Raw genomic sequence first — 122,379 nt, forward strand, 5'->3', positions numbered from 1 at the left:
TAACTTTTACGCTGCGGCTAAATGCCTTGCAGCTGGGAACGATCTTAAGTGGCCGCATACCCCGAAGTGAGAGTTTCTTTCAAACTTTTAAGGGTACAACAACATTTATCAAAATAAAAAGGATTCCATGTTGTTGTGGGTAAGTACAGAAATAGATCAAGAGTAATTCAAATTTTTGCAAGGACATCAGTGACGCACTCGGCTGCGTCTTCGTGTGCCACTTTTTGTTCTTACCACATTTTTTTGTCATGTGTGAGCTATTACTGAACAGACGCAGAGCAACATTAAATCCGTTTGTTCACGAAAACTCGGAGAATATTTTTTTAGGACGAACGCTCGAGAGATAAAAGCAGATTTATATAATGAGGTGTGTTATAGACGGTGGCCGAGGTGGGGTCCCATAATTCTATCATTCTTCTCAATGTAGTGTAACATGTTATGTGGGATTTGTCAAATAAGAACAGCAATTTATTCTGCGTTATTGGGGCATTTACATTTTCATCAACATTTTAATTATTTTTGTTCGTCATTTACATTTCATTGCAGATTAAAGCTGTTGTAGTTCATTCCGGCAAACTAAAAAGTGGGCTCTGGTCCTCCCTCCAAACACACAGTCTCCCCCCCCCCTCCCCCCCCTTCACACTTTTCGTCACAAAAAAATCAACGGTATATTTTGTCATAACATTTACGTCAATGAAAATCTGCTTCATGCTGATTTCTTGGCGGCTTTTAACATAAAATACGAATAGTGGTCATTGCGGTTTTACTCATGACGCTTTATCATACATCTTTCGCATCGCTTGATCAACCGATCTCCAAGTCACAGAATAAAATAACCTTAAATTTATGAAGCAAAATAAAAGACATATCTGAAGAAGGAGTGGATAAAACCAAATAATCTTGAATAGATCTAGCTTCTTTCAAATTAAAAGTATAAGAGTTCAAATGACTACTTGAAGTAAACAAGAAGTCGGGGAGAACGTGAAGCTATGAGCGGGTACCGTCACACACTTGAAAAAATTGTTCTTTCCTAAGGGCAAATTGCGGCATTTGAATATCGCGACACGCAAGGCTTTGACCTTTTACAGAGGATATACACCAAACCTCAAAAGATAAGTACATAAATTTCACCTACTATAAATATGATTTACTTTGTATAAATACCTGGCTATACATACTACGAGGTTCGACATGTTGATTAATCCACGAAAGCTGCTATCCTTTTTTGAAATCAAAGCGTGAACAGTTTATTGAATATGGAAAAGCAACTCAGTCATGTAAACAAAGCCCTTAAATTTAAATTCCATTTTGATGAAACCTATTGTATCCTTTCATTTACGTCAGTGCTGTTAATTGATAGGCAGTCACTGGAGAGTGAGTGAGAGGCAGTGACTGGCCAAACTCATTTTTAAATTGTCCCATTAATCATTGTGAATGAGCCATCGTCTCTTGCAAAACTACCAGGAGGTGGGGGGAGGGGAGTGGTACTTTAGCCCTCCCTCCACAAGCACATTCTCTTTCACTACCCTTTGCGTTTTGTCGCGAAAATTGGCGCAAAGCACCAAAAATGAAATTTTTTGTATCAAATAGAGACTGTTTAATAACAATTCATATAACACATAGGTTATTTATTGGATTACAAAAGGCATACACTATTTATAAGAGTTAAGGTTTCGGGGGAGGTTTGGACTGAGGCTGTGCCTCTTCTCGGGTGACTTCATCTGCCCAAAATTACTCTATTTAGTTCTTTTCTACGGGCAACAGCACTCCTTAACAGGGTCCAGTGGGTCAGTAATCACTTTTTGACAATATAGTAGTAAAACATAGCTGTCCAAGAGAAAAAACACGGCATAATTTCTCCAAGCATGATTCTGATGAAGCAATTTGTGTAAAGATTAGGAAACTTAATATTTCGCCAAATATCTTATATGTTGCAACTGCGATGACTTCTGCGACGTAACGTAGGAGGGGGGTGCTGTGAAATTGGAGGAAAGGTCAGAGTCCCCTGATGAAAGTTGCCAATCATTCATTATTTCTCCAGTGACCTCCAATTAAATGCATGAATCTTGTCCACCCTTTGTAATTGTACAGGGAAAAGAATCTCTCCTAAAATAATTTGCATTCGTCCATTGTGGTCACGAAGCAAAGCAAGGTCCCGAAAGGTGAAGTGTATATTTTTTTATATATCTCATAGGTAAACCTCTCCATGCTCTTTTCGCTTAAATCAACTTATTCTTGAACAATTCCTTGATACAAAGTCAGCACTGATGTTAACTATATTATTTCAGACGCCTTCAAATAACTCAGTTAGGAAGGCAACGTTGCATGCTGAAGGCGTTTTACCACTAAAGTACTGACCAACTAACCTTTAAGAAAATATCTATAACTTCAATATAAAGAAAGCCAAATTATTTTGTCCAACGTAAGCCAAAAGTGACGGAGAATGTTTCGTTATAATTCTGGAAAATTAACCTTTAGTAAACAAGTTATCTTTCGACATAATTAGGCAGAAAATAGAAAATTAATTTCTGAACTTTCTTTGGATGAATGAGTTGCTTTTAGATCTTCAATATTCAATTATATTGACTCGTTCACGCATTGATGTCAACTCTCGGATAATCTTCAAATACGACTTCTCTGTTGGTAGATCCCTCATTCGTACATTTTAAGTCCAGTTTTCTATTCACTAGAGATCACTTCATTATTTTTCTTTAGTTTTTTTCTGAAGTTATAAGTTTGGTAAATGCACTCAAATTTAAATGTATTCCGTGCTGTGACATTCCAAAATTCGCCTTTTAACCGAAAGGAAGCCCATTGTTGGGACCGCGGTTTGTGGAGTACACGCTAATAATTTCAGAACGTATATGCCGTCGTCACTTTGACATTCCGTTTCTTTCTAAAATTGTTTTACTTGTGCCAATATTTTAAACTTCAAAGTGGCTTTCTTTACCTATATGAGAAAGCAAATCAAACTTTTCCACTCTGATAACTCACGTGTCCAAGGAAGTGTGAGAGAAATATGCTAAGTGCAAAGAATGCATGGTGCCTGTTGGATCTAAGAATAAGAAGTGCAAACATTATTGTTCAGCGTCGATTTTCAGATCGCCTGAAAGCTTAGATTTCAGTACAAAAGAAAAGATTTGGATTGTTTGTGAAGGCCTTTATTCGTGGTGAGCAGTGAATTGAAACAATTAGCAGCTTCTGTAAACAGTAATGTGGACACTATGCATCATGAAGTTTTCCTAGATCACGATGATGAAACCAAATGCTTAACACAAAATGGACTCCCGACAGATTGTCCCTTGTTTAATTGTTTTGTCGTTTTTGTTTTGTTTGTTTTTTTTTCATTTTATTAGGAGATAGGTTGATCAAACGGGGAGTTAAATCAGTATCCAATCAAGCGTCACGAGTTAAACCGCGGTGACCATTATTCGAATTTGATGTTAAAAGCCGCCAAGAAATCTCCTGAAAGAAAATGTTCGGCATGTGTGGTTAGTTAGACAAAAAGTTTGCGACTGTGTATATGTTTACAGCAGATTTACGTGAAGATCTGCGTTAAGACCCCTTCGAAACAAATCTTAGAATTTCGTAAGGTTGGTTTTGCAAGGATCTTTGTGTCATCGTGATGGGCGTAAACGCGTAGGGAAATTTCAAGGTTTTGTTCTTGTTTCCGGAAAAAGCTCAAAGTAAATTTCTATATGTTATATCGCTCAATAGAACCGCAATGTATCAGCAGGTCATTGATCACAGGGGAATACGATGCAGCCAAGAGAGTCTTAGCAAAAAGGTTTCGCAAATCAAATGTAATTTGCTTGATGTGTAATTATGTGGATTAATCGAAAATTACGCAAAATTCTGAGACAGCCCTGGCTTTATAAGAGACCAAATGAAACTCATCTGATATATTGCTCACTTCATGATATTATTTTACCAGAAATTTGTTTAAGCGGCACTTGTCAGTTATTCACCTTTTCACGTATAACGTCACGTGATTTTTGATGTAAACAAACCGCGAAAGTTCGGACATTGAGTCAACCACCCACTACTCGCGTACGAACTTCGGCTTCGACATTTTGTTGTTAATAATTTCCAAGGTCGTGAAGCGTTTCTTTGCTCAAAATTGAATTATCTTTTGTATTATATGTTTGATTATTTATCAAGCGAGTTGATATTTCGCTACCGCTAAAGTGGATGCCAAGAATGTAGCAGGAAGCGTTTCCTCCCAACTTCACGCTGCATAAAAATGAATATAAAACATTGATGGTTAAACCGAATGCTAAAAGTAAAGCTTAGCTCTCTCGCCTATTGACTTTCACAGTTTGACTCAGTTGTAACTTTACGGCTTTAATTAATATTTTGTGAATTAGAAATACCTTGGACAAGAATGAACATTTCTTTTTGGTTAATTTAAACGTATCATTTAAAAAGAGTTTAAGATGCCTCGTAGAAAATTCTGTTGAATTGTGAGAAATGCTTAATATTATTTTGTTCGCCGGTATGGTACTGCCAAACGAATTCAGCTCGTGGGCTGATAGCATGACTTACAGTTTTATATCTTGCACAAAGTCAATTGTTATAAAGAAGAAATGATTCCACAATTTCACATTATTGTTACTATTATTAAAATTATTATTATCGTTGTTTTCGTAACTGTCATTAGCTCTATTATCAGTATTATAATTGTTAATATAACTATTGTTATCACCATTTTAGTAGAAACAAATTTTGGTGAACAAGTCCACAAATTGCGCCCTTGACATGCCACCAGGGAAAATACTATTGATGGTGAGTTATGATCATTTTAACGAAGATTGTCCCCTTTTTTAAGACACCTGTGGTAAAAACATATACAGCAAAGCATTTTAGTGGGTAGTTTACGATCAGGCTCTAAATTAACAGTAATTCCCGTTCTTCTTTCTCGCCGCTTTACCCCTACTTCCACTAAGCTTATGGTAACCCTCTCGCAAGCTACCAGCAGGGTGGTCTTCTACAAGGTCATCCTGTATGACTCCCTGCATTGCTGTGCAAGGGTGTCTAATTGCCAAGTAATCTGGCCAACTGTTACAGGCCACCCAGGCCCTTCATCTGCAGTTCAATTTGCTGGCTGTTCAAGGAAATGGTTGGCTTATATGATATAATTCCCCTTTCAGTAACTATACCTGCATATCCTTCTGGCCTACCCCTCATCGTCCACCCCACAGTCTAACAATTCCGGCTCCAAATAAGATGAATTCTCCTATGTTTTCACTCAGTCGAGGGGTGATTTTCTTTTAAAAAAAACGAATAAACATTTCGCATCGTGCTTTTCAATACAATTTTTTTCCATGATATTGTACCTAACTGACTCTGCCTTGCTCGCTTGCTTCTTTCTGCGCTCCTTCAGCAGCGAACTAAGTCTGCCCTTCCTCTAATATTACAGCTGGCGTTCTTCGTCGCAGTTAATTTGATAACTGCCAGACCAGGTTCTGCTCGGAATCCAATGTACGACCATGATATTGTGTATGGAAGCAGCCTCCAAGATCAACCTCTCTCAGAGCTGGACAATTTAGAAAAGTGGGGCGGCCAAGACGAATCCGGTCCTGAAATCAATAAGATGAACGCAGAAATGAGTGGAATTGACGATATGGACGAGCAGGGAAGCAAAGACGAACCCAGTCTTGAAATCAATCAGATGGATCTAAAAGTGGGTGAAATTGACAATATGGAAGAGCGAGGCAGCAAAGACGAACCCAGGCCTGAAATCAATCAGATGGACGCAGAAATGAGTGGAATTAACAATGTGGACGAGCAGGGCAGCAAAGACGAACCCAGGCCTGAAATCAATCAGATGGACGCAGAAATGAGTGGAATTAACAATGTGGACGAGCAGGGCAGCAAAGACGAACCCAGGCCTGAAATCAATCAGATGGACGCAGAAATGAGTGGAATTAACAATGTGGACGAGCAGGGAAGCAAAGACGAACCCGGTCCTGAAATAAATCAGATGGATTCAGAAGTGGGTGAAATTGACAATATGGACGAGCGGGGCAGCATAGACGACCTCGGTCCTGAAATCAATCAGATGGATCCAGAAGCGAGCGGAGTTGACAACATTCAAGATGAAAATGGTAATCCTAAACATAAAGGAAGAGAAGCATATATCCTCCAAAGGTTACCCATTACCTATACTCTCTTGCTGCTCTGTATTGACAAGTGTAAGCAAACATCAAAGCAATTTTTTTCTGCCTTTGCCGTCAGGGAGTATCAAGTACTATAAGAGAGGAGTAAGTACCGTAACAAAACAGATATCAAAATTTAGCCCACAATCTCTGTCGACTCGACTATTATAAGAATGAACAACAAGTGGCACACAAGCACCTCTTTGCGATTTCAATACCTTGCGTCCACATAGAAAACACAGGATTCAAACTTTAACTTTTTTGTCATCAGCCTTATCAAAAATTATACACTTCTAAAACACCGCGAGTCACTGGCTTGCGTAGCTATGTATGACTCGTATAGCACAACTGGGTTCTGACCGCCCCAAAGCAAACCCCCTAGCTATTACAATGCTCAGGGGCTGTACTCTGAGATATGGGGTAACATTTATCGGTAAAGTCGATTTGCTTTTTTTCTCTTTCATTTTTTTCCGCAGATCCCGCGACTGAGGAACCAACAACGGAGGAACCTATCATTATCATAACATGCGGACCACCTAAAAAGCCTGAGACTAACGCCCCACCGACTGAGAAACCTGTTACAGTCGCCCCACCCACGGAGAAGCCCGTACCTAAACCTAAACCTAAACCTAAACCACCTGTTAAGAAACCTAAAAGTTAGTGAATTTTGCAACCATAACGCGGGGCCTTCTTTTCAAGTGGGTGGCGAGTTTCTGTGAAAAACAAATCACTGTGTTTCATTCTATAATCGTGACCTCCCTCAAATTAAAACCGGTTGGAATTACTGCAAGTCAATGTGGAAACAAACTTGTGGCGCGGGGTTAAAGAATTCGGAAAAATATTCCCATTGCCTTGTAATTTCTGGCAACACCTTTTGTGCAAAAACCGTAGTATTTCACAGCTAAACCTGACTTTTTTTATCTTTTTTTAATCAGAGACCAAGGGTGCTGTCACACTTACTCATTCTTGTATTGATATATTTATTTTCTTCACATCAACAGAGAAAGGAAAAAAAGGAAAAGGAAAGAAGGGAAAGAAAGGAAAGAAAGGAAAGAAAGGTAAAGAAAATAACAAAATAAAGGTAACAATTGTTTATCAAAACCGAAAAAATTTAACCAGTACAGCGTGTTCCAAGAGAGACAGTTACAGACGATAGGCGTATTGTTAATCAAAAATAACTCAACTTGATGAAGGGGGGGGGGGGCACTAATTGACACGTATAATTAAGTTAAATTTGATCATTCCAAGCCCTCAAAATAACTGCAAACTTATTAAAGGACCTGCCTCACGGCTTGCTTCATATTCTTCATACCTAACGATCCTTCTTTCATTTTAATTTACCCTTACCCTTTGGATTTCGTCCACCCTGTTATTGTTTTTTTGTTTGTTTGTTTGTTTGTTTTTTGTTTTTTTTTCTAAGGTTTAGCTTTAATTGTAAAACTGTAACAATAAGTCAAGTTATCACATGACCCGTATGGCCCTGAGTGTTCATTGTTGAAAAACATTATCACAAAACAAACTTAAGGAGGAGGCCAATGGAAGTGAATGCACTAACAGGGCTCTAAAGTGCTGCAAGGCTCAGCGTTGGTTCCTTCTAGCAGAGAGAAGAAAAAAGTAACGAGAAAAAGCGGACGTCATAAAGTTAAATGCCTATTGATTGGGTAGAGTCGGGTAGAAAAAAGAAAAAGGAAGTTCTGTACTCGAACCAAGTAACCCATGCAATCGGAGCTTATCCTGATTTCCAAACCATGAAGCGACTGGGAGTATTACCACTCCCCCCCTAGATAGGATGTCACTCCTTCGCTATCCATCACCCAGTGTTTTTCCAATACGTTACACGGCCTGCAAGTGTCCAATAAAGACCTCTATTCGTGGAGTTCCGCGCATTTTCCATAAGGCCACCGTGTTTCAGACACCCGGCCGGACGGAAAAACATTTTGCCCCCAGTCATGCCGTACGTACCTAGCATAGCGGGCCACACATTTTCCCATCCGATCTTCCACCCAGTCAATGGGTACACATTATTGAAACTCTCTCCTGTCTGATTCACTTCTTCACAAATATAAATTTATAGGGTAAATGGGTGGACAAGGAACTTAAACTTTCTTTTCCATTCCCAATGGAACTTGGTTTTTTTTTTCTCTTTTTTTAAACAGGATAAAGACGAAGAGGTCGAGGACGAGGTCGACGAAATATGAAACAAAACTTTGGCAATAAACTTTTGTGTCGACTGGCATACTTCTTATTTAGTTTTCTCCCACCCGCGTGATACTGGGTCAGATGTGAAATTTCAGATGTTTGTTGTTATTCAGCCTTTCACCCCTAAGAGTGACCAGCGTCCAAAATGTAACTTCTCCTTACCATATCACCCCTGAATCACCTGTTAACCCTGAGGGTCACAAGAATAAAGGAAATGATCATCAACTAAAGAAGCTCTTGATTGTTGAACAAATTCTCCTTGTCAGATCCTTCAGACATGTATAGAGAACAGTAGGGAGAGGATTCGTACTGATTTTAGGGTGTAATGGGTTAAACGGCGGCGCGGGTAAGGTAATTATGTGAAGTGATCCAGCTCAACAGGCGGCCTTCGCATAGTTTGGTAAGAGCACCAGGTGGGGTTGAGTCTTTTGTCGATTTTCTTCGTTGCTATGCTGTTTTATTTCGGTTTTTGCGCCGTTGACAATAGTCGATACGTTTACTTCTAATTTGACCTGGAGGGTAGAGGAAGAGCCACTTCTAGTCCGTACTAAGCGTTCAGGTAGTAAACGGAGCGCGATGATAGAGCAGACTGAAATTGTAGGGAGATGAGGATTTAGTTCGCCTTTAAAAAGCTGGTAACCTGTTCCAGTAGTTCAGCAAGAGAAATAACGCGAAATCCACGCGATATAGTAAGTGGCGATTGAAGCGGCAGAGGGAAAAACGGGGGAGGTTTGGGTCGAGTCGCGTAAAGAATGGCGTCATAACGCGACTCGACTCAAGCTTCTCTCGTTTCTTTTACTCGTCCGCTACTGTATAGCGCCGTTTACTATTGCGCTTCGTCTCACAAACTAATAGTCTGGAACAGGCTAAATAGCTGGCTGGGAGCTCTACAATAGAGCTTTTGATAACTAAGAATGAATTTGCGAGTCAGGCGTCACATTTGGTCAACACAGGCTACACCCCGCCGTGACTCCAACTCTTATCGCAAATGACACGATAACTTTTTCATTCATGATTTTGCTGCTAAAAAACTTGATGGCGAAGGATGTATTGAAGTGGTCATGTTTTTCATGCCACATCACTCACTCGCTACAGAGTTGTTCGTTAAATTGGAGCAATTTCTTTCTCTCAACATATTATTATCTCAAATGGTGACGTTTGCATAATTATTAGCAACTCTGGTGATGCAGGCTCTAACATTCTTCTCAACCAACCTAGTTATAGGCTAACTCATCGGAGGGGGCGAAGCAAGTAGGTAGCTTATCGGACAAAATAATGCGCTCATAAATCTTCAAGCTTACCTCAGGTTGCTTCAGTCTCCAAAACTCATCACATGTGGCTGAATTTACTAATCTTTTGACTTATTTAAATTTTATCAAACAATTTCCGCATTTCAAATTAGCTTTAAAAGTTCATTGTAGCGCACAGCCCATTACGAATGACAAGGAATAAATTACTCGTTATTGGTCGTGCCTAGCTCACGAGTGATGCTGTTATAGAAGAATTGTGGCAAGATGGCAAGTCTTAAGTAGGTCCAGAGACTTCTAAGCGAAGCTCATCATATTATCTTTAGCACATTCAAAAGCACTCCATGGCAAGCTGGCTTACGCTTCGTGTGGTGAGTAACTCAGTAAAATGTTCGGCAAAAATGGCTGATCACATATATTATCTCTTGATCTCAATTCCAGTGTTATTAAAGCCGAAGCAAAAATTTGGTCTCGAATCTCACCAAGAAAGTTTTTTATCACAACATTCTTTAAAACACTAATAACCTCTTTAACAAAAAATTTATACTTGGGTGAGCGGAGGAGAGTATTTTAATTCAGCGAAAAAATCCAGTCTCCTCAACAAATAAACGATCAGTTTTTAAGCTCATTTGATGTAGAAGTTGCTTCCTGGCATCTTGTTTTAATGAGTTTAGAAGCAAACCTTGTGGTAAACTGTGCGTTTCGATAATGCCAGAATGTTGGATATATTACACTGACAGCCAGGAGGGAATAAAGTTCCATGTTATGGTTTTCCTTTTTCCCTTTCGGCACCCAGACCACTAACTCTGTAATAATATACATTCTTCATCAATTGGATTACTAAGATGACAATTTTGTTTAGATCTTTCGAGGTAAATTTGCTAATGGAGTACTTAATTGTCAGAGCCAGACTTACTGATGTTCTATTTTATGTAGAAAATACTTTGAAAGCCCCCGCACGTGCCGCACACATAGAGGTGTATGAATCAAAGGCATGCCTAACACTCATTCGAGCTCCAAGTGTCTGTTTCGATATTTCCGAAAGTATCAATTGAATAGTAACTTTCCTTTTAAGATAAAATGAACACTCTTTAGGTAGAGTAAAGAAAAATGCGTCGTAAACCTTTCCAGAAAAGTTTTTTTAAAATAGAAAAAGCAACTTAGAAAACGGAAAATTAGACGGAGCGGAACGAAAAGTATTCAATTCCTTAGAGATACTTAAGTCACAAAGAAAGTACCCTACGGCTAAGATTAACAGGGAAAAAGTGAAAATAAGAATACTGTCAAGAAAAATTTTTGTGGAGACATATTGAAGAGAAAAACAGGCATTAATCTTTGGTTACATACTTATTAACTATATAGCCCACAACATGAATTGGATTGTTATCAGGTGCAGACGACTAGGAAAACCAATTGGTCCGAAACGTATGTTATTAAACTGCTCTGTTAAAATTGTATGCTTTGATTTTAATCACTGCACCAGCTTCGGTCAATCTCTTGCGACAAACTGTCGCGTAAGGAATTAATCAAATTAAAGCGAGGAGTATTTTGGCCAAGAAAGATTACTGCTCTTGGATTTTGTTACAGGTTACCTAAGTTATTAGTAGGCTGTTTATTATTTTTTCCCTCTACGAAAGCGGAAAAAATGAAAACAATCTAATATAGTTATTAAAACATGACCTTTAAACAAAAAAAGGTGAAATAAAGGAGTGAACTTGGCACCCGTGGTTAAAATGCTTACAAATAAAACCTAAGAGGAAATTAAGAGAATATTAAATAGCTATTTCATGAAGGAATGTTTTCATAGTAGCGAGAAAATCCACAAAACAAATTTACTGCCGGAGAGCATTTTGAATGTTACTTCACCGATTTTTGGCCGCATCGACCAATGACTATAAATTGCCACGATTTTTTGCCAATAGCATCCCTCCCACACTTATGACATCGCCGTCGACATGCTTACGTACATTGAAAGAGGAATAAATTTAATTTTTATGAACCGTGCATAATAAAGAGCTTTTTCTTGTAATTCCGGACCACAATAATTTCATAGGAAGTATGCTCGATCGATGTTGAGACTTCAGAGACTTCAGAGGTTGTTGTCAGTTTAAAATGTGTCGGCGAGCTTGTGCATGTGACTCCAACAATTGGTTAACCTTGTCTTATATCTACGTAGCGTATCTCTCCTAAGTATTCTTCTGTCTTTGCGTCTTGTTGTTTATCCTGTCTTGACGAACAATGTCATGTCATGCGTGACTAACGGATAATGATTGGAGGGAGACTGGGTTTGAAAAGGATCAATAATTTCAAAGGTTTTCTGTCACTTAAGCCTACCATAAACACACAATATATTTGGTTGAGGCCACAACAGAAACAGATCTTGGTTAACAAGTATAGATCGATATATATTTATCTACTTCTAATGAATTATCACTGCCCACAGATTTACTGAATATTTTATGAGTAATTCAAGTCTACGCTATTTGAAGCAGTATAGTAAATTCCTTCTTTTATCTTCCTTTCTTCCAGTTAGTTTTGTTTGCAGCAGTTACTTCGTCAAATGCACAGTTTCCCTTACGTCAAGAAAATGTCTTCGATACAGGTGAAAATAAAAGTACAAAATTAAAGAAAAGTGAAGTTTGAAGTCTAACATTTAACGTTCCAAAATTTAATAATTAATGATAATTTAGGTATCATAAAGAAAGCTACGGCTTCAACGAATCGATGCTACCCATCTTTCAAAACATGATAAATTATAGTCACTCGTATCTCGTTGTGACATTAAAGGAATTATAGAAGACTTTTCTCACCATTTCTTTAAAAAATAAGCCGGTCCTGTTTTGGTATTCAACCACTTGTTCTATTTTAGATGAACTCATAAAGAAACGATTGGAAAAGCTACACCAGGATTCGCTAAGGACAGATCCGTGTGACGCCCTCAATGGCAATTGCAACGAGGCCAATAATGATTGGTATAGACCAATGGATGAAGATATTGACCGACTGATTTATCAGATAAGAGGTACCTCGTATAAATTTATGCGTTAATGACCAAAATAGTTGAATCCCTTCTCAACCTCTTCACTCCCACAGGCGACCAATAAGTAATTTATTCTTATAAAAATCAACACAATGATACGTAGACTGATGAAAAGAACGTGGAATAATGTCATCTTGAGTGTATTGTTCATTTATTGAGCAGTTATCAGCGAATACCAAGACTGAGTTATTTCACACAACGACCATAGAGTTGCAATACGAGTAATGGACGATTATTACCTGAATGAATTTGTATCTTCTCAGTAGAACTTGAGTGAAAGTAAGGGAGTAAATAAACGAAATAAATCATGCATCGAGCTTGTAAAGTTATTATCACGTTCATTTCCTGATAGAATGAAGTCCACTTTGACTTCGTCTTGCCCACTCTTTGACAAATTTCAGTGAAGTCTTACATTTACCACTGATTCCAAAACCGTTCACAAAAGGGCCATATTGCTTATTCGTTGAAAGAGAATCAAGTGTAAAATGATCGTAGAACGGTCAGCGATGCATTAGGATCCTACGGCCAATCTCTTGGAAAAAAGAAAAAGACTCAAATTTCAAATCTGTTCGTACAACTCCTTTCAAAACTAAAAGAAAATGACAGAAAATATAACTATTTTTCACAGAAAAACGCACCGAACCGCTCCTCCAACAACGTGTTAAGGAGGGGGTGGCCAGAGATGAAGGTAGCATAGAGACAAAGCACGCTGAAGAAAGCGTAACTGAGGAAGCAGTGAGTGGAGAGGGTGCCACGGAGGCAGGAGCCACTGATGAAGGTGTTACAGAGCAAGTGGCTAGTGGAGAAGGCGCCACAGAGGCAGGAGCCACTGAGAAAGAGGCTGCAGAAAATAGGCAAGGTACTGTGGAGATGCCAGAAAGTGGAGATGGCGCTACGGAGCCAGGGGCTACCGAAGAAGGGGTTACGGAAGCGGTGATTGGAGAGGGTGTGACAGAAGCGGCTGCTAGTGGAGAAGGCGTTACGGAGGTACGGACCACTGATGAAGGTGTTACAGAGCATGTGGCTAGTGGAGAAGGCGCTACAGAGGCAGAAGCCACTGAGAAAGAGGCTGCAGAAAATAGGCAAGCTACGGAAGCGGCCAGTGGAGAAGGCGTTAAGGAGGCAGGAGCCACTGATGAAGGTGTTACAGAGCAAGTGGCTAGTGGACAAGGCGCTACAAAGGCAGGTGCCACTGAGAAAAAGGCTGCAGAAAATACGCAAGGTACTGTGGAGGTGCCAGAAAGTGGAGATGGCGCTGCGGAGCCAGGGGCTACTGAAGAAGGGGCTACGGAAGCGGCGAGTGGAGAAAACGTGACGGAGAGGGCTGCGAGTGGAGAAGGCGTTACGGAGGCAGGAGCCACTGATGAAGGTGTTACAGAGAAAGTGGCTAGTGGGGAAGGCGCTACAGAGGCAGGAGCTACTAAGAAAGAGGCTGCAGAAAATAGGCAAGGTACTGTGGAGGTGCCAGAAAGTGGAGATGGCGCTACAGAGCCAGGGGCTTCCGAAGAAGGGGCTACGGAAGCGGTGATTGGAGAGGGCGTAACGGAAGTGGTTGCTAGTGGAGAAGGCGTTACGGAGGTAGGGACCACTGATCATGGTGTTACAGAGCAAGTGGCTAGTGGACAAGGCCCTACAAAGGCAGGAGCCACTGAGAAAGAGGCTGCAGAAAATACGCAAGGCCCTACAAAGGCAGGAGCCACTGAGAAAGAGGCTGCAGAAAATACGCAAGGTACTATGGAGGTGCTAGAAAGTGGAGATGGCGCTACAAAGCCAGGGGCTACCGAAGAAGGGGCTACGGAAGCGGCGAGTGGAGAGGGCGTGACGGAGAGGGCTGCGAGTGGAGAAGGCGTTACGGAGGCAGGAGCCACTGATGAAGGTGTTACAGAGCAAGTGGCTAGTGGGGAAGGCGCTACAGAGGCAGGAGCTACTAAGAAAGAGGCTGCAGAAAATAGGCAAGGTACTGTGGAGGTGCCAGAAAGTGGAGATGGCACCTCGGAGCCAGGGGCTACCGAAGAAGGGGCTACGGAAGCGGTGATTGGAGAGGGCGTAACGGAAGCGGTTGCTAGTGGAGAAGGCGTTACGGAGGTAGGGACCACTGATGAAGGTGTTACAGAGCAAGTGGCTAGTGAACAAGGCCCTACAAAGGCAGGAGCCACTGAGAAAGAGGCTGCAGAAAATACGCAAGGTACTGTGGAGGTGCCAGAAAGTGGAGATGGCGCTACAAAGCCAGGGGCTACCGAAGAAGGGGCTACGGAAGCGGCGAGTGGAGAGGACGTGACGGAGAGGGCTGCGAGTGGAGAAGGCGTTACGGAGGCAGGAGCCACTGATGAAGGTGTTACAGAGCAAGTGGCTAGTGGGGAAGGCGCTACAGAGGCAGGAGCCACTAAGAAAGAGGCTGCAGAGAGTGGGCAAGGTACATTGGAGGTTCCAGAAAGTGGAGAGGGCGTTACTGAGACAGGGGCTACTGAAGAAGAGACTACGGGAGCGGTAAGAAGGAAAGGCATGACGGAGGAGGCTACTAGCGGAGAAGGCGCCACAGATGCGACGACAACCGAGGAAATCGTTACGGAGGTGGAAGTTAGTGGAGAAGGAGCCACGGAGTTAGAGGCCCTTAAAGAAAGTGTTACAAAGCAAGAAGCCATGGGAGAAGGTGCCACAGACGCAAAGACTACCGAGGAAACCGTTACGGAGGTGGTAGCTAGTGGAGAAGGCGCCACGGAAGCAGGGACTGCTAAAGAAGTACTTATAGAAGCAGCAAGTGGGGATGGTGCTACAGAGGCAGAGGCCACAGAAGAAGGTGGAACGGACGCAGGGGCCATCGAAGGAGGTGTGACAGAGCCGGCTACCAATGGAGAGGGCGGTACAGAGGCAGGTACCACTGAAGAAGGTACCACGGAGTTGGTGGCTGGTGGAGAAGGCGCTACAGAGGTGAAGACAACCGAGGAAATCGTTACGGAGGTGGAGGTTAGCGGAGAAGGCGCCACGGAGGCAGAGACCACAAAAGAAGGTGTTACAGAGAAAGCAGCTGGTGCAGAAGGCGCTACAGAGGCGAAAACTACCGAGGAAATCGTTTCGGAGGTGGTAACTAGTAGAGAAGGCGCCACGGAGGCAGGGACTGCTAAAGAAGTAGTTACGGAGGCAGCAAGTGGGGATAGCGCTACTGAGGCAGAGGTCACAGAAGAAGGTGGAACGGAGGCAGGGGCAACTGAAGGAGGTATTACAGATCCGGCTGCCAGTAGAGAGGGAGTTACAGAGGAAGGGGCTACTGAAGGAGGTGTGAAAGACTATTTCATTGAGCTTTTATTGTATTTTAACCCCTCTTTTTTCGTGGGTCGTATGGTTCCCCTTTTCACTGACCTCTTCTCCTACAAGGTTAGCAGTACACATAGCGATAATTTATTCCTGGTTGGTTCATCAACTATCATTTATGTTATGGTTATCAGTTCAGTCGTTACGAACGATTAACGATTAACCTGTTCAGTGTGTTTTACTGAACGAGATGTATCATGATGTAACGAGTAGATTATCCAAGTTATTTTCGTAACGGGGTAAACTCAAAAGATATATTAATCGAAAGATAGGATCGCAAGTTCAGTCTATCACTCCGTCAGTAAAGTATGTATAGCCAAATTAATCGTGTTGGTGAGACGGAGAGACCTTTGAGAACTAGATCATAGTACGCCTTAGATAACTAAAGGTTTCTAAATGAAACCACAAAAATAAATATTAAAAAATTCGCTCTATTTCATGAGAATGAAGGACAAGATGAACTTTTAATCCTGGAATGATCACGTTTCGAACAAATGGTTTCGATTAGGGTTCTTTATATGTATAAGTAAAGTCATCTTAAATTTTGTTCTCGTTTTTCTTGAGGTTGTGGTGGCGTCCTTTCTGGAGACCAAGGAGGTTTCTCTTCACCTGTATTCGATGGGGAATACTATCCAAACAATGCAAACTGTGTATGGAGGATATATGTCAGGAAGGGCTTTAAACTGCGTATCACTTATGAGTATTTTGATACAGAAGAGCAGTGAGTACATAGAGAATATTACATAAAAAGTTCGCGCGAACGAATGTTATTCACGAGTTGCGATACATCAAAAATTCGAACGTGTGAGCGTAGCGAACGAGTGAGTTTTAAGATGCACTGCAACGAGTAAATTAAAATCGTTCAAGCACTTTCAATAGTATGATGTTTATATTTCATACATATTGAGATTTTTTCGAGATTGATTAGAAGAGAACGACTTTTAAAATACATCGTTCGTCCTAATGAGACACGAACGATAGTACTTTATATTGTGAATCTCAGTATGTATGAAACAAATGACGATTTGCAGGTCTTTGAGGATGGACTTGGTTTGTCTATCGCAAGAATACACATTTATTACTACTGAGAGGGATTGAACGGGGTTTGTTTGTGTGCACCTATCTAACTTTTGAGTGAGAGCACTCCTTGACGAATGATGAAATAATGCGGCAAGGATCAGACGAACCATGGAATCAAAGAAACGTGAATCGACACTCTCCCTTCGTGAAATAATAAAAAGCGACACTCATCTTTTGTAAAATAAGAAAAAACTGATAGACTGACGAAGCTTACCCCTTCGTTTTTTTCGGCGGGAAATTCCACAGGTGAAAAAGTACGTCCACACAAGAAAATTCATTGTTTAATCAGCAGATATTGAAAATTTCAAGTGTCTACAGGGTTCCTTACCGTAGAGGTGAATCTGAAAATTCTCCAAATATTTTGATGTTTCTACGGGCGTACAAGAACGAATTCTTTGCAAGATTTCTACATGAAAGCGGTATCTATTTGGGATAACGAATAAATTTTCTATGAAATGCGACATTAAGGGGTATCAATTTTGTTCCACCATTTCGGAGAGGTGTTCTATAAGAATCTCTTTGATACTCTCTTTCTTTGTTTCAGCTTTGACTATTTGGAAATTTTACAGGGGAACAAAGAACTGTACACAATCCGTGGACACAAAGATGCCAACTATCAAACTACAGTTTATGGCAATAACGAAATCGTTGCCATTCTTTTTCGCTCTGATGCCCTCATAGCCCACAAAGGATTTAAGGCCACTTTTAAGATCACCGCCGGTAGGTGAAATGATGTCAATGCCTTGTCCTCATACTCTACTTGGCTGAGTGATGTTTGAAGCGTTGTAATATGAAGAAGTATAGCTTTTACTGTAGGAAGATGGTGGAACACGGCTTTTATTCGGTTAGTTCTGCTTTGGGCCCAAACAGCCGTTGAAATTGAAGAAAGAAAAACATGCATAGTCATCTTATATTCTTAACAAAGGTTTCGTTTACTTTTTCTGATATCTCCTTTATTTGTTAGGGTCGCGTTGTGGAGGCCAGCTGAAGGACAGAAAGGGACACTTTGAGTCGCCGAACTTTCCAGGAAACTACCCTGACAACACTGATTGTTTCTGGACTGTAACGATTAAATCTGGCGAAAGACTTAGAATCCAGTTTGACAGATTTCAAACAGAACATGCGTGAGTTGACGTTCATTTCCTTCTCGTTGGTCGAGTGAGAATTATTTACTAAATTTTAGTTCAGGGATGTTCCTTCTCAAAGCCCGGAGTGACTCGGGGATATTCTTGGTGGTATGTGGAATATATTTCCCAAAATTTGAACCCCGTTCATAAATTGCATTTTGACTAGAGCATTCATATGGGAGATTTAACCCACAATCTCGATCAGCAAAGAGAGGGGGTGGACTGGGGCTAAAAAGTAACATAGGTAAACAAACCATTACAGTTTCGCAATTTGATGTAAAAGCACTATACAGTTCAATCTGTCAACTTTACCTACAGATTCGACACCTTGAAAATTGATGTAGGAGAACGGACGGTTAAACTTCTCAGCGGATATCTACGTAAGCTAGATGTGGTAATTCCTTATAAGGAAGAGGACGGTGATGAAATCAACATTTACTTCCATACTGACGTGACCATTTCAGGAAAAGGATTCCACGCCACTTACGAAATCGAACCCACCAACGTAAGTAATATAATCTGTCAGAGTAGGAATGTTGACTGTGCTATCTAACCGTCTTGATTGGTTGCCAATCAATAAATGGGATTTTCGTGTTGAAAATCATTGTCTTAAAAAGAATGATAATCCCTAGAGGGGAATAAGGGCGCGTAGAAGGCCGAAAAGGCGTATGGCCCCTCAAGATGAAGGTTGGAAAAAGGTGCAAGAACTAAGAAAGCGAGAAAGAAGAACGGGGATCCTAAGATGGAATGCTTATTGAACGAGTTAGGTCTGACTGAACCTCAGAGTATCCCAGGAATAATCATCTTTAAAATGAACGAGGGAAAAGTCTAGCTTGGACTGGCCCTTATTATCAGCGCTTTAGCACTAGCGTTTGAAAGGACTGGTGAAAGGACTGCAAGGTCTGGAAATGATAAGCGTCAGACCCCTGGAAAAGCTCTCCCCACCTCGTGTCAAATCTTCCCGCAGGCGGAGAAGCGTGCATCCTACTGCGGTACTAGTAATGACGGCCTGCTCACAAGCCAGAAACAGTAAAGAATTGATGAATATGAAATCTTGCTACAATGAGTGGGACTTTTCCCGCCTCCTAGAGAGGGTAGTTTTCCTCCTTTTTTATGATTAGCTCTTTTTTTCTTTATTTAAATAGAGAAAGCACTGACTATTTAACGCTTCTTCTCCTTTTTTCTTTCAACAGGACTTGGCTAAAAAGGATTTCATATAATTATTAAAAAGAAAAAAAAAGGACTAGCTGCAAATGAAACCTAACTTAAATTGGTTTAGGATTTTCGAATACTTGAAGCAAAATTACTTAATTGTTGATAGCTTAATGTTTCAATGGATACATTACATCTCAGCGCAACGATTTGCATTAATTATTAGACTTTTGTAATGTAGTTAATAAAAGGTTCTGACAAGGGCTTAATTCTGTTTTTGACTTTTTGTTTGCTATATTTCGTTTTAATTGGGAATATTTTAAAGATGGCACCCGTCTGAATGAGATTTTGATATAAAAACTATAAATTTTGTCTACTTCATAAGAGTACGTGAATAGCAGATATGAATGTAGCTGTTTTGATATTAAGGACACTCGACTCCGTTAATTACTTCAGTACTCTTACTCGTATACCAAGGGTTGTAATCCCTTTCGTAATTCGAAGACTCAGTGAGGAACGTGGATGAGAGGGGAATTCATTCCGTTAAACACACCTTAGTTGATAGCTAAACGTTTTTGATCACACCACACACCGCTTGAGGCGACAATGTGAGGCTGCTCCGAATTGACAAAAACAAACAAAAAGCAAAAACAAAAAACCGCTCACAAGCTGAAAAAAATTGCAGCGCCTGACAGGGGCAAAACAAGGCAATGGCGGTTCTCGGACATAGCTATAATCACTCTGTTGGCACCAATTCGAATGATCACCATCAATTTTGGGCTGTGTAATTTTCAGCGATGTTACTGCATTACAACGATCGACGAACGTCAGAGAAATTGCCTTGGAATGGACTGAACTGAAGCTGTAAAAGTAAAACGCTATTGACACCTTTTTGCCAAGGATGTTTACACTTGACAATTCAACAAGTATCTTCCTTTTCGAATGCATGTCTTTATTTTCATAGATTCAGTCAATATTTCCTTTAATTTACTTAACGTTAAAACGAAGAGCCTAGATAGATTGAGCTCGTACAAGGCAATGCTTCTTGGAAACTGAGTCATAATCTTGTCGCGACTCAAATTGCAGGAAACGTTACAAAATGAAACAAAAAAAATTTCAACGCGTTTCATTTCAAAATATAGTCAAACCAATGTCATAGCCACTTGCTTCAAAGCAAACTCATGTGAATCTAAGACCATAAAAGCTAGCTCTATTCTCGTTAAAATTCCCCTCAAAATGCAATCCAAATAGATGTCAAAAGTAAACAGAACGCAAATAAATCAAGTACAGGGAAATAGAAGAAACACACGCTGTTACTGAAAATGCTTTTACGACCCAATTACTCCAGTTCCGTGGGACTCCATTCGCTGTGGGCATACTATTTCCGTGCGGCACTCCCTGTCCTTAAAATGTTTAAGCGACCTAGTCGGTGGAATATCTTATTTCTGGGCGCATTGTCGTGTGGTACCGGTCTTGTGTCTTGTGTAGTAAATCTGGTTTTCTTTTTTATTCTCGTTCTCTTTAACCTTTTTAAATAAATGCCTCCTCTTGCGTTCTAGATATTCAATTGTCCCACACACTGGAGATAGTTAAAATACCTTCCAAACCAGGACGGCAATATCTTCTTCCAAGCAACACTTCTTTTTTAATCACTATCGCTTTCATCTTCTACATTTTGCACAAACAGCGTTGCATTTGTTTCGATGCCAGCATCTTCCAGTGTTTGATTCTCGCTTGACGAGTCGAGCGCATACACTTTACGTGGAAAATTTGACACCAGGACGAATTCTGCCGGGGACTCTTCATCGCAAAATACAAAATCGTACAAGGCCTAAAGAAAAATGATGAAAATATGACGTGTTTCTTTAGCAACTTATTAAGTTAAGCAATCAGCGAGTTCCACTTAAGGGGGAAAGGGTAAGGTTTTTAAAGGGAGATGTAACTACGAATTTCCGCGCACCTTACGAACATTGGCCCATACCACTGCTCCTCCATGTAAATCAGCGGGTGCCTATTCATGCACCAAATGAAGTATCCAGATCTGGACAACATGGATGCCATGTAGATTCTTCGAATTCGCGCGATTTCGCTAACTTTAATCGGTACGGTACTGACGTAAAAGGAGGAAGGAAGGCAGGCAGGCAGGGTTTAGGGGCAACCTTCCCTTCTCGTTACACCCCTGACCAAGGAAGGTTATGTTAATTGTTACTAAGTGGTAGGAGCCCATCCCAGTTTCTGAAGCATGAAGCGCCTAAAAGTATTTTGTCTCTGCTTGGATGGGACAAGAAACTACTCCCCCCCAGATATTAGACTAATGTAGTTACGACGGTAAAATGCTATTAGATCGTGTCCTACCTGCAAGGGATGCGACTTCAAAAATCTCCTCTCCAGTCGTTTACCGTTGGACAATTTCATTAACACGCGGATGGCATCGGGATGCGAACTTTCCGGTTCTTCGGGAACCTTCAGTTTTCTATCGACGCGTTGTCGTGCTATGGACTTTATGGGAAAAATTAGTTATTAGTTCATCTTTAAGGTTATAAATGCTTTAAGATAGGAGTGAAAATGGATTTCCTAATGTAGTGTATGCTTTTGAATGGTGCCCACCGACGGGACGTGTCCGTTTGGGGAGTTTGGACCCTGATTTTATAGGACCTAAATAACTCTTACATGACCGCAATCAATTTCTTCATTTGATTTAAATCCGCAGGTCTCTAAATGAGATTTATTTCATAACAAATTTTATCAGATTCCCCTACGGGAGAGAAGAACCTTCTGCGATGTCCCTCGCTCTCAACGCTTAGCCTCGTAGCTCAGTAGGTAGTGGCGCCCAACTGGTATCTGGGAGGCCTAGACACGATTCCCGTTGAAGCCTGAATTTTTTCAAGGTTCTTTTCTGCAATTGCTACCTCACTTGAGATGATCCTGGCTTTATTTCATTTTTAATTTACAGATCAGATGAAAGTGACCTAATTCCAAATTGTGATAGCTACCGCGTGGCTGAAAGGACACGGACAAAGCTACTATACACGCTAGAACAAAAGCTACGATGATCATCGCACAAGTTCATTGTTCTTCACTTTTTTATCCGGTAGGTTGCATCTAAAATTAGTCAAGACCTGTTGTAGGAAACGGGAGGAAAAACGGAGACAAGGCCTAGGACATTGAGAGAGACACATACACTGCAGGGTTGTTGATAAGAGCCGGCAGCCGGCGAAGTACGCCGGCTTCTCTGCAAGGTTTCGCCGGCTACTTTCATTGCTTCGAGAGCCCGTACAGAGATGATGTTTATCAGGTCTAAACTTGGGCTCGATAAAAATATAAATTTGCACTCCCTATCTTTTCTAAAAACATAAAAAGACTTCTGACTCAAGGTTAGTTTAAAAACGTTCTGATGGGGACTGTCTTTTTGACAAATCTTGCTGCGGTGGCAGGAAAGTACGAACGATATGACGCTTTGTCCGCCATATTGGATTTCGCGACCCACAACCGTTTACCTTTATAAAAGCTCCGGCTAATTAAAACCTTAAAGAAAACCCTGACACTGGAACCGTTTTCAGGTTAGAAACCCAGCTTTATATGGATTATAAGCTACTTGTCTGAGCCCAGATAAAGTAAAAGATATTCCAAACCTCTGCTCTGTTTTGTCGTGCTTCTTTCTTCTTCCGTTTATTCTCTTCTTCTTGTCTTTTTTTGTCCTCCTCTTCTCGCTTTTTTCTTTCCTGTGAACATGCAGTTTACAGTCATGAATTTGTCTTTTCAGAAAATTTGAATACCTTTCTACCAAAACCAAAGAAGCACGAGTATCAAGCGCGGAAAAATTCACGGGACCATAAGCGAGATAAGTTCGGCCAGTTTTGGTTGGGGTGGGGAACGTCAGATCTCTGGATCAATCTCATATCATAGTTTCACAAAGCCAAAATCAATGTGACATTAGTTACGTATAACATTCAAATAAGAATTGCTCTCTCGTGTCAGTTTAACCTGCCTAAGAACATCGCTAGATTTGTTCCGCACAACGGCTGAGAATATCAAAAACAAGAGCAGTTAAAGTTTGTTCGTGAATGAAGCCGCAGAATAGCTTAAACTAACTTCTCTTATACAAAAATAATCTGTGATCAGGCGTTCCTTTTTCCGGAGGAACGCGAGTAAGAGCGTTCACCAACTCTGGCATTTCTACGTTATTGCGTTCCCCTGAAAATGGAAGGGTCTGATCGCAATTAAAAGTAATAAAACCACATAAGTAAAACAAAACAAATTAATAATTTGACACTCATATAACAAGAAAGGATATAAAACGCTTGTTATTGTAAAGAGATCAAAACTTCAGTAAAAGTCGTCTTACTTTCTCCTGGTCAGCTCTGACGGATTCATAGTAAGCTTCGTCTTGTTCATCGCGCAGTTGTTGAGCATGACTGCGTTCTTGTCTGTTGACGACACACCACATGTACATTACAGAACATTTACATCACTTAAAACGTACCAATAAATGTGAATCCGATGGAGGGACGGGAACACACTAGATTCAAGGTTAATAAAAGTTTTTTATAATATTCACGGCACGGAATGCTCGAAGTTCGCGCTGGACTGCGAGCGACAACCCTCAGCCAATGAATGAAAATCTCCTCGCTTTCCTTCACAAATTATCGCGCCCCACTTTGTCACACGTAGTCGCTACTCTCTCGATAATTTTCAAACAATCAACAACTGAAGAAAAAGACGAGAGAAAAAAAATGGTGAAATTTGTGAATACTTGGAAACTAGAGCGGAAGCGAGAACGTACATGCATGCTCCTGCGGGAATCAAGCGATCCTCGCGTACGGATCACGGCAACCTCACGCGCATTGTATTTGCCACACACTGCACCGTCTGCATCGATAATCTAAAGCGCCTGCAAAAATGGTCAGCTGTGTAATACACTGAGTAACAAACCTGTCAACTCGTGCTGCAACCAAAGCTGGTTCATTGTCTTCTATCAAACGAGCTAGCAGTGACACATACCCATCAACATTCATCAGCCCTGTGAAGAAAAAGAGGTGAATAGTCACACATATCAGAGATACAGTTCGCGCTTTACTCGAGTAATGGTGACATTATCACCTAAATTAAAGTTTCTTTTGGTGTAATGCCATTTTCAACCCATGTATAACATACACGCTTGGCAATTTTCTTTTTCACGAGACAGCCCGTGTTTGGCGTGTGAGGTGCTCGTGATGGCAACAACTGTCTTACCTGTAGCTTGGCCACTTATTTTGTTTCTTATCACATTTTGACGTAATCTGTGATCCAGTTCTGAACAGACGCACGGCAACATGGAATCTATTTGAGAAGTAGATCACTAGGGTGGGCTAGGGGTTGGCGAGACGAAGAGACAGCTTACCTTCCATTCGCCCAACAACGTTCATTCTGTTATCTCTGAGACAAATCAGGGCCAGAAAAGGGTAAGTGGTTTCACGAAGGGCACGTGAGACTGTTGCACGAAAAAACGGAAAACAAAACATATTCACTCATCATTTCATTAAGCATTACAAATATTACGTCTGCCGAAGTATTGATATGAAATTTGAAAATCTTTTCAAAATCGACTGAGGATATTCATTTGCCTTTTTTACCAGTCTCCGTTGACTGATAGCCTACAGATCAAGGTAATACACAATAATTTGCTAAAACAGGTGCTGTGAGCAGTATAAACAGCATGCAATTTTTCATGGGCACTGATTGAGTCAGTTTTGTTTTTTCTTTTTTTTTTTTCATCCCACTTTAAATTATCAGTAAGGGTTTGTTGCTGTCAGAATCCTTGCCTTCCAACCTCTTAGAAACGGGGGTGGGTAGAAAAGAGAAAGGGGCTAATTACTGAGGGGGGAACCCGGACCAACATTTTGCTAGTCTAGCATCCTTGATACCCAAGCACACTACCTCCAGGTACACAACAGTGCAAATGTACTGATGTAAAACAATATGGAAGAAACACTGTACATCACCAAAACATCTGAAGCAGATACGCTAAGGAGACATTGGAAAATTACCCATCTTCCTTCCTTTCTTCTATGAAACACAACACTGATCACCTACCTCTGTTACCTTCTTGAGATCTCACATTTGCTCCCCAGAATAACATGTTTCCATTCACGTATTCCCTAAATCCATCATTTGTCATAGTTGACCTTTAGAGAAACAAGTGAAAGAATAAAATCAAGTTCGTATTCACAAATAAAGCATTTTTTTTCTACAAACAGTGGGCAGTGAAGCGGGACTAGCACATCCATCAGCATACATTGCGTAAAGCTCATTTTGCACAAACAACCAAAGACACATGGACATGTGCATGTACATATCAATCTACTCTACATGTCCACTGCAGTTTAAATTAGGAACTGTATCCTCTAGCACGCAAATGTAGATAGACCTACCTACAAAATTTATCAGTGTCCTGATGTTCTGAGCTATGCAGATAAACTAGAAGAAAGCGTAACTCTCTCTTTGCATCATTCAATGCCTGCAGAAAATTAACCACTTTTCAGTACAACACATGCGTGGGATATAATTTCCTAATAGTCAAATGCAGGAATTCCCATAAAACCATTGAAAGGTTTTGCATTGAGCCTTGAACAGGGTCAAATTGAAATGTTTTTAGTCAAAAAACTTTGTTCATAGTGCTTTTCTGCATCCCTGAGTGTACCAAAAATCCTGAAACTAGTGCCTCCCCTGAAATTATCACCTCTTTTGAATAAACCACCCTCTTATCAGTCAACATATAGGCCCCCTCCATGCCCTTTTGAAAGATGCATATTAATCATTTTGGGCAAACAGGTTGAGTGCATACCGATTTATGGCAATATTAGATTTGCACAATTATCCTGTACATTTTTGGTTTACGTACACATTGTCATGGCAACCTTGATGAAATTCAAGTGATGTTGTTAGCAGTTTAGTAGGTAATGTAATGTTGCATAAAGTGTTTTTTTTCTAGCATCATCATTTACCTCTGGCAACCATTTCAGTTACCTCATAACAACTTTGAAGAAGGTTGAGTGAAAAGCCTTGCATGATATTGAACCCTACAATTTACAATTGGTTCATACGTCAGCGTGCATTCATCAAGGTATGAAGCATGTGAGAAGTTTGGAGAGCACAAAAGATGTGTAAGAGTTGCTCGAGGTGTAGCCGAGAGCAACTCTAGCTTCTTGAGTGCTCTCCAAACTTCCCAAGTGCTTCATATCTTGATGAACGCACAGCTGACGTATGAACCAACTGTTTTATAACATTTTCAACCTGATGGAAAATTTTTTTCTCAAGGGATTTGTCTGTTGATGTCATGTCCGTGCACAATAGGAATATGAAGCATGCTCATGCAATTGAATTTGATAAGACAAATTTACTAGCTATGTTATAATATGGTATGAATGGTTCTGTTTAAGGATACAAAGGATATTTTGAATAGTAGTTCATTAAGGCAAACCTTTGTTGACTAGGGTCCCCTAGCCAAGAAAATGTTTTTCAACACTGACACTATTTAAATATTTTAAATTTTCTGTGTACCTGACTGTAACTTCCTTGATAAAATGTTGGATGCACTGTTCCATACTCTGCTTCAAATTCTGTTTTGAACTTAAGAACATCCTCTAATGGGGTAGTTTCAGCTGAAAAAAAAAAAAAAAAAAAAAAAAAAAAGAAAAAGAAAGGATATCAAAAATATACAAGTTATCAATTCCACTATGATATCATTCACCAAATAAGGTCAAGGGAACATGAAATAAATGGGACTGAAAAAATTGATGTTCCGGTTTAATTGCTGTTCACCAAAGTGAATTCAAATGGTAAAGACAGAGAACAGAACAACAGTGAACAGGTTGGACAAGATCATACTTGTGAATTATATGAATGTAAAATTATAATCAATCATTCTATTTTATCCACAACACACATCTACTGAGATATGCCTAGAGAATTACTGGTGCATGAAAAGACAGGCCAGAAATATCACATTTCTTAGAAACCAAATGAAAAAGTTTTCATTCACCTGATAAACAAATACTATGAACAAACATTTTGCTTATTGTTCCAGTAAAATAATGTACAGGTCACAAAATATCTGAATTTAGTATATACCACACACAGGTGAATAGTGCTTTATGCTGCATGCCTACACTGAATAGCAAGTCTGGAAGTGATTAGCTGATACTACATGATTGCATTCACCTCTGAGAAGCAGAAGAGACAAAATCGCATGTTAAGTGTTCATATTCCAACCATTTTTTTGCTCAGTAACAGAAATAAACAAACATTTTGGTTTCTGTGTGCTAAATACTAAAACAAGTATTCACCCTAGTGCCAGTGAAAGTGGTGGATACAGGTATTTACCTCTGTCAGTGCTTTGAGGCTCATTTAATACCCATCACTATTCACCACCACATTGGTGCATAATACTTTTAAATGTTACTATTACTACTGTTATTATGCTAATGACAAAGTCAAACATTGGATTAAGCTTTGCAACTGATTGGTTTTTAATGTGGCACAAGTTTTCTACATCAATTGTAGAAAAAAGTGAAGCAAAACCAACTGAAGGCAATCCTGATAACTTTCGACAATAAATTGAAAATTGATATGTTGACTGGCCGTACTAACTATCAACATCAATGGAAAGATCAATATACCTTCAAATGCTCTGGGCCATACAAGGCTCACTGGAAAGAAACAGATTTGAAAAATACAAGCCAATTTTGTTATAAACATACTTGTACATGTAGAAACTGCAATTTAATGCACTTTTGTAAACAGGGTTAATGAAAGGTTGATCATAAGATTGTACTATCTACAGTGTATTTTAAATTATCAGTTGGAACTTAACTTCTTATCGACAACAATATTGGGTTGGTATCATGACTAGTTCTGGTACTTGTTGTCACAGCTCCCCTTTGAAGCTGTATTGGGCGTTTTAAAGGAGTAGGTTGACCGCCAAAAACTCATGCAACAAGGTAGGTATGGATTGAAGAGAGGAAACAAAGTGTGTGTAGATTCTTACAGATTTACCTACATCATCAAGTAGTGAAATAGTACAGTGACACATATGACAAAGTTACAAAAGAGTATGTGAAGGTTAAACATTGGGATATGTTTCATGAGCTATCAAATTGCTGTAGAGCTTACCAATAAATCCTAAAAGATCTCTGAAAATACTGGTACCAAATCTGAAAGGAAGTAGTGGAAGTGACAAGAACCAAACAAGCCATCCCTAAGAAATAAATGGAAATTGACAAAATATTACCATACCATTGACTTAAATTTCATTAAAAATACAATGCTAAACATGTAAGAAAAGGAGACAGTGAAACCTTGAGCAGACATGCACAAGACTCTAACTTCAGCAAACCCTTTGACTCCCAAGATCTCATTAGTAATTCTCCTTACTGTCTGCCATACAGTTCTTGTGATGTTAAATTTGAGAAATTGGTTTTGGATCAACTTATAATCCCCTGATTGATATTTTTCTTTAATCTCATCACTTGTCTTCTTGATATTGTATTGATATTGTAAAGAGAAATTCTGTCTTGGTCACTCATGGGAGTTCAAGGGTTAACTTTCTACCAGGTGTTTCTTTAAACTGTTGTTGATAAGTACTCAGTTGTCATTAATTGTTAACCCTCAAAAGGAACAGAGTGATCATTTGGTAACCTTTTCAATCAAGCCATTTCAGGATTATAGAATTACACTTACTTGCTGAAATTAGCATTCTGAAAGCAAAAGATGTGATCTTTAACTACAGCAATTGCATAAATATCAAACTTAAATCTGTCACTACACTCTCGGCATGGAGACTGTTTAATAAGGGTTTAGGGTTGTCAAAAAAATTTTTAAGTGACCATTTTGTGATACAAAGCAGTAATTGCATAAATATCACACTCAAATCTGTCATAATACTCTTTGCCAGGGAAATGTTTAATAAGTGTTCAGGGTTGTCAAAAAGTTTGTGAGTAACCATTTTGTGATACAAGCAGTAATTGCATAAATATCAAACTCAAATCTGTCATAATACTCTTGACATAGGAACTGTTTAATAAGTGTTCAGGATTGTCAAAATAGTTTTTAATAACCATTTTGTGATACAAACTAGACCCTGTGAGCAGGGTAACTGGGATACCTGGATGGTACTGGATCCTTGGAATCAAGTGTAGTGATACTACGGGTGTCGGATTAGTATACTGAAATAGTGAGCTCAAGTCTGGCTAAGGGCATACACCTATTTCAAAACATAGGCACGCTATGCATGCAAGAGTTATTTTTTGTAGGGTGGGTGGATTACTTGTGGTCTACATTCTTACAAAAGGAAAGAAGAGTATTAACGTGGAAAAGAACGAAAATGTCGAATTACCTCACACACAGGTATTTTGTGGTAGATTATGTATGTTGTGCGAATAAATGTAACCAAAAATAAACTGTATTGGTGCCACAGATACCTGTTAGTACAAAATGCAGACAGCAGACCGGATACAAAATATAGACTGGAGATTGCAGACTGAGAATCTGAAGAGTTTTTACGTCTGGTAAATAATAACATGTCATCTTACAGCTTACCAAGCGTCACGCAATCGCTTTTCCTCGATCAGCCTTCACGATTATTTGCACTATTGTGGAAAATTCCTGGCCCATTTCTTGATGAAAATCGATCGTAATATAATTTTAAGCCTTCAATATACTCTTCCTATTTTGTGCGCGAGTTGGTTTGTGTGATGTCTGTACAGATTTTACCAACGTAATAAAAGTAGATGATGTGAATAACAGTGATGGTAAAGCAAGCTTAAAACGGCAGAAATCACCAGAAACTACAACGGATACACAGTTCGCGACTCAACCCGGTCCAAAATTACTGCTCAATAACATCTTTTAGTGTGGACTGGCCGCGAACAATACGACTTGTGTATGCGTCTGCAAGTATTTCAAGCGTTTGCGCTATAACGCTTAAGGTCATCGTAATCCAAACACGTTGAAATACAAAGCGACCGACAAAAGAAAATCTCGTGCTCGTCATGTGACCCGGACCTGTCCGTGCATGACAACGTCAATCATCATCAAGATAACACGTGATCAGCATGTGAACATCTTCACTCTCATTGGATCACATTGGATCACAGTTAGTTGTCATGGTGTTGAGGGCCCAATGACCTCTGGGTACTATTGCGCAATTTTTCCATTTTGTGGCGGAGGAAAAAAAAAAAAAAAAAGACGACAAAAAAACAAAGGCATTTTATGACTGGGCTACCACAGGTATCCCAGTAAAAAGGTGGCACAATCTGATGTTTCCATGCAGAAAATTGAGTCACAAATATTCAGAATAACTAGCCCTTCAGAGTAGACTATGAAATGTGCCTGTTGCCAGCTTACTTTTAAAACCCTGGATGTTTCACCATAAAGAAGGATGATAGACAACATGATACAGGATACAACTAACCTGATTTTGCCTCTGAGCCACTGTTGTTGTTGTTGTTCCTGTAGCTGGTGTTGTCGTTGTGGCTGTTGTAGTTGTGGAGATCTGGTTTTGTATTGCTGCAATTCCATTTGCCATATTATCCACATCGTCTTCATCACTAGCTTCAAATGTATTCTCCAGTGGGTGAAACACTGGTTGAGAACCTTCTGCCTCATTCAGTGTATCCTGTACTGCTGTCTGTTAAGTAAAGCAAAAATTTATTAACAAAACTAAATAATGAATGAAACTCTTTCCTCTAAAGACTTAAGCATGCTTTGATCTGGTGTTTCACCAAAAATACTTTAATACTTGTGACATTAATTAAATTATAATCTCAGACAAAACCTCCTAAGGCAAAGTTGAACTTTGAACTTTAAAACAATTACAAGATTCAAATCTCTTACAAATGCTTCTCTCCTACATTTTAAAATCTAAATTTACTCTGTAATAAGTTATTGTTATATTGTTATGTGAGGAAAACACCCTGGTTTTACCCAAGGCAAAGTAATTAGATACTTTTTGTAAGAGAAATGCCTGAATAATACTTTATGAATCCACTGCTTCATCCAACACTGGTTAACTGGTGAATGGAAACTCTTTTCAAAAACATACAAATAATAAACGTTTATCCAGTAGATAACAGTTTCCATCTTTTCAAAAACCAAATAACTGTGTTTCGTGAAGAAAACATGTAATGTGCCTAAAAATTTGTCATGTTTTCTTCATTTAACATTTCTCGATTGCTGCTCAAGGTGAGGAAACAAAAACGAAGCAACAGAAATGTTGCAATACGCTATTGCATATTCAATTAGCCGACGATTGTTTAGATCGTTATTCCCAGAGGCAATCTTCCCCAAAATCAATCATTAAATAAATAAGCTATAGTTAAGCTTAACGTTGGCTAAAAAGAAATGCATGTACATATTACATTTAGTTCTCATTTTCACTTTCCATTCAAACGAACTAGTAATGTTTAACTGCAATATACGTAAATTGTAACTAATTTAGGAAAAAGAAATCACAAAACATTGGATACCAATATTTTTTCTTTTAGTCAAAATGGGTGTAGCTAAAAACAGAAAAAAAATAGGTTCATGAACCGTAAAGTTATTCACCTCGATATCCCAGTTGTGTTGTTCGAGAACAATTCTACACTTTTCAATATCGTCATAACCCGTTATATCCTGCAAGGAGAAAACACAATAAGTATTCCCTACATTTTCACCAGACAAAGGAATACAACGATCATTGCAACCTGAAACTGGGCTAAAATCTCTGTTTGAATGGCAGAGCTACTGTATCCTTCCGCCATCTTGCCTAAATTACCCACACTTCCCCACAAGATGGAGTTTCTTTCAGCCTCGATCCCAAGATCGTTCTCTATCAGGGTAGGCATCTTATGGGGGCAAGTTAACGTTACGAAGCTCGCAATCGCTTATTCCAATGACCATGTTTGATTTGGAGGTAGAATGAATGGAGGGGGAAGGGGTGGGAAAAGACGATAAGGTTGCGAAATATTCATTGCCCCACCTCTCCCAACTCCTTCTTTTTGACCGTCACTCACCCCCTTGGTACAGATTTCTTTCTCTCCCCAGCCCTCCGCTGTTGTAAAAATTAAAGATGGCTGCCACAGTTCTTGCCAAGTTAATTCAGAGCACTCGCCCGGTCACTCGTCTGCCACCATTACGCCTGCTCTGCAGGCTAAAGTCACCTAGGTAAGTTTCGGTGCTCGCCAATAACGCGCGTAATACGTGTGAAAAAGACCGCCCGTTGAATAACCGAATCACCGTCTGTCGAAGGAAAGTTTTGGAAACCAGCCTAGATAATAATTTCTCCAAAACCCGTACGTTTCGGGAATGTTTCATTTTTGGCGACAAAAATTACTTCCTAGAAACACTATCAAAAAATGGTAGTTTTCCGTTCTTCTAGAGAATCAGTATACCCTACTTATGCCGAGCGTGCATACCATCGCGAGACGTGCCAGCCTAAAAAAGATTGGACCATGCTTCAGGGGATACTGGACAACGGCAAAATGTAAATATCAGCAAAGGGTAACTTATAAATAGGCTACCCCGTCGCAAGGATCATGTGTAAAACAATTAAGGAAAGGTGAAATATCGGACTGGTCAGTGGAGCTTGAGAGAGACAAAAGGAGATCTTGCCCTTCTCGATTGTATAATTTTTTCTTTCTCTTCATTTTATCACTCATACAAGGGCTTCTTGACACAATTATTTCATAGGTGGTGCTCAAAGATTATACAGCTCTGCTCTCATGACTTAGGGATGAGTTTCACGTCAGTTTATGTCTGCCACGAGTCTCTCACGCTAGGACAAAATTGTTTTCGCTATTGTAAATACGACTGAACGAAAAATGCGTAGGAAAGGAGTAAAAAAGAAAAATACTGATGTGGTGAAACAGACCAAACCCATACGATAGAAAAAAGGTAAAGGAAAATTGGGAGAGGTATTGCACTTACCCAAAGTGACGTCTGTCTGAACCAGAGGGGCTGCTTATGCCTTAATATTCAAATTCAATCAGCAAACAACTGCTCTCCTCTAAACTGCTGAAGAGCACTGCTGAACAGCAAGAGAGTTGGGTTTTACCTCGCTACTTTTACCTATGAGAAATTAATTTCGAGAAACGCGACACCAAGACGCATAAAATCACGAAAAGAGGCGACAAGGTTTGGTATGGTAGCATTATTTAATCTTTCTTATCTCTAAGTCTGTGCTGAAAGATCAAGATATTTCTGTGTATACTGTCGACTATTGTAAATTTGAAAGATGAAAACTGTGCAGGTTTGTTAGCATTGTTTCAAGATAATTAAATGCGCTAGCAGAGAAGAAATGCGGCGAGATTTTCATTAATATCTACTTTACTGTCCTAATATCCAAATATGAATGTTTCTTTATTCTTCTTGTTAAATAACGCCAAATTGATCTTTTGGAAAGTTTTTTTTGCATTTAATTGTTGTGAGCAGGGGTTTTCTCCGCTCTCTATTGTCCCCATTGTCCCCTTTGACCCAAGTTCCAGGGACCACTTCCAAATAAGGATATGTCGTTCTTTTAAATAAATAGTGCGGGGGGTCTGGGTGCGTGCGCACTCAACATGGCTGGTGCCGAGCACGGGAACACCGAGGCTGATGTAGGAGAAGGAAGAATGGCTGCTAGTGAGGGAGCGAACGGAGGGGAATATGCGGATGAAGGACAAGATGGTCGAGGTAAAAAAATATTTACGAAGCCACTCATATTTGTATTGTATTTTTTAGGGGGTTCAGCCTGGAGCGGTCGCGAAGAGACGGAGAAAAAAATTGTTTTTAAGATGCATATCCTGACAGCTTTCGAAGGCCCTTCAACCTCCGGTCGCTAAGTCTTCCCCTTTGTGCCGCTTATTTTTTTCACCAAATGTTTCTGACATTGAGTTTTTCTTCCGCCAGGCGACACTGAACTTTTCAGCAAGTCGCTGAAAATCCAATCTAAACGTTTTTACGTGGATGTGAAGCAAAATCGTCGTGGCAAGTTCATCAAAATTGCAGAGGTTAGTCGTGAAACAATAAAATCCTCTAGCCGGCAGCGAAGGAAGACATTTGCACCTTCGCTGAAGCTTTACCGAGCCGCGGGTTTTAACTAGGTAATGTCCTCTTCTCGGGAAAACCGTAAACAAGCTACCGTGATGGTTTGAGTGGGCTGTCTTTGGCTGTCTCTGCATTTATTTATTACAACTGGATTGGCGCAACGGAAAGGTGTGAAGCGGTGGAGAGTAAAATATCCGCGAGAGAAAAAAGCCCAAACCTAGCAGGGTGTCTCTACCACTCTCTCGGTTTTTAGAACACCTTACATGCAATTATTAAGCGTTCACTTAAGTAAGCCTGTCATGAGTTGATAATTTTCGAATCAGTCTGTAGTCTTGCGAATTCGCGGACAATTTTTTTTGGTCGAGTTGAATTTAAATGGCCGGGACTTCCTGTAGAGTCATAAATAAGGTATGCAGACAAAATGTACTGCTATTTGTTACTCGTGCTATGAAGATTTGCTGTTTCTTGCATTCGCACTTAATTTCTGTTCGGAACAAAAACTTTTGTATCCAGTCTTCAAGTGCAGGAAATATTTTATTCTCGAAAAGAAAGACAGTGTTTTGATATTACGATAAAAATCACCGATTATCAATTATTCAGCTGTATTGGCAGGCCGCTAGCATGTTCTGCTATTGTAGTTAGCATTTCCACGTTTTTATTTGTCCACTTTAAGAACCAAATCAGCAAGTTCTTTTGAACTATCTTTTTCTGAAATAAAAAGCAGGAAAATAAAGTAAGAAAATCAGGTTGACTGTTTTGATTTAGATATGTTTTTTCATGCATAAAATCTTGCCGGCTGACAAAACGTTTTCAGGAACTAATTATGTAAATTTTTTTGCTATTGTGATTTTCCTGAATTCTTAGGGTTGTCGTATTTTGGTACAAACCAGGAGTGAAATATGTTCTCTTGCCGTCATCCACAATAACTGTTTACTTTGATTGAGGCTGTCTTCGTTGGTCGATCATCAACAAGTTATGTTACGACAAAATATTAGCTCGTACAATTTGCACGCTTTTATAATTTGACATGCTACGATTTCATTTTTTTTTTTGTATTGTCGTCTGAAGTTTTGATTTTAGTGTTTGCCTGTTGGAAAGAAGGCCAAAATCGATTTATCTACAGAGATAAAATGGCATTTTACAGAAAATAAAAATCCAGATTCCGGTAAACAGTTGTGTAATGCCTTCACTGCATAGCGAAACTGATATGAATATTATGTTAGAGGTTTACGTCCATTGCTCATTTTTCCGTTCGAATAATCAGATGAAAGGAATTGCCTTATTTTCTGATAGGTTAGGCTCAGTCAAATCAAATGTAATCAGTCAATTGTAATTTGTCAAAGTTTCGCACTCATCTAGATAGCTTTCACATAATCATCATTGCTAAGATATTCAAGTCTGTGTTATGGATTGTCTGGAACTTAAGGTAAAAGAACAAAGGAAAAGAACCATAAAGGATTATGTATTAAATTATTCATGAGTGTTTACAATATGACTAGTATATTGAAACACCTGAAGGAATTGTTTTAGACATTTAATCTGCCACAAGCTTGTGTGGCCAAATTTATTGCATAGCTTTACCTTTACTTTGTGGCATATTAGAAGATATTTAAATTTTCCATGCTAAATTGTTCCTTTTTTTTTTTTTTTGAGTGAGCCCTCTTGCCTTAATTGTAAACTCATTGAACTTCCCTTGTACATTGGTTTCAATGAAAAAAAAAATTGAATTTTTTGTCTTGAAGGTACCCAAGTGATAGAACTGGGGCTATGTATGTGTATGCATTTTCTCAGGTGTTGTGTGCTAGTGATCTGAGCGGGGTGATACTGATTAAGACAATAACGATTGTCTAAACTATCACATATGTGTATGTCTTCAATTCTAGGTGACTAATAGTGCATATTTATCAAATCTTTGGCACTTGGTGTGAAGAATAAATTTCTGTGCCTTATGAAAACCATGTTTGAGGGATATGTTGAGAGTTTTTGATACAGGAAAATGCATGACAACTGTGCAAAGCTGCTGGGGTTAGAGCATTGTTTTGAAGGAAAGGTTGGATCTGTAAAATAAGTATTGTCATGATAATCATCTATCAGACTGTAAAGATCAAGAGCATAAAGCTACATGATGCTTACTCATACTTGTAAGGACAAAAATAGAAATAATTATATCAAAATGTCATTAGAAATTGAAAGGATGCTTTCCTCTGACAGAGTTTTTTATGAACTGTTTTAGCAGGAGTACAGTGTGTCTATGTGTACATGAAAAAGGTACATGTCATTCAGGTTATTGAGTTTTATTCAGAGAATTGTATATACATATAGTTGCCGGAGAAATCTCCAGTCTTTAATTTACTGGTTGGTCACCGCCCACACACTGTAAATATTCTTGTAACAGAGGTCATTAATACTTGGTGTCCAGATATATTGGTGTCTTGGTAACTTCAGTCTTTTTGAGTTTATTTTTTTTTTTATCAAAGAAAAAGTTATATTAGCTTGTAGAGTGGTATGTTGCTCACACCAATCAGATCACCGCATTAGGTTATGTATCTTGCACCAATCAGATTGCTGCATTAGGGTATGTATCCCACAGCAATGATGTCACAGAATTTGGATATCATGCACCAGTCATAGCATTTGGGGTTTTTTTTTTTTCAATGATGTCATGGAATCAAGGGGCTGTGCACAAAAAATGACATTAACCAGAAATTTTGGGCCCATTTGATAAGTGTTATGATTGTGGCCTTTGCAAGAGCCTCGTCAAGTGAGGTCAAGATTTATTGCAATATGAAAGGTTTGCATTTAATTTTATTTTATTACTTTTAAACATTTTTTCCTGCTCCTTTTCCCACAACACACATGCCAAACAACTGACATTCCATCACGTACTATGAAAACAACGTCCAAAGTCCAATCAGAACATACCTAATCATTGTACCACATGAACATTAGGCAATTTTTCAAGTGCTTGAATGGTATTGCACCAATCAAATTCCATTTAGCTAAATTAGACTTTGCTCCATCACATGCCATTTCCTTGTAAACAACCTGCATTTTATTACGTATTCTAACTGCACTATCCAACTCCACTGAAAAAAATTAACATGAAACTTTATACTGCTGATAGAGAATTTTCCATGCATTTTTCCATGTTTTGACTTTTTCTACAAATAAATTCACTTTTAGCTACCTTGGGATTAAACCAATAGCATGTTAATTCCTTTTAAACAACCTGCATGTGATCATGTATTTCACACAGAGGGCAAAGTCCAGATAGGCAACAACTACAATGAGAACTACAGGTTCTACCAGTAATTGTGTTATCCAATAAAGTCATTATTAATATTATTATTATTATTATTATTATTATTATTATTAATCAAGGAGCCCTATTTGAAATATTATCCTTACTCTTGTTCAGTGTATCTTCCATTATATGAGACTACAATGTATCTTTGGTTAGGGTCTATTGGAGATACCTCAGTTTCAGTCTGCTTTTTGCAATGAAATTACATGGAATTATAATTTTGAGGCGATTAACTAGAGACAAATAATTTTGATTTTGTTTCTGCTGAGGAACGGCTGTAAGCATAGTCTCTTTTGTAATCGTTATTTGGTCACGTCATGCAATAACTCTTAAAGAGGGCTCTGTGAGACGAGACCAAACATTGGCTGCAAAGGAGACTACAGTAAGCGCGGCACTGATGCATTTTATTTTTGCGCAGAAATAGTTTAAAAACAGAGACAATAGACCAGATAATACCTGTGTGGGTTTAGATTGTTTTTTCTCTTTCTCTTGAAGTGAAGTAATGCAATATTTTTGTTCTTTTGAAAGTTGTGAAAACATTGGGAACACAAAGTGTCCCATTTTGACCTACCCGGCCAAAAAATAACTCTTGTATGCTATGCATACCTAAAGTATGTTTAAAATGATACCTTTATCATTTTTTGTTGCTTGTTTTCTATTCAGGTTATTTTCTCTATCATGTTCCTGTTACTTTCTTGGCTTTGAATGTTTTTGACACCAATTTGTCCTCTGATTGTGACAAACAACCGTAAAATTGGAATTTTACTGACTTGTATCGGCACCTTCTCAATTCTTACCCAGATATTTATAGTAAAAATTACGAGGCCTTAAATGCACATGCACATATTAAAGTTTGAGGAAAAAGTAGCGTCATCTTTCCCATGTAAATGCTGCCGCTTATTGTTGGCTCCTATGCTTGAAAACATTAAGTTAGTTTTTTCCATTTTTAAAAGTCTCTGCTATGTTCAAAAGTCCTGTTAAGAAAAAAGCAGTTGATGAATTAAATTAGGGGTGGAATAGTAAGTATTCCAGGAACATAGTGACAAAGGATTGGATTGATTGCTAAGAAATTAAGCTACTGGCTGAAATTTCAAGTAAGGTAGCATAAAGGTGGCACCCTAAAGAAGGTGCTTTGTGTGCAATTGAGAAACCCAGCCTGCCAATGACATTTCATACCCAGCTTCCTGTTCAAAAAATGGTGAATGTAAGAAGTAAAAAAAAATGACTACAAACAAGCACTCAGAGCAACATATTATTTCAATTCTGTTACTTTTGGTAGCATAATGTATGCTCAGGTTAATGTATATGAGTACCAAGGCCTGCATATCCCTCACATCTTATATTTTGATAGGTTTCTGTCAACCGCTCTGGTAAGAGCAAGGTGATATTCACTATGGGTGTGGCGCGGGATTTCTGTACCAAGCTGACGTCCTTTGCAAATTTTCTTGCTCAGGGTAAGGGATGTCTTTTTGCAAATGACTTTTCCTTGGACTGTGAAATAAAGATTGAGAGTATTCTTATGGCAATCGTCGAACTTTTTTTTGCATGACAAAATTTGGTGAGAAGATTTTCAAAGTATTGATTAGTTTGTTCTGGACTGGAAGAATTTATTTGCGGGGCTTATCACTTTTCTTTTCTTTTTAAATTTTATCTATTTTTATTTAACTTTTCTTCTGTTATCTTGATTTCAGCACCAAAACGTGATGAGGAATCAGAGGAATCTGGCAATTTGATGAGGTACATGTAGAAGGAGTGGTTAACAACTGCTTCACTAAGTAGAGGTTGGGTGCCTGAAACACAAAGGAGCTTCCACTATTGGCAGCAGCCAGCTCCTAGATGGAGACTTCTCCCATGGCTGTCAAATCCTGGCAACCCAGTTAAGAGCCTATGGCACCCGTCACACTGAATAAACAGTGGGAAGAGGGAGGGAAGGGGTGGGGAAAACTGCTGGGATGACAAGCTGATACTCTTCACAACACTGCAAGTTCACACTCAGAGCACACGCAATAACACCTCAAACAAACAGCACATGAAATTCTGACACGTGCACATATGCAAAAAACCTCTGACTATCACAAAACACTGATGTTCTTTGTCGTTAACTCTGTTAAATTGCATTTATTTTATGTCATTATTCTGTCTGAATAGCTTTTGCCACTCAAATAATTTCATTATTGCTCCAGAATGTGTTTTTCAATAACCACATTTTTGTTTGCCAAGCTCTGTGAATTCCTTGAACTCCCTCTCTCTGAACGCCTTTGATTATTCCACTTTTGTCTGGAATATTATATTCAGGACACACAATGGGCTGCAGGTTAATGTGAAAAACTGCATGGACCAAGCCACTACTATATTTTGTTTTGTTTGACATGGAAAATTACAGTGTATTGTGAAAATGTTTTGACAGAATATTTTTAATCTCAACATGTCAGAAATTCAGACTATTCGAAATTAGTGATAGTAGTTTGTTTTGGAAGCAGCACATGCAAAGCACTTTTAACAGTGATGTGTTGCAGCAATTTGCTGCCTGAAGTGTGTCTTGGGCCATGAGAATTAAATTACAATAGTCACCAGTGCCTTGAAGGGTTTCAATATTTTCCAGAACCAAGTGATTTTCATAATCAGCTTCATTAATCAGACATTACATTTTTTGGTTGTATTTTGTAGTGAAAGTATCAGAGGTCCAAATAACAGAATGTATTATCTGGACCTTAAAGAAAACAACAGAGGAAAGTTCCTCAAGGTCTGTGTTGGGACTTGCTTTTAATTCTTTCCAATTTCTTCTAAATGATTAAGTTGTTTCATAGGTATTCATGTAGTGCAACATCCTCTTGAATCACATGATACTTTATTTTGAGGAACAAGTCGTGACTGTAATGTATTCCTTGACATTTTTCACAGACCTTTGATACTCATATTAGGATTTCACCATTAGTGTGCAATACTACTCAACAGTTAGAAGGGGCACCGAGGTTTTCTTTTGGTAATGTTGTTTTAAGAGAATTTTGTAGAGAAGCATGGGAATAACTCAGGCAATGGACATTTAGCAAGAGATATCTGCAGAGCAGTCTGATAATGTTCTAATCACTAATGCTTACCTACATTGTGATGGAACTCAAGGTTTATTTCATCGCAAGGTTAATTATGGTCAATAGTTTTATTGCTGGTTGATTGATAGTTCACTAACCAGCATTTGGAATGTGCACAGTGATGTCATAGAGTCAGACCTCTTTTCCCGGGACCTCATTGTTCCTTCCTATTTGAAGTACAAAATATTGACTTAATTTCAGTAAAGGCCATTTTTGTTAGTGTTAGTTGTAATTTTTTTCTCCTAAAAAGGTGTTCATTTCTCTGTGTTACTGTACAGTTACATACAGGCAATGCAGTGTGCAGAACTCTTTTCATCAGAAGGTTTTATGAAGAAACATGGTGCTTCATGTCAACCAAAGGGGACTAACCTAATAACACTTCTCAGTCTATATAACATGTACAAACAGAAGAGTGGTGATTCAGTTTTATGGTACCATAACCATTCTTTGCATAAATCATTTTCTTTTTCAGATCAACCAAACTGGGACATTTGGCCGTGGAGGTCGCACAAACATAGCTGTTCCAGCTCAAGGCATTGTGGACATAAGAAATGCCCTTTCAGAGGTACTGGAGGAGTACGGCTCTGAAGAAGGTTTGTGAATTTGAAAAAGATGTTTAAGGCCAGATTAATGATTCCTCTAAAACAGTGCAAAAATCACATGCTGTGCAATTCTTGTTTGGGTTCCCATTTGCCTTCCCTCTCATAGATGCCTTCTGTTTTTCTTTTACCATAGTGTTTGTGTTGGAAGGGAAGGAGTCTTTGTAGGGTTGTACTGCTGAGGCTCTCCTACCCTGACCCCTTTTTAAGCCTGTCCCTCTCAAGATTAAAATATCCATTTTCATCAGTGTTTGCTAACATTTCTTTTAAACTTGGATCAAATATTTGTGATCAAGAATGTCTCCTGGTTGATGTTTTATTACTTCTCCGTACCTTCTGGCTTGAAAAGACATTTTGGTATTGTTGTGAGAAATCCAGTTTTGGTCACTTTTGGGAGGGGAGGGTTATAAGATAATTCTGTTTTTCCTTTTCTCTCTTCCCCCCCCCCCGTTTAAGATTATCACCATTAAACAGATCATGTGATTAGATCAACTTCTCAACTTAAGGTGCACCCTATGGAATTTCTCTGATGTTTTTCCCAAGGAAATGTCCCTAGCTTCAAGGGAGAATTGCCATATGTAAGCAGGTCATAAGAATTCCCACTTGTTGGCAAGGCCTGTTGATTTTTTCACTTTGCTTTTTCTTTCAGAGGAAGTATCCAGCGATCTACCTGCCTCTCGTGAGCAGCGTGTGGAGCAAAAACGCTTCTATTTTGATGTTGGTAGCAACCCAAGAGGAGTGTACTTGAGGATTTCTGAGGTGAGTTTTTCAAGCACAGATTTTCTGTTCAATAAGCAGGCATCTTACTTAATAAGAGTCACTTGCCCTCTGGTAAGTTCAACACACTTGCACTTGATAGGTCTGGGGTTGAGCACTGGTTGGTCTGTGTCTCTGGTGAGTGAGAAATTAGATGCTATTCACCCTCACAGGTTAAAGGGTTATGCTCATGAAACTGAGATAAGTTCTGGCTGTAATGAACCAGTACCTTTTTTTTCTTTTACTGAGATGGAAAATTTTTATTCATCCCTATTTCTGTGGGTTGGTCTCTCTTTTCTTTTTGGACCTTGAAACATGTTTTCAAGCTTTGTTGCACATTCTGAATTGATCTTATTTTGGGGGATTTCTTTTCATTGTCAACTCAACACTTGAGAATTCAAAGGATGTCAAGAAGGCTAACCTCAGAAAGCAATGTTGGGAATTGTAAATTTATTCCACTTAAAAAAATGTACCGTTTGCATCATGTTCAGTGAAGTATTTTACCTCACCCTTGCATTTCACTTCACTATTTCTCGTGATTGAGCCAGCCCAGCTGCATTTTCTTCAAAAGTTCTATTGGTATTCAGTTAAAGAAGGCCAAGGTTTACTATGCACTGCGAAGAGTGAATTGACATTAAAACAAAAGAAAAGGAAACAAAGCTGAAAAAGTGACTTATCAATGTTTCATGGTGAGGAAACTATAAGTTTCTGAATGTTTTGTAGGTAACAGCCAACTATCGGAACTCAATTACAATACCAAAGAGAGGATGGGCGAATGTAAGGGACATTATTGGTGAGTCACATCCTCTACTTTCACTTTCTTGGCTTGCTTTTGATCAGTTAGAGCTGGCTGTCAAAAGTGGTTCAGTCAAAAATACCCTTCATATTTAATAAGAAAGACGCATCTAGATCAGGCAAATTGAATGCTAAGAAAGTGAGAATTTCCAGATGAAATCACAGTAGCCATTGTGTTGTACCAAAACAGCGAAAGGGAAGCCATGTTGATATACCAACTATTCCTGTGGTAAATGTTGTCTTTGTTCCGATTATTGTATATTTCAGTCCAAACCAAATTTGTAAACAAGGGCAAGTAAGAACAGAGGATCCACTAGGACCCAATCGAAATCAAAAGGAGAAACAATTAACTGCAAAGCGAGGTCGAAGTTGATTCCGGTTTCGTAATGGATTGGTTGAGAACCGTGGCGCAAGTTTTCTTGAGCAAAGAAGAGCCAAAACATCTAATGCAGATGGATCATTTTTGACCCGTGATTGAACATTGCTTTACGTTAGACCTTATCAGTTGTTATCTCTTTTTTATCAGATGATTTTGTGAAGAAAATGGATGACGATGAAGAAGATGAAGAAGAAGAAGAAGAGGAGGAGGAGGAGGAGGATGAAGAAGAAAGAGGGGACTAATCCGCAGATCTTCTCCCAAACCTCACTAACTTTCCCTTTCTTTCTTTCATTCTCTCTACCTACCTTCCTTTCTAATCTTTCCCTTTTCCTCAGCGCACAAAAGATTTATTACTTTTAAACCTCAGTCCCTAAAATATTATACATAGTATTTCTTCCATTTCCCTTACCGAAAAGAAAATCAATCGTTTGATAATTATAACGGAAGCAAACTTTTACAGTACTGTTGTTGTAAACAGAATGCAAAATTATTCTTATTTCAGAGGGTGCAAAGAATTTTAACTCCGCAGATTACAGTTTTGGTTGTAATCGCTTCGGCTTTTGAATGCCCTGCACACCGGATACAAAGGACAAAAAAACGAAATTTAATACTAAATTTCTCATGCTTGTACAAAAAAATTAAGCCTTCAAAAAGCGGTCATTGTGATAAGTGATATTTTAAGGTGAAACTGTTAGCCGGCCTACAGTAGCTGGCTGGTGTTCAGTCATCTGATGTGAGTCTGCCTAGCAAATAAAATTTGGACAAGAGTCCTTAAAATGGTCGTAGCCGTGCAGTGATATTTTTTCCTTTGGTGTGACCTGCGAATTCTCAAGGAGGGGGTGAGAGGGCTCTAGAGGGTAGCCCTCTTGTCCAGGAGTGAAAGCCTACATCACTTGAGTAAAAATATAGCGCATTCTTCTTTTATCTTTCACTCCAATAAAGCGGAAGGAAGAGCAAGGGAAGCGCTAAGCGCGCTTTATTGCAAAACGCAAAGGAAACGATACCCACCTCCTGCGGGAAGGATCAATGTGACGCCTTCAAGTTGGTTTTGAACTTCAGTGCAAAATTTTTTTGCACTCGGAAAAGAGAACAGGAAGCGCGATTCTATCTCGATAATGATCGCATACTTTTATTTATACTGGCCTGGTCTGAAAGAGGTCTGGCACTGATAAGGGAAAACCGGAACGAGGAAATTGAATAAACGAGACTCTGACTAAAAATTTTGTTTCCATGCTCTTACAACAGCATACCTCCACGCTTAGTGTGACTCATATCAGTAACAGTCTGCGGACAGGCGTGATTTGTTTTCTTTTCTCCTTTTCAGTAGTGCAGACGTAATTGTAAAGTGAGCGCGGGGAAAACGCGGGGGCGCAGGAAACAGGTGATTGCCCGGCAGTTAAATGACATTAAAACTCTTAGAACTTTCGCGCTCCTTCAATATTCCCTCGCGTGTCTCACGCGTGACCACTTCCACTAACTTACGAAAAAACCGTAGCTTGTCCTGCATCTCATTCACTGACTTGGAAATTCCGAGCTCAACCCTTTCACTCCGAAGATCTCATTAGTAATTCTCCATACTGTCTACCACACAATTCTTACGAAGTTATTTGAGAGAACTTGGTATTGGATCAACTAATATTCCCTTGATTGATATTTCTCCTTATTCTCATCACCTGTTTGCTTGATATTGTATTGATATTGTAAGGAGAAATTCTGTATTGGTCAGATCACTTTCAGGAGCTAAAGGGTAAAGAAAAGTGAGATGTGTGTAGATATGTCGAGAGGATGCGGGTAAAAAATCATCAACAACTCTTGTGCAAATATAAAATACTTCTCGGTCTTATTTCGGCCTATGGAAGATTGCGTGGAAAAACCAACTCGGCGTAATTTGGTAGCAATTATAAATTCATTGTAGTAAACTACAGCAAAAGTGAACTACAACGAAAGAAAAAGTAATGACAACCAAATTACGCCACGCTAGTTTTGCTAAGAAATCTGCTTTAACTTAAATCGAGTGGGATCAACAAAACTGACTCCGCTGAAGGGCTTCAGTTTAGTTTAAAAAGCTATTTTTCTTTCCCTGTCTTTTTTTTTTTACGTATCCAGAAGGCACACAAAGAGAAGATGGTAATTGTTACTCGAAATTGACCGTGTAAAGACGAAGCCTGATTATTTAAAAAACTCTGAAGCGAACAGTTTCTTTTTGTCACTGTCGAGTAGATGAAATTAATGATATACAGGTACGGGAGTTCGGATTACAGGAGGCTCGACTTTTAATGCTGGAAAGTCGATCTCTCAAAATTGTTTAAAGATTTCAACATTAAAAAGCAATCAGGGTGTAAAAGCAATTTTTAATCTATGACTTTGTTGAAAAAGCACTTTTTAATGAGTTTTTGACACTTCATTAGCATAACAGCCCAAAATGTGCTTTAAAACAGTTTTCACTCTGAGTCGACATTTGCCACGAGAGAGTTATTTGTTAGATCAACTTCGAGTCCATGCAAATCAAGCAAACTTGTATTAAATAACCACTTTTTTTAACATTTACAATAAAAATCATGCAAGGATTTACATGACAACTAACTCCAAAGCTGAGGGTTGTTTTTGTTTACCTCTCCAAGCCACGATAGTAGGTTTCCTCTTGCACTGTACATACTCGATGGATAATTATGCGTCACTGCCTTTTGTTGCATTTCAAAACTGTAGCTCTGCAGAGAGTCTTCCTCGTTAAGTTTAAAACCGATATCCTCATCGCTGCCGTCTGAATATGAACCAGTTATTGTTCGTCTCTGATTTATAGAAATATGATTTCCATTAATATCAGTAGTTCTCTGAGGGTTTGAACAAGTTTTAATTTCTTTTCTCAACTGGTCATCTGTTCGTTTCTCATTGTATTTATTTGCTCCGCGAATTGTCTCGACGTGCAAAATTGATTTTCCCCTAGTAACTCTTCGTGGATTGATAATATGCGTTGTCTGTTGTAACGACACATTCCCTAATTCCAATTTAGTGTTCGATTTAAACATGGCCTCTTCGCTGGGGTTGTCTCTCTCTGATGCTCGAACTTCTCTCTTACCTGTTTGTTGTGTATTTGTTGTCGTGCAATTTTCAGAGAAACTGTACTTTCGAAGCCGTGTGTTATTATTGCGAATTAGCACTGGGATGTAAGACGGTCTTTCAGAAGACAAGGAGAGTAGAGAATTTCTTCGTGTAATACTGTGCAGACCGGCTTTACCGGTTACTTGTTCATCTAATTTCCCCACCTTTAGAGGGCTTGAAAAACTTCTGATCCCATTTCCAAGCCTGTATGAGTTTTTTGTGGGTTCATTCATTTCATAACTATCACGTTCTGTTAAGTCTTGAGATGGCATAGTCGCCGGAGCCTTGTCTTTCTTTTTCAAGCGCTCTTTGTCTCTACCGGTTTCCATCTTATTGCTTCTCAATCCCAAAATTTTCCCGTCGCTGTTCGGCCTGATTGTAACCTGCATAGATTCAAATCTTACTTCTTTTGTCCGTGTAGCCTTTTTCATTTTCTCTATGCGTTTCCGTGGTTCTTTACCTCTCGTTTCTTCGTCCTTGTTCGCCGATCGCTGATTTTGAAAACCATTTTTTTGAAGCCAAAATGACACTTGGGGGTCTCTGCTGCGAAATACTTCATATCGTTTCATGCTTTAAAACAGTTTAGCAGTCTATGTTGCCTTTCCGTAAAGGCTTACAGTTGCAGTGAAACGCACTAATATTTCACTGCGTTCTTTCACCACTTTGGGCTATAATTAGTGGCAAAGGTCTACATACGGAGGTGAAATATGTCATGAGGACCTTGGTATCCAACTGGCATACGTAAACTCAACATGGCATGAACAACGATGCTGATTTGGCTTCGTTCCGCGATTGGATGAGACATAAGGCAGCACAGTATATAAAACTTAAAACCATTTTCAACGTAATCACAAGAATGTACATGAATTTGTACACTGTTTTCTGCTCTCGTAAAGCCGGTTTACAGGTACCATATTTGCATACGTTCTATAGAGTCAATAAGCGAATTGAAAACCTAATCTTCAGTCTTTTCTTGTTTGGTTGCAGTCCATTAGGTTAAGCACCTCCAAATAAAGAAACTTAGCATAAATATGCTGTGGGTGGACCTTCAAGAAAAAGATTTCATTTGTGGTACGTAAACACCGTTCAAAAAAGGATAAAAGAATAAAGGAACTGGTTAGAAAGACCGACATCCACAGGGGGCGTGTCGGAAAACAAAGGCCTGACGAACCTTTTGTTTTTATTGTACTTGAACCGCTTTTAAATTCTCGATTCTCTTTGTCAAATTAAATGATATTTAAACGTAGAAATGACAACATTACAGGAAAGCGATCGATCGATCGATCCTTGTATTAAAATTGCCTCACAACTATGAATACTTCTCTGGTTGCAAATCGAAAGTAATTATTTCGTTAGAATTGAACTTAAAATACTTTGTCAGTCCTAATCACTTTCAAGTTGGTACCTTATTGTTTTCCTAATAAGCGACTTCCGCATTTAATTATTTTCGTGTCATGAAGAAATTCAGAGATCTTTTGAAAGGCTTTTTTTGTCACTCATCTCTCGCTGACACGTTCATTATTCCATAAACGTGAGTTCAAGTCTAACTGCCTGATCGACTCGAGTTTGAATTTGTTTGCTAAAAAAATTCCGGCGACAAACAAAGGAGTAATTCAGAAAAGAAAGAAAAATGTTTGCCTCGCCTTAGGGAGCACTACTAGAAGTTTCGGCAGGAAATGCAAGGTCACCATTAAAATTACATTTCAGGTTTACGCATTTTTTCGTTCTCTGGCTCTTTTCCGAGAATGTTACCAAAGAAACCCCGAATTTTCCTGATTTGAAAGAGTTGAAGGTTTGAAGGAGGTTCGATTTTAAACTGATAAAACCTCATTGTGCAGCAATTTGTTTTGAATCTTTTTAGTTGACTTAGCAACCTTGTCACTGTCATGGATGGATATAATTGTTTAGCCAACCTAGACCTATCTACTGCAAGGTAGAGTTATTGTTTTTCCCAACCAGCGAAACTAGCGGCTTTGTGCTCGCTTTGAAGCGTTATGCAGCGTATCCCTTAAAACGAGCGGCGAAGTGCGCTACATGGGGTTTGGGACTGAAATAGTTTATAATAAACTTTTGTGCTGCGTCGGCGGACCAGTAAAACGCTAAGTTGCATATAAATTATCTCGACATAGAGGTTGATAAATACCTCTGACTGATCGAGTAAGAGGTCCGAGAATACGAGGTAAATAAGATATCTATTAAATCGATCTCTGGGTTCAAATCTGGGGGAAATATTTAAATTCAAACAAATTTTTGAATGCAGCCGGCCGTACAGAGAAATACAGCCCGCTAAATTGACCAGTCATAGCACAGGCAATGACTGAGAGATATAACAGTGTTAAATAAACCACGCAAGTAAATTGAATAAAGCTGACATTTCACGCATTAGACCTTCCTCGAACAAATGCAACAAGACAAGTTTAGAATCATAGAAGAAAAAAGTCAATTGTGACTTGTCTAATCAGGGTCTAAATTATAGGGGGTAATTTGCCGAGACATGATTCCATTAATGAATCCTGACCGTCGAGAATCACAAGGAGGAGAGAGAGCAGTGTATGGCGCATAAAATGTTCTGTGCAATTGCAAGACAAGAGGCATGTGCGGTGTATCCAATCAAAATCTTAAAACAATTTTGGAGTTCGCACTATTGTTAAGTTTTACGGATGATTTCTGTCACAATTCATATTTTACGAAATTTTGGCCCAAAGCCGATCTCACGCAATGCTCTTAAAATAACAGTACCGTAGTCCACGCATCGACTGGCAAAGAGCTCACAGAAGGAAAAGAAGAGATTAGAAGCTAAAACAGATGAGTCAGATGTTGGAAGCACCGTAATTACATTGGAATGAGACTGTGAAAGGGGACGTGTGAAAGAGAGCAGTGAGCTGAAAGGTACTTTGGTGCAAGAGTAGTGTAAGAGCAAGCGTCTGGCAGAGGGCCCAGAAGTAAGACGTTTTGTAGCAGGTGACGTCGCCCCTTTGTGCGGTCGCCCTAAGTCCGTTTCATCCCAAGTGAAGTTCTATAGCTCTGAAGTATGGTTGCCTCGCCCTCAACTTTTGATCTAAGTTCAACACTGTTTTTAGATTCACTTGGGGGCAACTGGAACTCGGGGCAAATATGCAAGGGGTAACGTTATCTACATCCAACGTTTCGTATATGTTGTGTCGATTTTTAGTAAGTCACAGCCATCAACCTGGATACCAAGACCCTCATACCTTTAATTCATCTCTGAGGGTAGACTTTTACCAGTGAGTGTAAACTGTGGAGGAGAAAGGAAGAGAACACTGAAATGTTTTGTGAGTTTAACAACAATTGTAAGGAAAAAGGCATTTCAACTTTACCTGCCAAACTGCATTTGAGTATTTGACAAATCATAAAAACACAGGAAGAGGTAGAATAGGGTGCAAAGACAGGTGGGTGTTGGGTCGTGTAGATAAATAATGGACTTCATGAGGTTTCACCAGTGACATCAGTGGTATTTAGTAATAATCTAATGTACTGAAGTCAGAAACTGCATATGAAAGTTTACAGACATTTTAGAGATTGGTGAGTCGAGTGTAGCACGTGCTAAGTGGACCCTAGATTTTCTGGAAGATGATGAAGACCAGGATAGGGAGGGTCAACCTTAGCCTGAAATGAATGTTAAACATAACCAAATAAAATACATGTGGGCTCAAAAATGGTTTCTCATTATTAACACTGGCCTGCTTCAACAATCATAAAATTGGTTGATCTTATGGGATAAAACACTTTTGCTAGATGTCCAAACCTGTCAGAGAATGAAAGCTAAAAAATAAAGCATGATTGGATTTCTGAAACAAGAGTAGAATCCCGCTAACTCAAACACAGTTAACTCTGCCTACACCCCCATGACTCAAACAAGAACTGATTCCCCTTATCCTATTTTTTAAATCATTTACTATCAACTAACATGAAACCCTGTTAACTAGAATCATTTTTTGCTTTTTTTTTCTCCATAAGTTTCATTTAGCCAAGTTCTACTGAGTTAATGAGTGTTGAGACTAGCCTTAACTGATGTGAGTCTTCTACGACTTCTTGCTGGCAGATCCTAAAAGAACAGGATGACATGTTCAATCACCCTTCTTCATCCTTTGTTAGGGAAGCAAGCAAGGAGCTTTCAAAATTCTCTCTGGGGAAACTTCCTTCACCACCAATTATTATTATTATCATTATTAGTTTATCACTGTACTTATCATTATCATCAGTTTCCTTCCATAAAATGGGCCAATTTCTTATTTTCCAGGCCCATCACCAAGTACAGACTCTTATTTTGGGTACATCCCATGTTCTGGATCTCCATTAAAACCAAGCATGACAATTTTGCATAACTGGAAGATAATTATCCAGAGATTAAAAGTCAGAGTACTTAGAAAATTTGGAAAAGACTCAAGTTATCTAATTCCCATACCCATACGAAGTAGATAGTGGCCATTTGTACCATCTAGGATGCCAAACGTTCCATTCAGGTAGCACAGTGGTCATATGCAAATAACACAGTAGTCAATTTTTTTGGATCGGACGGACACCTCAGGCAAACAGGTTTTATATTTCAGAGGCTTCAAAAGGTCACAACCCTGACTTGTGATCTGTGATTGCCATCTATTTTGTTCGCTTTTCCTTTGTCTGCGACATCAGTTCTTTGGGTGACATCAAAAGATTGGCGAGTTACCACTGACAACAACTTTATAATAAAAACAATGGCTTTCCACCTGGTATGATAATTTAACTTATCTCATATCACCACAGTTCACTCTTGATGATGTAGCTACATGGAAAAATCAATTCTTGTTATACAGTTTCTGTTTCACTCAATATAAATGACCATTTCGTCTTAAAACCGATCTATCAGCAAGTTCACAGTTTCCTACACAGTTTCTTAATATATGCGCCGTTGTCAAGTCTTACAAAAACGGCATACAATACCCGAAAACAAAATTGACTCGTAAAGGATGCAAGTCTGGATGGTTGACTGTGTAACGTGGCATTTCGTATTGGGCTGGCCGTTAAGCTTTCATACTCTTTTTGTCTGAATATCCTCGTCGGCAATAAGCTTAACATTTCGGCTCCGTTTCGAATGAGCCCAAATTGCGTGCAGTCCGAGAAATCCCAATGCATAACATAGGATCACCACATTTCTTTTTCCTTTGGGTGTTGCAGGATTCAAATACTGAGATAATCTACCGAACAGAGATTGTTCAATGATTTTCTTTTCGCCTTTGTCCGCCATAATCTAAAAGTTGAAAGCGGAAAGTTATTTTTGAAATCGCGTGAGGTGGATTGCGAAATAACAAAATACGTCAGGCGCTATATATCAGACCTCGGTTACCAAGCTTACAAACGCTACCCCACCCCGGATAGGCCATGTTTTTTCCCAACAACAGAGCGATCAAGCAGCATTCCGCTAAGCTGTAACCACGATCGCTTGGGTGATTTGTGTAATTAGTGTTGTTTTAAGAGTTTCCGACATACTTCAAGTCGTCACTTTCTGACAGCTACCATGAATCGTCTTTTGTGAAACATCAGGCACGGGTTGACGCCTTGGAACAGAGTAATTTTGGGACGAAGCTAATAGAGGTTCGGAGTTCATCGGAATTATGCGTGCCTAATAACTAAGGTACGGTGTTGTTGAAGAGCGAAGATCATGTTTTATTTCGACACCCTTCAGCGAAAAGGTTATTGAAGAGGAAAAGAGAAAGATCTAGGCGGTAAGTCATGGTTGTGTTTGAAACTGATGCGTGGCATTTCAGATATTTCCCCTTGCCCAAAACAGAAACACTGTCCTATCCAACTCAAAGTAAGCAACCTCTAGGCAGGGAAATTCAGGATATAGCAAAATAACGCACAAAGAGTATCATGCAATGTCCTTAAGGATATTGTTATGACTTCATATATCAACAGGGTGTACTCTCTCGAAAATGGGCTAAATGTCAGTAAATATTACTTCAAAATATATCCAGTAGAGTGCATGCTATGTTAGTAAAATATTAAATGTTATTCTTTAAATAAACAAAAGAGAAGGTCGATTATTGGTTTTGTATTTATCCATGATCATGCTATTATTTAATCGGTCTTGGCAATTATTTCTTAAAGCGTGATTGAGTCATATTATTTTACATTTCGATGAGGCGAGTGATACTCAATGTTCAGATCGCTACATGTAGCAAGTGAGGTTGAGGAACTTGCTTGATGACCATTGTGTCCGGCTTTGCGGTAGGCCGTTAATTTGTTCGGAACTTTCAAGTTGGTGACAAAAGGTGTTTAATGGGTCAGTGATTCTACACAAATCACTCCTCTATGACAAATGGCTAAAGAATCTGTGTTCTGTGGTGGAAGATTATCGCCTTCTATTTGCTGCTACTATGATCTTTCGCACAAAATTTCCAATCATGCGCGTATTTACTTTTTTGTCACTGTGATGCAAATAGCTTATCTTATCTCCAGACAAATCCTAGATAGTGTAGTCTAAGAAGATTTTACACCGCTAAATAATATTTTACTGAAATGTGACATAATTTGAACTTCATGTGGTCAGTAAGGGTGTTATTTTCTTACTTGTGGCTGGTGCAACCCTTCCTTTCTAATGTTTACGTGTAAAGCTACATGTAGTTCTCACGAGATGACGACAAATATTATTTCATAACTGGTTATTATAGTCCTGAGAATTTGATTATTATTGTAATTTTTAATGATTTTTTTAAATTCTTAATGTATCAAAATTGTAACAAGAAGTCATATCTACCGATCACTGCAGGAATGCCAAAATATAGGAGAAATATTTGAGCATGTCAAAGTGCATATTTTTGTTGTTTTATTTCTATTTTAAAATTTTTTTAAAAATATTTTTGCTTTAAGTCTCCTGTGATAGATTTGAACATAAAAAGAAGCAATAAATTTTCAATATACAAACAAATAAGCTGATGAATAAAATTAATATAATTTATAGTGATGTATAAAAATCGATATTTAACAGAGAGATATGAACAATATTCCATGTGTAAATAACAAATGTATCTCTGAGTGATTGAAAACAATTTTACTTAGAACTTTACTTCTTAGCTATAGTAAAGCTGCTGTTAATAACAGGATTTTTACAAACCCACCCAACATATATAAAAGTTAACTGAAGAGTCAGTGTCAATATTTTTCTTTTTTTTCCAAAGATCTTGGCATTCTTTCAAACCTCAAATTTACCACCTGTTGTGACATGCTCAGTAGATAGGAGTGGAGTACAAAACGAAAGTCAATTTTTTAAAAAATTCCTTCTTGGCTTGTGTGTTATTTTCTGATCTGATAGAATTTCACTTTGCCAAACAATTTTTTTTGCAAGTCACAAGTAAAATTTGATGAATGCTTGAATGTGAAGGTAACAAATTATTCTAATTATTAGGCATGATTTCATCTGTTCCTGAAGAGTATACTTCATATTGAACAGTTTCTGGTGAAATATTTTTTTGCAGTATTGTCACTTGTGGGAAATTAATTTAACATATGAACCATATTGATCGAGTCTCTTTGTAATGGCAAACTTCAATATTTTTCATGCAGGTGATGGGTTCAAGGTCAAAAGTTGCAGAGAAGAGGCTATATATGCCTGAAGATAGCCTTATTTCATCAGAAATTGCTGTCCTCTCAGGTCTGAGTTGATGGTGTTTGCTGATTTTTATGATATTTCACACAATTCATATCCACTACAAGTGAAGATGTTTTAAATACCTGCATACAGGGTTGTTATGGGTCATTAGCCTGCACCATGCTCTCACTCTGTGAAGACCTTTCTTTTCTCTTTTTTTTCCCATGGAACCCCATAGAACAGTTTTCCAGGCCACTTAAGAGGTGGGATCCTATTTTGAGTCATGGAATACCTTGGAAAATACTTAGATGGATATTTTAGCAAACAACAGAGGGAAATGCCTTAGTTATTTGGATACATAATCATTGAATATCACATTGTTTCAAGAGCATCTTTTCAAATTTAGGTCAAGGAAAACTTTACAAAGGGTCTTAAAAAATGTTGTGGAAGGTCAATTCTTTGACTTCAAAATAGTATTAACCCTGTGCATATCATGGGATCATTTTTTACACAGGGGGATGTGATTTACATGGACACCCTTTGGTTATTCTACCATCTCAGCGCTACCCCAATCTTGTCCAACTTAACCAAGCTGATGTTATCAGGCTGTTGAAATACCTTGCTTTCCTCTCGAGGTTTGGCATTATTTTGCTCATCATTAAATGTACTGAGCAATTTTTTTCACTGTTTTGCTTTAAGCTCTTGTTGTCCCTATGCGATATTTTCTTTTCTCTGATTGGCTTATGGCACCTAATAAAAAAATTATTATATTGTTGTAAACATTTACTTTCAAAGTTGTTGGGATGCAAAAGTTCCACTTGCGTCATTTTTTTAACATTTCATAACAGCTGGTGATGTATAAATGGACAAGCCTCCATAGCCTGTTTCACGCATTAATTTAGTAAAATGGAACAAAATAATCAAAGCACTCAGCTGCCCTTTAGGCCTTTACTATCAGTTTTTGTTGTATTTTAAAAATGCCTACAACAGGCTTGCCTATTTGCAATGTTCATTTGCTACTTGTGGCTCTTCTTGGGCCAGAAAGGATTTTATAGAGTTAAATCAGTGCACCAGATTTCATTTGAAAAGGGAAACACAGTTTAGAAAGTGATACTTCTTTCCTATAAGTAATGGCTCACAGTTGCAAGTGAATATCTTGAAATATGAATTACAAAGTATATCTTATGCAGTGCTTTTAGGAACATTATTTATTAAAGTTGTATTTGCTAGGTCTTGGTACAAAGAGGCTGGTCTCTCCCTTCTTCTTGACTTCCGCAACTCCCAGACAGCTGATATCAAGCATATTGTAGAATTGATTCAGATGTTCCAGGTTTGTCCAACCATTACAGAATTTAAGATAATTTGGCTTTACCAACCGATCATGTGTTGATAAGCCTTCAGAGCAAAGGCCCTTTTACTCTGATGAAGACCCAATGCTCAAAACATCAGCTTAGAAACTCATAACCCTTTAACTCCCAGATCAAATTTGTAATTCTCTTTACTGTCAACCATACAATTCTTTTGATGTTAGTTCAGAGAATTTAGCATTGGATCTGCTAATTATCCCCAAATTGATATATTTCTTTATTCTCACTACTTGTCTACTTGATATTGTATTGATACTGTTAGGAGAAATTCTGTCTTCATCACTCATGGGAATTAAAGGGTTAATGGTGAGCAGTTTACATCATCAACTCAGTTGATGAAACCAAGTATCTTAATTATCTTGCTATACTCCTCTGCTGACGCAGCACCACAGTTTCTTTAGAAACCTACCCCCTTTATTCATTGCAGAATTTAGTTAGGTTTGGTCTATCCCCATAGAATCTTAAATTACAGGGTGGGGCTTAGGTAGGCCATAAACTTTTAATCAGTGGAGATTGCCTCCAGAGATTGTCTCTAGAGAAAACTTGTTTTTCAATTATAAATTGAGAGCACCATATTTATCAAAATAGCAATTGCTTGGGCTTCCTGTTGTAAAAGCTAAGTTTTAAATTTGGTCGCGGTCGTCGTTTATCTTTCAAAAGGCACCTCCGGCGTTTCTGCGTAGGCGCTGGTTATCTATTAAATCAATCAGCCGATGACCTCTCACGGCTCGTTTTTCCCATCATATTATTAGTAATCGAAACGATTCGAAATAGTGTTGGGTTTACTCCTAAACTCGTATTTTTTTTTTTGTTCAACAATGCTTAGAATGAACACTAAAAGTAAGTTTATCGTTGAAAATTGGCATTTTTAAGGTGAAGGACGATTAAGAGAACTAAGTGAATTCCAGGAGGTGTTGTTGGTCTCACTTCGTGAGATTGAGTCACGGAACCAGTTACTTACAAGTAAACGCTTGTTCTCTGTTTGGTAACGCTCCCATCATAGAGGGAACCCCATGTCAAAGCCACAGCGGCTTCTTGTTCTCTTATTTCTATTGATTATTGTGCACAATGTACACATTGCAGAATGACAGCAGATCCATCCAAAGTATGTACATTATTTGCCCAGAAGATAAACAAGTGAAGAAACAATTGAATAGAGAAATCCACTCTCGCCAGGAAAGAGGACAGCTTGATTTTCAGGTATTGTCACCCCAAGAATGCTATCAACATTGTCATTATAACATTTCATAATTGAGTTGTAGTTCATTCTTGAAGAGAGGTTTGGTTGATCCTACTAATTCATATCTGGAATATTTGACCATAGCGATGAGTATTGCACTTTTTGCATCACTTTACGTAGGCAAAGTAGACTGCTGTGTGTATATTTTATTTTCAGACAGAACAGGTGAATGGCACAGGAAACCTCTTGACCTTCATAGATGCCGGCCAATTGCCTCCGTCCTTTGGAGGAACACTGTCGTACGATCATAAAGCATGGATCAGACTGCAAAAAGTACGGCAAGTGCACGAAAGATTATAATTAAGAGCATATTGAGCATAAGGCGAGGCGGATGCACAACTCTCGAACATAATTATCTGGGTTGACCCAAATGGGTATTAGGTTCGCCACATCTAAAATTCGACGTTTGAACTGTTGAACTGTACTTAGCATGCAGTGCTACTTTCATACATGCGAGAGCTCTAGAGGTCCAATCTTGTTGTCTTTCAAGCCAGAAATGGCTCGCAAACATTTGATCTCATCCAGTTCTGTAATATTCTGCAGGGGTCAGTAGCCTGCCTGGTTGATGATTTTTTTGTGTGCCTTGGAGCGTCAAGCGGCGGAACCGTGAAAACAAGCGGTGAAGTACATGTAGTGAGAGGTTCTGCACTGCATTATTTCACACATTCGGCCCGTGTTTTCGCTTTTCCCCACAAACCGAGTATCTGGACCAGACTGGGAGGGGGGGGGGGGAGGTCAAAAGTAATCTCCTTTTCGTTCACAGAATCCTCATTTTTTTGTCTATAGCCACTGACGTTTTGTTCTGTATACTTCCCTGTTAAAGAAATTGGAAGAATTCTATTTTACTTCTGAATACGTCATGAACCACCTTCCAAAAGCTGTGGATGAGATGAAATCTTTAAAAAGAATGCGCACGAAGAAAGAACCTTCTGGTGGTGATCTGGTGCTGCAGAGAACAGAGACTAAAAGAGCTCAGATAAAACGGTGGGGTGTTTCAGAAAATATATCATATACATTGTATTAGCTGTAATCTCGCCATCCCTTTAGAAGTAGCAGTTTTGTCTCAGATGTTTCGTCGAATGTGGTTGCCTACAGACCAGTTTTCAATTGAGTGTCAAAAGTAATCCATTATTGCTTTGGCTTTGCTTAACTTTGCTTTGCGATTGGTCCAGAAAACTCGCGCCATCTTCTCAACCAATCCGATTCAAAACCGAAACCAATCATGATTTGGTCACTCGCGTTTTCCCGCCTTTCATGCAATTTGCCTTTTTTTTACTTGGTCGGAGTTCTAATTGGCTTAAGATGATTTCAACCTTCGCTCCGATTGGTTGCTGTGGTGACCAGTTACACCCACGACTAGTTGAAATAAATCACGATTTGGTCGCTTGATTGTACCCGCGCCTCTAGTAGTTTGCTCTTTTTTACAGTGAATACTGGCCACAAAGCCACGACCCCCTTTACAGGCACCCTCCGACACTGACTGTTTCAGTGAAAGAGAAAAATTGAAGCAGGAAGTAGGGCTGGAAGGGAAAGCTCGGAACGGCTGCTGTAAAAATCGTTCGAGACCCTTGAGACAACTGCTAGAATAAGTTTGCGAGAACTTGAACTGAAAGCAAATCCAAATTTTGGTGGCCAATTTCGTTAAATTCTTCCTTTACTAAATTAATGTCACTCGAAAAAATTTTAGGATGTGAATAGAAGAAAATTATTTCTATTTGTATTTTTCCTTATTTGTAGTGATCTGACTCTTGATTCCGCTCTCGAGGAGGTGCATCATTTAAACGAACTGTCACTCAGACCCCAACATGACAGGACGTTCTCAGTGATGTCAAAGAAACCGCAGTTTGCTCCAATGATGGAGACAATCAAGCCATACCGGGACAAACTCATTCAGGCCAAGCGGCAACTTGACGAAGCCTGGAACGGAAAAATTTCGTCACAACCGGTTGTAACTAGTTCCCAATATGATGACGTACATGAGTTGAGAGAGAACCTTAGTCGGGTGGGTAATAGCAGTTCCCAGTTCACTAACCGCGAGTTTCTTCTGAAGAGGAGAAATAGTTGTGGCGAAGCATTTGTTTAATTTCTGATAATAATGTTGGAAATGATTTGCTAAATTATCAAGATGCAGACGTTGACGTAGCTTTTTCGAAATGTGGTGTTTTCTGGTTGCAGTTAGTGAAGTGGATTCGTGGTGATGCTGAAGATCAGTTGAACTTATTCTCCCAAGGATGTGTCTCTCTTCGCACAGCCAATCAAAACAAAGCAAAGTTTGACCGCGAGTTTCATCCACTGGCGAAGGTTCGATAATTCGTCGTCTCTTAATGCCAATAATAGTTTTGTTTTGAGTTGTTTTTTCTCAGCCGTCATCGCCTCAGTAGTTCACGTGGGTGTCGAGAAAAATGACAAAAGTCTTTTATTGGGGAATTAAGAAAAAAGTAACACGGAGACAAGTAATGAAATGAATGTTAAAACAAATCAATTGATTATAAACAGAAAATAAATAAATAAACGAGTCGCAGTTTTGTCGTCTTCAGTTTTGATAAGGAGTCTGTTACCTATCTATAAAGCGAACAAAAGGAGAACACATGCGAGGCTTGTTCGCTATATTGGTTTATGCGCACGATATAAAACAAAACTGAAGAAAGTGCGCTTGTTGTTAGCAAACCAGATGTTTTTGTTATCTTTCAGGAAGTCTTAACGCAAGGTAGAGAGTTAGCTGAGAGAGCCAACGAAATGAGCACAAGAAATCTGCGAGATAAGAGACCGCTTCAAACAGCGTCTAAAGTTCTACTGTCAGATCTGACAAGCTTTCGTAGTAAAGTCGAAAACACCAAGAAATGGTTGGAAGATTCCGTTAATTTTTACAACCTTTTAGCGAAGGTATAGTTGAACAAGAAAATAGACTTTAAATTCACATTTTTATTTCTTTCTATTTTTAGGTGAGCGGACTGAGGCTAGTGCGATGCCGCGGCGAGAGGAAGGGGAGCGCGAACGGCGAGCCACGCACGAAACAAGTAGCGCGAAAATGTTTATCTTGTTCCAACTCCTACTCACGACCCGCCCTTCGCTCTTACCTCGCGTTTGCTTAAAAAACTAGACACTGACTCAGAAATCTGCTGGAATTCATCCTATAACGAGGTTTAATACAATCAATTCCCGGTAAATTTAGCCCTGAGAATTTAGTTTGTATTAAACAATTTTCCTTGGTTGTAATTTTTCTTTCTGCCACTGTCTTTCTGCCTGGAAATGTGTTGATGATGTAGGGAAAGATACTTTTTTTTGATCACTCCTGGGAGTTAAAGGTCAAGCAAGTAGAAGTCACTATTCTCTCGTCTTTTACTAAAGAGAATGGAATACTTTTTAATCGGTTTGAACAGGCAGATATGTGGTATAGTAAAGCTGCCGAGTTTTGGCCGTCAAACTCGACCTCCAGCAAAAGTACCAGCAGCTCTGTGTTATCTCCTGCTTCTAATGGCGACTTACAACAGCATGAAGATAGATTGTCAAGGTTCCTCGCAAAATTCCCACCCCTCTCCTCTAAGGAACTTTTGCAGTTAGAATCATTCTTGGAAAAGGTCCCGGATACTAAGCAGAGGAACCAGGCCAAGTTGCTGATTCACCGTTGTAAAGAACTGGAAAAAATTATCCGAGCCCGCGAGACTCACTTAGTGGTTGGGAATGGAAGAGGGGGAGCTGGGGACAACAGGAAAGCTGAAGTTACCGATCGAAGTTCAAGGTTTGGTTTGAAATGCAACTGTTTATTTTTTAATGAAGGTTTGGAGAGACAGAGAGAAATAAATGGATTGAAAATTATGTTAAGTGTCCAAAAAGTCACATTCCAGTTTTGGTGAAAGGTTACTTATCAAGGCCACTAGACATGACGAGCAAGTTTTAATTGAGTATAGAAAGTGGTCCGAGATTGCATCTTCTTGAAGCAGCTGACTTGTTTTTACTTTGAGTTCTCCTTGGCTCTTCTGGGGTTTTTGTTTTTTCGAAAAGCACTCTTAATAGTATTGAAGGGCTTAATTACGGGAAGTTCTTTTCCAGTAGTTTTTCTATGCTTTTGTATACAGCAAAAAAAAGGAGTCACCTGCAAGTGCGTTTGTTCATAAAAACTTATCACTGTAGATGCGGCTGTAGTATTACGCGAATAGGACCGAATGTAAATCTCACTTCATCAGTTGTATTCTATTCAATTTCAGGAGATCCACTGGTCAGGTCCTAGATGAACCTTATTACAGTAGAATCGAAGACCTCCACGGTAGAATCACAAATAACAGGGATGTGTCGCACTACCCAAGGCCGGGTGACCGTTCCTCATCTCCAGGGAACCTCGTTCTCCCAACCCCTCCCAGGAGTCGACCCTCATCAGCATTGAACGGTACCGTGAGGGACTCGGAACGAAAGCAGTATGGCGGTCCAGAGCGGAGGCTACAATCCAAAACTCTAGATTCGCACCAATCCTATTCTATGAACAATGTGGGGCGCAGAGTTACAACGGAGGGATCAGAAAGCCAAACCTGTCCACCTGGGGTGACTAGCAGATACCTGAAACATAATGGTGGAATGGGGCCAAGAGATAGCCTGGATGGGTGGGCGGGGTACAAACATTCTCCCAAAAGGGAAATTGTAAGGAATGAAGATGTGACGTCTAACTCGTCCGTAGACTCCCAAGTGGCAACTCAAAAAGTTGCGCCGAAAAAACCAGAGCGGAAAAAACTTAAAAAGTCCCAGCAAACATCGAGTAAGATGGAGCACTTAATTCAGGAGCAAACGAGACTTGAAAAAGAACTCGAGCAACTTCAGAAAATGCGCGAAAATCTTGTTCCTCCACTTGATTTACGACAGTTAAATACAAACTATATGAACGGGTCTGTATTGCATGACGAGTATTTTCCGAGCGAAAAAATAGTATCAAGTTCTTATCCAAGGAGAAGTGACCAGATCAAAAGATTGTCGAGTTCAAGAAGTCAAAAAATGGTAGATGATTTAACTTCTAGTCCCACGCACTCAACTGCTAGACCGGAACTGACGTCGGATGATTCAGTGGACCGTGAAGTGGAAGGGTTACTCAGAGAAGTGTCGTTGTTGAAGGAGGAGGAGGATGACACAGCGCCACTAAAACATGCTTATCTTTCACCAGAAAGTTCGAATGTCCTACACAGGAGTGAACTTCAACGATCGTCATCAGACATGCTTCTGAACGGCTATCGCACAAGCATGCACGATCCTGATATTACAAACAGCCACGTTCAGCAAAGCAATTTTACATCACTTCAAAATAGTCCGCAAATTTCCTCCGCACAGAGAAATCAACCGGCAGCCCATAGCGTATCACTAGATAAGGTTCAACACTTTTGCTTGTTAAAGAAACGGGAGATGTACTGGATGAACCAGATCAGAAGTCGGCGACATATCCTTTCACAGAAACTCGATACTCTTGTTCGGCAAGATGTGGAGGAGCAATATTTTTACTCGCAAGAGGAGCTCAGTAAAACGGAAAAAGCCATCGCAGATTTATTTCAGTCTTTATCCCATCAAGAAGTACAATGGTTGTTGAAAAACGGCATGGTGTCTTCGAATCCGGATTATGCGCGCTCACCGCATAATATGCACGCGTTGCAGACCAATAATTACGTAAATCCGTCGTTACCTTTCAATCAGTTTGGCCATCAGTTTCAATCTCGACAGCAACACCAGCATGCTCTTACTCCTGTCGCTCCAGCTCCCTTAGTAAACGGTTCACATACACCACAAATGTTTAGATGTCAGTCAACAAATCCTGTGTTACATACTTCGACAAATGCTCCTCCGTTGTACGTTTTTGGTTCAGAAAATACAGCAAGAGTGAATAATAGTTATCATTCCCAAGACGTTACAAATGCATCAGCAATGACTTTTGTTAAGCCTCCTTCTTCCAATAAAGAAACCCAGACTTTAAATGGTGGCGATCAGATTCAAAATGGAGTGGATTTCGATCCCAGGTTAAGACACGAAGTGAAAACGCCCGAGACAATGGAAAAAGCCAATCTTGTTAGGGAACCGATGGATGTGGGCGTTAGAACTCATGATTTTAGTTGGCAGCACCTCGAAAACGACAGTTCTGCGGCAAGGAAGCTTCCGGAACCTGGTACTAGTAAGCACATAATTAAGGCTGTTGATTCTCATGTCCATCCGGAAGATGATGAAAGCTTGGAACGAGATCTTGAAGCACCTGTCGGTCGTACGATTGTTGAGCAACGAAGCAAAAGAGTCGGAAAGCAGCCTGTGCAAGTCGTGAACAACAAAGATTTTCACTCTAATACGGGTGACGGGCAAAAGCCCGTTTTCAAACAAGCAAGTTTTGACGATCACGAAGTCGTGAAACTCAAGGCAAAGCTAGAAGAAGAACAAAAGGAATTACAAGATAGTCTCAAGAGAGAACAGAACAAATTTATGGAAGAACAGCGTCGGTTAAGGGAGGAAGAAGAAAGGCAGAACGAATGGATCAGACAGCAAAAAATAGCGGAACAAGAGAACCTAGAGCGCAGCCGTCAGAGTCCAGCTAAAAGTGTAGAAGCGGCTCAGGTGGAAGAAAAAGACTGGTCAGTGGACGAGGTAAGAGAATCTTTCATAGAGTGAGATTGTGAGATTCACAGTGGAAACTAACATTTCAGGCAATAACATGTCTCACATGCATGTTGAAGCTTTTCTTAGTTCCTCTAGCCCGAAATAAGTCAGAGAAATTTTCTACTTTCCCTGGAGAGGATATCTGTCCATCAAAGTTTACTCCCCCCTCCCCCCTCACCCCCTCTTTAGCAATTCGTCAGGTTTTCCCTGCAAGTCAATGAGAGTAAATCGAGGAACGGATCACGATTACTAGATCAAGGCTTGAAGCCAAAGTCGAGCCTTCATCAGTGCCTCGACGTTTTCGTCTTTCAATAACCATGGGTACCATAAGTGACCCTCGTACATTAATTTTGTCGTTGTCAGGAGCGTGAGTCAAGTGACAGAGAGGTCCAGGATATCCGCCAGAAACGCCTGTCATATTTCCGATCTAGAACGAACACCGAACCAGTTGACGAGGTCAGCGGAGCAGAGGAAGCAATAAATGCAGAATCACAGCAGGATTTAAATGATAATGGTGGAAAGGAGAACGATGCGGAGGAGATTGAGATGTACGACCAAAAACTACCCCAGCAGTCGAAGGTTCTGTCAAACGAGGAAGAAATTGTTTTGGAGGAAGGGCGCTCCGAATCGAACCCACCCAATCGTGATCGAAATTCGTCTTTCACAGAAAGCCAGTTGGAGGATATTGACATTGAACAATGCGATTTTGTGAGCGAGGAGAGTAAAATTTCACCAGAAGATGAACTCATAGAGCTGCTTAAGTCTGGATCTATTGATATGTCTTCGCCAGAACATTCGAGAGACAGTTCCGAAGTACCCGAAGATGATCAACTGGTATCTTTGGATGTAGTCGAAGACGATCATGTGGAATACTCGGCTGTATCCGAAGATGATCAACGCATATCTTCGGACCTACCCGTTGACGATCATGTGGAATCCTTGGATATACCCCAAGGCGATCAACTGGAATCTTCAGCGACTAACTTAGGTTGGTTTTCCTCAGAAGGGAGGGGAAGTAATTTTGTGGAGTTAAATTCTTCTGTTTTTACAAACGCTGAACCGAAATATGGGGCCGAGTCGGATAGTGATGAAGATGTGATAGAGAGATTTGATGCCAGCCTTCATGAGGAAGAGCCGCAGGATTTCAAAGATAATGTCAAGGTTGATTTAAAAGAAAATGAACACCTGTCAAGTGCACAGCAAATCGAAGATGTCATTGACCAAGGCGGAGACGATGAATCGGAAGACACTCTGTTATCAGACAGCACCGCTAACATCCGGGAACTTGTCGCGAGGTTGGGAGAGATTGAGGACGAGATGAGTGACAGCGGAGATGAGGGAATGGGAACGAGAGAAATGACGAAGAAATCTTCAGACGAAGAGTTCGAGGAAATCGAAAGATTATTGTACGAGGAAAAAGCCCGCATTGAAGCTGAGAAAGATAGCATGCGGCTGGCTAAGGAATCGGTCAATGAATCTTCTGATGATGAGTTTGAGCGGCTCGAGAAAGCGTTATACGAACAGAAGGCTCGAAGCGAAGGTGATAACGAAGGTGATGACTCGCCTCAAGAATTAACAAAGACGGCTTCTGACAAAGAATTGGAGCAACTCGAAAAAATGGTATTCGATTCAGAACCTGCTAAAGAGTTGAAAAAAGGAGAATACCCGCAAAAACGTGACGGTGCTATGAAGAACCAATCAGAAGTCGTTAAACGTTCAAATCATGTCGCTTCATTTCCGAACTTTCCTGTTTCTACGAGAAAAGCCGATGAAGAAGACGATCTTCTTGATATTATTGGCTCTAGCGACTCTGACGACACACTGAGTTCAGGAGATGAGGAAGATCAACCCAAACTTGTTGTCGCCGAGGCTTCCGATGACCGAGAGACACTGGGCTCTGATGAAGAGGAGAAAGTCCCGGTGCTGTGGACTGTGTCAGCTCGTACCAGTGCCCCCGCACCGCCCGTAAGCGCGGCAGTTGCGAGTGAACACAACGTCGCGTTTGTGAGTATCAGACTAAATGAACTTGTAACGAAAAAAATTTGAAATCATGTTTGTTTAAGGTAGCAAATGGCAAAAGGGAATGGAGGATAAAGGGGAAAACCAAGTAAAAATAGCGAGATTGCAAACAATGCAGACTACTAATGCAACCGTGCATTTTTTTACTGGTTGCGCCGTTCGTAGCATATTGTTTTGAATATATCTAAACTGTAGTATGAGTTCGTTGGCCTGTGAGGCGCGCCATACTGAATTATTTAGTGTGCTCTCGAGTTAATTGTGAATCTGAGCCGAAAGGCGTGCATTGGTATAGTTTATTTTGATGCAGTCTACGGCATTTGTTAACTTGAAACAAAGTGATCTTTTGACGAACAGTTAATGTTTTGCTTCACAGGAGCGTAGTGGAGGAGTTGTAGCAGTAATCGATAATGGCTCCGGTTTTTGTAAAGCTGGCTTCTCCAATGAACAGCAGCCACGCGTGGTTTTCCCAGCAGTCGTTGGTAAACCTCGACATCAGGTTAGTTGGAAGCCATAGTCGATTAAAAAAGAGGAGGAATTCATGCGGAAGCATGTTTTTGTAAATATTATCTAATTATATGGTCAACAAAAGCCGGTGCAGGACAACTTAAATTTGTTCTTTACACGTTTGCACACGTCCACGTGGGAACTCTTTTTCACTGAGATAGTTTGGTTGTTGATTAATGAATGAAGGCAACTGAAGATTAATATGTGGTTGAAATTAAAAAGATAAATCTTTAAAACCAGTCCTTCTTTGGTTTAAATTTTTCAGGAGGCCATGATGCAAGATTACAGAGATTACTATGTCGGTGATGAAGCACAAAACATGCGCGGTGTGTTGACTCTCAAGTACCCGTTGGAGCATGGGATTGTAATGAACTGGGATGACATGGAATCGGTTTGTTTCTATCGTTGTTCTCTTTGCGATATTAGTTTACTGCCCGCCTAAGTTTTCCTTTTAGTTGATTAAAGTGGTCTTGTGGGCTTTGGCTCATGTGTCAATGTGCCTTTTTGTCTGTGTGACTGTCTGTCTTATTTCTTGGAAAGAGGGCCAACTTTAATTCTTAAGCAGAATTCCTATGGTTTTTACTGCTGCAAGGATTCTGCTCTCGAGCGAGAAGCAGTTGAGATTTTTAACTATTTAAGATCTACTTACAAGGCTTATATTCGTGCGCAGTGTTCCCAGTTAGCTCAGAGGTGAAGAAACATCTGAACTTCTTCGTATCTATGTATGTATTTATTTTTCAGTTTTTTTAATCACAGATTTGGGGTTACACTTATGACCAGCTGCGGGTGCTGTCCCAGGATTACCCGGTCATGTTGACAGAGGCGCCCTTGAACCCAAAGTACAACAGAGAGCGTATGCTACAGATCATGTTTGAGACATTTGAGGTGCCATGTCTGTACATAGCTGTGCAGGCTGTCATGGCCTTGTATTCTACGGGACGAACTACTGGTAAGTATAGATCTAGGTATATATTCTACATTATCCTGGTAGTGAGAGATACATGATGAGTTGTGAACAACTAATCCTGTTTCCTCCAAGACAGAGCTTTTCCACACACCCCTCCCTCCCCCTCAAGACAGAACGCTCTCGTAGATCCTAAGAGGATCTAGTAGGAACTAAGCCTTTGTCAAAAATTTGCTCACGTGGATAGCTGATGAGACGAAATGCTGGTAAAATTTTACGTAACATCTAAAAGAATAGTTACAACCAGTATAAAAATAACTTTTTTGAGAGGGATAACTGTAGATTCAAGGCCTTTATGAAAGATTTATTCTCTCAGGAAAGCCTCAACTTCTTTATTCTGTTGAGGACTTCTTTTTCCCCCTTGTCACTCAGGCACCGTTTTCGACTGCGGTGACGGAGTGAGCCATACTGTTCCAGTTTATGAGGGCTACTGGCTCCCTCACGCCACCCAGAGAATGGACCTCGCGGGAAGGGACCTCACCAAGTATATGATGAGAATCCTTACGGAGCGGGGTTACTCGTTTACGACCACAGCGGAGAGAGAGATAATACGCGACATTAAGGAGAAACTTGCCTATGTGGCCCTTGATTTTGAGCACGAACTACAGGAGTCTGAGACAAGTGACAAATTTGAGGAGTTATATATGGTATGTTATGGACTTAAGTTCGTGGAGCTCCTTTTGTGATCAAATACCGCTCTTACTTCACCGCACGGTAAAGATGAAATCCTTTCTCTTGTTATTCCACAGCTTCCTGATGGTCAGTCCATACGCGTGGCAAATGAGCGATTCCGCTGCCCAGAAGTATTATTCAATCCCAGCATGCTTGGCATGGACATGGTTGGAATACACGAGTCCATTTACAACTGTATCAAGAAATGCGACATTGACATCAGAAAGGACTTACTTGAAAATATATTACTATCAGGTACGACTCACTAAGACTTGTTCGTAATTCAGCGTGAAACAGTTATCTTGATGTCATGTCTCGTGTGTACTGAAATATAGAGTGAACACCGTTGTGAAATGAGAATTTCAACATGAAGAGATGTGAAGCATCTGGCTTTGCAGGGGTCTTAAAATGGAATTTGAGTGGGTGCTATCAGTGTGGAGAAAGGGGATCAGAGCGGGCAAAGGTGGATATTCTTTTATCCTTCCCCTGCCTGCACCTCTTTCCACACGTCTATCGTCCATACCCTCGACATAAATGTCTATCTTCCTCCCCCAAACTTCCTTTTGCCGTAAACATCCAGAATAAACTTTCCAATTAGCGGTCGCCTGCCAAAAATCGTCAGCACTTCAAGTTTTCTTAAATTACATTTAATATCTTTCTTGATCACTTATCCTCTCTTAAAGGTGGAAGTACAATGTTACCTGGACTTCCTGATCGCCTTCATAAGGAGATATCAACTCTTGTTAATCCACGTGACCCTGGCCGGGTCAGAGTTGTCAGCCCTGATGACCGGAAGTACGCTGTATGGAGCGGAAGTGCCGTGTTGGCTGGACTCTCAACATTCCCACAGATGTGTATTTCTGTGCAGGAGTACGACGAAATGGGACCAGAAATTGTGCACAGAAAATGCTTTTGATTTCGCTGCAAAGTTTAGCTGAGAAAAACCCGAATATTGCGACTATAATAATGACCAATTCATGATATTAATGTTACAGTTATCAGGTACATGAGATGTTGATATGTAGCCAATTAATTTATGGATAGTTTTTTTTAAAAGACAAATGTTACAGGCACAGTTATTCTGCTCTATTTATTTTCCAGGTCACACAGGAAAGAAATACTTCATGCACCTAGTTTAATTTAAATGCATTTTTATCAGATTTTGATCGTCGTATTTTTTAATTCTTGTATGCCAGATACAACACAATTACAATTCATAAAATATTACCATTTTGCTCGGACACTTTGATGCGCCAGCCATCAAACTTTTGTCAGGAACCCGTAACCCTTTAACTCCTAAGATCTCATTAGAAATTCTCCTTACTGTCTGCCATGCAGAGGATTTACACATCGTAAAGGACTCTGAAGTTTTTTATTATTATTATTATTAGAACACTAAATTTTTACAAACGAAATGTCATAACTCAAAAAAATATTTACCTTAGTTAAAATAGTTCCTTCTTTGTAAAGTTTATATGTCACTTTATGCATAAATTTATTATATAACAAATCGCAAAGATATTTATCAGGAGATGTTGTGCATTTTTGTGTCTGTGTTAGCGACTCGAGTTGTAGTACCCAGTTCACTCCCCCGGAAAAGTGCTACATACGAACGGAACATGGATTATGGGTAACAGGCATAGCTCAGTTGTTAGGGCGCTCACATCCTATTGCTGTGGCACGGGTTCGATCACCGGATGTGGTATCACGGTTCAAGTTTCTTCTTGTCCTTGCCTCTGAAGTTTTTTCCCCGGGTTCTCTTGTTTTTTCCCCACACATAAAACCAACACTCCCAGTCCCAATTTCAACCCGCCCCTCAAAAAAAAAAAAAGAAAGAAAGAAACAGCCGGACGAGGTGCTTCTCAAAGTTAAATTCCAACTTTAAAAACATCAATTCTGTTGACGTCTTTTATTCTTATGAGACTTGTGTACATCTGCGCATGCCAGTTTTATAACAACCTTAGCTCCCACTCCCCCCACGTTAATTTCCACGGTACATGAAAAAACCTGACTGGTTGCTTAAACAGACTATGGAAATCCGCACGGCGACACAATTTTGTTGAAATCTTCAGGCTTGTTTTGTATGAACCACATCGTTATGGTAAGGTAAGCAAAAATTGAGCTTAAGCATAATAAAAAGGGTCCCCTTGAAAGAGTGAGTGGTCTGTTTTAGATCGCTCATTACGGCGATCAGCAATCACTTGCCGATGCTTGGGTCGTAGGTGAAATGCTGCCTTCAAATTATGGCGAGTTTTAGAGGATAGACAGACCTCGGCGGCAGCGGCAAGACAAGCTGTGCAGAAGTAATTTGGAATGTCGGCAATCCAGCGGAAATTGAAGACAATCCTTATACTGTTGGTTATAATATACTTGATCATCAACATTTATCACACATCACGAGCTATTTTGCGAAACGAAACGCAGATCGCTTTGTTGAGAAAAGTTCAAAACAAACCGCTATGCATGGCGCAACAGAAAATAATTCAGCGTCTTCGAAGACTCACCAAAGATTTGACTTATGTTAGAATGTCTGTAGATCGCGACATTGCCATGGCGAAAGTAATCGACGGTCATTACGACAACCTACGACAGCTTCTTCGAGAAATCGAGTTTATTACGAGTGCTAGTGTGGACTCTAAAGATGGGCGAAGACGGTCCGGTGATAATCAGGTGAAAGAATCGCAAATTGTATGTCCCGAAGTTTATAAAGGATCAACTTATGGCTATCCGTTTTACAGAAAAGGTTTTCAAACTGAAGAATGTTCTGTCAAACAGGACGTAAATGAACTTGTGACATTAATTTTTGATGAAGTTGTTTTAACGACAGAAACTGGTGACCAAATAGAGGATTTCACCCCTACAAGTCGTACTGGCAGGTTTATTATGTTCCTTGAAAGCGTGTACCGTTTACATAAAGGAATCCGAACTCATTTTATTCTAGGAAAAAGTTGGAATCAACATGAAATCGAAACGCTAAGGAGCAAAATAATCTTTGATTTACACACCAAAATTTACATCCACTCTCTCAGAAACTACACGTTTAGCAAAGGAGAGTTACTTCAACACATTATAACTGGAATAAAAACTCAATATATCTTGATCGCATCCAGTTTGACACGTTTTACAAACGATATCAATCTTGAAAGGCTTCTAAGAGTTCTCTCGACTCATAAAAATACGTTCTTTGCGGGTGGCAGTTGGAGAAACTTTACGGGTCACTGGTCAAACGGCTGCCTTCAAACGCAGCTTAAAAATTACACCTTGACTTACAAATCCGGTTATTATCGTTCATTTAGTGAATGTTTAGTTTGCGATTACATATCTGGCCCATTTATGGCAAAAACATCCGTGTTGAAAGAATTTAAATTTCATTTGCGCGGAAATAATGGTATTTTCCAAGAACTGTTCCTGAGAGTAAAAGATCGATATTTCAACTCACATCCGGGACTTGGTCACTCTGGGACCTCGGTCATCAGTTGCCCGGATGTCATGTTCCATCGGCAGCCTTCTCCGGTACTTGACGAAGATCTCGTAAATTTTGCAAAGAAACACAGCATTAAAAAGATAGTCGAAGCCGATGGCAAAACTCGATGGTTTGGTTGTAGAAGGGGTGTAAAGCATCGTGAAGAAGAAAAATGTCCCTTGAAGTCAGGATTTGTCGTTCCACCATGCTGTTTGGAGAATTTAGCAGATGCAATCAAATTTGTGATGGAGCAATGCGAAAGAAATAATATAACTTGCGAGCTGCAAGAAGGAACATTATTAGGAGCTGTTAAACTCAACAAGGTGTTGCCTTGGGAAAGAGATGCCGATATTGCATTTCTCACTGCAGATTTTCCAAAGATAGTCAAGATAAAAGACGCGTTCACTAGTCAGCGATATGTGGTCCATGAAATAAGTAAGTAGGAGACAGCATTTACCTTATGTTCAGTTTCAATATCAAACCTGTTAATCTTCTTTTGGGTACTCACAATCAAAGCGAGTTGATTCGAGAATCTATCGATGACAAAAGGACCTACTAGCCCCTGTCATTTCCCAATACTCAAAGCATAGCATAACATGCAAAGAAATGACTGATAGTATGATAAAATAAAATTAATCTGCCGCATATTTCAAGAGGGAACGGAGGCATATACCCACAAGCAGCCATGAATATTTCTCTCTTTTGTTATACAAATTTTTATTTAACCTTTTTTCGGAAGAAAAGCAATTAGCTTAACGACACATGCACTGCTGACTCCAAGAAATGTCTGCTCATTAGGTACTTGAATACATTTCCTGTGCAGTTTAAAATTTGAATGGTTTTGGTGTTCAGCCGCCAAATTTGAAAAAGGTTCTATAACTTAGGCCATGCTTTTAGCTTTATATTCCTTTTCAGAGGAGCCATGGTGCTGTGTAGAAGGAATTGAAGCTGGTGGTAAGATTGAGCTACTAGCTGATGGATGGTCCATTCAGATGTACGGCCAGCATCGGATGAACCCAAGAGAGATCCTCGTCAATGAGCACCTCCCCACGAAGGTCCTCTTTAGCGGAAACTGGTTAAACGCTCCTTACAATCCAGGGCTTTATGTAAGACATCGCTACGGTCAGGAAGTTTATAAACACGCCGAACACTGGTTATCGACTGGAAAACAGTCCGGTTGGGACGCATACGAAACTGAAGTGTTCAGTTCATGTCCTGTGAAGGGATTCCACGGGTGTCTTGACCAATATGAGCCTGACGGGTCCATACAGTTCGATAATCACTGGTAAATCTGCCTTCGATTTAATTAATACTTAACTTGTCGGTATCGGTCTGATCTATTCCGTACAGACGATGTGGTTTGGTTAAATTGAGTTAATCAGCCATCAGGAAGACAGGTATGTAACAGTTCTAAGGCTAATGTGTAAGTTTATTGAAATTTGATAAATCTCCGAGACGAAGCAACCCTTAAAATTCCCAAGAAAAACTGTTCGACTCTCATTCTCAATTGATATAACAGATGATCAAACTGAAAATGAAGTCAAGGAGGTCACAATGAAAGCTTGACAATGAGATCATAGCTCTGCGTATACTCGAGTCTTACTTTAACATACAATCTTCGACAAGGTTTTTAAAGACTTCAAGTGTTCACCCTTTATTGAAAAAAGTAGCCGGAATGGAAGGCCTTCTCCGTTCATCAGTTGAATTTTTCTTTTGTGTGACTGTGCTCACCAGTCTAGCGCCCTCTCGCAGCATGGACCCCAATGTCTCCTTGCGCGAGTCAAATAGTTTACCGTGCTCCATCTCCATCAGGTTCGACATCAAATCGCCACCAGTTATCTGTGTGGGCTGAGGACATGCGAACAGTGTCAATCACTGTAAAGGGTTGAGTGATTTAGATTAATATTATTGCTTTTTCTTCCAAATGACATAGTAATCCATGGCAGGTTATCAATTCCCCCTCCCCCCCCTCAAGTATTCCTTTGGCTTCCATAACAGTTTGCTGGCACCTATTCATACTCTTGGATGGAGAGAGGTACTACTAGAGTAAATTTTCTCTCCCCAGATCACAACACAAGGAGCTCGAACTCACACCTCTCAGTGCAGAATGGTAGACACCAGGCCACCACATTGGACACTACATGTATGATAGAACTTTGAAAATAATGCATAGAATACTCTCCCAAGCGCATCTTTGGTTAAAAAAAAAAAAAAAAGATCACGTGACAAAAATAGACTGAGAAACATCGCACGAAGTAATAAGGTCAAATTACAATATTGTTGTACTGATCATTTTTCATTACACAAAATAGTCAAAGTATTGTTTACATTTAACAGACTGATGGCGTTCTTCCAAATCCTTCAAGAATAGTCTCAGCTTAGCTTGAACAATATGAACAGATATCAGTTTGCTCGGGGAGGAATTTAAACTCATCTTAAATAATGGATACGATCACCCCAATAAAAAAGAGCCAAGATTCTCTTCTTTTCTCTAAAAAGTAATCTAATGATTTCCCTCTGATATTTAAACAGTGTTCCTACAAAATCCAAAACTCAAAGATGCAAATTCCATACCTCAAAATTATCGTCGCTCCTGGTTTTCGTATCATCGGGTTCGTTGTCGTTCTTCAAAATCCCTTCCTTCTTCGCCTTCTCTTGTAGCTCCGACACTTCACCAATTATCTGAGAAAAGAGAAAGCATGATCACTGAGTAAAAACAAACAAAACAGCCGTCAAATTACCCTCTATAGCAAATAACATGTATCCTTTCCCCACCGTGAGTGTCTAAAAAAGAATTCTCCTACCATAGCAGCATAATAAATGATTCTGTAGCAATGTAGATATTCATGAAGGAAGGTAAAGAAATGCCAGAAAATATCAACTCAGTTGGCGATATTGTTTGATTTGATTACGAACCCCTGGAGCCAACGTCATAGGGAAAGTACGGAAAACAAAGGAAGGACTAAGAGGTACAAACATCCGCCTGGTTACCTCTGGTATGACAAGTACCAGTCACTGCACTTCACGACCACAGATCAATTTACCTTCACTCGAGACATGACATCTCCATTGGAAACTATTCATCCTACTTTCTCACCTCATTGATCTCTGCCTTGATTCTTTTCGATTCTCCCAGATTTTCTTCGATCGCGCTCAGAATGAGGAAATAATTTTCTAGTTTCTCGGAAGGAATTTTTGTCAAGTCCTATGTAATAAAAGATCTATTTAAAGAAAGCGACCAAATATTTAACCTCAGGACAAAAAGAAAGAAGCTATAAATCTAGATATAATTGAAATTTCCCAACACCAGCCGCTCTCCCGGGAAATGACGTCGTCGCTCACCCATGCATGTAAACGAAAGCAAGACACGAGAGAGATACAAGTCTACTTTAAGAAAGCGACCAAACATTTAACCTCGGGACAGAAAAAAAAAGAAATTATAAATATAAATATCATTGAAATTTCCCAACACCAGCCGGTGTCCAGATAAGGCATCGCCGCTCGTCCATGCATTCAAACGAAAGCAAGACCCGAGAGAGAGGCTCAAGTCGGGCCTGGTATAATGCACTCTCGGCTCGACAACGCTGCTGCCCCAGTTAAGAAATTAAGTCCATTCTGAGAGCAGCGGCAATCGAGGCCACATGCAGAGATTAACAAAAGCGTGCCAGGATAACAACGACAAAACTTGGTTTCTTGCAAGTTTTTTAAGTACTAATAAAAAAGTAACCACTCATGTTGTTCAGAAGGAGTTCAATGTTAACAGTTAATTGTTGTAACACCTCTCTTCACTGCAAAATAATTCACTAATTAAGTTGGAATAACTTGCTTTCGCCACGTGGCAAATCTTGCATCAATGAGAAACATTTGCATTTGATTTGAAAGGGAGACATTACTCAGACTATTTAATTTTCTGTTGGATCTTTCTTAAAGGTTAAAGCAAAGGTTAGCCAAATCAAAGATATAATGTGCCGTTGTGCCGTTTGACGAACTTTTCAGTAAATTAAATTATTTGTCTATCTAGTGTAATACCTTTTACACGCAAAAAACTTTCCTTTCAATAAGTCAAATCTTACCGGTAACTGAAACGGCATTTGTTTCAAGTACACAAAACTTGGAACTTCTTCAACTCCCACAGTCTTCAGAGTGGTGTCTGAAAATTGCAAATACTAACCTTAGACCTGCCGGTTTTGTGAGTGCTTTGAAGCTTTGTGCGGGGAAACCGAGAGAAGGAAAGGCGAAGCCGCGAAGGGTTTAAGACGGGATACACTAGTTTCTTTTTGATGCTCCACTCCCCGTTTTCTCGGCTCCATCCGCGGCCTATTTCAAGCGATCGAGCGCCCCAAAACCGCAAGCTACGCAGGCTACACAAATTCGACCGATTTCATAAGTCTTTACAGTTCTGTCAGCGTCCAGTATGAGGCTGATGTAAGAACAAAATGATAAGACACTGGAAATTCTTGAGCTACCAGAGCGATGATTTCCGCACTGTACAGTCATTTCTCCAGAGCCTCGAGAATCCGATTTAGTCTCAAGTAATCAATATAGTGCCCCGTAGTTAGTTCTTTCATCCTCATCCTTCTGCCGCTTAAAATTGTTTATTTCATTTCAAGTTTTCTTAAACATTTTACAAGGCTGCAATCAGTCAGATCGGGAACTTAATGATTAAAAAGCTTTTTTGCGCGCCTGGACACAACTTACCATCTCCGTCAAGTTTGGCTTTGAGGTCATCTTTTTCTCCGCGATCTTTTCCTTCGGTCTTCACATCCACCATAGCAAATTCCTTTTTGAGTGAGTAAATGAAGGTGACAGTGAACACACAACTCACATATGGCATCGCAATGCTTGAAACACAGTCGGTAGAGGTTTTGTCAATTGTATTGGTATTGTAAATTAGCCCCCGTAAAGACTTTCTAGAGCTAACGTTTCGAGCGGCAGCCCTGCGTCAGAGAGATGACGAAGGGATAACGCTCGAAACGGCAGCTTTCAGTAGAAACTCTTTTCAGTGGCCAAGTTACATCATGAACTCAGTTGATAACAACAAACTATCTCGTTAGGGTTTTAAAGGATTGGTTTAAGCAGTGAGATTCGTTGCGGAATACAGCTGTTTACACCAAATCTTTCGTTTAAGTATTTTACCGTCAGAGTTTATCACTAACCAGATTTGTTACCACGACAGCCACAACAAGGTTGGCGAAAACGAACGCACCAATCGCTATGAATACAAGGAGAAAGAGTCCTCCACCAATGTAGTACGTCTCTCCAACATCCTGCAAGACACATAAAACACAATATAGTAAAAACTGTAACAAGACCTTCCTCTCTGACAAGTTCCTCCCTCTTCCAGAAATAAACATGTCAAAAAAGTAGCCCTGGATAATAACACATATACCACAGTACTGCCTTTCATTTGAGCTGCGTAGCGTTTAAGCAGTTCAATATGTTGTGCATCATCAATAAGTTTATCGTCTAATTACCTGAAACGCTTTGAAAATCTCCATCCAGCCATCTTGAGTCAGACAAACAAAGAGATAAAACATTGCTGAAAGAAGTTAAGTAAACGCGACTCATATGATCGGAGAAATGACGCTCTGAAGTTTGAAATCATAACTGAGTTCCTGCGCGCAAAGCGCGCAAGCGGAAACCCATGCTTTCTACTCACAGACACTCATATGACCGGAGTATAGCATAGTTATTAAGCAGACTAATCGTACAGATGCCTGTTTTTTTAATTAGATTTGAAATGTCATTTCCCTTGATTTCCCTTGATTTCCCTTGATTTCCCTGGTGGCATATCGTTTCTTTTAAAGATCACTTTATAAAAAAAACAATAGTGAAAGGATACAGCTCGAGAGATTTCCAAAATACATGGGAACAATGTCTCTGAACAACGTGACGCCAATCACTGAAAACACCAGCATGATAATCACGAGCAACAATACTATATTCGCCATGTCTGTGAAGAGAAGAGATCATGCTATTGGGCTACAGTGTATGTGTTATCTACAAAGGGTTCTCCAGATTAACTAAGACAGTATTGTGTATGGCGACCGATAAACAAGCGGCCGTGTCGCACTTTTTATGCTTAGCACACGATCTCGGGGTCTCTGATAATTTTCCCACATTGCTTTCCCAAAATTACAGCATAGGGTTGTAACACTACTAGCTAGCTAGGTGGCTTGGATCACATTTCGATCGAGTGCCGCTTATCTGAGACAAAAGCAGTTACAATGGCGAATCATTGCGAAGGAAAACATCACAAGCAATACATGAAAAACGTAAAGACCGAGTGAACGAGAAGTAAAGTGCTGGAACAGCAGAAAAACGCTAGTAACCGATTCATCATACTGTTGCACGCAGTTTGATTAGTCGAGAGGGTGGCTCCAGTGTCCAGGTAGGCGTAATAAAAATAACGACGAAACGCCGGTTTCTTTCCACACTGAACTGTTTGTTTATCCTATACACTCACTTATAAAATTCAAATGTTACTAGTTGTCATGCATACAGCCTAACCCGCCTATAGTAAATACTCTGACTCTGTATAGGTCCAGCTTGTCACGGTAACACAAGGCATAAGAGCTAGAAAAAAAAAAAGGAAAAAATGACCTCACCGGGAACTGACTGTAATATTGTCTGCACAACAATCTGTAACCCAGGCAAGGAAGTGATGCTATAATCAAATTAAAACAAGACAAATTTAGTCAACTTAAGTCATAAACACACCCAACTATCTACTGCTTTTGAGAAGTAAGGTAGCCTGTTTGTGCGGCCGTGGCATTATTTCCATCATACATAACAGTTTGCCAAGTGTGAAGGGAACTTTGCTTATCATACTAAATGGCTTGCCGGGCCCTCACCACAGTCTCTACCCTTTCCCTCTTTGCCCCTAGAAAGACAGTTGGAACCATGAACCACTGACTACCTTGACTTACTACGCCTCTAATTTAAAAATAGAAAAAAAAAAAGAAACATGACCTATCACTAACTGGTAAACATGTAGGTTTAATTTTGTCAGCTCAATACGACGAGGAAAAGATAATACAATACCACCTGAGAGTTCTCTACTGTTGTTAGACTGGTTTTTCATTATAATCAGTTTTCTACCTTCTAAGACTGCGGAAGGCTCTCAACACTCGGAGAATTCTCAATACACCTCTACTTCCTGATCCTGTGCTAAGCACTAACAATACCATAAAAATGCCTCAGTGGTAATAAAAAAACAGTGATGAAAACAGTTATGTACTGCAGCCTACAAGAAACTAGCTAAGTTCCTCTTCTGGTCAGGTTATCAGGGATGGAAAAAGACTTGATCACAAGTGAGTTCAAGGCATAAGAAGCGCTCATATGAGGTGTGAAGAGGTTGATAGCTTGAAAAGATACTGGATGGATATTAGTGGTGGCACTTTTATGGCTGGCTTTTTGTCCACTGTTTCAAAGATTGCATTGGAAATTTGGAGAATTTGTTTTTTTAGAAGGAGGTATTTTCAACTGGACAACCTACTTTGTACAAATGAACCTCTGGTATTGTCTAAACTAAAAAATTACACCTGATGCAGTCATTTTTAACATGTTTTGTGGTGAGATCCTGTCCCCTTCTCCCTCCATTTACTCAACTACGTGTATTTAATTTGAATAAAAATACCAGAAGGTGGAAAAACAATAAATTGCAAGTGAATATTAAAAACTTCATATCAACAATAAACTCACAAGGTCCAAGAAGGAGAGCCACCACAATGAAGAAATCAAGAACATTCCATCCCCTCTTCCAGAACATAAAAAATCCATGGTACCATTTGACAAGAATCTCACACACAAAGATTGTCATCAGGCATTGATCTAACACTGAGAACAAATGACTGTACTTCTCCTCCTGTTGAAGTATCAGGAAATTGGAAAAAATTTGAACATTAAACTATTAGCCGATTATTTTCCTGTTTCTTTACATCATTCCCTGTGAGAGACTGGTGGCCTTCAGGTAGTGGGCTGGACTGGTGGAGAGGTTCAGGTTTGGGTGCTGACCAGGATGTTTCGCTGTGTTCTTGGGCAGAGCACTTTCCTATCACAATGTCTACTACCCAGGAGTATAAATGGGTACCAAAGAGAACTGTCTGAAAATGAAATTCTAAGGAGGGTGGCAGGGTGGGGCTAACATTGGACTGGTATCCCATCCAGGGGGTAGCAGTAATATTCCTAATTGATTCATGCTACAGAAACAGGGTTTTTTTACAACATAGCTCTGGCTGGACAGATCACTTAGCTCAAGTGCAGACTTCATCTTTACCTTTTCTTATATCATTCTTTTATACTTCAATTCTTCATGAAAATACTGACAGTACACAGAGAGAAGGTCTACTAAGTAGACCAGGATCGTGTGCTTAAGGGTTGTGTTATACTCACAAGTTCCTGGTCTGTCTCAACAGCAATCAGTATACTGTTGAATAAAATGACACAGAGAATTCCAGTTCTGAACACTGTGTTGGACAAAAACTGCCCCAATAGCTCGTTAGAAGCATATTCCTCAATTGCCTCATCATCCAAATCCACAATATCCCACATGTTTTCCTCCTCATTCTCTTTTGACATCAGAAGTTCTTCTTTCTAAGAGGTGAAAGAAACATGCTAACCAGAAGATGTAGACTTACTTGGGCAAAAATTTTATTACATATTGTAGCACAAAGACAAAAAATGTAACTCTGTGGCTGGAGCACCACTAGTTCAGTTATATCTTTGGCAATTACTGCATCCCTCAGGAAGATTTCATCAATTAAAGTGTAAGGACATGAGGAGCAAAGCTTTCAGAGACAAGTTTAATTCCATACTGGTTGCCAATGAGGGTTGTGGTAGATAACTTACCATCTCTGCAGCCTAACTCTGATGGCAGAGTTTGCTGTAGCACCTATAATAGCCTGCTCTCACAGGCTAAACTATGGCTGTGTGTCAAGGGGCAATGAGCCTATATTTATTGGACCCACCTATAAGAAGTGTTGGTGGAGTGTCAATGCATGTATCAGGGTTAGTACCCCTTTTCAGAAAATAACTTTCGAGGACTTTTCCAGTACTTTTCTAAGACTCCAAATTTTCACCTTAAACTCTTTCATTACAAAGATTTCTAAATCAATTCTCCTTATGGTCTACAATAATTTCCTCATAACATAAATTCTGAAAACTTTTATTGCTTGAGTTAAGCAGATTTACAGGAATTACCAGGGCCTGTAGTCTGTAGTCTACGACTTTCCAATGTCAATATAAAATTCCAGGACTTTCCAGGTTTCTCAGGACCTGTACAAACCCTGACATATATTTTCAGAAGTATGAAAATAAGACAAAGGCTCAAATTCCAGATCCAAACATGTGTAATAAAACAAAATCTCTCTCCATCAAACTCAAAAAGGACTGTAAAACTAAAGAGCACTGTCTGGTGTTTCAATTTTTGTTCAGTGAAAGCCTTGAAAATCCTGTTGACACTTCCCAAAAGGTACTTTTGTTACCATATATTTTTAATTTTTAATTGTTTTTATTTCAACATTACCTCATTCTGTACTGCATGGAAAACCGCATGGAATTCTTTCTCACTGCATTGAAATCAAAGAAATTGAACAGGATTGACATTACATGATAACAGTCACCAGGTCTTAAAAGATTTTAAGTTATCTCTATATGTGAAAAGGGACAAGTCCATCAGTTAACAAAAAGCACCTATTTGCCAGGATTTATGTCATTCAGTGGCATTGCATTTTAAAAACATCTACTGAAAGTAGCATAAAACAGGCAATAAAAGAGGCAATTCAATATTCAGCAGCATGAATAGTGTGGAACTTTTACCCTCTTAAAAGAAAAAATGCAAGACAGTACACATATATGCAAACACCTTACAATAATTGGTTATTTCTAATTAGTAAAACCTAGAAAAAAACTCCTAACTACTAAAGCTTAATAGTGATAAGCATCTAACTTCTCAAAACAGTATCACTCCTGCATCAAACATAAATACCATGAGGACAAAGGAAATGATTGGGAAGTCAAGAAGCTTTTGATTGTTAAAAGTGTATAGAATATAGTGTGGAGAACTTGTCTACTGCTGTTAAGGTATCAAGGGTAAATAAGTTTTATAATTTACAGTAGGGTGTATTCATACTTTGGATCAAAGTAATATTGACAGACTTTCAGTTGATCAGGCAGAGCACAAAATAGGGCTTAACCTTTTCTCTTCTTCCTTGTCCTTTCCAGAAACATCTTTCAAAATAGAGGTAACCTTCAGGCGGAGCATCACCCTGTCAACAGTCTTAAAGAATAACCACAAGGATAAACATGACTAGCAGAATGGCATGAAAATATAAGTAAGGGCCTTACCATGTCCAAGCAACCTATGTAATTCAACGTGCAACTATGCTGCACCACCATCATCACCACTTCCTAGATCATGCTCATTAAATAACAACTTTCTGGGGAGGGGACACCAATGGCACAATGTTCAGAGGTATTTAAAGAGTACTGACACATAACTTCTGCAAGTCAGGTTTGCTTCCTAAACCCAGCATAAGGCAAAGGATACTTTGTTAAGCATTCTCCAACCCCACCCCCCTCTTTTCCATGAAAACCAACAAGAATTTGTTGTCTACACACACATAATGAACCAGCCGTTGTTGTGCCACTGCTAGATTATCTGTTTATAAATTCATTCATCTACTTATTTTTCATAAAATATTATTCATCTCATCACAATTTCATAGACAAGGTACAAATTTTTCACAGAGGATATTATGTCGAAAAGGCTATTTCTATTTTGATCTATGCGGACTACTAACTCTTTCCATAAAGTTCACTATCTACACTGTAATTCATACATACAAATGTTCATGTGTTCATGGCCCTTAAAAACCTTTCAGCCATGCTTAAGATAGCTCAAAATTACCCATTGCTTAAGATTTTCTTTTAAAAAATTGACCGTCATTTTTTGAAACTCAAATGATAATTCCTGGGATAAGCACAAAAATCTGGTTGATGGTATTATACAATGTCTACAATGGGTAACTGATGAGTCTGTTTATATGTTAAGGGTTTTAAACTTACACTTTTGAGGGAACTGGTCATGTTGGTTTTCTCCTGTTTATCCGCTGTTTCCTCTGAACCACCTTCATTCTTGGAGAATCCTGTGGTGATCTTATTCAAGAGTTTGACTTGATTTACACCCTAAAAATCAACATTTCAACGCTCAGATGCAGAGTACTTAAAAATTGAAAGACGCTATAGCACTTGGACATACAACTTGGTCTAAAGAATTAAGTGCTACCTTTTTGAACCTTGAAGCCATTACTAAATTTAAACTCTGCTCAGCTGATATTCAAGAAATCGGGCTGCAAGCTAGCAAGAAAAAATTAAAACAGCATCAGCGTCAATTTCAACTATTTTGCGCTGACCAACGGTAAAAATGAGTTGGAAGCAAAATTTGAAAACGGCAGAAACCAAACTTATTGCACTGTTTACCACAATGTACGCGATGTTAAAAGGACAGGTTATTCATAACAACGTGTTGTTTCTTCTTCATTTCTCACTGTGGCGCGTTTCCACTCCTCAGCCAATCATCGCACAGTTTACTCGAAGTATGCATAACTAGCACGTCTCCAACCTCCGTCTTCCAAGGATCAAGAGGGAAATTTCGGTAATAGCTGGTTTCGGACGTGGTAAAAGGTTCAGCCCCGTGTATTTTTGTTTGTGAGAGTGTGTTAGTTGTCGTTGTTTATTTCCCATTATGTTTCTGCTTCTGTAAATTTTTTTCCTTTTTTTTTCGTTCTTTATGCTGTTGCGTTTTTTTAATCGATTTTAACTTTTCCTTTTCATGGAGGTAAAATGAGACTCATATGGTTTCTCTTAGCCAGTAGCTTTTGCATCATATTTCTGTTAAGATGGGTTTTTGTTCACTTACATCCCTCTGATACGTTAAGCCAGCTTTCATCGACATGAGCCCGTGCTGCTGTTCACAAAACAAAGCCCGTTTTCTTTTATGCACTTGTTGCGATTTCTTTAAAAAAAACAAACCTTAATTGTAAGTAGTCAGGATGGCCGAGCGGTCAAAGGCGCCAGACTCAAGGGGTATTCCCTTCCCAGAACTCGCTGGGATGAGTGTTCTGGTCTCCGAATGGAGGCGTGGGTTCGAATCCCACTCCTGACAACTATACTTTTTTATAACATTTTCCCCTCGAGCAGCATGCGAGAAAAACAGAACGTTCTTCTTTGACTCAACGATTAATAATGGTAATAGGACCGAGTGGAGTCCAATTCCAATCATACGAGTAATTAACAAAATCCGGTTTATTAATCACGAGTATGATTACAGACAGAATTGGACAACAAGAAGTCCTGTTACCAATTAATCAAAACTATGACAGAATTTGAGAAAGAAACTAAACGTCGGGTATACATTTTCATAAAAATATCAACATTTAACTCGGCGAAATGCGAGACAACAGCGCGCGCTCATGACGCGTTCTGTCCATTTACATAGGCATGACGTGTTAACTGTCCCTTTAACTGTCCTAATATATACACTGTCTAATTACAAGCATGACGCGTACACTGTCCTATTGGTGCTCAAATTGGGCTGGTGATAACCAATCACGTTCGAGAATTTTGCTATAGTTTTGATTAGCCTGTGTACTGCAACCATGCACGCGTCTCTTATATTAGAGAAACACAGCTCCACTGTTAAGAAAGATTGTCTTTCGTTTTATTTACTTTCCAATTGTTTCTATATCCTTTCACTTAAGATAGAAGAAAATATATTTATACAAGTAACGTTTCTTTCTGTACGTATATACAAGCCAGAGAAATTTTTTCTCCCAAGACAACTTAACAGCTTTATCTGTGTTCAAACTCCGGATCTTGAACGACACAGAACGTCAGAGTTTGTAACAAAGAATTAAATATGAGTGTCGAACAATCATCTCTAATAAATAATTATTTTCTTTTTTTGTAAAAATAAAATCTTCAATTTTGCTTTTTTAAGCCACACTGAACCAAGTATATACAGGACTCCATGTCGACTGGGAAGAAAGATAAAATTTTGTTTGTATCAACTGTAAAAAGTGATTTGATCACTAGTATTAAGATATGTACTTCCATGAACACGAGAAAAAATTAAGGATAAACATTTCTCAACTAGCTCGTTGTTCCGCCAAACAGATAGCGATTCTTCTGCACAATTCAGTATCGATGTGTTCAGGGAACAGTAACGTTTCATTCTCCGTTGAGCTGACTGATTTGTATAACTGTGCTTTCTTCCTGAAAATGGACTTCTTCCTGTCTGTTTTGCGCTTGAGTCCGTGCAAGAAGTAATCCAACTGACCTACGTCAACGTCTACAAACAGAATCTGTGGTTTCGTAAACTGAAAGTAAAAAGTACAAAAAACATTTGCATCAAAGACAAGTCTTCGCAAATTACACATTTACATTTTTTTTGTTTTATGTTTTTTTTCTTTTAGCTCCTTTAGCAAAACCATTTGTGACAAGGAATCAAATGTTCTTTGATTCTTGACCGTCGGTCATCAGCCCATTTGAGCTGCTGAGTTACAAGAGGAAAAACTTCGTACAAGACAAAGTGGGATAAGAGTGCTTTGGGAATCAGACAGGAGAGGATACAACGTCCCTTCTGTCGCTAATCTCCGTTACCTGGACTTCATTTTCACTACAAGGTTCGCAGAAGCCATAGCCCGGAGTGTTGACGATACTTAAAACAGTGATGTCGTCCAGGGATTAAACCTGGAGCACTTATTCCAGAACTTCGAATTGTCAACCATGCAATACACCTGATATAGCATGGTGAGTAACTACGTCTATTCCACAAAAAGATGTTCTGAGCTTGTGTCCAAACAAGAAATCTTAAGTCATTTTTCAATCCGTTCTTAGCGATGAACCCAACATTCATGGTATAAACAGGGTTGATTCAGATCCAGAATCTCCCAATCACGTCAATATTAAACGCTTGATCAACAGAAAGCAGAACTTTGCCGCTGAACTTGAGACTTCTGAGTTGAAATTGTACCTGTTCCGAGATATGTTCCTCATCAATGGACGTCCCTGATACATCAACCAAGAATGAACGCGACTGCAGTGCACTCTCATCCAAATGTTTTGCGAGTGCTGAAAGGACATCTTCCTACGATGCAATAAAAGATGATTTAACACTTCACGACAGTTAAATAACCATCCCATATAAACGGCCCTATAACAGCAATTCTCAATTGAGTGTCGAGAATATTCTGGGATAGCTTTGGTTATGCTCAACATCGCCATAAGATTGGTCCAGAAAAGTCATGCCACTTAATCAACCAATCAGATTCAAAACTTACACCAATCGCGACTTGGTCACTCGCGTTTTCCCGCGCTCAATGTGATATCTTCCTTCGCTATAATTGGCTGTCGTTATGTTTTTGGTTTTAGTTTTCCAACATTCAATCGAAATGTGCTCTTTTCGACTTCAAAAGTAATGGTCATACCGATGAAACTTTCCTCTTTGACTGAATTTGAAATAAAATCAGCGATTGCCCATGACTGTAAACAATGACTCTTTTTGAATATGTAATACTTTCTATTAACACATGGCTGGTGGGGTGAAGTAAACTCTGTGTTCTGATTGGCTACCATAAACGTTTGATGAAATGATTTTAAAATTCTTTTATCCAGCCTTCTTTCCTTTTAATGAATACGTGCTGTAATAAATATATGCTTGCAGCCGGAGAATGGACAGTACTTACTGCAGAGGCCTGAGGTTCTTTGATGAGTTCATGAAGTAGAACTGATTTCATGGGGTATCTGTTTTTGTCTATGGATTGATAAGTCTTCTGATCTATCAAAACCAAAAAAATATATAGCTATATTTCTATATGCCTTAGCACCATAATTAACACAATTCTTCATAGGGGTATGCCAAGCAGCAGGTTACTTACAATCTCACGCACTTTAGGCCAGCAAGGTTTGCTGGTAACTACATATAAACAGTATTCATTTGACAAAGTGCCTTAGGTGGTTATTAAATTTTCGCCATTTTCAGCAAGAAGTACCTTTATTTTCCATCACCAAAACAAACTAATATCAAAACGTGGAGATGTAACACAAACATAGAATTAAGAGATTGTAAGTCAGTAAAGAGGTAGTGGTAAATACTCCTCTTGTTCACTTCAAGGTTAGGCACTTATTAACTTTTCCTACCAACTTGTACATCGGGTGCTTTTTTAAATAAATACATGAAACATTTTTTTTTTTACGTGCTTATTTGAAGTTGGGTACTAGTTTAAATAATTACAGTGATACTGAATATTGAATATTTCTGCTAGTCCCAGGGCAGCAAAGGAGAGCACAAGTCAAGCTGTAGTAAATATGAGTTACATAATGTAATTCACTCAATCTGAGAACTCACCAAATGAGAAGAGCACAACAGTGTTGATCACTTTGCTTGCACTGAAATCCATTTCAGCTGCAAAAAAGTCCATCATAGCATCCCAGATATGTTGTACTTGTGCTGCAGATGTGTCAACCTGCACAATTCTGTCTTCCAGATTAAAATAGTTCAAGAAATCTTGCACTGATTTTTGATAGAGTGCAAAGCGACGCTTAGTCCTACTGGTGTCCATTTCATCCCCTTGATCTGAAGATGCATCCCTGGGATCTTGGCTTGGAGGCTTGGCACATGCAGGGGAATGGCTGTTTCTAATGTTCTTCAGAAGATTCTCCTTGGACAGTGTCAAGTTTAAGGCAAAAGCACAAGGACACTGAGGAGTAAACAAACATATTTAACTTGTCAAGGTGAAATGAATACACTGTTAATGTCATTAAGATAAGACATGTTTGGTGTGATATGGGCACATCCTTTCTGTCCATGTCAAAACGGATTTTTGAAGCACTACGTTATCTGAATGGAGGAAAAACAGAAAACTATAATGAACAACTGTGAAGCAGACATGAAAACCAAAAACAAACATGCCATACATGTTACAGCAAGCCTATTCATTGTAAAAATGCCACAAAGAGCAGGTAGCAACAGAGATAGATATGTAAGCACTCTCACCTCTTTTAAGTTAAAACCCTTTAAAAACCTTGGAGTAACTGGCATCTAATTTCTCCTTACAATATTTCCACCGAATCAAAGTCAGGACAATAAAGGAAATGAATCCATCCAAGTTACAGATTTATGACCCTTTACATGACTAATAGATTGACATCTTCAGCCATAAAAACATCCACTGATTAAACTTAAATATGTCATTAAATACAAGTTATAGAATACCTTCTGTTCAAACTCTTTCATTTCAATATCGCATTTCTTGATGAAGTTATCCACCCTCATCATAAACTTGAGGTTGGGAATAAGATCCACCAGTATTGGCTGATTTGGGAACTTTTCAATCTCTTCCAGAAGTATTTCCAACACCCAATCCAAGGTAAGATATTCTGGATTATCTTTCAAAAGCTCAGCCAGTCCATGTGTACCAGAAACAGGGTCCTTCCCATCTTCTGCAGCTCTTTTTGGCAGTTTCTGCAAGATTAAATCTTCTGCTGATATGAAAGCAAACCCAAACATGGCTTTGAGGTCATTCACAATACATCCTTTAGCTGATCCAGGACCTCCTACACAACATGTAAAAAAAAAAAGGATTTCCAGTCAAACTAATAATTCTAAAAATCAAAATAGCTTTGCTAAACCAAAACTTTAACATAACAAAGATGATCAATTTAAGAACAAGATGCTGTGTTGCTGTAAATCTGTTCATTAATAGATTAAACATGATATCAAAATGTGGGAAGACCAAGAGTGGAGCATGAAGCACAGTCAAGTGTATCACTGACATTCTAACCACATTTTGACATCCTCTGAAACTATGTCCTCCAGCAGATCATACATAAGAACCAACTAATCCAAATGCATGTATAACTCAGCTTATCATATAACTAAAATATAGAACATATTTCTAAGTCTTGTATTTGTGAACTTAGGATTTGCTTTATTGGTACAAAGACTGAAGGTTGCTCAAATTAAATGACTAGGCAAAAAGGAGGACGTTTGGAAGTTCTCCCTTTGTATGGACTCCAAATCCTTTGTCTCAAACTAATTTGAGGGGCACTTTCAGCCTCGTCTTGTGGATAGAAAACCATGATGAGAGGAAGGTAGAGGATTTTTTTCCATTTTGCAACTCATATATCACTATGCCCAGATGAAAAGATGAATTTTTAAATTTATTGTTTGCTGACACATTTTCACAACATAGCTAACCATCCTTCATGAACAAATAAAAAACTTTGCGGACTCCTAGAGAACATAATTTCTGTTAAATCATATTAATCACTCTGTTGGAATGTGCGCAGTACAAATAAAAGGTTCAATCCATGCACTTAATACCGCATGCTCTTAGCGGTTTAAGTGCTAGAGCAAGAGGAAAGATACTTCATCGAGCTCTCATCGTAAATATGAAATTACTCTGCTTAATTATAGCTCATTGTGTACACAGCGAAAGAAAGCTAAGAACGCTTTACGAAAACAAAGTTTTAAACCAAAGCGTGACTTTACTTCTGTATGGAAGGGGAAATTCCTCCTTCATTAATTTTTGATACAATTTAACTACAGATCTTATTCTGCAACCAGAAGAGAACATCACGCTTTAACCAAAATCTTAAAAGCAAGCGGCGAAGATGTAAAATCAATATATCTGCTGATGCACGCCAATATCTATTGACACAGAAGAAGCAAGCGAAATCGGTTTCTCCATTCATAGGGAACTGATGGTTCTTTTTCTAGTTCAATAGAATAATTAAAACAATGGCTGACATCAGCGTAAAAATCAGTCTTTGAATGTAAGGAGTGAATAATTCATGGCTCGGCTGAATGCAAAAAAATAGCCATCTTGAAACAACTTTAATGTGATGTAGCCGCTGCGATGGTATCTTTTCTTTCTTCTGGCATAGACAAAATGCCAGCTTTAATCCAAATTGTCCCTGATTTTCGGCGGTTATTGTAAAAAAATTTTCAATATATCCGCCATATATTTTCTTAAATGAACCAAACGAAAATTCAGTAGTCAAGAGTCGGCTCTTCTGCGTTCAATTTACTTCGAACAGATGTTTACTTCCAACAGGGAGAGCCCGCTGGATATCAAAAATATTTCTGTGATTAGCATTTAGCGGCTGTGCCAGGTCATATACAAAAGCATACATAGTTTCATAGCAGAGTAAAAGGACAATAAATTTCAATGGAGTATTATTAGGGCAAAGAAGAAGAAATATCACCAACCGAATATGAACACAATTCGTCGCTCTGGGTCGATCTTCTTCACACCTTTGCCAATCTCGACCACAACGTTTGGCTTTTCGACTATGGTGTTACGCCGACTAAAATCAAACTTGGATCCTTCCTTGTCCTCTTTATCCTTGGGGGTGCTAGTTCCACAACCCATTTTCTTGATACAAGCCTCAGGCAGGTCAAAATGGCTCAATTACTGTCACAAACCTAATCTCCATTGCCGACAAATGACGAGTACAAACAAGCTAAAAACGTCCTTCCCGCCTCCAGGCCTCCCTACGAGTTTCTATGGTAACGTTTTTCGCGGCAAATTATCCCGTTTCTTCCAACAGAAAAATATTCTGTTTCCACTCTCCTCTAATTGTAGCCTTACTCTTGCTTCTTTGATATCGGTCCAGGTTTTGATGTCAAAAGTATGGTATTGTCCCAATTGTGGGCTTGTAATTTAAAATTCTTTGTTTTATTCATGCAAAATCCTCTTGAGAATATTCATGACGCGCGAGGTAATGAGGAAACCAAGCACTTATCACGTCCGTTTAAGCGGTTTTTATTTCATTATTTCTTCTTTGTTTCTAAAAATGATCTTAACAAAAGAGATTTAGCACAAGTGTTAACTATTTTTTCGGATTACTTACCGTGCAATGGAGGAAAAGTAGAGTTAATTCAGAAAAAACGTCATAGATAGTGAATAGTGAACGTCCAAGTTATTATGATGGTCCTCAAAAGAACTGTTGTTGACGGTAGTAACTGACTTTTGGACAGCCTTATAAGCGGAAGTCATCATCCAAGAAATTTGGAATTTAAACCACAAGATCCCACCATTCAATTCATCCAAACCATAGAAAAGATGAAACAATCATCAAATATTCTAAATGAGCCTAAACACTACTCGTTTTAACTTACCCAGTGGTCATGTAAATTTTGGAAAAATTATTTCCATTCGATTCTATTTTTTTCGTGAAATTGTTTGGTCATACATCATTGGACTTACTTGCATATAAACTAGCTCTCCAACAAGTTCTTAGCATTGGTCCATGAAAGTTCAATGGGTTAATTCCTAAGAGGATTAGTTCACTTGCATGAAAGGGAGACAACATTTAGTAGCATGTCTGTTACTTTTGTTGTATCAAATCTGAGGAACAGCATGCCAGTTGACCAGTATGTTGTCATGAAACTTGGTGTCTTTAGAATTAACTTAAGATATTTTTGTTCGAGTTAGAATTTTAATGAATATTTGCTATTTCTATTTATTTATAATTTCGTTCATCTTTCTTCTCAAGTTTCCAGTGATTTGTTACTAGTATTTTTATATATGCATAAGAAAGCAAGTTTATTTCTTTATTATTCATTTTATTCTTGCAAAGGGCTATTGATCAGCATATGAAAAAAAGCGATATTCATGAAATATCTGAAATACTTCCAGTGCCCTGAACATCATTTATTGCTCTGGTAAGCCCATCACAAATTGTTTTGTATTGAGAATTTTTCTAAAAGGAATAGTGCACTTCCTAATGGTTTGCAGGTCTAATGACCCATTCAGGATATTAGGAGAACACAAGAAGTGTTTGTAAATCACTTGCCTTTATCATTTTTTCCCAACATCCCATGTGGGTTACTGCAGCTGTAACCCAAGTGCTGTCTATTGCTTAAATAAATAATAAATACAATCATTGCCATTAAAACACATTACAAGCACTTATGACTTTTGGACTAACATATTTAATCTGGGCTTTCAGATGCAGTAAAAAAGCTTTAGGTCCAGGGATAAAAATTGCAATGTAAAGCGGTTCCAATGAAGAAGTATGACAAAAAAAAACCAATGATCAACTGAGCTTTCCACTTTCTTTTGTCAAGTCTGTGTTCTTGGCAAGAAGTTTCTTTCATGATGACATGCGCAGAATACCAGTAAATCACAGGGGAGGCAGAGGCTATAAATCGTGTAGTGACCTGATAAAAAGAAAAAAATCAAGAAATTACAACATAATTATAAAGCAGCAGCTATGTAGTTAATACATGTAGTTGACTGAACTCCAAAAAGAAGCTCCTAGTTTTAGCCCTGACAGGTTCATGGTTTTATCAGTAAGCGAGAGCAAAAAGAAGGGCCAACACCAAGAGAGATTCACACAGCATTGTGAAAAATGACAGAAGCCATAATTTAGGCTTACCTTGTTTAGTTTCATTCATGCTCAATTAAACTAGAAAAAGAGGGACTGCTAAAAACCCAGTAAATGGGCCACCTCATAAAAGCATGTTATGATAAACTGAAAAAAAGGTTGATGTTACTAAAACTTGTTAAGCCAGAAATTGAGAAAAAAAATCTGAAACACCACAATGCCATCATCATTTAATGAAAGCACAACTTGAAAGAGGAAATAAATTGAAAAACTTCAATGAAAGTTCTCTGGCAAAGGGAGAACCATACATTGTACTTGTGTAGAGCAAGCAAAATAAATACCATGCAATATTTTTTTTAAGTTCCCTAAAGAAATAGTAATGGTAACTAATTAATTTTAGAAATGAGAGAGAGAAAAGCTTTTACCAACCTGTACATGCATGGATGTCAAACCAAACAAAGACATGAAAAAGACATGGACAACATAAACAAAGACATCAGGGTGGTGGTAAAAATCAAAGTCTTGTTTGCCAGTTATTCCAACATTTTGACGAATTGGCTTCCTTTATAAAACAGAAAACAATATCCTCTCAGTAAGAACTTTCTGACAGATTGTAGGACCCTTCATCCAATGGAACACTTTCATATAAAAAAAGATTTTTTTCTTTCTGAGAGCATTCCAGTTAGTTCACCAAAAACATCATCTTTCACTTTCATTTTCACTTCAGTCAAGGCTTTAATACAAGTCATGACCATTACACCAGCAATACATGCAAATTCTCTTGAAATCAGACTTTGTTAAGTAAATACTCCACATAATATTGTATTTTTCATATTGAAGTGAAAATAAAAAAATCATGAATCAGAAATTTGCAGGCTATCAAACTTTTTGTCTACTGATTAAAACAAGGATCTTTAATTGCCACTTGGCACCTGTTTTGATATTTTTCAGACCCTGAATAATAAGGCATTACATTATAAAATAGAGGAAGTTTCTAGAGAAACTGTAATGCCGCATAGGCTGAGAAGTGTGACATGATAATTTGGTTTCATCAACTTAGCTGGAAATGTAAATTGGCCAAACTCTGACAGAGGGCTAAACTTAAAATGTCAGCTTTGGAAAATCTTTATCGCAGCCAGTTTACATTATCAACACAGTTTATATGATCAAATTATCTTGTAATACCTGCCACTGATGCTGCACCACAGTTTCATGAGAAAATTACCCCCTTTACTTAATAAACACATACCTTGTCATTTTTTCAGACTTTTCCTTACTTTGGAGCAAGCCAAGAGTCTTAACTGTTTCAATATTTCTATTGCTCAAACAGTAGATCAGTACAGCATTGAGACTCAAAATAATAACTGGAGCAGCAAGAGCAAAGTTTGGTACTTGCTTGACTTCAAAGTAACGTAAAAATCCAACATTCCAATAATTGTCTTGAATGTATGAATAAGAAAATGGTACCAATTTATCACACCATGGACTATGAGTCAAATCTCTCAGGAAACTCCTTGGTAGCATACAGTATAAATAATATCCATACAACTGGAAAATAATGAATGGAACAAGCACAATTCCATTTAAAACTATAAGTCTAAGGAGTAGTATTGCTCCTCTTTGTACATGCCAAAAAGTGAGAGAACCAGGGTCTGTAATCAGTGAAGGTAATTCTGAAGAAACATAGTTTTTAATCATTCTGTGTGCAAGAAATCCACATGATAAAACACCATTTGAACGAGTAGCGCAGCCAAGACCAAAAAGTAACAGTGGCAGTGCTGTACAATTTTGTTCAAGAAAACACATAGCCGTAAACTGTAGACAACAAAATAAACTCTCCGTGTACAGACTTGACATAAATACACTCGCAGGGTTGAAGCAAAAGAGTAGTGATGACAACATGGCGGTAGTCCTTGAACCAAACAGTTTTAAAGTCAATTTGTAAAGTGAAATAGCTGCTAATGTGAACAGAGTTGAATTCAATATCCATCCAATCGCTAGATATAAACTGCGCTCGTTCAAAAAATACTGAAAAGGTGGATGGAGTAATCGTACCAAGATCCTTAATATCCAAGGGAACAATGGGAAGAAAGCCAAGTATTGTTCGTATTTATAATCGTCTTCGGCTATTTTCATAAAATAAGCAGCATCCCATTTGCTGAAACCTTCAAACATTCTTTGAAATATCAAATCATACCACGAAGTTGGTGGAGTTGAATCTCCGTTTTCGTTGATAATACTCGAAGAGTCGTAATCGTTGATGAATTCATTGACAAAAATCTGAACAAAAAAAAGCGCAAATGTAAAGTAAGATTCACAACCGATCGCTACATTTTTTTTTTTTTTTTACTCCTACCTGAGAAAAGAGCAACAGAAATCTCGAAGATATAGCCCAGCGCGCCACAACTGCAATCTCGTCCGCCATATTGAGGTTCACCATGCCAAACACTGTTTTATTGCAGGCTCAAAAAATTGACTCAAAATAACTCCCAGGATAGCGCGCGAAATGTGCATGATGGAGATCTGGAAACTGGAATGAGGATATAGAAAACTGCAGGGGGGGTTATGGGCGAGATTTCGGAACTTTTAAGGCCATTTGAGTGTTTTATGTGTATTTTGTTTTACTTTCATTTTTAGCCTTCGTAGACATGCCCGAGCTTGGACTCTGTAAATACATAGAACACGAACAGCGGGCAGAATCATAGACTACGACAGTAATGGGCTTCTGACTTCGAGGATTCGCTCCTTTTCGGTATGTTGCGCGTGTACAAAAAAAAAAAAAAATCCGACTCTGCTTTCCACTCCCAGAGTTCTACGCGGCGCACTAGCGAAACTTGCGATCATTTGCAAAGAATTTAGATCACTTTTTCCATAAGCGGTTTCCGAAGGTGGCTGTACGTTCTGTAAGGCGAAACCAAACACGAGAGCGTGCCTACAGGCTAAACTGAGACAGCGGTGAGAGGTCTCACAGGCGGTGGAAGACCGCTTATATACGACTTTTAATGAAGTCCCTAATATGATCCCTCGATTTAACCATATGCATGTTTAAAGTGAAAAAGACAGTGAGAAATTCCATAGAATTTTGCATTTTCATGAGGGAATTTATTTCAAGACAATTGTATTTTTCGCAAATGTTGTCGTTAAAGGCGTAATCTAATCTCGATTTGGTGATGTAGAGAGACCTGTAACTGTTGAACCAGAGAACTATAATTGCATATGAATGAAGTTTATCATCGATCCCCACAAGAAATTGTCAGTTTAATCTACATTGTCAATAATTGATGACAAATAATTGCTTTTTGTCGCTCTTGGCGATGAGGGATACAATAAAAAAAAAGAAAAGATGAAAACATCTGTGCAAGGAACAACACATAATTAAAGGGTAGCTCTGAGCCTTGCGAGATAAGATGGTTCTTCAAGACGAAGATAAGAATTTGACATCGGTGCTGAACTCTGCCAACAATGAACTGCTCTATATCTGCGATACGGCCTTTTTGACCGCCTTGAAGCCAGATGCGTTGTCCACCGATGTCCATTCTGTGCTGCTTTTCACAACAGTTATGCTACTGGTGTTTCTGCCCTTTACAATATTACTCAATATTCTTGTGATTGTAGCGGTAAACTCCACGCATGAGCTTCGAACCACGTCAAACATTCTGCTGGCGTGTTTAGCGACGACAGATCTCTTGATAGCTTTGACTATTCAGCCGTGTTTTATTGCGATGGAAGTGTATTTCATTCAAGGAAGAAGTGTTGCTGAGTTTTGCGTGCTGGAGAAAGTATCGGGCATCTTTTTTACCATGTTTTGCAGCATATCTCTGTTTCATATTGTATTAATAAGCTTAGAAAGATTTTTGGCGATCAAACATCCCTTTTTCTACGAGAATTACTCCTCTAATAAGATTTCGATAATCTCTTCTGTGATAGTGTGGATACTAGCCGTTATTCCAGCACTCAAGGATTTAATAGACTCTAAAAATGATTTTGTTTCTGTTGTATTTGTTGATGTTCTTTCAGTATGTAGTATTCTAGTAATTATCGTATGCCATGTTACCATTTATTTCGAGGCTAGACGCCATCAGAAACAAATCGCTTCTCAGCAAATTTCACGGGAAGCAAGGGAAAAATTCGAGAAGGATAGAAAATCCTTAAAGACAACGACAATAATTGTTTTAACTGTTTTCTTTTGTAACTTCGTTTCGATATCAGTTAATTTTTTCCTAGACGCTGTGACTGAATTCAACACTGCCTACATACTTTTCTTTTTAGCTTTGACATTAACTTTACTCAATTCTTTGGTGAATCCTTTGATCTACGCGGCGAGGAACAAGCGAGTTCGACTGGCATTTGTCCACCATCTGTTACGACAACAAATTCAACAAACAGATCAAATGGAAATACGAGTAAATTGTTGCAGAAGTACGACAGTCAGGCCACAAGAAGGCGAAACGTCAGAGTTACCATAACAACGTGATTAATTAAACTCGCCCTTTATTGATCCGTCTGTCTATAATTAGGTGATCAGAACTACGATCTGAGCGGTAGTCATCATTTCAGCCAACAAATTTTTTCACGAATTTCCGCTTAAGGCTTTACTCTTAACCTAAATACGAATACGATTATTCATCCCCAAAATTTAATTGGGTTTTAGAAAATTATTTATACCTTGTAAAACATGGCGCTCTTACTTATATTGCTAGTAAGGTTATCAGTTATTTCTCTGTATTTCATCGAGGTTTAGTTTTTCTTACAAGGCGAATTCAGTATGTATAAAGGGTGCAACTGAAAGATCGTGAAAAAGTGAAGTTCTAGCTAATTCAACATCTTGCAATTGTATATCAAAAGTCAGACAATAAAGGAAAAATGTACGGAGGTGTAGGACTAACTTTCAACTGGCCGCACCGAAACAAACTTGACTTATTTTCTCGCTAAACTTGGCGAGTACATAAATTCATTTTTTGAATGAAAGTTGTTCATCACCTGTTTCAACTGAAGCAACTTCACTGGTTGATGAAAGAAAAACAAGAAATAAAAAAACAAAACAAAAGGAAAAAAAAATCTAAATAGGTTTTTTTGTGTTTTCGTTACGAAGCTACTACAAAGTGATGCTGGAAGGAATTAACTTCAAAATTCTCGCCTTGATTAACGCGGAAAGAAACAGGAATAACAATTTTGACAGCCCCGACAGCTATATTTGATTGGCTGGTTTAATACTTATAATTGTATTTTTTTAGCTTTTACTTCCAACTTAATAACTTTTTCGATTTTTCTTGGTTTGTCAAAATGGGAGAATTAATCTAGCAAAACCGGTTGTTATGTACATTAGGTCTGTAAATATGAACTCGATTAATGCCACGTAGAGCACTTTCATTTCCCTAAAGATGTGAGAAATTTCCTTTAGACGAGCAAGAGGATTAAGTGCACTGAAAAAGGTTAGAAGAAAAGAAAATTATGTATAATCCGTGCATAAGGAACCTACTTCATAACGTAAACTGCCACTTCCAAGCGGCACTTAGAGGCCCTTCCCCCCGTGATAAGCCCACCTACCTGTAAAAAAATAAATGAATCCGATAATAAGCCCCTCGGCCCTCCTCCTCACCCTCGCTGGAAATAAGCCCCCCCCTTCGGCTTTTCCTGTTTTGAGAGATATGAACTCTGTACCACTCCTAATAGAAAATTTGAAATTTATCGCAGAAAAATAAGTTTATATAATTAAAACTTTACTGTAAAACACCATTAAAATACTTTTTCAAGGCCTTAGAAACGATAAATTTATCGCAAATCCAATATTTTTCATTACTGCTATAGTTCGTTTTGAAGCGCTTTCTATTCCAATTAGAAGCCACCCCTGATATAATCCCCGGCCCTCCCTTTATGAGCCCTCTAAAAACCCATTACGCATAGCTTTATAAGCCCAGGGTATATAGGCGGCAGTTTACGGTATTATACATTTCATTCAGCCATGTATTATCAGTTATTTGTGTAAAAGTAATTGTAAATGCCTTGAGGGGAAAGAGACTAGAAATAAAGACTGAGGGCTGATGAATTGAATCAAATGTTAATGGAAAGGAAGTGATTCTATAGTCCCCTTTAATAATAGCGGGCATTGCATGCATGCGGTCAATTATTTTGGCCGCACGCCAATTCCCGCGCAAAATTTAAAAGGAAAGCGTAAGACACAACCACTTTCTCGCGAAATAAACTAAAGTATGCAAATCATGAGCATGTAAATTAACCTTCTTGGCTTAACTTCTGAGTGATAATTGTCGAGGCCAGAAAGTCTTATTTGGGTCAAGAAAGAGGTCTATGAATATAATTATCTGTTACATACCTCATGTTCTGAGGTCGGTTTTATGAATCAAACTACATCGCCCTCTGATATCGATGGTAATTCCGAAACGAGTATCTTAGAGTATTTTGGCCAACATGACCAATTTGGTCATTAGGTGAGAACCTTCCCACCGATCTCTAGGCTGTTCTCCTTTTCACAACAGTCGTTTTGCTGATTTCATTGCCTCTTACAGTTTTATTCAATGTCTTCTGAATAGTGGCGGTATAAACCGTTCGCCGTCTTCAAACGTAATCGAACATCTTGCTGGCTTGCGTAGCAGTAACCGATTTGACAGTCGGTGTTATCCTTCAACCCCTTAATGAAATGTTTAAAATCTGTCTCCTGCATGGAATTAATGCACAAAATGTGAACGATGTATCTCTCAATTTTGGTTAATGATTTAGAGATATACTTAATTTCCGACTGACATCGAAAACACACTGTTCTATCTTTTTGTGGCTTAATATTCCTAAATTCATTAATGAATCCTCTTATGTACGCATCAATGAACAAACAGTTTTGAGTATTATTTGTTCAGCTGCTACTTCGTAAAACCACCGAATAACCAAAAGAGAGCGAACTGCACGTTTTCCACTCTAGAAATAATGTAAATGTGGTTCTTTAGCTGTCAGGTTAAGAATTCCCCTCTAGATTTCTCTCAAAAACCGGCTATGCCTGAGCAAGATTTCTATAATACGAATAAAACGGAAGATAAGAAAAATGTCAAATATTCCGCGCTCTGCCTTCATTGTATTTAAATTTTAATTTATTAAAACCCTCAAGTAGAACCGACGAACTGTCGGTTCAGTCTACAGCTCTTTGGTTCCCAGTTACCTTGTTACTGTTTCGATCTCTGACAAATGTTTCAGAGTATCATTAGAAGGAGAGAACTCAGGGTCCCAAGTAATGTGAGACTGCAATCGTTTTCATCTACATCCTTTAGTAACGAGCCTAAAAACATAGCCACAAGGTCATGGCCAATCACAAACACAACTTAAACAACTCGCGAGTTACCTGGCTTCCACTGATTCGGTTTCGTTCGTTGCCGTCTGTGATTGATCTACAAACATAGTGACATCATCTTAATCAATTACTTAAAAAAATTCCTTACTTGATCTGCATCGATTTGGTTCTCTTTCCCCTCTCCATTCCTCAAGTGCAGAACCCGCACATAACCAATCGACCATCGAGAAAAACATCCCCTCCTCTTCAAAATTATGCTACACCTACTTACTAGATACTGCCACAAAAACTGTCTCAGAACTTAATCAGACTTTGGAGCTCGGTAGATTACGTCAAGTGGAGACAGGCAATAACTCTTAAAGCCGATAAAAAATCGTAGTTGCTATGTCAAGTTTGCCTTTGTCTTTATACTTGGTGTAGTTTCATGCCGGAGCGGATGTTATTTCGATTACCTGTGTGTGAATTGTTCCAAGAAAGTAAAGAATTTCTGTCCTGTCACTTTTCACATGCAGATTCCTCATTCCTCGAGTGCGGAACTTAACCAATAAAGCGTGAAAAAAATATCCGCTCTTCTTCAAAATGATAATCCACTCGCCTAGATACTCTTCTTGCTGCAACATTACCATTTAAATGGTGTAAGAACTTACGTGTGGGAGTTAAAGGTAGTTTGAGCTAGTCCCCCTCAAAATAAATAAATAACTGAATGAACGAATATAAATAAAGAAATGAAACTGCAGCAAGAAAGGGGCAGCCGATCATTGTGTGACGCATTTCCGGTAAATTATGGTAAATCACGAAAGTATAGGAAGTTAATATGGAATATCACGCGATAACTTCCTGCCACCATCCAGCTTAAGGCCTTCCTTTCTTCATCTGTTAAAATTCTAGCACTTATTATAACCGCTGCAAAAAGTTTGAATCATATCGCGCGAAATCACACGATCCACGATGAATAAAAAAGTGTTCCAATATCGTTGCTTCTGCATTCCAAGAATTTAATTGTGATGAGAACAAATCATAAACTGGTAGTAATATAACGGTTGACCGATAGCTTGAGTAAACAATAAACCCCTTTTGTTCGATAGGTAGATGTTTCTTTCACGGCTGGTTGGTCAAGTTTGAGTTCCGGTATTCAACAGAAAGAGGAATTTTCTTTAACGAAATATTATAAAAACCTACGCTTGTCCTTCAATCAGCAAAGTTGTTGTCAGTAGATGTACACTGAGGAGACCAAGGGTTGGTAAGATATTTGACAAATTTTATTCTGCGTGTATGTTGTCTATGCTCGACTAAGGCCGGCGACACACCTGAAGATCACGGTGATCAAATCCGCCGCGATCGGCGAAAATTGCATCCGCAAAAAACTTACTCTTCCCTCGTATCAACATCATCTTGATCAACTTCTGATAAAACTGCGGCGATCTCTCTGCAAAATCGTTGTTTTTGGACGTCGAAACAACCTTTCGCCATATATTTCTTACGAGCGAGTTGCAATGTTTGCTCAGCGGCAATTCAAGAAATCTTTACGCAAACATCAGGATCCGATTACTGGCGACTCTTTCACTGAATTCTAAATCATGTGATCATGAAATCTGTACAAAATTCCAAGTGTTATTCTACTGCTCTGTGACTGACCTCTCTTGTGAGCGGGAGCCCAGGGAAAGGCTAATATACTAGTTAGTTAGGGTTTGTAGCTGCCTAAAGAGATAACCGCTCCAGCACTAAGACGGGCCATTATGGTTCAAGTAAAGATCTTAACAGTTCATTTTGTTTGTTTGTTTGTTTTTTTTTATAGATTATGGACAGATACAAGGGACCCATCAGACTGGGTCAACCATTTCTAGATGAACCTGAGGTATACAAAATTGTGTGTGTGTGTGCGTGTGTGCGTGCGTGCGTGCGTGCGTGTGCGTGTGCGTGTGTGTGCGTGTGTGTGTGTGTGTGGGGGGGGGGGGGGTGGGGTACCATTCCATTCTTCTTAACTTTGTAAAGAGCAAGCTAGCAAAAATGGTTCGTAGGTCGGATTTCCACTGCTATTTTTCTCTCCTAGTGCTTTCAGTCATTCGCTTCTTGTCCGCTGATTAATTACTGGTTTAAGGGGCTTGTGGCTTTATACGGAATGTACGTATCATTCGACCTGTAGCAAACCGGTACTGTGTTTTGGTCCATGCAGAGATCTTAACAATTTTTTTTGCTTTTTGGCATGCAGTCTGATTGCCAGGTTGATCGTGAAGATCGCGAGGAATACAAAAACGGACAAGTACCGAAATCGTGCACCTTCGAAAACGACACCCAGTATGAAGTGGAGATAACTGATAAGAATGGGACTCGCGTCTTGAAGCCTGGTAAATTAACAACAAACTGCAACATCTCTAACTCCCACGAGATTCTTATCCTAAAGGTACCGAAGAAAGACGTGAAGATCGACTTCCCCTCGAGCAGATTTAATAACTCCACGTACAAAATCAGTCATATCTTTGCAAATCAAATGAAGAAGAATTGATTCAAGCATCGGTGAACTGTGGTCAGTGCATGTCACCAAGAAACATTACTTTGACTATTTATAATCACGAATTAGTGAAAGAAAAGGCTTTTTTCATTGTTGATTTATTGAAACCTCAATGGGTGTGATATGTGCGAATTAGTTAAAAAAGCAAGAGTGAAGATTAATGAACCTATTTTTCTTATTTCATCCCATTCACTTTCATTAACCTTTTAAATTAATTAAACCCTAAGAGTGATCAGCACCTTATTTCTCCTTACAATAATACTGCTGAATCACTGACTGAGATCATGAGAATAAAGGAAATGCCTGACAACCTAAGAAGCTTTGATCTCCATATGAATTCTCCTTGTCAGAACCAAAAGAAACATGTAGAGAAGAGTATGGAGAATATGGAAACTGATGTTAGAGTGTAAAGGGTTAAACGAGTACCTTAATGAATATAATCGATTTAGTGCCCAGGGCGCTTATTTACTTTTTGGGATCAATATCAGTATCTGAGCAACGGCCCACCTACCCCTCCCCTAACCCACTCTATCATAGAGCAAGATTTCTATAATACGAATAAAACGGAAGATAAGAAAAGTGACAAATATTCCGCGCTCTGTCTCCATAGTATTTAAATATTAATTTATTAAAACCCTCAAGTAGAACCGACGAACTGTCGGTTCAGTCAACAGCTCTTTGGTTCCCAGTCACCTCGCTACTGTTTCGGTCTTTGACAAACGTTTCAGCGTATCATTGGAAAGAGAGAACTCAGAGTCCCAAGTAATGTGAGATTGCAATCGTTTTCATCTACATCTTTTAGTAACGAGCCTATAAACATAGCCACAACGTCATGGCTAACCAGAAACACAACTAAAGCAACTCGCGAGTTACCTGGCTTCCACTGATTTGGTTCGTTCGTTGCCGTCTATTATTGATTCAGAAACATAGTGACATCATCGTAATCAATTACTTAAAAAAATTAAACCATTCTTAGCTGGATCTGCAACGATTTGGTTCTCTTTCCTCTCACCATTCCTCGAGTGCAGAACCCGCACATAACCAATCGACCATCGAAAAAAACATCCGCTCCTCTTCAAAATTGTGTTACGCCTATCTAGATACTGCCACAAAAAACTGTCTCAGAACTTAATCAGACTCTAGAGCTCGGTAGATTGCGTCAAGCGGACGCAGGCAATAACACTTAAAAGCCGATGAAAAATTGAAGCCGCAATTGATGTCAAGTTATACTTGGTGTAGTTTCATGCCGGAGCGGATGTTATTTCGATTACCTGTGTGTGACTTTTCCAAGAAAGTAAAGAATTTCCGTCCTGTCATTTTTCATGCAGATTCCTCATTCCTCGTGTGCCGAACTTAACCTATAAAGCGTGAAAGAAACATCCGCTCCTCTTCAAAATGATAATTCACTTACCTTGTATTCTTCACCTGAAACATTACCATTTAAATGGTCTAAGAACTTATGCGTAGTAGTTAAAAGTAGTGTGAGTTAGTCCCCCTCAAAATAAATAAATTATTGAATAAACGAATTTTAAATAGAGAAATGAAACAACAGCAAGAAAGGGGCAGCCGATCATTGTGTGACGCATTTCCGGTAAATTATGTTAAATTACAAAAGTACAGGAAGTTAGTATGGAATATCACGCGATAACTTCATACCCCAATCCAGCTTAAGGCCTTTCTTCATCTCTTTACCCCAGTCTTCATTTGTTAATATTCTAGCAGTTATTATAACCGCTGCGAAAAGATTGAATCCTATCGCGCGAAATCACGCGATTCACGATGAATTAGAAAGTATTCTAATATCGTTGCTTCTGCTTTCTAAGAGTTTAATTGTAATAAGAACGAATCGAAAACCGGTAATAACATAACGGTTGACCGATAGCTTGAGTATATAAAAACCCCTTTTGTTCGATAGGTAGACGTTTCTTTCACGGCTGATTGGTCAAGTTTGAGTTCCGGTGTTCAACAGAGTTAAGAATTTTCCTTAACGAAAGATTATAAAAACCTGCGCTCGTCCTACAATCAGCAAAGTTGTTGTCAGTAGACGTACACTGAGGAGACCAAAGATTGGTAAGATATTTGACAAATTTTATTTTGCGTGTATGTTGTCTGTGCTCCACACCACCCTCCACTCTTTTTTTATGAGGACATCGTGTTTCAAGAACGATGACGCAGAAATTGTTCTAGATGTAAAGAATATGATAAGGACTTACTCAGACTACCCTGACCGAGACTAAGGCCGGCGACACACCTGGAGATTATATTCGCCGATCACGGTGATCAAATCCGGCGCGATTGGCGAAAATTACAATCGCAGTAAAAACTTAATCTTCCCTCGTATCAGCATTATCTGATCAACTTCTGATAAAACTATGGCAAAAGAGCGTAGTAGAAAAGTTGAAGTCCAAGTAAAGATCTCAACAGTTCATTTTGTTTTTTTTCATAGATTATGGACAAAAAGAAGGTGAGGTATTTATTGAGGTAGTTATTGGGAATTTGACTGTATTTTTACTTCGTCAGAGCGGTCGTAAATATTCCTATACAAACTCTTACATTTTTGCCATGACTCTTATTTCGCAAGATGATCATCTCACAGCTGGGAGCTTGGCCTGCCTGTGTTCAATGTAGCTTTTGTCCGCTGATTAATTACTGGTATAAGGGGCTTGTGGCTGTATGCGGAACGTACCATTCCTGTAGCAAACCGGCACTTTTAGTCTACGTAGAGATCTTAACATTTTTTTCGGTTTGCTTCTCAGCAGCTTCGAAGCATTAGTACCGATCGCGTGGAATACGGAGGCGGAACAGAACCGAAATGGTGCACCTTCGAAAACGACACCAAGTATTCAGTGATGATTACTGATAAGAATGGGATTCGAGCCTTGGATCCTGGTAAATCAACAACAAACTACGACATTCCTGCTGGCTCCCATATGATTCTTGTCCTGAAGCTACCGAAGGAAGACAAGAAGATCGACTTCCCCTCGAGCAGATTTAATAACTCTATGCAGAAAATCAGTCAGATCTTTGCAAACCAAATGAAGAAGAATTAATTCAAGCAGTAGTGAACTGTGGTCACTGCGTGCCACCAAGAAACATTGCCATGACTATTTATAATCACGAATTAGTGAAAGAAAAGGCTTTTTTCATTGTTGATTTATTGAAACCTCAATGGGTGTGATATGTGCGAATCAGTTAACAAAGCAAGAGTGAAGATTAATAGACCTATTTTTCTTATTTTATCCCAATCACTTTCATTAACCTTTTAAACCTGAAGAGTGACCAGCACCTAATTTCTCCTTACAATAATACTGCTGAAGATTAATGGACCTATTTTTCTTATTTCATCCCAATCACTTTCATTAACCTTTTAAATTAATTAAACCCTAAGAGTGACCAGCACCTAATTTCTCCTTACAATAATACTGCTGAAGATTAATGGACCTATTTTTCTTATTTCATACCAATCACTTTCATTAACCTTTTAAATTAATTAAACCCTAAGAGTGATCAGCACCTAATTTCTCCTTACAATAATACTGCTGAAGATTAATGGACCTATTTTTCTTATTTCATCCCAATCACTTTCATTAACCTTTTAAATTAATTAAACCCTAAGAGTGATCAGCACCTAATTTCTCCTTACAATAATACTGCTGAATCACTGACTGAGATCATGAGAATAAAGGAAATGCCTGACAACCTAAGAAAGAAGCTTTGATCTCCATATGAATTCTCCTTGTCAGTACCAAAAGAAACATGTAGAGAAGAGTATGGAGAATATGGAAACTGATGTTGGAGTGTAAAGGGTTAAACGAGTACCTTAATGAATATAATCGATTTAGTGCCCAGGGCGCTTATTTACTTTTTGTACCTCAAGGGAGGGCAGTGATTTGAAACAGGCGCTTTATACTAAGGACAGGGTGCTTACCTATTTTTTGAGAAACAGCAGAATGTGCGAAAAATAGCTTTGATGTTTTTTTTTGAAAAGGACCAAGAAGACTGGAAACAAAATTGTTGTCCTTGAATCCTTCATGGCTAGAACAACCAGCCAAGCAATCGTCGAAAAATTTTAAGACAACATCATTCGTCTGAAGGGATTAACTGTTTATTTACATAGAGATCATAGTTTTGCGACGTACAACACGGTTTTATAATGAGGCCTTAGACGAGCAATGAAAAGAAGATGAGCCACGGTTGATCCTAATGTTCAAGTACTATAACATTAACATCACTGAAACAGAATAGGGACACTTATTGGAACAGGGGCGCTTATTAACCAAAAAACAGATTCGAGGGGGGTACTTATTAGAGAGGGGCGCTTATTGGTACCAGGGCACTAAACCGAATCAGTAGGATAAACAAGTAAATAAATTATAATTTAAAAAAAAAAAAAGCTGACACTAAATCAGATGTTAATTTATTTCATTTTATTGTAACGTCACTCAAATGAATATAGGTAGCCTTCCACGGCGATAGATTAAAGTGCTGATCAGTTCGAGGATTTAAATTTGTTTTCACAGACTATAACACCTATTTGGTCAAAACAATCAAATTAACTTAAACCTGAGTTTAAAAACCAAAAATTTTAACGATGAATAAACTAACGTGTTTTATCAATATGACTCGAGCTTTTCGTTACGTTGAACTTTGGCCATGTTTCAGTCCTTATCAAAAGTTCGGGTATAATTAGTGAGCAATTTCAAAACAACACAGCCATCAAGCGTAGGGGAACGTGGGGGCATGCGCGGGGGTTCAATTTTGGCCGCTCGCGCACAAATTTCCGTCCGCGCAAAATTTGAAAGGAAAGCATCCCACACAACCACTTTCTTGCAAGGTAAGTGAAAGACAATTGAAACGTTCATATAGATCTCTAAAAGGAAAAAAAAGTTGGGGAAAGGAAAACTAAGAGAACTAACAAACTCAAAGCTTATTCAGGTATGGGTTGTTGATCTGCCATTCTGTTTTGAGCTTTACTGTACACATGGGAAATCATTTTAATCGTAAATAATCTCGCTTGTAGAGAGCGACCCTCCTACTTACACTAATATCGTATTTACATCTCAATTTTTTTTTCATAATTTTTAAAGGCAAATTTGGAAGTAATATTATCGAAAGACACTTCTCCGACTATTCCCGATGATCCTTTGCCATGTCGCTTTCATTCGGTCAAAAATTACAATATTCTTGAAGATTGATAAAATGAAACAATTCTTAGTGGCTGACGATCTTTACCGTTCAATAAGATCTAATTTAATTTGATAAAACACGTATGGATAATACTCCTGCTGCGCAAGGCTGAGACCTGGGATCTCAAGACTCTGTAAAACAAGACACAAATGTTTTATGAGTAGGGTTATCAACTGAGTTGATCACGTAAATTCGCCAACGTTAGAGTTTCAAAGCTGACGTTTCGAGCGTTAGCCCTTCGTCTTCGTCTGCGCTCTGACCAAGGGCTGACGCTCGAAACGTCAGCTTTAAAACTTTGAAACGGCGGCCAATTTACGTTATCAACTCAGTTAATCATACTAAATTACCTTGTTATACTCTCCTGCCAACGCAGCAGCACAGTTTCTTTAGAAACTACCCTCTTCATTCGTTTATGAGTGGGGTTAGCTTGCCAGCTGGCTCTCTTTATTAGCGCATTTCTTCACCCGCGGGAAGATTTGAGACGAGCCGGGGAGAGGTTTGCTGGGGTCTGCACCTAGCAATGCTCTCGCCGGCTCGCTTTTTTCAAGGAATCGGACGTTCTTTCGGGCTAAGAAACGCTCGTGTTGCAGCGCTGACGTGAGCTTGTTCCCAGGTAATGAGTGGGTATAAGACATGGTGTCTAGGTGCTACCGCGCTGACCTCTGAAGCAAAAGGTTCGAGTGGGAGTACTGAAAAGATTGTTGCACTGGACATTGTACTCTTATAGAGCCACCATCTACCCAGGAGTGCAAATGGCATCAGTAAGCTCTCAGGAAAACATAACGGACTACTGTGGGATAACCTGCAATGGACTGGGATCCTATCCGAGAGGAGAATCAATTGCACAACAAGTTGCCTCAACCTGGGTGAGGTTAAGATTGGGTTCAATTGAGAGTGCAACGATAAGGTATGATAAGACAAACACGTGATCGTACATACATTGGCGTCATACATGCTGGAACTGAATCCTTGGTTATCAAGATGTTGATAACATGTGTCCAACATATCCTTTATCTTCTTGTATGTCTTCTTTGATGGCTGTTAGAACAACAACAACAACAACAAAAGAAATAAAAGGCAAACTGGAATCAAGACTTTTGAATGAAGGGAAAAGTTTCACGAGCGGGCTCCAAGAAAACACAAATCTGAGTCTGATCGTAGGTAATAAGCGAGTCTTATTGTAGCTTGGTGAATAGGTCAGTGTTGAAAGTGTTATGGGCTACGGTTGGCATTACAGAAGAAGGAAGAAATGTTGGTCTACAAAACATCAAAACATTGCAAATCGCCGTGGAAGACCCCTCTTTCGCTAAAAACAAAAAGCTTGCACATTTCGGAATAATACGCTTGATTCGAAAAAACTTTACCTGTAGTAACATAGCCTGGAAGTTCACGGGCAAACCATATCTGAAAACCAGTGGAAGAAAATGGATTAAAGTAGGGTTACTGTTCAAACTGCAGTTGACAATTTACCAACATCGGTTCTCTAACTTGTGTTACAGGGGCCTCTGGTGCACTCTCTCAACTGGCATCTGAACTGACCAAAGAGTAATTTCTCCTCACAATGGTTAAGGTCTATCAGGCAGACATGCGACAGGTATTGAATGAAATTATAACAAAAGGATGTTGTCTGATTAAACACCAGATTCTCACAATCAATATTGTAAGAGATTTATGGCAGTAAGTGGAGAGAATTAATACTGAAATACTGTAAGTGATAGGCATTCACAGCCAAGCTAGGCGGGAAAATCAGCCAAGAAGTCTCAAATTGAATTATCCTTTGTTAAGTGATTCAGTACTTGGTTCGGCTCTTGAAGAGTTCTGTATCCCGGTTGGGTCTCAGTGACGAATCAAGAATTTCATGGCGATAGGAACAACCTGCAAGGTAGACTGTACTATACATCATTTTTAGCTCACCTTAAAACTGACTCCACAAACACACGAAGGGCCTGCGATAAAGACAAGCATGTATGATTGTATTAGTTTTCGTTTTGCGACAATCAATTGATCTGGGCTCTAACCGTTGCTGTCTAACTTTACGAGTTACTTCACCGTAATGAAAATTCGTAGCAAAGCCCATACCTTAACGTGAATCCACGCAATGAAAGAGTCACTGAAGTTAACTCTGAGCCACCTCACAAGCGGACCCTAGGAATGTGAATAAAATAATCAATATAATAAATGATACATTTACCACTACGCAAAAAAGTACTGTCTCTTCAAGAACAATCGTTGGTCGCCTGATTCACTCACAATCTCTCCCTAACGAATCAGAGTAAAAAAAGAACTCCTTAAACTCATCACGTGCGAGGACAGACCCAATTGTTTCTACATGCGCTTGTTTTCCCACGCTTGGTGCCGCCCGCCGCACGTCTTCTTTTCGGATTCTGATTGGTTAATGAGTAAGCATTTAGTGGTGTCTTTACGCCACGTAACTTACAAACTGCTTCTTCTTGTCTGATTCCAGTTTTGTGATTTCGTTTTTTCCTGCTTCAAGAGCTTGTTCATCATACACAAATTCTCGAACTAAAAATCTAAAGGAACAAAAATTTATGTCAAAATAAATTAACAAACAAACAAAGAAGTTAAACGTAACTTGAAATGTTAAGCTTGAGACCCCCTTAACTCAACGAAAATGGAATTGTTTCTCAGTGGTAATCACAATATAACTTTTCTACCTCTTCTTTTAATTTTCAATCATTTATTCATCAATGAAAAGCATAATGCTCTAAAAACTTATTATTTTCCTTACTGTCATTATTTTCATTATCAAATCTTACAGTCAGTACTATAGACTTTCTCTTTTGAGGAGTTCAACCCAATGTCCTCATCAAGGCTTTAACCCTTCACACCCTAGCATCAGAGTAAATATTTCCCATACTGTTCTCTCTACATTTACTGTGGTACTGACAAGGAGAATTTTTTTAACAATTAAGAGCTTCTTTAGTTGGTGATCACTTCCTATATTCTCATGACATGATACTGAAAAGAGAAGTAAAATGCCAGTCACCTTAACTGAATGTTTAATAGAACCTTGCAACAATAAACCTTTACTTTCACTGTATAATTAATTTTTAAGTACAATAATTTTGAAATAGAACAATTTAATCATCAACTAATGAATTGTACTTTTTGTCTCTTGCATGAAGTTTAAATTCATCTACAACTTTCTTGAAGAGAGTGACAGTGTACAGCCCATGATCATTGTCTTCATAAACCTGCCTAAAAACCAATGAAGAAAAAAACAAAACTAAACCAAGGTCAATTAAAAAAAACCTGAGTACTTTTGGTACTATGAGAAGTGTTGAAAGTGTGCCTAGTTTCCCAGCCCCTTGTCCATGTAGTGTTCTCAAACTTTTGCAAACTCGGAGAGAAACTCAAATGGCTGAATACTTTTAAACTAAAAAAGGTTATTTAATTTTTTTTTGCATAATAACATGGATTATCAAACGCTGTGTCTATGTTACCTGCATTGGACTTTGGCTTTGGCAGATAACTCAGACCTAGGTATTGATAATTCATGACAGCATGCTCAACCTCAACCAATAATTGCTTATCATTCCCAAACATATGCAAAATTTCTCATCACAAAGTGACTAGGAGTGAACCTTCTTGAATCAAGACATCCTTAATCACAGCTGAATTTGAGATTGTTGAGTTTGATACCATATATGTACATCTTTGCAGAAACAGACAGTAGTTAATCTGAACACCATACTTTATAATTGGTGACAGTTATCAGACTCACTTTGAGGATTCCGGAACAACCATATCTGTAATTTTCCAATAAACTCTCTCCCATTCAGAGGTAAGGGCCCTTGGATAAAAATCAAACCATAATAATTATTTAGCCTACAGTAATTCAAGACTGTGACTGAAAATTTATGTGATGTGCATGTACTTCCTTTCACATACAATATAAAATAATTATTTCTTAAAAACCAAGACAATATAACATACTTGGGAACAACCACTAACTGTGTGGTAAGATATTCTGAGTCCAAAACAAAATCTTCCTTCTTCACCAAGTCACCTAAATTTCTTGTTAACAAGCTTCCCCTATCAAGAGATAAAAATATCTTTTGTTAATTCAGTAAAAACATTTATGATTTGATGTTTTCTAAAGCATGATTTTTTTCTTTTCTCAGGACCGAGTAAGGGAAAACCTGCTTGCAAATGGGCGTAAGTATAAAAGTTGTACTTGTATAGATAGTTGCTGTGTGGATATAGATTTAGTTGTTGTGTCCTTTTTGATTTGGTTCTGTGACTGGTTTGTCTGTTTCTTTTATACTTCAATTAACAGATGTTGAATGATTTAAATTCATTATCTTGATTGAAAGGTCAAAGTAACAAACAAATCCTCACTTGATATTTTTATCATCCCTGGTCAAAATGGGATTTCCCTCCCAAGGATAATGATTCTTACTGTGCTTTTATCATACTAATAAGGGGATTTAAATTCCATTCAAGAATAATATTCAATATACTGTATAATTTTGAACAGCTCCATCTAAAGAAGGGGGTGTGTGTGTGTGTGTTGGGGGAAGACAAGGAAATGTTTTGCTAGAAGATACATGTATTTTTATACATACAATAGTCCACAAACTATGGCAACTTCATTATTAGAAATTTACATGAAGAGCAAATTCACTCTTATACGTGCATTATGCCTAAGATCTTTATCACTCCATGCTGGCCCCATTCCAAACAGAAGCCATTAAGATCATGTCATGAAGAAAACTATCAGTTATGGGTTGATTTATTCAAAGCTTCCACAATCCCACCCCAAGCATTTGAACTTTTGGAGATTGGTTTGTCCATATTCCTGCACCCTGAGGCCAAAATTGCACTACCCAAGTGCCAGATTTGATTGTCAGTTTTTTGTAAAAGACAACATCAGCTACAATAACCATGACTTTCCAATAGACCTTTTCTTCTGAGCCATTTGCTTTCAAAGAGAACTTTTCATCCCTAAACACCTCCATGTTTATTCTGCTGGACCTACTTGACAGTTATGGTTCAAATTTCCCCCAACCCCCAAACTGTACCTGTCCTGATGAACAGAACATGTAATACCTACAATTGTAACAGGAGGATGAGCTTAATTCTTAATTCTTCCACACTTACGTAGCTTTTCTTTCCAGTGAAGCCAAGGTTCCACGGATGGCATTGTAAGCAGATGCTTTGCTCTTCAGGTCATGTTCAATCTGTGTTATTTGCTGCAGTTTGTTAAATAACATTATAAACAATTAATTCAAAAGCAAAATAATTATTTGTCAGCAAAATCAAGATGAGCTCACCAAGAAGCTAACTGTCTTTGTATCTTTCAGTTGACAAGCTTGGGAGCAGGGAAACACGCAAAGTGGAGAGAAAGGCAGGTGAAAATACAATTTTTACTCATATTAAAGGTTATTTTATTTGTCTCTTACCACTGGTGACTCTAAAACAATTGATAATTGACCCAAAAACTGTTGAACCCCTGATCTCAAAGAGACACTAGGATCATATTTCTCCTACTTCTTTACATACAATTTCATCCCTGAATCAAACATAAATTCACAAGAATAAAGGAAATGAGAGAAGGAGAAAACACAAATTCTCCTTGTCATCACCTTAAGAAATGTATAGAGAACAGTATGGAGAATATGCTTACTGATGTTAGGGTGTTAAAGGTTGACAAACCTTGCTTATAATCTCTGTTAAGTTCCTCAGTGATTGTTTGGTGGGGTATTTTGCAGTATCCCACTGGAACTTTGTTACAAAGTTAGACAGGTCCTCTGCCGAAATGAAAACAACTTATTGAGTCAGTCTAAAATATAGCAGTGCAGTCTACAATGTGATAATGAAAAATCAATATTAACAATAATCTTGATTTCATTGTTAAGGTGCTTTCACACAAGATTGTGAACAAGTAATATGCAATTAAACTATACTTGAAAAAACTTGTTGATGATAAAGAAGAAATGGAAAGAGACAAGCTTGAACCAGACCATGTCAAGGTTCTGAGGTTTTATAATTCATACACTCTATTTGATGGTTTGATGTACAGTTGAGTATCCTACGCACAGATATTTTGCCTGTATCTCATGCAACCACACCATCACAAAAATTATATGAAATACATGTGCGTCATATTTTGACCAGGGATGATAAAAATATCAAGTGAGGATTTGTTTGTTACTTTGACCTTTCAATCAAGATAATGAATTTAAATCATTCAACATCTGTTAATTGAAGTATAAAAGAAACAGACAAACCAGTCACAGAACCAAATCAAAAAGGACACAACAACTAAATCTATATCCACACAGCAACTATCTATACAAGTATAACTTTCATACTTACGCCCATTTGCAAGCAGGTTTTCCCTTACTCGGTCCTGAGAAAAGAAAAAAATCATGCTTTAGAAAACATCAAATCATTTCCATTCGATGTTATTTTTTTTTATCGTAACAATACAAGAGAGGTAATTAACCCTTTAACTCCCAAGATCTGATTGTCAATTCTCCCCTCTAGCTATTACACATTTCCTTGTGGCTTGATTACAAGAATTAGGTGTTCAATCAAAGTAATAAATTCTATCTGATGAGTTTGAGCGTTCTCATGACCTGTTTGCTGTGTAATGTATCAATACTATAGGGAGAATTTACATGGTAATCACTTCTGGGAGTTAAAGGATTAATAGCAAGATACCATTCCATAATAATGTTGAGTTCATTCATTAAATTGACCAGAACATTTTGTTAATAATATTTTTGAACTTCTTGTCCTTTGAAGTTATAGTAATTTTAGTCTCAAAGACCCTGGAATTTTTCAATGGAAAGTGGTATCACCTGACTAGCACCATGTGATTTTAATAACAGTAGCTAGTTAAGCATTTAAATAATTTTTCATAAAAAACAAAGCAAAGAAGAAAAAAAAAAATATTACTGGCAGCCAAAATTGTAAGGGTTTACTCTATCTATATGGGAAGAACAATGGTGTACTAACTAATTACATGTACTAACTTTCAGAAGTCATAATATGGCTATTTGTCATCATGAATAAAGCTTGTTGTTTGGGAAAGTGGTGAAGATAAAAGTTAAAGTATACATCTTATATGTACCTGATGTTCTTCAAGTACATCACCCATATAGTGTGCTAACTTGCGTGTCACACTGCAAATAACAAAATAATTCAGTGACACTGGACACTGGACACTGGACAGCATGATATCAAATCACATTTTCTGAATAGATTTGTATCTCATGTTTTGTCACTCTCTTCTACAGAATCAAACACTTTGCCTCTTTCTCCCTAGTTTCCTGAAATGTTATTCTTTTTGGCTACCAAATTGTTTCTTGTGGCCATTGCATGATTTCAGTTGTCAAATAGTGACTTTGAAATAGTTGAGCTGACGTAGAGTGCTGATGTGTCTGTAGAGTAATCATAAAATCAAACTCATACCTTTCAACAAAACCATCCAGTTTTCCTAAATCATCTGATAACCCCACAAGTGTATCCAAAGTTCCAACCTGGCAAAAAAGGGATAGGAATTGATGTCCCTCCCCAAACAAAAAAATTCACCATAACAAAATAGTTATAATAACTTTGATAATGTCTTGATGCGAGCTGGGTACGACACTGGTATGTTATGGATCTAATTCCACTTAAAACTGGGAAATGGCTGTTTAACTTTTAAATTAAATTTCCTTGATAATGTTTTTCAGCAAATTGATAAAATTAGGCTAATGTTGCCAGCTAAAGAAAGGCAGACTAACCAGTAATTCTGGCCAGCTTACAGTTTTCACTGGTAGCTCTGACTGATACATTAAGCAAATTATGCTCAATGAGTACTAAAAATTATAATGATATCAATAAGCAAGGTATGATTACAGATTATAAATTATAGACTTAAGGTTACTGTAAAAAATCCTACATGTATGTGAGCTAATTAAAAGAATTCATGGAAAACTATACATCAATGTAAAGCTTATAAAGTATACATTGGGAAAATAACAAAAGTTTTCACAGTTTTTGTCTTGGAAAGTCTGCACAAGCCTTTAAGGACAAAACTGACTGTGTTTGCTTCACTGAATTGCCAGCCTCTGCGTTACCACAGACATCCAAACAAACTAGACTCTAGCACTCAGGCCTTTTCTCTGTTCCAACTGATTCCTGAGAAAATCTATTTTTCTTGCAACAAATTAAACTTTGATGTTCACTCTAATTAAAGAGCAAGAAAATGACATTTTGAAAATTTTGACCAGATTTTGTTAAAATTCCACAGGTAAAATGCAAACCACTTTGCTATGCACATGGTACAGTGGAGTAGAAGCAAACAGTTAAGGATAAAGAAAACCATGACAAAACTATTGATTACCTTAAGGACTACTGTTATAACTTGTTTCTCCATAGAAACCAACCAATTTAGTGACAGAGTAGAGGGTGAGAACCTGGACAACTCCACAGGTGTTACCATTACAAGAGTTTCCAAATTTAAGTGTGATGTAATAATTATGAAAATATTGGTTTTTTTTTGTGTTGAGGCATTATAATTAAAACTCTGAACCAATTGAAGCAAGATTTCTGTTTCACTCCTAAATTACTTTATGCATATTATTCTGTCACCCTTTTTTTCAGTTTGCGACTGCTGTTGTCTATAGGATCGAACCAAGAAAGTCCTACAGTTCAGTAAGTTGTCATCCAGTAATAGAAGATAAAACAAGTACGAGTTATTGAGTTTCAAGATGAATACATGACTACACAAAACCAAGTTTATTATAAAACAGACATTGCTATAAGACAGAGAAGACGCCTGATCAATTAAAATTTATTTGAAGGGAGGAACTTACATAGCAAAACTTAACATGTAGAAAAAGAATCGCGATCGCTAAGAAAAGAATCCTAATAATAAATATGCGACTAAAGACTAGAAAGCCTTCATTACCAGTCAGAAAAACTGAAGATTTACAATATATAAGCATACTCGCTGCAATTGTGGCTTCTTTTCGACGAATTTTTCAATGCAATCAGCGAGATCAGATCATCACGATCATACCTTGAGCTCTGGAAGCTGAAGAGAAAACACTGGCGTAAGTCCAGTCATTCTGCTTTTCAGGTTTGTGTAAGTCTGCTGTGGGGTTTTATCACCCGGAGCAGAAATCAACCAATACTCTGCCATCCTGTAGACCAATCTTGTCCAAATCTAGGCAAGAAAATCAAGCATACACGTATTTCAGAGAGCAATTCCCTTGCTTCCCTCTAGCACAAGTTGTAGCAGAATTGAGAAGGTTCGCGCATGACTGTCATTTTCTTGAACGCTGGCTCGTATTTTATTTGATTTATGACGACTTTCTGAAATTCGATCGATTAATGATTTCAATTTGCCTTTATATGGTAAGAGTAAAATATTACATAGTGAAGAGACTTCCGCTGAATGAGGAAAGTAAAAGGATTCCATCCCCCCTCAATGGCTGCCAAGGGTCTTTCCCACTTTTTCCAGAAGGATAAGGTAATTTTTTGTTATTTGCACCATCTCATGTCATTTCAAATTGAGTTGAAAGTTCGTTAAGTTTCCGCCTCCTTGATATTACAAGTGTTTGTTTTGCTTCTGTGGGACGATTTTGCAGTAATAGTGAGAGATCGTGTAGATCGGACTCATTTCGTTCTCGTGCTTACATCTTGTTTAATCAATCATTTTTATCTTTTAGACGTTCCGTCCCAAAAGAAAACTTGAAGAAGGAACATTACGTTATGAACTTCACAAACAATCCAAGGTTCGTTGATATTGAAACTGAACATACCATGTAGTTTGACTCTGCCGTCATGTTTATTTTAGTGAACCTTCGAAAATGCTGAAGCTGTTGCGTTAAGTATAACTAAACATGTTTGTCTTTGAAAGGCTTCATTGCACTCTGGAATCAATTTGAAAGAATGCGTGAAACTCCCAGATGATGAAGATTTGAACGACTGGGTTGCTGTTCACAGTAAGTTTATAATTATCGCGTTACGGCTTTTTATCAAACTTTCACATCTTGTTTAAATAATCCTCCTGAGATAATGCTCTTCATTTAAGATAATGCTTGATAAACTTCATCTTCAGATACCAAACTTAATCTGATTGCGGATGTACGTGTGCTGTGGTTGAAGTTAATTCAGTGGAACCGACTCTTTCTAATCAGCACATTAGGATACAGTTGCTGTGATTATTTTTTCACTTTTAAAAAAAAAATGTTTTCCTCCTCTTTTCTTAACTTTCCTTATTTTTTCTATGATTACTGTACTTCTTGACGAATGTAACATGGTAGTAGGTTCTTTCTTCAATGCTTTGATTGGACACAGCACAAGTGCAAAACTGTTAAGAGGCCAAATCAAGGTTATGATGGTTGAGGAGAGCTGGTCGTACTTTCAAAACATCTTTGAAAAACATCTGCCATGCAATATCATCAAAAATCACAAATCACCTCACAATCTGAATCTACTCAAAATTGGGCATGTTAGTTGGTGATGGTTTTTCAGTTTGATCCAAGCTCAGATACAGTGCAGTGTAGTTTCTTTGTCAGCAATTGTCATGGGAAAAAATAGACAGCCAAAATTGTGGTAATAATTGTATCATTTTGAAGTAGAAAATGAGGAATAAAGATAATAGATATGGGGAAAAACTGAAAACATGGCTTCTGTAAGCAAGAGATGGTATCCAAATGTTTTATTGAAGAAGACCATTTTTTTTCACTGAGTAATAGTGGCACAGTAAGGAAAAATTTAGGAGAGCAAGATATTCAAATAGCAAGCTTCATAAATAAATTTGGGAGAAGGCTAAGCACCATTTAGCTGCATTTGTTTAGTGCATTTCATTATTTCAGCAAACTATATCATCATAATCTGCAACTGTGTTGTGTCTATTGCAAAACATGATATTTCAAAAAAATATGATATTTCAAAAAAAGAAAATTATGCCATAATTACGTGGTAATGATAGTTTGCCGCTCCAAATTAAAATTCACGATATTCTAATGATATTAGAATATGGTGAATTTTAATTCGGAGTGAAAAACTATCATTACCATGTAATTATGGCATAATCTACTTTTCTTTTTTTACACAGTTGTGGATTTCTTTAATCGCATTAACTTGATTTATGGAGCAATTTCTGAAGTCTGCACTGATGAGAGTTGTCCAACTATGTCTGGAGGAAAAAGGTGCATAGTGTACTGTATATAAAAAAATACTGTGGTCTGCTTAGGTCTTCCTTAGCAATTACCCTATGACTTTCAAGACCTGATTTGCATTTCCTTGTAAATCAGACACAAAAAATTGATGTTAGATCAAAATAACAACTTTTACATGATAAATGTAAGTGTTTTCATCACCTTTTTTGCTGGACACTGTGTGGATATTATAGGGAGAAGTTACATGTTAATCTCATCTGGAAGTTGAAGGGTGAATATTTTCTTTTCCTCCAGGTATGAGTACCATTGGTGTGATGGAGACAAATATAAAAAACCAACTTCAGTTCCAGCACAGGAGGTACATGGTTTTTTTGTTACCAATAGCATTGTATTTACTTAAACTTGAGGTGCTTGGACAATGAAAACCAATCAGAGAGGAGAACTAAAATAATATATTCCAACAGTACAAATTGACCATCAGTGGAAAGTTTTGGTCTGAAATATTGAAATCTCCCTGCACATAATGACCAGTGATAGTGCCACAACTACAGTGTTGGTGAGCTACCATGTGTAACCCCAGATATCCTAAAATTGAGAACTTGCACACTGATATAAGGTTGTGAATGGTTAAAATTTTTTTGGAAATCCTAGTCACTTTTTCAAACCCAGCATTGATGAGAAGTTTCTATACATGTTGATTAATTGTGTTATACATTTTTGTTTGTTTTTTGTTCAGTATATCTCCTTGCTGATGGATTGGGTGGAGAGCCAAATTAACAATGAGGATATATTCCCAATTGATAAAGGTACAGCAATAGACCATTTGCTTGTTGCAATGTTTGTCCTGCAGAAATAATAATAAAGATGTGATCATAGGCAGTGGATAAACAATCCTCCAATCTTGGCTACCAAATAAGCATTCGCTCATCCACTCTGACAAAGGGAAAATGCTTGAAACATTAGCTTCGAAACTCCTTACAATGGCTAATTTACATCATCAACTCAGTTGTTAATACCAAATTGCCAAATTAACACACTGCAATTATAGTATTTTTCATTTTGACTGGCTTTACATCTTTATTTCATCTCTGACACCTTTTGACAACAGTGTGTAATTAACAATTGGTTCATTCGTCGGCATGCATTCATCGAGATATGAAGCACACGGGAAGTTTAGAGAACAAGAAAGATGCGTAAGAGTTGCTTGAGGCATAGCTGAGAGCAACTCTAGCTTCTTAAGTGCTCTCCAAACTTCCCAAGTGCTTCATATCTTGATGAACACACAGCTGACGTATTAACTAATTGTTTTATAACATTTTCAACCTGATGGAAAATGTTTTTTCTTGAGGGATTTGTTTGCTGATGTCATGAGCGTGCACAATAGGAATATGAAGCACACTTGTGCAATTGAATTTGATTAGACAAATTTACTAGCTATGTTATAATGTCACTTTGTAAATAGATTTCTGCAAGCAATTTACATGTTTCCTAATGTTGGAAAAATGTCCTCCCTCCTTCAAACCCTTTAGATTAAGAACATTGATAATTGGTTATAACTGAAACTTAACTACTGTAGCTTGATGCTATAAATATATCTACGCCTGAATTTGCCCAAAAGAAATAAGCAGGAGGGTAACACTTAGTTCTCCTCAGGTCCCTGGAGGTTTTATACAAGATTCCAGACATTTTTGTCAATTTGATATCCTGTACAGCTTTAAAAAAAATATTCAACTTGTTGCACAGGGGAATGAACAATGCAATTTGCAGACAATGGACAAAAATACATTTAATTTCCAATGCTGTGGTAATTTCAGATGTTCCATTTCCAAAAACATTTCTTCCAACTTCCAAGAAGATCCTTACAAGACTCTTTAGGGTGTTTGTTCATGTTTACATCCATCACTTTGACAAAGTACAATCCTTAGGAGCTGTAAGTACATCCAGTTATCACATTGCACAATAAATATTTAAAGGCCAACTGCATTGAGGGTATCAGTACCTACCATGAAACATGTAACCCAAATATTGGTTTCGCACGCTTCTCCTGTTTTCCTGTCTTTATCCTCCCTCTTGTTTCTTGTTTTTGTTTTCTCCATTTCATAACCTCATCTGTTTTATTTTTGCCTCTGATCTACTTTCATGTTTTGTTCATTTCTCATATTTCATTCCCCTCCTCTTCTGATTTCTCCTCTTAACTTTAAATGTGCATCAGACTGTATTTCATAGTCATTCTGCACTCAGTTGTAATTCATTAATAATAATAACAGGGATGTAGATAATAGCTGGAAGCTGGGAAAATTACCTGGCTGTGAACGCGATTTTTCCGGCTGTGAAGCACTTCTTCTTTCTCCAAAATGTTTTTAAATGTTGTCAGAAGATTGTTATCTATTTATTTCATTTGTTTACACCTTCAAATCTAAGTACAACTTGCCAAAGGCACGCTAGAGTTGGCCCTCGTCCCAAATACCCACCTATCATTGCAAGATTCCCGCCTGTTAAAAACTTAAGCTACATCCCTGAATAATAATAATATAACATATAATGGTGTTAATAACTGCAACAACATCTATTATAATTAACCAATGAATCAAACACTCTAAATAGTTATTAGTGGTTAAAATCCCCAGGATAAGGGAGTTTACCAGTTGCCAATTTAAAAAGCACTGCCCAGTACATGTAATAAGGTAGATTGCTGGAACCAGAATCTCCAGATTGCATGTACAGTACCCTAGTTGCTCCATTAACTACCTTCATCAGAATGCTGAAAAGGGCTTGACTATCAAAGTTTTCTTTCAGGAAGCTCACGTAAACCAATGTTACAAGCATTTCTATTATTTTGTTACTGAGCTTAACCTTGTGGACAGAAAAGAATTGGAGCCTTTGGTAAGTGGACTGTGACTGTTTGTGACACAGCCAACTAGCACCTTAGGGGAGTGGGGATGACTCTCATTGAACTTGTTGAGTGATTTGCATCTAATTTCTCCTTATTATTTCTCAAACTCATTAATAATTCATGCTGAGAAAACAAAGGAATTACAACCGTGAAGGAGGTTTGGATATGTGATCTTAATTATCATAAAATCTGGTGAACTTTTGCTTTGATTTTCTCCAAGAATTATTAATGGTTTGAGAAGCTATATCAAACATTCGAAAGGGTGTTTCATCCAATATCCAAACACCTTGAAGTTGGTTAAAAAAAACTCAGCTACGCCTCGTTTTCTCAACCACTTCTCGGTGTTTGGATATCGGATGAAACACTCTTCCTCGTGTTTGATATATTACATCAAACATTAATTAAAGCCACAAGAATACACGAAATGAAGCTCTTGATTGTTACACAAATTCTCCATGTTGGCACCCTAGGAAATGTTGAGCGAACTGTAGGGAGAATATGCATACTGATGTTGGGGGTGTAAAGGGTGAATTCCATCAATTTGAGTGTAGCTCTGGATGGACTGCAATTGTTGAACAGTGTTTCATGAGTAAGACGCTTGACTCTTGCATTACCTTCAATTCTCTTCGCTTATTTTTTGTTCATTTATTTTTTGTTTGCAGAAAGCAATGACTCAGAAGCTGTGTTCCTGACATGAAGGAATATATTTGAGACTATTATTAGTTGTTTGTAAATAGAATACACGTTTCTAAGGTCGCAATGATAATTCCCCACTGTGAAGTATTCGACCTTTTCCAGGCTTCAGTTTGTTAAACGAAGCGAAGTCGTTAAAGACGCGACATAAACGGAAGAGCGAAATGGAGGGAGGCCTAGGTCGGTTCGCGACCCGATCCAAACTTCCCTCGTTCCTTTACTCCCCCGCTACTATCGTGCCGGTTACCATCAGGCTTTGTGTTACTAACTAAACGGCTGGAACAGGCTATGAAGTATTTAATGAAGTCAAAATTACGCTTTCATATGAAAATGAGCTTTTAATATGCATGCATATTTTCATAGATTGAAAATTATATCATCTTCTATCAATGAATACATTCTTACAAATTTGATAGTCAGTTGTTTATAAGAAAATCTGGATTACGAAGAAACAGTATTAAGCATTAATAAAGATTACCTTGTTACTAATTTTCAGGTGGCAAGAATTAGGTATATCAGCATATGTTGATTCTTTATGAAAGCTGGAGAAAAGTTTCTAACTATTTTCAGATTTTGTACTTTCATTAAGTGTCGAACTTTCTCAAGGGTGATTCGTTAAATAAAACCTTACTCCACCTCCATTGATTGCTTTAGATAACTGGATATTGTTTAATAGTTTTTAAAAGGCTCACTCCGAGATCGGGCACTAGTGCATTCGAAGAACCCTTTCTGCGTCAGACTACGAGCTGAGACTGCGAGCTGTTAGACCTCTACTCTTCCTTTTACGGCGAAGTCCTTCGCACGAGTCAAAACAAAATCGTTAAAAAAAATAATAAAATAGAAAATGATGATACTGCGCCTTGCGAAACTCCCGAGGTGCTTCACTCCCAGAATTCCGCGCAGCGCGCTAACTTAAAAAGGATGGTCCTGAGTTAAGTGGCCGGCATTTACGATCCAATTGGATTTTCAGCGGCGGTTATAATCAGAGTAAAGAGGGACTGCAAAAACCGTGGCAGTTGGGGCTAAACTGGGATTACTCAGTACCACTTCCAGTTCTGGAAACCTGGATTTAACTTTTTCAGGATATTTAAGAGCTAGACAGGGTATCCTTCGAAAGATGTTTCACGGTAGTCAGTGCTGTCGAACCCCCAGTGTTATACGTTCTCATTGACGCATAGCAAGAAGCATGTGGAGCTGCGCCTTCATGCGACTAAAAAAGGGCGTCTGCTCTTGAACAGTTTAGTTCGTCGCAGCAAAGACTAGAGTAGCTCTCCTAAAGCAGCTTACTATACCGTGCTTAGAACTACAAGCAGCTGTTCTTGAAAGCTACTCAGCCAAATCCATGCAGGATAAATCCAAGCTATAGTTTACTCACATGTTTTTGCACTCATAGCCTCATTGCCTCGGCCAGGATCCACAACCCGTTCCGCAACTTTAAAACACTCGTGTCCTTAT

General features: G+C 38.7%; 12 protein-coding genes, 2 long non-coding RNA genes and 1 other non-coding gene across 19 annotated transcripts; 10 read left to right on the forward strand and 5 right to left on the reverse strand.

Moving 5' to 3' along the window:
* Positions 1-2,077: 2,077 nt before the first annotated feature.
* LOC131770548 (gelsolin-related protein of 125 kDa) lies at positions 2,078-8,453 on the forward strand. 2 transcript variants are annotated; one of them, XM_059086268.2, is made up of 6 exons: positions 2,078-2,162; positions 4,714-4,785; positions 5,420-6,107; positions 6,635-6,814; positions 7,160-7,216; positions 8,315-8,453. In XM_059086268.2, the coding sequence occupies exons 2-6, from the start codon at positions 4,759-4,761 to the stop codon at positions 8,317-8,319; spliced, it is 957 nt and encodes a 318-aa protein (XP_058942251.2). In that variant the 5' UTR covers positions 2,078-2,162; positions 4,714-4,758; the 3' UTR covers positions 8,320-8,453. The 2 variants fall into 2 exon arrangements, with proteins under 2 accessions (XP_058942251.2, XP_058942252.2); XM_059086269.2 differs by lacking the exon at positions 2,078-2,162 and adding an exon at positions 3,386-3,593.
* Positions 8,454-9,785: 1,332 nt separating this feature from the next.
* LOC131770564 (ribosome-binding protein 1) lies at positions 9,786-19,444 on the forward strand. Its single transcript, XM_059086283.2, has 9 exons — positions 9,786-9,975; positions 12,134-12,206; positions 12,474-12,626; positions 13,273-15,918; positions 16,518-16,674; positions 17,578-17,753; positions 17,998-18,157; positions 18,479-18,665; positions 19,354-19,444. Exons 1-9 carry the CDS (start codon positions 9,949-9,951, stop codon positions 19,378-19,380), a joined length of 3,606 nt encoding a protein of 1,201 aa, XP_058942266.2. The 5' UTR covers positions 9,786-9,948; the 3' UTR covers positions 19,381-19,444.
* A 797-nt stretch (positions 19,445-20,241) lies between these two features.
* Positions 20,242-32,209, reverse strand: LOC131770525 (FAS-associated factor 2). Its single transcript, XM_059086241.2, has 14 exons — positions 32,035-32,209; positions 31,895-31,963; positions 30,762-30,977; positions 28,463-28,547; positions 27,970-27,999; positions 26,852-26,952; positions 25,723-25,808; positions 25,385-25,476; positions 24,693-24,782; positions 24,245-24,332; positions 23,658-23,739; positions 22,945-23,034; positions 21,668-21,811; positions 20,242-21,143 (listed from the first exon to the last, which is right to left on the reverse strand). The coding sequence occupies exons 1-14, from the start codon at positions 32,173-32,175 to the stop codon at positions 20,958-20,960; spliced, it is 1,500 nt and encodes a 499-aa protein (XP_058942224.2). The 5' UTR covers positions 32,176-32,209; the 3' UTR covers positions 20,242-20,957.
* A 183-nt stretch (positions 32,210-32,392) lies between these two features.
* Positions 32,393-44,057, forward strand: LOC131770549 (transcriptional regulator protein Pur-beta-like). Of its 2 annotated transcripts, XM_059086270.2 has the most exons (11): positions 32,395-32,494; positions 32,709-32,813; positions 33,858-34,000; positions 34,217-34,317; positions 39,010-39,112; positions 39,350-39,395; positions 40,326-40,401; positions 41,220-41,340; positions 41,996-42,105; positions 42,826-42,895; positions 43,424-44,057. In XM_059086270.2, the coding sequence occupies exons 1-11, from the start codon at positions 32,400-32,402 to the stop codon at positions 43,516-43,518; spliced, it is 1,065 nt and encodes a 354-aa protein (XP_058942253.1). In that variant the 5' UTR covers positions 32,395-32,399; the 3' UTR covers positions 43,519-44,057. The 2 variants fall into 2 exon arrangements, with proteins under 2 accessions (XP_058942254.1, XP_058942253.1); XM_059086271.2 differs by lacking the exon at positions 32,709-32,813 and having other exon boundaries at positions 32,393-32,494.
* Positions 44,058-51,780: 7,723 nt separating this feature from the next.
* On the forward strand, positions 51,781-68,851 carry LOC131770566 (uncharacterized). Its single transcript, XM_059086285.2, has 19 exons — positions 51,781-52,098; positions 53,939-54,026; positions 54,478-54,598; positions 55,194-55,293; positions 56,414-56,530; positions 56,727-56,843; positions 57,394-57,554; positions 58,308-58,572; positions 58,746-58,871; positions 59,262-59,453; positions 59,951-60,309; positions 60,776-63,170; positions 63,546-65,186; positions 65,575-65,697; positions 65,971-66,096; positions 66,462-66,654; positions 67,042-67,316; positions 67,419-67,596; positions 68,025-68,851. Exons 2-19 carry the CDS (start codon positions 53,942-53,944, stop codon positions 68,255-68,257), a joined length of 6,807 nt encoding a protein of 2,268 aa, XP_058942268.2. The 5' UTR covers positions 51,781-52,098; positions 53,939-53,941; the 3' UTR covers positions 68,258-68,851.
* A 514-nt stretch (positions 68,852-69,365) lies between these two features.
* Positions 69,366-73,245, forward strand: LOC131770544 (uncharacterized). Its single transcript, XM_059086262.2, has 3 exons — positions 69,366-71,239; positions 71,720-72,201; positions 72,870-73,245. Exons 1-2 carry the CDS (start codon positions 69,655-69,657, stop codon positions 72,091-72,093), a joined length of 1,959 nt encoding a protein of 652 aa, XP_058942245.2. The 5' UTR covers positions 69,366-69,654; the 3' UTR covers positions 72,094-72,201; positions 72,870-73,245.
* LOC131770565 (cation channel sperm-associated protein 4-like) lies at positions 72,431-82,338 on the reverse strand. 3 transcript variants are annotated; one of them, XM_059086284.2, is made up of 17 exons: positions 82,286-82,338; positions 82,092-82,162; positions 81,872-81,991; positions 81,001-81,083; positions 80,331-80,373; positions 79,199-79,399; positions 78,509-78,671; positions 77,906-77,981; positions 77,413-77,471; positions 76,647-76,757; positions 76,279-76,343; positions 75,961-76,071; positions 75,503-75,584; positions 74,878-74,954; positions 73,902-74,009; positions 73,379-73,486; positions 72,431-72,652 (listed from the first exon to the last, which is right to left on the reverse strand). In XM_059086284.2, exons 2-17 carry the CDS (start codon positions 82,110-82,112, stop codon positions 72,452-72,454), a joined length of 1,629 nt encoding a protein of 542 aa, XP_058942267.2. In that variant the 5' UTR covers positions 82,113-82,162; positions 82,286-82,338; the 3' UTR covers positions 72,431-72,451. The 3 variants fall into 3 exon arrangements, with proteins under 3 accessions (XP_058942267.2, XP_066020091.1, XP_066020092.1); XM_066163994.1 differs by lacking the exon at positions 73,902-74,009; XM_066163995.1 differs by lacking the exons at positions 81,872-81,991; positions 82,092-82,162; positions 82,286-82,338 and having other exon boundaries at positions 80,937-81,026.
* A 513-nt stretch (positions 82,339-82,851) lies between these two features.
* Positions 82,852-82,970, forward strand: Trnal-caa (transfer RNA leucine (anticodon CAA)). The gene is made up of 2 exons: positions 82,852-82,889; positions 82,925-82,970. It is a non-coding gene; the product is annotated as a tRNA-Leu (tRNA).
* A 533-nt stretch (positions 82,971-83,503) lies between these two features.
* Positions 83,504-89,442, reverse strand: LOC131770540 (uncharacterized). The gene is made up of 6 exons (XM_059086259.2): positions 89,079-89,442; positions 87,081-87,421; positions 86,214-86,565; positions 85,552-85,643; positions 84,840-84,953; positions 83,504-84,183 (listed from the first exon to the last, which is right to left on the reverse strand). Exons 1-6 carry the CDS (start codon positions 89,239-89,241, stop codon positions 83,953-83,955), a joined length of 1,293 nt encoding a protein of 430 aa, XP_058942242.1. The 5' UTR covers positions 89,242-89,442; the 3' UTR covers positions 83,504-83,952.
* A 275-nt stretch (positions 89,443-89,717) lies between these two features.
* On the reverse strand, positions 89,718-93,634 carry LOC131770541 (GPI mannosyltransferase 2). Its single transcript, XM_059086261.2, has 4 exons — positions 93,558-93,634; positions 92,451-93,481; positions 91,631-91,763; positions 89,718-91,034 (listed from the first exon to the last, which is right to left on the reverse strand). Exons 1-4 carry the CDS (start codon positions 93,624-93,626, stop codon positions 90,840-90,842), a joined length of 1,428 nt encoding a protein of 475 aa, XP_058942244.2. The 5' UTR covers positions 93,627-93,634; the 3' UTR covers positions 89,718-90,839.
* Positions 93,635-94,551: 917 nt separating this feature from the next.
* LOC131770550 (trace amine-associated receptor 6-like) lies at positions 94,552-96,054 on the forward strand. The gene has a single exon (XM_059086272.2). It carries the CDS (start codon positions 94,609-94,611, stop codon positions 95,665-95,667), a length of 1,059 nt encoding a protein of 352 aa, XP_058942255.1. The 5' UTR covers positions 94,552-94,608; the 3' UTR covers positions 95,668-96,054.
* A 3,538-nt stretch (positions 96,055-99,592) lies between these two features.
* LOC131770551 (uncharacterized) lies at positions 99,593-101,563 on the forward strand. Its single transcript, XR_010717041.1, has 3 exons — positions 99,593-99,735; positions 100,291-100,350; positions 100,705-101,563. It is a non-coding gene; the product is annotated as an uncharacterized lncRNA (long non-coding RNA).
* A 1,387-nt stretch (positions 101,564-102,950) lies between these two features.
* LOC136279917 (uncharacterized) lies at positions 102,951-104,454 on the forward strand. Its single transcript, XR_010717058.1, has 3 exons — positions 102,951-103,074; positions 103,451-103,468; positions 103,764-104,454. It is a non-coding gene; the product is annotated as an uncharacterized lncRNA (long non-coding RNA).
* Positions 104,455-105,416: 962 nt separating this feature from the next.
* On the reverse strand, positions 105,417-115,461 carry LOC131770526 (V-type proton ATPase subunit C). The gene is made up of 15 exons (XM_059086242.2): positions 115,229-115,461; positions 113,635-113,702; positions 113,294-113,345; positions 112,534-112,567; positions 111,871-111,965; positions 111,316-111,407; positions 110,149-110,247; positions 109,937-110,005; positions 109,318-109,410; positions 108,629-108,722; positions 108,271-108,336; positions 108,106-108,137; positions 107,556-107,595; positions 107,131-107,229; positions 105,417-106,322 (listed from the first exon to the last, which is right to left on the reverse strand). Exons 1-15 carry the CDS (start codon positions 115,349-115,351, stop codon positions 106,233-106,235), a joined length of 1,146 nt encoding a protein of 381 aa, XP_058942225.1. The 5' UTR covers positions 115,352-115,461; the 3' UTR covers positions 105,417-106,232.
* Positions 115,462-115,528: 67 nt separating this feature from the next.
* On the forward strand, positions 115,529-121,414 carry LOC136279733 (MOB kinase activator-like 3). The gene is made up of 9 exons (XM_066163751.1): positions 115,529-115,681; positions 115,881-115,946; positions 116,072-116,156; positions 117,275-117,368; positions 117,633-117,696; positions 118,075-118,144; positions 119,153-119,268; positions 120,135-120,221; positions 120,894-121,414. Exons 1-9 carry the CDS (start codon positions 115,607-115,609, stop codon positions 120,921-120,923), a joined length of 687 nt encoding a protein of 228 aa, XP_066019848.1. The 5' UTR covers positions 115,529-115,606; the 3' UTR covers positions 120,924-121,414.
* Positions 121,415-122,379: the final 965 nt, after the last annotated feature.

This window comes from Pocillopora verrucosa, chromosome 3 (genome assembly GCF_036669915.1).
Source record: "Pocillopora verrucosa isolate sample1 chromosome 3, ASM3666991v2, whole genome shotgun sequence".
NCBI lineage: Eukaryota > Metazoa > Cnidaria > Anthozoa > Scleractinia > Pocilloporidae > Pocillopora > Pocillopora verrucosa.

What these genes read in the sequence shown, in the direction of transcription:
- LOC131770548 (XM_059086268.2), top strand. Translation starts at nt 4,759, where the DNA reads ATGCCACCAGGGAAAATACTATTGATG. An exon ending in CAACATTCAAGATGAAAATG is followed by an intron (nt 6,108 to 6,634) that starts GTAATCCTAAAC and finishes TTTTTTCCGCAG; the next exon opens with ATCCCGCGACTGAGGAACCA. An exon ending in ACCTGTTAAGAAACCTAAAA is followed by an intron (nt 6,815 to 7,159) that starts GTTAGTGAATTT and finishes TCACATCAACAG; the next exon opens with AGAAAGGAAAAAAAGGAAAA.
- LOC131770564 (XM_059086283.2), top strand. Translation starts at nt 9,949, where the DNA reads ATGGCAAGCTGGCTTACGCTTCGTGTG. An exon ending in GCTGGCTTACGCTTCGTGTG is followed by an intron (nt 9,976 to 12,133) that starts GTGAGTAACTCA and finishes CCTTTCTTCCAG; the next exon opens with TTAGTTTTGTTTGCAGCAGT. An exon ending in ACGAAATCGAACCCACCAAC is followed by an intron (nt 18,666 to 19,353) that starts GTAAGTAATATA and finishes TTCTTTCAACAG; the next exon opens with GACTTGGCTAAAAAGGATTT.
- LOC131770525 (XM_059086241.2), bottom strand. Translation starts at nt 32,175, where the DNA reads ATGCCTACCCTGATAGAGAACGATCTTGGGATCGAGGCTGAAAGAAAC. An exon ending in AGATTTTAGCCCAGTTTCAG is followed by an intron (nt 31,964 to 32,034) that starts GTTGCAATGATC and finishes TTCTCCTTGCAG; the next exon opens with GATATAACGGGTTATGACGA. An exon ending in TGAAGTCGCATCCCTTGCAG is followed by an intron (nt 21,144 to 21,667) that starts GTAGGACACGAT and finishes ATTTTTCTTTAG; the next exon opens with GCCTTGTACGATTTTGTATT.
- LOC131770549 (XM_059086270.2), top strand. Translation starts at nt 32,400, where the DNA reads ATGGCTGCCACAGTTCTTGCCAAGTTAATTCAGAGCACTCGCCCGGTC. An exon ending in TGCAGGCTAAAGTCACCTAG is followed by an intron (nt 32,495 to 32,708) that starts GTAAGTTTCGGT and finishes CCGTTCTTCTAG; the next exon opens with AGAATCAGTATACCCTACTT. An exon ending in TGTACTTGAGGATTTCTGAG is followed by an intron (nt 42,106 to 42,825) that starts GTGAGTTTTTCA and finishes AATGTTTTGTAG; the next exon opens with GTAACAGCCAACTATCGGAA.
- LOC131770566 (XM_059086285.2), top strand. Translation starts at nt 53,942, where the DNA reads ATGGGTTCAAGGTCAAAAGTTGCAGAGAAGAGGCTATATATGCCTGAA. An exon ending in CATGGATCAGACTGCAAAAA is followed by an intron (nt 56,844 to 57,393) that starts GTACGGCAAGTG and finishes TCCCTGTTAAAG; the next exon opens with AAATTGGAAGAATTCTATTT. An exon ending in TTTACAACCTTTTAGCGAAG is followed by an intron (nt 59,454 to 59,950) that starts GTATAGTTGAAC and finishes CGGTTTGAACAG; the next exon opens with GCAGATATGTGGTATAGTAA.
- LOC131770544 (XM_059086262.2), top strand. Translation starts at nt 69,655, where the DNA reads ATGTCGGCAATCCAGCGGAAATTGAAGACAATCCTTATACTGTTGGTT. An exon ending in ATATGTGGTCCATGAAATAA is followed by an intron (nt 71,240 to 71,719) that starts GTAAGTAGGAGA and finishes ATTCCTTTTCAG; the next exon opens with AGGAGCCATGGTGCTGTGTA.
- LOC131770565 (XM_059086284.2), bottom strand. Translation starts at nt 82,112, where the DNA reads ATGGCTTCAAGGTTCAAAAAG. An exon ending in TGACCAGTTCCCTCAAAAGT is followed by an intron (nt 81,084 to 81,871) that starts GTAAGTTTAAAA and finishes TTATTCTTTAAG; the next exon opens with ACTGTTGACAGGGTGATGCT. An exon ending in AGATTTTCAAAGCGTTTCAG is followed by an intron (nt 76,072 to 76,278) that starts GTAATTAGACGA and finishes TGTGTCTTGCAG; the next exon opens with GATGTTGGAGAGACGTACTA.
- LOC131770540 (XM_059086259.2), bottom strand. Translation starts at nt 89,241, where the DNA reads ATGGGTTGTGGAACTAGCACCCCCAAGGATAAAGAGGACAAGGAAGGA. An exon ending in ACGAATTGTGTTCATATTCG is followed by an intron (nt 87,422 to 89,078) that starts GTTGGTGATATT and finishes CATGTTGTGTAG; the next exon opens with GAGGTCCTGGATCAGCTAAA. An exon ending in AAGAACCTCAGGCCTCTGCA is followed by an intron (nt 84,954 to 85,551) that starts GTAAGTACTGTC and finishes ATTGCATCGTAG; the next exon opens with GAAGATGTCCTTTCAGCACT.
- LOC131770541 (XM_059086261.2), bottom strand. Translation starts at nt 93,626, where the DNA reads ATGGCGGACGAGATTGCAGTTGTGGCGCGCTGGGCTATATCTTCGAGA. An exon ending in TTCTGTTGCTCTTTTCTCAG is followed by an intron (nt 93,482 to 93,557) that starts GTAGGAGTAAAA and finishes TTTTTTGTTCAG; the next exon opens with ATTTTTGTCAATGAATTCAT. An exon ending in TGACATCCATGCATGTACAG is followed by an intron (nt 91,035 to 91,630) that starts GTTGGTAAAAGC and finishes TCTTTTTATCAG; the next exon opens with GTCACTACACGATTTATAGC.
- LOC131770550 (XM_059086272.2), top strand. Translation starts at nt 94,609, where the DNA reads ATGGTTCTTCAAGACGAAGATAAGAATTTGACATCGGTGCTGAACTCT.
- LOC131770526 (XM_059086242.2), bottom strand. Translation starts at nt 115,351, where the DNA reads ATGGCAGAGTATTGGTTGATTTCTGCTCCGGGTGATAAAACCCCACAG. An exon ending in TAACAGAGATTATAAGCAAG is followed by an intron (nt 111,408 to 111,870) that starts GTTTGTCAACCT and finishes AACAAACTGCAG; the next exon opens with CAAATAACACAGATTGAACA. An exon ending in TCACTGGAAAGAAAAGCTAC is followed by an intron (nt 110,248 to 111,315) that starts GTAAGTGTGGAA and finishes ATCTCTTGATAG; the next exon opens with GGGAAGCTTGTTAACAAGAA.
- LOC136279733 (XM_066163751.1), top strand. Translation starts at nt 115,607, where the DNA reads ATGAGGAAAGTAAAAGGATTCCATCCCCCCTCAATGGCTGCCAAGGGT. An exon ending in ACTTTTTCCAGAAGGATAAG is followed by an intron (nt 115,682 to 115,880) that starts GTAATTTTTTGT and finishes TTTATCTTTTAG; the next exon opens with ACGTTCCGTCCCAAAAGAAA. An exon ending in AAGTACAATCCTTAGGAGCT is followed by an intron (nt 119,269 to 120,134) that starts GTAAGTACATCC and finishes GTTTTCTTTCAG; the next exon opens with GAAGCTCACGTAAACCAATG.